Source organism: Malania oleifera, chromosome 3 (genome assembly GCF_029873635.1).
Source record: "Malania oleifera isolate guangnan ecotype guangnan chromosome 3, ASM2987363v1, whole genome shotgun sequence".
In the NCBI taxonomy this organism is placed as follows: Eukaryota; Viridiplantae; Streptophyta; class Magnoliopsida; order Santalales; family Ximeniaceae; genus Malania; species Malania oleifera.
In genome coordinates, this window is record NC_080419.1 from 33839368 (window position 1) to 33968907 (window position 129540).

Sequence of the window (129540 nt, forward strand, 5' to 3'; positions counted from 1 at the left end):
CTTATATTATTGATGTGCATTGATTTATACTAGTACAAATCTGCTTGTTGGAGAAGTATATAGTTTGTACACATCTTGTATTGTGATTTGGTTGTATTCCACGCGTGGCCTAAGGGGGCGTTAATCCAGTCTGGAAGGATTGGTTGTAAAGGTTGAGGTTGGCCCTGTGTTAATTTGACCTGATTGTATTTCGGTGCCGCTCCACCCGTGAAGTGAGCCTTAGTGGAATCCATATGCTTGTGAGCCAAGGCGGGGACATAGGCACATTTGCCAAACCTCGATAACATATCTGGTATTATCTCTCTTTACTTGCTTTTTTGTGCATGCGTAATTAGTTTACTTGTGTAATTTAATTTCAACTGAATATATTGATTTATTTTATATTTACACTAGATTGACCCTAAGGTTGTGTAATACTGTTACTGGATAATTGACCTCGGGGATAAATTTTTAAAATACCAATTCACCGCCCTCTTGAGATTACAATAAAACTAGCAATTGGTATCAGAGTCTAATAGCTTAGACTTAACCATTTTTCTGCAAAAGATTTAGATGGCTCATAACACTGTAACCCCTTTCCCTAAGGGACCCTCTCCCGCACGTCCTCCTATTTTCAGTGGTGTCAATTACACATTCTGGAAACAAAGGATACGCATTTACCTTTAGAACATTGACTGGAAGGTGTGGAGAGTTGTCTCTAAGGGAAACTATTAAAAACTGAGGGTGAAATTAGAGTTCCTAAAACTAAAGATGAATATACTGATGAGGATATGAAAGCTTTTAGTATAAATGCTAGTGCCATGAATTATCTCTATTGTGGACTTGATGTTAATGAATTTAACAGAGTTATTGCATGTTCTTCTGCTAAGGAGATATGGGATAAGTTAGAGGTCACCTATGAGGGTACTAGAGATGTGAAGGATAATAAGATTGATATGTTAACCAATGAGTATGAAGCATTTAGAATGAATACTGGTGAGTCCATTTAGAGCATGTACACACGCTTTACACATATTATTAATTCACTGCATGCATTAGGTAAGACCTATCCCACATATGAAATGATTAGGAAAATCCTTAGGGGTTTGCCTCCTGTTTGGGAAGCAAAGGCTACGGCCATATTTAAGGGCAGAGATCTTAAGGCTATGTCACTAGATGAACTGATAGGGTCACTTATCACGTATGAGTTAGCTATTAATGAGAAACTAAATGAGCATAATAAAATGAGGAAAGTGACTGCTTTAAAAACGTCTACTAATACATCTAGTGAGTGCAGTGAACCTAAATCTCGAGACGATATGGCCATGCTAACCAGGAAATTCAGCAGGTTCTTCAAAAAGAAGAGTAAGTCATAAAAAAAGTTTAGAGATTTAGTATCTGAGAAGAGAGATCCTTGTAAAAGAAAGGAAAAATCGAATGCTCTCACGTGCTATAATTGCAACAAGGTTGGGCATATCAAACCTGGTTGCCCGTTGCTGAAAAATGAGTCTAGGAAAAAGAAGAAAGTCATGAAAGCAAAGACCTCGTGGGATAGACAAAACAGCAACGATTTAGATTCAAATTGCGGCGACTCTGAGATTGCCAACTTGTGTCTGATGGCATGGGATGATGAGGTATTGTCTTCTTGCTCTTTATCTTCATATTATTCTGATGATGATTGTGATTTTAATAGCATGCCTACATTTAAAGAATTGCAATATGAATATATTCGCATATCTAAATTATTAAACAAAATGACCACGGAAAATGATGCTTTGAAAAAGAAATGTGAAAACTGGTCAAAACTTTTTGATATTGCAAAGAAATCTCACGCCTCGATTCTTAAAAAAAAAAAAGATTTGAAAATTGCTGAGTTTGAGAGAAAATTGGAGGTTATCTCCAAAATTGTTTATAAATTTACTGAGGGCCAACACAATTTTGAAAAACTTTTAGGGACCCAAAGAAACTCTCTTAGCAAAGAAGGTCTCAGATTCAATGGTATTGAAAACGTGATACGACCTGATCTTTATTTGGGACATTTTACTTGAGAATCAAAATCCCAAATTCCACTTAAAGATCCTCGGTGTTGAATGATATGTTTTAAATGCAAACAAATTGGTCATATCAAGTTCGACTGTCCACTTAGAAATAGACATATAAGAATTAAAAAGGTGTGCAGAGTCAAAGGTGATCCAGGAACTAACCCCTTTGGACCCAACAGAATTTAGGGACCAACATCAGTTACTTAGATTTTCTTGCAGGTGTGTTTGAGATCGTCCTCATCCAATGGCAAGTGGTACTTAGATAGTGGCTGCTCACGGCATATGACCAGCGACAAAGTCAAGTTCGTATCCATTACTCCCAAGGAAAGAGGATTCGTAACATTCAGAGATAACGCAAAAGGGACAATCATCGAAGTAGGTAAGGTCTGTAAGGAACCTTCCCTCATTATTGATAATGCATTACTTGTTGATGGATTGAAACATAATTTGTCAAGTATTAGCCAATTGTGTGATAAAGGGTATAAAATATCTTTTGAAAATGATAAATGCATTGTTGAGAGTAAATCTTATAACAAAGTACTTTTTACTGCTGAACATCATGAAAATGTGTACACCACTAGTTTTAATAATTTAGTTTCTCAACAAGTTACATGTTTTTCTGCTATAAATGAAGCTAGCTGGTGACGTTTAGGACATGGAAGCATGGATCTGTTATCAAAGGCTTCGATGCGACTAACCAAAAAGAAATCCAGGTTTGAATAGGACGACAATTGTGAGCAGAGCTTCTAAGAATTGAAGCAGAGGCTCGTCACTACACCAGTAGTGACCATTCCATTAGAAGGTGATGGATACGTGATCTACCATGACGCATCTTTGAGTGGGGTCGGATGTATATTGATGCAGTAGGGCAGAGTAGTAGCATATGCCTCTAGACAATTGAAAGAATATTAAAAGAATTATCATACCCATGATCTAGAATTGGTTATGATGGTTCACGCATTGAAAATTTGGAGGTACTATCTATACGGAGAGAGATGTGAAATATTTTCAGACCTTAAAAGTTTAAAGTACTTCTTCACACAGAAGGAGTTGAATATGCGATAAAGAAAATGGTTAGAGCTCATCAAGTATTATGACTCCACCATTAGTTACCATCTAAGCAAAACAAATGATGTGGCTGATGCACTGAGCCGCAAATCCATGATAGCATCATTGTCCGCAACAGAAATTCAGCACTCGATCCAAATGGACTTGGAGAGGCTTGGCATGGAGTTAGTAGAAAGTGATCACCAAGCATTTATTGCCAACCTAGTCGTGCAACCTACCCTATAAGAAAGGGTTATAGCTGCTCAAAGGGATGGTGCAGAATTAGCAGAGCTGATAACTAAAGTGTAGGACGGACAGGGAGAGGAGTTCAGTATTTCAGATGACGAAGCACTGAGGTTTCGTACCAGGCTATGCGTGCCTACAAATGTGGATATCAGAGGGACAATCCTAGAGGAGCCTCACAAATCCTTATACACGGTTCATCCAAGTAGCACTAAAATGTATAGGGATTTGCGAGAATATTTCTGGTGGAGCGGCATGAAGAGGGAGATTTCTAAGTTTGTATAACAATGTTTGACGTGCCAGCAAGTAAAGGCTGAGCACCATAGACCAGTGGGCCAGTTATAGCCACTTTACATCCAGGAGTGGAAATGGGATCACATTTCTATGGACTTTGTGACGAGTTTACCGTCAGTGTGATAGGGACAAAACGCTATTTGGGTGATCGTAGATCGACTAACGAAGACCGCTCACTTTATCCCTATTAAAATCAACTACTCCATGGGCAAACTGGTAGAAATATATGTTCAAGAGATAGTATGATCACATGGTGTGCCAATGTCTATAGTATCAGACCCAGACCCACATTTCACGTCATAATTTTGGAGGAGCTTGCAGGAAGCTTTGGGGTCTCAATTATCATTCAGCACAACGTTTCATCCTCAGACGGATGGGCAGTTAGAGAGAATGATTCAAATATTAAAGGATATGCTATAGGCGTGTGTGCTAGATTTTGGGTATAGTTGGACTCAGTATATGCCGTTGGTAAGTTTGCATACAATAACAGCTATCAGGTCAGCATCGGCATGGCACCTTTTGAGGCGTTATATGATAGGAGATGTCAATCTCCACTATACTGGGATGAGATGGGTGAGAGGCGCATTTTGGGACCAAAAATAGTGTGGCAAGCATACGATAAAGTCCGACTTATTAAAGAAAGAATCAGTGCAGCTTAGAGTCGACAGAAAAGTTATGCAGATAATCACTACCAAAAACTGAAATTCGAAATGGGAGACCATGTATTTCTGAAAATAGTGCCACTGAAAGGTACTATGAGGTTTAGAAGGAATGGTAAGTTGAGCCTTATGTTTATTGGCCCTTTCAAGATACTTGAAAGAGTGGGGTTAGTTGCCTACTGGCTAGCTTTACCACCAGTTTTATTCAAAATATATGACGTGTTTCATATTTCCATGTTGAGGAAATACGTCTTAGATCCCTCCCATGTGGTCAGTTATGTAGAGATAGAACTCACAGATTCATTGGTTTATGAGGAGATACCAGTGCATATCTTAGACAAGAAAGAACAAGAATTGCATAATAAAAGAATTCCATTAGTGAAAGTCCTATGGAGGAATCATGCGGTGGAAGAAGCTTCATGGGAGCTTAAGGAAGAAATACGACAGAAATACCAGCACTTATTTAGTGAGAACCAGCTGTAATCAGAAAAAGATGCAGGTAAGTATGTTAAGTTTGTTTTGTGCAGGTTAGTTAGTACATGTAATAATTTTCTAATAGTAGGTAGTATTTTTTTTTGGGATAATTTTTCTTTTATGTATTTGTAATCTCTTAGAACCCTGAATGTAACCACGATATTCCTCCGCCACAAGTAAGGGTAAGCAATAAAATAAGTAGCTCATTTTCCTCAAGGGATGGTGTATAATTCAGATAGCAATTTTGAGGACGAAATTTTATAAGGAGGAGAGAATGTAGAGACCAGAAGAATTATAGAAATTAAATAATAAAAGAAATGAGAAAAAAATATTTTTCAAAAGGAACTCAGTAGGGTCTCGTTGACAAACACAGGGCGCTCGTCGACGAGCAGCCTTCTTGGACTCTTTGACGTGGACTTGTGTCTTGTCAACAAGAACTTACCGAGAGGGGTTAAGTAGAGCCTGAATTTCATCAACGAGGGTTAAGAGTTTGCCAACGAACTCCCTTCACAGACTCGTTGACGAGGTGGTGTGTCTCGTCAATGAATCCGCATTCTATAAATACACTAACCTCGAGATTTCAGCGTGAATTTTTCATGCAAAACTCTCTCTCTCTCTCTCTCTCTCTCTCTCTCTCTCTCTCTCTCTCTCTCTAAACCTCGTCTATCTCTCATTCTCTCTAGATTTTCAGCTTCGTTCTTCGTCGGTTCAACGATTGGAAGCCGCCACACTACTCTTGGGAAGATTTTCTTTAAGTTTGCTGGAGTAGTTTGTTGGTTAGGCCAACTTGGGTACCATCCTAAAATCTAAGTAAGTTGGTTATTTTAAGTTTTATAAGGTATTTGGTGTTACTGAACTGAGAAAAATGCTTTAGATTGAATAATATTGAAGTTTTGTTGGGAAAAATGTAATTTCAGGTATTGAGTTAGGAATACCACAGGAGTAGGTTTGCTTAATTTTATAGGTTTCTCAGTTAGTCAGGTAAGGGGATAAATTAAGTCAGTATTTTACAAGAAATTAGTTATTATTATACAACATTTATTTTCAGGAAAATATATATGTGAACTATGTTCGGGAATGCTGCTGTTGAATAGGGAAATTGTTTTAACACATTTTATAAGGAAATATGATTTCCGAACAAATTATGAGTTTAGAAGGCTACTTACATTTGTGTGGCATGAATATAACATTTCCATGAAAATTATGTTATATTGAAATATTATAAAAGAAGCTTGTTATAGAAGTTTTCAGGAAAACCATAAAAAAAAATATAAGAACTACGGTTTTAAAAATATTATGTTAAACAGTGCAAGAATTTCATGTACAAGTACGTCATGTTATGTCCGCACCGGTGTCATGATTTTTACGTTATGATATGACGGCATAAATGTCGTAATTATGTATGTTATGTCAAGTTTCAAGAAAATATCATCATTTCATGTTTTACTCTAAAATATGAAACTGCTATGTTCAATATCATGAAATGTATTATATGTTATCAAAACCCGGATAGCTTAGTTTAGTTTCAAGAAGCACAGTACCGTCACTGTATGTTCACGTTTATGTTTATGTTAGTGCTACCACACATCTTATGTAGAGTGTGGGAGATGGCAATCGATGTGGTCTCATGGTAGTTTTATAGTTCCCCTGGTAGTCCAACATAGGTGGAACGGATCCATCGTAGTTACACACCCATGTTTGACTTAGCAATGTCGGCTAGCCATTGCTAGGTCCTGCCTTCGAGCCGCACAACCCTATCATGTAGGGGGTAAGATAAGACAACAACTAACTATCTATCCTGGGTAATATTTTAGTATGATATAGTCCTATAAGATGATTTTCCTACATCATGTTTTATTCAAATATGATACAAACTGTTTTTACCAAATATAAACTATGTACTGTTTATATGTATAACATGAAAACTCTCATGTTGCCACACACTAATATTAGTTTATCTCCCTTACTGAGAAATCTCTCACCCCAGCCATACAAACATTTCAAGAAATCCAGGTAGAAGGGCGGATAAAGCTCCTATATAGGAAAATAGGTTGGTCTTTACACAAAAATTCAGAAATTAATGATAAATCAATTTAAGAAAATAAAATTGAAAATGAGGTTCAAGAGCTGCCTAAGAATTGGAAATTCATTAGGAACCAAATTATAGGTGAACCTTCACATGATGTAGCCACCTTGTCTTCCTTAAGAAACCTAGTGAATCTTTTTGCATTTTTATTGAAGAAGCCATAGAAGATGAATTTTGGGTAATGTCTATGCAGGAAGAACTTAACCAATTTGAAAGAAGCAAAGTTTGGACCCTAGAAATAGAAAGGATGAAAATGGGGTAGTAACTAGGAACAAAGCTAGACTAGTTGCACAGGAATATAATCAGGAAGAAGGAATACACTTTCAAGAAACCTATGCTCCTTTAGCTAGAATGGAAGTCATTCGTATGTTGCTTACTTATGCCACTTTTAAGAACTTTAAATTGTATCAAATGGATGTTAAAAGTTACTTTCTAAATGGCTATATATAACGGTTTTCAAAAGCCTTATACGGATTGAAACAAGCTCCTAGAGCTTGGTATGATAGGCTTAGTGGTTTTCTCCTAGATAATGGTTTTACTAGGGGAAAAATTGATACTACACTTTTCATCAAATTTAAAAATGATCATATGCTCCTTGTGCAAATTTATGTAGATGATATTATATTTGGAGCTACTAACGATGAGTTGTGTAATGAGTTTGCCAAATGCATGCAAAGTGAATTCGAAATGAGCATGATCGGTGAACTGAGTTTCTTCTTAGGACTGCAAATTAAACAAGCTAAATATGCGACTTTCATATGCCAATCTAAATATGTTAGGGATTTGCTCAAGAAATTTAATATGTAAGATGGTAAAATTCTTGGTACTCCTATGAGTTCTTCCACCAAACTTGATAAAGATAAGTAAGAAATACCTGTTTACGAGAAACTTTATCATGGCATTATTGGTAGTCTTCTATATCTAACAGCTAGCCGGCCTGATATTATGTTTTGTATGTGTATGTGTTCTAGGTTTCAGGCTGCTCCTAAGGAATCTCATATATTAGTGGTCAAAAGAATTCTTAGGTACCTAGTTGGGACTATAGAATTAGGCTTATGGAACCCTAAGCATACAACATTTGAGATTGTTAGCTACACCGATGCTGACTTTGCTGGTAGCAAGGTAGATAGAAAGAGTACTAGCAACACTTGTCACTATTTAGGACAATCTCTGGTTTCTTGGTCCTCAAAGAAACAGAACTCAGTTGTCTTATGCATAGCTGAAGCAGAATATATTGCAGCTAGAAGTTGTTGTGCTCTAACGCTTTACATGAAGCAACATCTTATGGATTATGGATTGCACTACGATATGGTTCCAATTAAATATGATAATACTAATGCAATCAACATTTTAAAGAATCCTATCTCACATTCACGGACCAAGCATATTGAGATTAGACATCATTTCATTCGTGATTATGTACAGAAAGGGGATGTGGCACTTGAGTTTGTGTGCACCAATGAATAGTGGGCTGATATTTTCACCAAACCTCTTCAAGAAGATAGGTTTATACTGATTAGACGAGAGTTAGGTCTAATGCATAGTAGAGATGTCGCATATAAATTTGATAAAGTGCACAAACTTAGGGGGAGCTTCTTAACAATAGAAAATTTATGGCTCTGAAAACTTTAATTCTATCTTTGCTTTGTGAGTTTGTTTGTGTTTTTTCATATCTCTTGAATGTTGGGAGTTATACTCATGTTTATTATCTTGATCATACTGGATTGTTTGAGTTAGTTATTGTGGATAATTGTGAACTCAATTAGGTTGACAAACGGCCTTCTGTAGCTCTTCGATGAAGGCGCCACTTCGTCAACGAATTTGACCGAGTCAAGAGTTTATAAATAGGATTTTTTTTTTGCTTCTTCATTAAGAAAGCTAAATCTCTCTCTCTCTCTCTCTCTCTCTCTCTCTCTCTCTCTCTCTCTCTCTCTCTCTCTCTCTCTTTCTCTCTCTCTATAATCACGAACTACACACTCTCTCTCTTCGATTCTTCACCGTTCGTCGCTCATATCGACGATCGGAAGTTACCACAAGGATCAGGGAGCGAATATCTACAATCCTAGCGGAGTAGATTCTTGATTTCGGGAAAAAGCTAGGAATCGGTTTTTGAGCGTTTCAGATTCTGTTTTAGAAAATGTAAGGGGATTAAGTTAAGTCTAATTTTAAATGAAAATAACCCGTTTGAAATGTTTATGAAGTAAGTATATTCAGGTTTTCAGTTGAAGTTCTAAAACTAACCGTTCAAAGACCTGTTTTCAAACTTAGGATATATATTATGGTATTTTCAGTATAAACGAATGGTGGAAAGCTCGGTTTTATGTTTTAAACTATATATGCTATGTTTTCTTGGTTGCCTACGAACTATATTCAAAGTACAAGAAATTGTGTGGCAGGTGAATGATATGTATATACTATTTCATAACATAAAAATGAGTGTTTGTGAAATACTAGAACTATCTATGAAAACACAAGAAGATTTATATGATGGTCCCAAGGGCCGAGTTTTATATGTGTAATGGCTGCGAGGGCCGAGTTTTATATGTTTGATGGTCGCAAGGGCCAAGTTTTGTACTATGTCAGGTTTTATATGAAATGAATGTAAAATATGATTTTTATTACTTAAATTGCACGATATGCTTTAGGAATCCTGAGGAACATTATGTTATAAGCACGGTACCATTGCTAGGAATTATATATGTGGCCATGGGCACCCACACTGTACTGCGAGAGTGGTGTGGGTGGTTTCAGCCGATTAGCCTCGGTAGAGGGTGTACCTTACCTAGAAGCCCAGACATTCAGGACACGGTAGGGCAATCAGAGCACACAAGAAATTGCAGATGCCTGCGTGGACGGTGTTAGATGCGGATGTATGTTTGACTTTATCTGGGTTGATCACCCCAGGTTTAGTCCAGCATTTGGGCAGCACAACCCTGACCACGGGGATTTATACATGACGTTAGTCCCAAAAGGTGTCTTTTATGCATATCTGTATATTTATCTAAATGATGTTATGAAATGACTGAACTATTTATGTTAGGAAAATGAAACAAGTATTTCCAACTGTATAAGTACGTATGATGTAAAGACAGCTACTTTCGCTTATATGAAGAATGGACGTTTTCCGTAAACATTAATGCATGTTGCCCACATACTGATATTAACTTGATCACCCTTACTGAGAAGTGTCTCGCCTCAATATACAAATCATCTTTTTAGGAAATAACAGGTATCGTGCTTAGCAGCATCAGGGGGGTGAAAGTTAGAATAGTCTTTTTGGAAAGATCCGTATGATCTCAGGTGCATGTAAGTTATGTTGTAAGTTAATTGATATGTATTATGGTTGTTTGGACCGAACTAGTTATTCAATTTTGGGTCGGATTGTAATATGGATGTTTGAGAAACCTTTATGTATGAAAGAACTTAGAACTCTAGTAATGTATGTATGGATAATGTTACATTATTTTCGCTCCATGATTATTGTTTTGAGATGGTATCAGGTACACAGACGTCACTAAAGTAGCACCCTAGGCCCATAAGGGGTTTGGGGCATTATAGGTGGTATCAAAACCTAGGTTCGCTAGGTTCTACAGACTTTGTTAGTGATAATTACTCGAGTATAGGTTGAGATAAGTTTAGGATAAGAGTTAGTAAGTTAAGTTGGGTCTTAGTATGGAAGCTTAGGGATGGTGATCTTTCGACGATCTTCTGTGCTTTTCCTAAAGTGATGATTTCAGGAAAATCATGGTAAATCCATCGAATGGTTTCATTTTTAGGTTGAGGGACTCGAGCTCAGAAATTTAGGTTAGGAAAATAGGATGGAAAAGTATGTATGTAGTGTCAACGTTATGATTAGGGGCTAATACGTTGGCAGTTTTGTAGCAGTAATGTATATGTGATTTCTTTAAACTGCAAACTTGTATACTTTAACTATTAGTCATTCCATATTTGTATCGACCATGATAAATGTAAAATTTCTAAGTCGATTTCTATCCTATCTTCAGGATGGAACCCAGGGGAAATGAGGTCTTGTTTGGAGGGGACAATCATATGGACGCCTCCAACGAAGATGACGTTGAGGCCTCAGTTGTGCTGCGCAGTATAGCACGCCAGGCTAGGAAGGAAATTTGGAGGGATTCTCATGAACAAAATCAGCTAGAGACTGATAGAGGCTACACGTTCTAGCATTTTTGGACGAATCCGTCGACATTCTCGAGAGGACTGAACCTGATTGCGGCGGAAGACTAGATTCAGGAAATGGAGGAACTGTTAGGTGTGCTGGAGTGCACAGAGGAGCAGAAAGTCAGGTCTACCGCCTTCAAACTGATGGGGGAGGCAAAGAGGTGGTGGAGATCGCCTAAGCTAGTGGAGGAACATCATTCAGCATATGTATCTATTACCTGGACCTGTTTCAGGGAGATATTCTTCAACAGATATTTCCCTATTGCCACCTAGGAGGTAAAGGCTGAGGAGTTCTTACGTTTTACCTTGGGGCCCATGACCGTACAGTAGTTTGGGCCCTATTTGTGGAGCTATCCCAATTCGCTCCATATATGACCCCGAATGAGCCGAAGAAGGCTCGGATGTTTAAGAAAGGGCTGAGACAGGCAATACGTGCGCAGGTGGCGGCGTTATTGGTCCAAAGCTTTACTGAGCTGGTGGATAAAGCCATGGTGGCGGAGGCCAGTATTCAGGAAGGGGAGAGGGAAGCGAACCAAAAGAAGAGGGCTTTGTCTTATGGGTCTTAGTTTAGCTCCAGCCAGAACTCTTGGAAGCTGTCTAGTAGTTCGTCGGGCCAGCGGCAGGTGTCAGGATCTCGAGCCTCGTAGGGGAGTTCCTAGAGTGCCACTTGTCCCAAATGCCATAAGAAGCATTGGAGCAAGTGTAGGGCGGGAACAGTTGTTTGCTACCGCTGTGGTGTAGTAGGGCACCAGATGTGGGACTATCCCACGACATTGATTACACACCTCAACAGTAGTATTATGGGAGAGGGAATTAGGCACCCCAAGGTGGTCACCAAGGGAATACAACCCAGGCACGGGTGTACTCTATGACGCCGAGCATGCAGGAGACGTAGTTACATGTATTATTTATATGTTTTCCAATTAAGCTACTGTGCTCTTTGATTCAGGTGTGACTCACTCGTTTGTGTCTCGAGGGTTTATTAAAGTGTGCAGAGTAAAGACTCAGTCGTTAGGAGTCGACCTATGTGTAGTCACACTGACGGGGTCGGTTATTGTATGCAGTAAGGTGGTTAGAAACTACCCAGTAGAAATCCAGAGGAGAAGGTTGCCTTCTAGTTTAATCATTTTCCATATGCATGGATTTGACGTTATTCTGGGGATGGATTGGCTAGCATCCAGTTACGCAAGTATAGACTGTCATAGGAAGGAGGTAGTATTCAGGCCTTTAAGGGAGCAGGAGTTTAGATTCATAGGGTTGTGTGTGCGTTATGCACCACGAATCCTTTCGGCGATACAGGCAAGGAGATTACTTCTAGAAGGTTGTCAGGGGTACCTTGCGTATGTGAAAGAAGCACCAAAGGAAGGACAAAAGTTGGAGGACATCCCAGTGATAAGGGAGTTCTTGAATGTGTTTTTGGAGGACTTACCGGGGCTACCTCCTGATCATGAAGTGGAGTTCTCCATTGAATTGACTCCAGGGACGGTGCCAATCTCCAAGGCTTCGTACCGAATGGCTTCGACTGAACTGAAAGAGCTAAAGGAGTAACTGCAGGAACTTTTGGATAATGGTTTCATTAAACCGAGCGTATCACCCTGGGGAGCGCCGGTGTTGTTCATTAAAAATAAATATAGGTCGATGAGGATGTGCATCGACTACAGAGAAATTAACAAGGTAACAGTAAAGAATAAATACCCATTACCGCATATTGACGACCTATTTGACCAGCTGAAGGGTACTTAGGTTTTCTCTAAGATCGATCTACGATCTGGGTATCACCAGTTGAAGGTGAAGTTAGAGGATGTATCAAAGACAACCTTTCGAACTCGGTATCGTCATTATGAATTTTTGGTTATGTCGTTTGGTTTGATGAATGCATCTGCAACATTTATGGATCTGATGAATATGGTGTTCCATGCATACTTATATCAGTTCGTGGTAGTGTTCATCGATGAAATCCTGATTTATTCAAGGAGTCCTGTGGAGCATGAAACTCATTTAAGGCTAGTACTTTAGGTACTCAGAGAGAAGAGATTGTTGACCCTATGGGTCATACCCAATTTTGATAATGAAAAATACTGGTAATTGATGGCTATCAAGTTTGTGTGCAGGTATATATTAACAAATCAATTAATGGCACATGAGAACTCAATGTCTAAAGATCGTGAAGTTTTTCCTTTAATATAATTTAAATTATTGCTCTATTCGGGTTTGTAATAGTAAATAGGAAATGGTCTGTAATAATTAATGCATTACATGCATGATATGGATAAAAGCTCAGTAATGACCATAGACTGACCATAGGGGGCCAAAGAACCTTAAGGATCACCCTTCGGTCGATCGATGCTGAATTTTTTATGTTATATGCTCAAAAGACCTAAAATGACCTTAGGACTCCCTATACTTCATAAAAATGTGCCCTATTAAAGTTAAGTTAATCATTATATGAATAGAGAAAATTTTATAAGAGAAAAAGGACCGAAATGCCCAAGGATGGCATGTTCAGTCGACTAAACTCAGTTATACTGAGATCCTCGGTCGACCAAACTCCCACCAGGTCAACAGGTTGACCTCTCGGTTGACCGACTAGAAGTATATAGGTTAGCCTTGGTCGACTGAACATCCCTGGGTCAACAAGTTGACCGCTCGATCAACCGACCAGAATCATATGGGCAACGCCCTGGTTGACCGAACCCTCACATGGAAAATGCCAACTGCTAGGTTAACCGAATTTCATAGTTCAAATTGACCTAGTCGACCGAACCACGCGGATTTGGAAAATTGCCTTTGGAACCTTCATGTTCGGTCAACCATCCTTCTAGTTCAAATTTCTCCCGATCGACCGAACCCAACCACTTGGTCAACCGAACATTAAGTTCGGTCGATCGGTGCTCTCGGTTGACAAGAATTATCGAGGTAAAAATGTAGTTAAAATTTATTAACCTCACTTAAAATTTTTCAAAAATGACTAATATGTCCTGAACAGTTATAATTTTGAGGAATTCTATATATACTCCCTCATTTGCAAAAATTAGTCAATGATTAGCAATCTTAATTAGCAAAAATCCTCTAAAACTCAAAAATTCCTATTTCCATTTTTAAGCCTCTTACACTCATTCTTACTCACTATTATTGCTAAAATCTCTTTGTAAGTGTGCTTGAGTGTTCTTCTCTTAAGGTTTCCACTCTCACTTGTTTGGTGATTGATTGAAATTTCTTTATCTTGAGAGTAAGCCCTAAGAGTTTCTAGGAGACTTTCTTAATAAGTCGTCCCTAGGAATACTTCATTGAGCTTTTGAGTTTTGCATTGTCATTACAATACTCATGGAGTTCACATTGAATTTTGATTGCTAAAGATATTTTATAAATCATTTTCAATATATCTCTTGTGCTTATCTTTGCAAAATATATTTTGAGATATTTGCTTAAGTGCTAAAGATCTTTGTTGCTATACATTTTGATTGAGATTATCATTTTAATACAAAGATCAAATAAAGTTTTACAAATCATTTTTGAATATCTCGTGTGGTTTATTTTGATAAAAACATTTGTTGAGATATTTGAAGTATAATTGTGATCTTTGTTGCTAAATTGTGATTGAGAATATTATTTTGATACAAAGATCCTATCACTTACACTCTCACGTACTGATTGCATTATTTGCATTAATCATTGAGAGTAGAAACGAAGGCTACACTGAGCTTATCTTATCATGTCATTCGGTAGTGTATTGATTTCATTGGTACATAATATGTTTAGTTGAGAAGCATATTGGTTGTATGCAAATTTTATTGTGAAATATGTTGTATTCTAGGCATGGTCCGAGGGGGCGGTAATTCAACCCGATAAGGATTGGTTGATAAAGGTTGAGGTCAGCCCTGTGTTAATTTGACCTGGTTGTAAAGGTTGAGGTCAACCCTGTGTTAATTGACCTGGTTGTTTAGGTGTCGTTCCACCCGTTAAGTAAGCTTATAATGGTAATCCTTGTACTTGTTAGCCAAGGCAGGGATGTAGGTAGTTTGTCAAACCTTGATAACATTTTTGGTGTTGTCTCATTTACTACTTTATTGTGCATGCTTGGTTAAATTTCTATTGTAGTTTAAATTTCGCTGTATATTTACATTGATTTATTTTATATGCACTAGATTGACCTTAGGCTTGTGTAATACTGTTGTTAGTTGATTAACCTAGAGGATAAATTACCAATTCACCCCTCTCTTGGGATTGCACCAAAGCAAACAAAGATTATTTACTAAATTCAAGAAATGCGAGTTTTGGCTAGAACAGGCTGCATTTTTGGGACATGTAGTGTCTAGGGAAGGAATATCAGTAGACCCGGGTAAAGTAGAAGTAGTAGTAAACTGGGCGAGACTGAAGAACATACATAAGATCAGAAGTTTCTTGGGTCTGGCAGGGTACTATCACCGATTTATAGAGGGTTTTTCTAGGTTGTCAGGTCCTTTGACACAACTTACGAAAAAGAACAATAGGTTTGACTGGACTAGCGAGTGTGAGCAGAGCTTCCAGCAGTTGAAGCAACGTCTAGTCATAGCCCCAGTGTTGACTATTCCATCAGGGGATAGTAGTTACGTGATCTATAGTGACGCATCCCAGAAACGGCTCAGGTGTGTTTTGATGCAACAGAGGAAAGTTGTTGTGTATGCTTCTGGCCAATTCAAGGAGTATGAGAAGAATTACCCTACATATGACTTAAAGCTAGCAGCAGTGGTATTTTCACTAAAGATCTAGAGGCACTACCTATACGGTGAAAAGTGCGAGATCTTTAATGATCATAAGAGTCTCAAATACTTCTTCACCTAGAAGGAGTTGAATATGAGGCAACGCAAGTGGCTTGAATTGATTAAAGACTATGACTATACTATTAGTTACCACCCCGAGAAAGCTAATGTGGTAGCTGATGCGTTAAATCAGAAGTCAGTGCTTGCATTTGTCTCAACGATTGGGATTCAGCGTGAGATTAGGATGGACTTGGAAAGGCTGGGGGTAGAGATAGTAGAAGGAAATCGCCAGGCATTCATTGCTAGCCTGGTAGTGCAACCAACCTTACAGGAGAGGATTAGATCAGCTTAGATGAAAGATGTAGAGTTGGCAGAGATTGTGAGTGGGATACAAGATGGGTTAAATGTAGATTTCCATGTATCAGATGACGGGGTGTTGAGATTTCACACCAAGATCTGCGTGCCGAATGATGACGAGATTAAATGAACCATTGTGGAAGAGGCACATCACTCTTTATATACGGTACATCTAGGAAGCACAAAGATGTACAGGGATCTGCAAAGTTCTTTATGATGGTCTAACATGAAAATAGAGATCGCCCATTTCGTAGAGCAGTGCCTAATGTGTCAGCAAGTGAAGGACGAGCACTAGAGGCCAGCAAGACCACTACAGCCACTTGACATCCCAAAGTGGAATTGGGAGCATATCTCAATAGATTTTGTGTCAAGATTGCATTCGGTGATACATGGGTGGAACGCTATCTGGGTTATAGTGGATCGACTAACAAAGACTGTGCACTTTGTTCTGATCAGGGTCAATTATTCCATGGATAAGCTAACAGAGCTTTATGTGCAAATGATAGTACGACTTCATGGCGTCCTATTGACCTTATAGGTTATGCCCGATTTTGATAATGACAAATACTCTTGTATTTGATGAATATCTAGTTCTTGTGCAGGTCTACATTAGCAGATACATTGACGGTACCAAGAGAAAGTGAAGTTGAAGATCAAATCTCCTTATGTAATGCATTTCTTATCTATTTGGTCTGTAATAGTAATTAGGACATTTGGCTTGTAATAAGCTCACACGCATCACATGTATGATTTATTTTGTAAGCTTAAATCAGATGTGAACTAAAAGTGACCTTAAAAAGACCTTAGGGTTTGTCGACCGACACCGGACTTTTTTGGTGTCTTGAAATTGGACTCCAAGTGACCCTAGGACACACACATTTACACATATATTTGTTAGGCACCTGAATAGGGTTTGTATGACTCAAAACGGGACCGAAATGCACACTTGGTGCACTTTCAGTCGAGTGAACCAAGCAGTTCATTCTGCCCTGGTCGACCGAACCAGGCCTGGGTCAACAGTTGGCCAAGGCCCTGGTCGACCAAAGTAGGTAGTTCAAAAAGCCCTAGTCGACCAAAACCCCCTGGGGTCAAATATTTGACCATCTGGTTGATCGAGACTAAAATGAACTCCAACTACCTAGTCGACCAAGGGTCCTCGGGAGAAATCTCAGTGGTCTGGTCGACCGAACCTCGGAAAATTGAGAAATCATCCTCTCCTGGTTGACCGAGCCCTCAGTTCAAAAGTCCCCTGGTCGACCAAACCATATAAGACTTGGTCGACCGAACTTGTTCTGGTCGACCGAACCTCTCGGGTTGCACCTAATTTTTACCACAGTTAAAATTTTTAAATAGGGTTAAAATGTTAAATGTCATTAAACTTTTCTAACAATCCCTAATAGGTCCCCAACGGTCAAAAATCCTGGTATGTCTATATATACCCTTTCATTTGGGAGAATTAAGCATCGATTAGTAAAAACAAAAATCAAATTTCTCTCTCAAGCTAAATACTTCCTATTGCTCATACTATTTCCAAATCCACTCAAACTTACCTACTTCATCTCAGCATCATTTGTAAGTGTATTTGAGTGTTATTGGTTAGGGGTTTGCTCTCTTATTTCGTGAGTGTTTGAATCGATTTTTTCACAATAGCATAACCTAAGTATTCTTAGGAGGCTTTTCTGATAAGCCTATCCTAAGAAGACTTGTGTTGAACTTTCGAGTGTTGCATTCTCATTGTAATATCTTAGAAAGTTTGTATTGATTTTTGGCTTACAAAAATACTTTCAAACTTACTCAAATATCTTGTGGTATTCATATTGACATTTTTGTGGAAAGATATTTGTGTTTGATATACTAATCTTTGTGGCAATATTTATACAAGTTCATATCACTTGCTGAATACAAAGATTGGTTAGCTTTTGCAAACCAAGCATATACACTAGTTGAAGAGACTGACACATACTACTATTTGAAATATTTGAGACTTGCATAATATCTTTGTTTGAGCATCTTGATTGAGAACATAATGAAATACAAAAATTGCTTGTTGACACTCTCATGTATGCATTACACTGATAGAAAACATATTTAAGAGTTGAAATATTTAGACCACATTGAACTTACATTTTAAATCATCTGTGGTATTTGTGATTGTGCGCATTTGGGGTACAAATCTGCTTTACATGAAAGCACCCTTATATTGTACCATTTGATTGTATATCTAAGAGATTCCAGGCGTGGCCTGAGGGGGCAGTAATCTAGCCTGGTAAGGATTGGTGTAAAGGTTGAGGTCAGCCCTGTGTTAATTTAACCTGGTTTGTATAAGTGTCGCTCCACCCGTTTAAGTGAGCAAGTTATTGTGATAATCCTTGTGCTAGTTTGCCAAGGCGGGGACGTAGGTAGTTGGCCGAACCTCGATAACATATCTGTGTGTCACCCTTCTCTTTACTGCTTTCTGGTGCTTGTGTAATTGATTAAACTGCTTTACTTAATTTCTGATATTACTCGCACTAGATTGACCATAGGATTGTGAACATACTACTGTTAGGAGGAATACCTAGGGAATAGATTTAAAAATACCAATTCACCCCCCCTCTTCGGATCACGATAAAGCTAACACGTCCCGATTTCTATAGTTTCATATCGAGATCCACGATTTATCTATCGTTTCTGGAAAAGTTTGTAGGACGTCTTAGGATCTTAATTCACCTTTAGTATCGCATTTCACCTGCAGATGAACGGAAGTCCGAGAGGAACCTTTGAATTTTGGAGGATATGCTGCAGGCATGTGTACTGGATTTCGGTGAAAGTTGGATAAGATATCTGCCATTAGTTGAGTTCGCGTGTAATAATAGTTATCATGCCAGTATTGAGATGGTACCATATGAGGCCTTGTATGGTCGCCGGTGTCAATCTCCGTTGTACTGGGGTAAGGTAGGCGAACGGAAGGTGTTGGGACCGGAATTAGTTTAGCAGACCTCTACAAAGGTCAAACTAATCAAGGAGAAGATAAAGGCAACACAGAGTCAAAAGAAGAGTTATGCAGATACTCACCAACGAGTGCTAGAGTTTGAGATCGAGGATATGGTATTCTTGAGGATTGCTCTGATGAAGGGAGTGAGGAGGTTCAGAAAGAAAGATAAACTGAGTCATCGGTACATTGGGCCGTTTGAGATCCTGGAAAGGATTGGTCCAGTCACTTATCGAGCGGCGTTACCACCAACATTATTTAGAGTTCACAACGTCTTCCATGTATCAGTGCTAAGCAAGTATATGTCAGATCCTTCGCATGTGATCAGCTATAAACCTTTAGAGATTCGAGATGTTGACTTACAAGGAGGTACCAATTCAGATTCTGGATCGGAAGGTACAAAAACTATGTACGAAGGAAATACAGTTAGTGAAGGTACTATGGCATAATCATGCGGTCGAGGAGGCTTCTTAGGAGCTAGAGACAGAAATACGCTAGAAGTACCCATAGCTTTTCAGTGATGATCAGTGTTAGATAGATTGGTATGGTTGAACATGTACGTATCTGTTTTATATGCAGGTCAGGTGAGATAAGTATGTTTAGTTTGTCAGTTGTTTATGAGTTTATGTATGGATGGTCTCTAAGAGAACTACGTAGGGTATTCTAAATTTCAGAGAGACTATGTGTAACCACGGTATTTCTCCACCATAAGTGAAGGCGGGTAATAAATTTGGGAAAGGGTTGCCATGTGGGTGGCCGCCAACTCTTCCTGGAGTCGGAGCAATAACAGTTCAAATGATGTGATGGAAAATAGTTAGCAAATTTTGAGGATGAAATTTTTATAAGGAGGAGAGATTGTAGAGACCCGAACCCAAAAAAATAAGGAAAATTAAAGAATAAAGGAAAACTTTAAAAGTAGAATAGTAGGCTTCGTCGACAAGGTCCAGATTCTCATCGACGAGGGCCCTTAGGTGTTTCGTCGACAAAATTTAGAGTCTTGTCAACAAAGAGATCCAGAACGGCAAAAAAAAAATCAGGATTAGGGTTCGTCGACGAAGCCCTTCTTTCATCGATGAATAGCCTTCTATAGCTCATCAACGAAGGCGCCATTTTGTCAGCGAATTTGACCGAATCAAGAGTCTATAGATAGAATTTTTGTTTGCTTCTTCATTAAGAAAGCTAAATCTCTCTCTCTCTCTCTCTCTCTCTCTCTAGAACCACGAACCACACTCTCTCTCTCTCTCTCTTTGATCCTTCGCCGTTTGTCGCTCGTATTGACGATCGGAAGTTACCATGAGGTTCAAGGAGCGAGTATCTACAATCTAGCGGAGTAGATTCTTGATTTCGAGAAAAAGTTAGGAATCGATTTTCGAGCGTTTTGGATTTTTTTTCAGAATAGGTAAGGGGATTAAGTTAAGTCAGCTTTTAAATGAAAATGAAATGTTTGAAATGTTTATGAAGTAAGTATATTCAGGTTTTCAGTTGAAGTTTCTAAAACCAACCGTTCAAAGATCTGTTTTCAAACTTAGGATATATATTATGGTATTTTCAGTATAAACGAACGGTGGAAAGCTCAGTTTTATGTTTTAAACTATATATGCTATGTTTTCTTGGTTGCCTACAGACTATATTCAAAGTACAGGAAATTGTGTGGTAAGTGAATGATATGTATATACTACTTCATAACCGAAAAAATGAGTGTTTGTGAAATACTGGAACTTTCTATGAAAACGCAAGAAGATTCATATGATGGCCGTGAGGACTGAGTTTTATATGTATGATGGCCGCGAGAGCCGAGTTTTGTACTGTGTCAGGTTTTATATGAAATGAATATGAAATATGATTTTTATTACTTAAATTGCACGATATGCTTTAGGAATCTTGAGGACGATTATGTTATGAGCACGATACCTTTGCTAGGAATTATATATGTGGCCATGTGCACCCACACTGTACTGCAAAAGTGGTGTGGGTGGTTTCAGCCAATTAGCCTTGGTAGAGGGTATACCTTACCTCGGTAGGTGTCTTTTATGCATATCTGTATATTTATGTAAATGATGTTATGAAATGATTGAATTGTTTAAGTCAGGAAAATGAAACAAGTATTTCCAATTGTATAAGTACGTATGATGTAAAGACAACTACTTTCGGTTATATGAAGAATGGATGTTTTCTGTAAACATTAGTGCATGATGCCCACACACTGATATTAACTTGATTACCCTTACTGAGAAGTGTCTCACCCCAATATACAAATCATCTTTTCAGGAAATAATAGGTATCGTGCTTAGCAGCGTCAGGGGGGTGAAGTTAGAATTGTTTTTTGGGAAGATTTGTATGATCTCAGGTGTATGTAAGTTATGTTGTAAGTTAATTAATATGTATTATGGTATTTGGATCGAGCTAGTTGTTCAGCTTTGGGTCGGATTGTAATATGGATGTTTGGGAAACCTTTATGTATGAAAGAACTTAGAACTCTGGTAATGTATATATGGAGAATGTTTCATTATTTTCGCTGCATGATTATTGTTTTGAGATGGTATCAGGTACACAAATGTCACTAAAGTAGCACCCCGGGCCGACGAGGGGTTTGGGGTGTTATAGACATTGAGACTGCCAGAGATGTCGTGACAGGTTCTTACAGCTTTACCATATAAAGTTGTTGTTTTTTTTTACACAGGTGCCACCCATTATTTTGTGTCATTGGGATATGCTAAATTATATGGGGCTAAAACACAAATGTTAGATGTTGAGTTGTCAGTAACCATGCCGACTAGATCAATAGTGAGGTGTAGGAGGGTACTTAAAAACTATTTAGTGGGCATTCCAGAGAAAGTATTACCAGCCGACCTCGTGATATTAGACATGCAGGGGTTCGATGTGATATTGGGTATGGATTGGCTGGCAGCTAATTACGGCAGCATTGATTGCCATAAAAAAAAAAAGTTATTTTCAGACCCCCTGGGTGAGCAAGAATTCAGATTTGTGGGTTCACGTGTGTGCGCCTCGCCATAGTTAGTGTTAGCTATTTAGGTGAGTAGGCTGCTTTAGGGTGGTTGCATGTTGCTTATATAAAGGAGATGCTAAGGGAAGAATTGAAACAAGTTGATATTCTGGTAGTTAGAGAATTTCTAGATTTTTTTCTGGAAGAATTACCTGATTTACCACCAGATCAAGAGATATAATTTGCCGTGGATTTACTACCAGGATCAGCACTGATATCTAAAGCACCCTACAGAATGGCTCTAACTGAACTGAAAGAATTGAAAGATCAGTTGCAGGAGTATTGGATAAAGGGTTTATCAAGCTTAACATGTCTCCTTGGGGAGCACCAGTCTTATTCGTGAAAAAGAAAGACGGGACTATGAGGATGTGCATTGATTATAGAGAGATAAATAAAGTGACAGTCAAAAATAAATATCTTCTTCCCATAATTGATGATTTTTTTTACCAGCTCCAAGGGACCTAGGTCTACTCCAAGATTGATCTTCTGTCGAGATATCACTAGGTTAAAGTTAAAGCAAAGGACGTTTCGAAGACAACTTTTCGAACCAAGTATGGGCACTACGAGTTCTTGGTGATGCCATTCGAATTAACTAATGCACTGGCAGTGTTATTGACTTAATGAATCGGGTGTTCCATTAGTAATTGGACCAGTTTCTTGTGGTATTTGTTGATGATATACTGGTTTATTCGAAGAGTTTTGAGGAGCACGAGGATCATCTAAGGTTGGTATTGCAAGTATTAAGGGAAAAGAAATTTTTTGCTAAATTCAAGAAATGTGAATTTTGGCTGAAGCAGGTCACTTTCCTCAGGCTTATGATCTCCGAGGACGACGTATCTGTAGACCCTAGCAAGATTGAAGTAGTGGTGAATTAGGTGAGACCGGGGAACGTTCAGGAGGTCAGGAGTTTCCTTGGTCTAGCAGGGTACTACAAGCGTTTTGTGGATGGCTTTTCTAGATTATCGGGTCCACTAACATGACTCACGAGGAAAAATGTGAAATTCAAATAGACCGACGAGTGTGAATAGAGTTTTCAAGAATTAAAACAACGGTTTGTCTCTGCACCGGTGTTATCTATCCCATCAGGAGAGGATGTATTTGTTATATACAGTGACGCATCATTGAGGGGACTCGAATGTGTGTTGATGCAGTATGGGAGGGTTATTGCTTACGCTTCCCTGCAGCTTAAAGAGTATGAAAAAACCAACCGGTACATGATTTAGAGTTAGCTACGGTAGTGTATGCTCTAAAGATTTGGAGGCATTATCTTTATGGTGGGAGATGCGAGATTTTCACTGACCATAAAAGTTTAAAGCATTTCTTCACTCAGAAAGAAATGAATATAAGGCAAAGAAGATGGTTAGAACTCATTAAAGATTATGATTGCATTATCAGCTACCACCTAGGGAAGGCAAATGTTGTGGTTGATGCTCTAAGTCAAAAATCAGTAGAAGCAGCCTTATTAGCAGTAGAGATTCAGCATCTGATTCAGATGGACTTGGAGAGGTTCGGTGTGGAGTTAGTAGAAAATGATCACCAGACATTTATAGCCAACCTAGTGTTACAGCCTACTCTATAGGAGAGGGTTAAAGTTGCTTAAAGGATGATATAGAATTAGAAGAACTGATGGATAAAGTATGAGATGGTCAGGGGGGAGGAGTTTAATATTTTAGATTATGGAATTTCGAGGTTCCGTACCAGATTGTGCGTACCTATAGATGCTAAAATTAAGAGGAGTATCCTAGAGGAGGTGCACAGATCTCTATACACAGTCCATCTTGGAATGTACTAAAATGTATCGGGACCTCTAAAAGACATTCTGGTGGAGTGGTATGACGATAGAGATAGCCGAATTTGTAGAGCAGTGTTTGACGTGCCAGCAGGTAAAGGCTGAATACCAGAGGCCGATAGGACAGTTGCAGCCACTCCACAACCTTGAGTGGAAGTGGGATCATATATCTATGGATTTCGTCATAGGTCTACCGCTAGCGTGGCATGGACAGAATGCTATTTGGGTGGTCGTTGATCGATTGATGAAGATCGCTCATTTTATCCCTATTAAAGCTAGCTATTCTACGAACAAACTGGCAGAATTATACATTCAGCAGATAGTTCGACCCCATGATGTGCCAGTGTCCATAGTTTCATATCGATATCCACAACTTATCACGATTTTGGAAGAGCTTACAGGAAGATTTAGGGTCTCAGTTAGCATTCAACACGACATTTCATCCTCAGACTGACGGGCAGACAGAGACGAAGATCCAGATACTTGAGGATATGTTACAAGCATGCGTGCTGGATTTTGAAGGTAGTTGGACGTAGTATATGCCGTTGGTTGAGTTTGCGTATAATAACAGCTACCAGGCCAGCATCGGGATGGCGCCTTACGAGGCATTATATGGTAAGAGGTGTCGTTCTTCACTATACTAGGATAAAATGGGTGAAAGGTGAGTTTTGAGACCAGAGTTAGTGCAGTAGGCATACGATAAAGTCCGACTTATTAAAGACAGAATTAGTGCAACTTAGAGTCGACAGAAAAGTTATGCAGATACTCGTCGCCGGAAGTTAGAATTTGATGTGAGAGATCAGGTATTTTTTAGAGTAGCACCGCTGAGAGGAGTTATGAGATTTGGAAAGAAGGGTAAGTTGAGCCCTAAGTTTATTGGTTCATTCGAGATACTTAAGAGAGTGGGTCCAGTCGCTTACAAGCTAGCTTTACCACCAACTCTGTCTAGGATTCATGACGTATTCTATGTTTCCATGTTGAGAAAATACATCCTAGATCCCTCCTACGTGATCAGTTACGAAGATATAGAGCTTATAAATACTTTAGCGTATGAGGAAACACCAGTGCAAATTCTGGATAGAAAGGAACAAAAGTTGCGCACCGAGGGAATTCCATTAGTGAAAGTATTATGGAGGAATCATGCAGTGGAGGAGGCCTCGTGGGAGCTAGAGGAGGAAATACGACAGAAGTACCCACATCTATTCAGTGGGGATCCACATTAATCAGAAAAGGAAAGGTAATGGTTTAGGTGAGGTAAGTATAATTTTAATTTTATTTTTTTTATGAAGTGTAGGATAATGTATGTATAATTGTGTTTTGGTTTATAGGGTAAAGTGAGTGTTGGGAGAATTTTGATTAGTTTTTGTGGTCTCTCAAAACCATATATGTAACCACGACATTTCTCTGTCATAAGTGAGGGTAATTAATAAAATAAGTAGCGAATTTTTCCGCTAATGATGATGTACATGTATCGTTAGCAATTTCGATGACGAAATTTTTAAAAGGAGAGAAGAATGTAGAGACCCGAAAAATATAATAATAAAATAAATAAAAAAAAAGTGGATTTTTGGGTGAGGCAAGAGAAAAACCCGCGCCGATTTTTGAAGGGGGTGGGAAATCAGCGACGAATTTGGTAATTTACCGCGGTTGAGTAAAAGGTAAGCAGTAAATTTTGGGTCGGTTAATAGAAAACCAATGATGGTTTTATGAGAATAAGAGAAAATCGGCGAAAGTTTTCTCTGACAGTGCTGAAATTATAAAAGAACCGAGAGCTCATTTGAAGAATTAAAATTAAACACTTTTCTCTCTCTCATGCAAACCAACAGACCCCTGTTCTTCTTCCTTCGATTCCAACTCCGTTAAAGCCCGGATTGACGATCAAGAACCACCACGGGGTTCCTAGGAAGATTTTGGTTTGGGAAGTTTAGGCACCATTCCAAAATTGAGGTAAGGAGGTTATTTGGGTGTTTATGGGTTGTTTATCTGAATTTTTGAATGTATAGGCCTAAAAATGTGAATATGAATATAGTTTTGGGGTTGAACTAAGGAATTGGAATTTTGTGAAATATAGGGTTATGGTGTAAAAGCTGCAGGTATGAGTTAGAGTTTCGGCGGATATTTCCCAGGAAATAAGGTAAAAACAATAATATTTGTCTGGTTGATATTCAGTAGATAAACTAGGAATATGCGGGTTCGGAAAAAAAAATGTGAATATGATAATTCTAGGAAATTCAGTTGATTGACTGGGGAAAAACATGTGTATAATTTCAGGATGTTGAAATTACAAACATCGCAAGTGTGAAATAAGAAAATAATAAACAGTCCTTAGAAAGTCAGGTAAGGGAAATATGTTATGCCAGTTAATTTAGAAATTTTATCAGTAAAGTATAAAATTTGATTATACAATTTTACATACTACATTTAACGAGTTTTATTTAAATGTGTGGTATAAGTATTATTGGAATATTATAGAATTTTATACAGATTTACAAAATTATGATTATATAGCTTTTACAGAATTATGATATACAAATTACATAGTTTTATTTACAGAGTTATGACTATACAGTGTCTTACAGAACTATAGTTTACATGATTATATAGAACTATGAAATACAGCTTTCAAAGTATTATGGTGTTCAAATTATAGAACCATGAATAAATAGAATTTTACAAAACCATGATTATACAATGTTTTACAGAATCATGATTATACAATGTTTTACAGAATCATCATTATACAGTGTTTTACAGAACCATGATTATACAATGTTATATAGAACCATGATATAAAGATTATAGAATCATGACATACAGAAATACAATTGATACAAATATACAGTTATGTTATAGCGTCATGGTTAAAATAGAGAAATACAACATCATGGTATTTACAATTAATACAGAATCATGGTAAAACAAATAGTAATTATATAGATAAAGTATTATATAGTATCAGACCCTAATGGAACAGAACAGTTTACAAAGCACGGTACCGTAGCTATACAGTATAAATAGTGCAACCATACGTCTCAGATAGAGTATGGTGTTGAATGTCGATTGTGCCACAGGTAGAGTAAAGGGCTCTCTGGCGTCCGAACTAGGTGGAGCGAGCCTTTCGCGCTACAGACATATACATAAATACAGTTAGACTAGCACTGGTAGGCCAACCAATGTTTAGTCCCGCCTACGGGCCACACAACCTTGTCATGAGAGGTTAAATCATGACATACAGCCATTCAGGGAAGTTTTTAGAATTATATACATATACAGTATACATAGAAAACAGTGATTATATAATAGAGATAGAAGTATGTTTGAATAAATAACTCAGAATTACTGTATTTTAAATGACATAGGTGTGAGTTATAGTACAAATATTTTTACATGATATCTCATTTATAGTTCTAATTAAAGGTTATGTTTTGCATATAAACTCATATGCCACACACTAGTAATAACATGTTTCTTCTTACTGAGAAGTGTCTCATCCCAGTAATCAAACATATTTCAGGTGATTCAGCGAGACGAGCAGATCAGGCTCGAAGATAGAGAGGACATTTGTACTACCCTGTCTGCAGGGTAAGTGGTTCAAGAGAATGTATTTTTGAGTAGATGTTAGGAGGTTTGGGGAATGTTTCTGGAGAGATGTATATATACATATATATGTTTGGGAAAAATATTGAATTCTGGTATTGTGATTATGGAGGTATGATTTTATGTTTTCCGCTGCATAGGTGTGATATCTTATGAACAGGGAATACCTTGGGGCCACTTTGGGATCTAGATGTTATGGTACATAATATAGAAATATCAAAGTAATATGATTTTATAGCAGGAAAAAAATGACTGGAATTTTCGGGTCATTACAAAGATGATCAATCAAGTTGGATTCGGTGCCAGTAATGACAATATCATCCACATATACAAGTAAGAGAATGAAACCAGTAGGAGTCTTGCACAGAAACAAAGAAAAGTCATATTGGCTTTGAAAAAAGGAGAGATGAAGCAAAGTTGACCTAAATTTTTCAAACCACGCTCGGGGAGCCTATTTTAAGCCCTAGAGAGATCACTTTAACTTACATATTGTGGAAAACGGGGAAGAAAACAAACCCAGAGGAGGACTCATGTAAATATCCTCTTTGAGATCACCATGAAGAAAAGCATTTTTTATGTCCATGATGCAGGATGGGATGGTAACACCACCAAGATGATGTATGACGGGGATGAGTGACCTAGTCCTACCAATTTCAGCCCTCTCAAGCAAGCATACATACTCAAACACTTAAAATTAAGAATTCAATTAATCAATATAAACACAATAAATCAAAGGACATTTCACATGTACCAGGATTTTTAAAAGGTGTATGATGCTATCTAGGAATAAGTCCCAATTGATTCTCTCATAAAGATATTAAGTTAAATGCGGAAAGATGCAATTTCAGTGTTCCAAGAATTAAATTCTATGCTTAGCAAACAATATTCCACAAATGATTTACAAGCTAGCAAGTATCGATGTTGAAATCTAAATAGCTCAAATATGCTTTCTAAATCATGGAAGTTCAAAATCTCAAATAAGGGATTACACAAGGCTAAGCAAGGCTATAAACAATGTAAAATAATATTGAAATTTTAGAATCTGGGCAACTACAGTCGATTGTGGCTCAAGGGTCAGTCGTTTGAAGAATTTAAAAATAGATTTCTGGAGTGGCAGTGTTGGGTTAGTTGACTGACAAAAGGACCTTAGTTGACTGTATAAGATTTTAGACAAAAATACCGAGAACAGAAGAAGGTCAGTCGAATGACCATCAGGGTTAGTCGCCTGACCCAGGTTAGTCACCTGACCGTCAGGGTTAGTTGACTGACCTGCTACGAGATTGAATTGTTGGCTTTTTGAATCCGATTTCTGTTTTGATACTGACAAAAAGGTAGATTGACTAGTGATACACACTAGAAAGCTCACACCCCAAAAGAACCCTCAAACAAAAAGAGAGAATGATGTTATTCTCTTCTCCCAATTCCAAAACATAACACTCTCAAACCTTTTTCCAAAGAATGCTCAAATTCCTCTAGTTTTCTCTCCTCTGCCCCCACTTGGATGTATAAAAAAAACTCCCCTCTATATATTTATAGACCACTTAACGTGAAAGGAAACAACATTCGAATTTTGAATTTTAAAAATTAAAAATTAAAAATAAAAACTATCAACCAATATCCATGAACTGCCCTAGTGGTTGTCTAACACGTGACAACAATTAAGGGCACTTGGCATGCCGAGATCTATCAACCAATCAAATGCAAACAATTCAAAAAATATTCAAAATCTTTTTTGGCCTGGTCAATCGCCTTTAAAGGGCTAGATGACCACTATCAGGTGGTGCCATGTTCCTTCACAAAATAGGAAGGAGAAAAGCAAGTTGGTCAACCGCCATTAAGTGGTTGATTAATCGCCCCATGCAACATTCTTTATTCTTTCATTTATTAGTTTAATTTTCATATATTCAGCTAAATTATGTTATTATTTTGGGTAAAAATTGACTATTGATAGTTGCCCCTCTTTTACTAATATTTTTGGATAAAATTTTAGGAAAAGATAAATATGTCATTTTTTTAACCATTCATTGAAGATATATATATGTTTAGCTAACCTTTTCTCCCCATCATTACTTGAGTTGGAAATCAGTTGAGACCATCAAACCTATCCATGAATTCTTTCTATTAACTCCAGCAATGATCTATTATGAAATTTGCACCATTGATAACAACTTGCAAAACATATTAAGGTGTTTCTGGATTTAATTTAAAGAATGAATTTTTTCCCTTTTAAAATAAGGTCTTTTGAATATGTGAAAAGTGGGAAGCAAACAAAAAATAGAAGAGAAAATAAGTTAGAGGCGACAACCAACCACCAACCTTCTCTAAAATAACCGTTGGTAGAACCCTAGGGAGGTCAACTGGCCTGCCCTTAAATTTTAATTTCTTTTTTACATGTCTTCATGTGGTATGCTGGAGATCTTAGGCCAACTATGTGTCCTCTTAATATCACATGTCAACCTTCGACATTGACAACTAAGAGGTGGTGGTTATTTTTAAATTTGAATTTTAAAATTTAAACTTGAAAATGGATTTTCCTCCAAGCCCAAAAGGTTTATCAAAGGACCCCTTAGGGGAGAGTTTAGGACAAGAAAATGAGAGGGTACGGAGATGCCATTTTGAGAGAAAAAAAAAATGCAAGAAAGAGAGTTTTGATTAGATGAAGAACGAGGGATACCACATCTCATTAAAAGCATTCAAGAGCATTCAAGAATTTTTTTCTTCTAGGAAAAGTCTTCATTGGTCTACAAAAAGAGATTAGCATTTAGAGGTCACTATTCTTCTCTTCTTCTCATGTCATTTTCTTACATTTTTCTTACATTTGCCATATATAATATGTCATGATCCATAGAAGCATGTTTTAGGATTCATATGCATTCTCTCCCATATCTCTTAAGTTTCTTCGTTCTACATGTAATTTTGTAGTGCTTTCTCCTTTTTCAATATGTATTTGGATATGCACGGGAAAATGCCAAAAAGGGCACACAAAAAAAGCGATCGATCGGCTTGTGCTGGTTTGAAAAAGTAGTTGTTGAGGGTTCAAATAGTCGACTCAACCTCTAAAATTTCAGAAGATGATTAACCGCCAATTTTGAGAGGTACAAAATTGGTACCTTTTTCCATTTTTCTTCGATATTTTGCCTCCATTTGACTTTATGCACTTTCCTAATTATAGATTAGTGTGTCTAATGATGCTATTATAATGGGTTTTATGATTTTCATACAAAAAATCAACTTTTTCATAAGATGAAGGATTATCACTAATGTTTCTTTTAAACTAATTCAAAGGTTTCAAGTTTTAATTTATTCATTTATTTATTTATTATAGAAACCTTAGAGTCATACATCCATGATGTGACTTTTGGGTGTCCAAGTCTTTACCGAGTTTCAAGTAGGATTTGTGGTTTTCCTTCAAAAAATCCATAACATTTATAAGTTTTTACAAAAATAAAAATCATTTCAAGATAATCACCCGACTTGATGCTTGAAAAGTGATTTTTCAAAATGTATAAACTTGGTTTCAATCTCAATTTTGATAGAGAATTAATTGGAAAACTTATTTCTAAATCAAGAGCATAATATTTTTTCAATGAAGGTTTCAAGATTAATCAAGGATTTCAAGTGTTTTTCAACAATGATTTTGAATGATTGTTATTTTTTTTTCAAAATTATTTTTGAAAACAGTTTTTAAACTACACATGACTTGATTCCTTTTTTGATGATATGTAGGTAATCTACTTAGTAGATTTAGTCACACCAAACAAAAACTCATATTCCCTTACATTATTTCATTATTTGCATTCTTATGTATGTTGTATATGTTATTTTTGATTTATTTGTTTAGTGCTTTGATTAGTCATCACATGGAAGTCTTTTAGGAGTTTGTTTTCTTTCAAAAATAATTTCAAATGGGTTGTATACACACACACACACACGGTAAACATGTGAATCATTTAATGAAATGAGTTTTTTAGGGTGCTAACCCTCTAAACTCTCAAGAATAGGGATTTAAAATGTTACCTTCCTTATGCAAAATTGTACTTTCGTACCTAATCTCTTTAAAAAACTTTTGTTTTTATTTTTCCTTTTCAAAAATAAAATAAAGTGACCACTCCATTTTATTTTATTTTTTATAAATAAAAAGGCAAGATAGATTAACAATGGTTTGGGTAGTCTATACTTTTTTTTTTTTTTTGGATTACGCACCAGGTATCCACGCGTTCGTTTTACAGTCCATGTGACTAATCCTGCGCCCCTTGAAGTTGACCCCACAACTCCAAAGAGAGGGTAAATTCAGAAGTCCCAGGGCGGAAACGAACCCGAGAGGGTTTGAACACCTGACCTCGTGAAAGGCACTCGTGCAGCCCGTATTATCACCTAAATCATACCCTGGGGGTTTGGGTAGTCTATACTTGTTTATTCAAAATAGTCATCTATTGTTGGCAATCCAAACAGGTCCTTAAAACACGATGTCGGCAAATTGGAAAGATTAAGAACATAAAATAGATTGAGCAAGGACTACTATTTATTGCTTCAAAAACACTTCACTTTTCTTTGTGGTAGGCATTAAAGAATTTTGACCATGAAAAAAATACTTTTTGGAAAAACATTCTTAGATACTCTTCAAAGACTACCCAGTATCAATATTCTTAAAATATCTTCAAAAATTACCCCAGTATTAGTTTGCTTAGCTCGTCCAAAAAGAACAATTATCTCAAGTATTGATCAACCTGAAACATCTTTCATTTGAGTTAAACAACAAGTTTATTTGTTTAAAAAATCTCAATTTGTGATTATTTGGACCGAACTTATCATTTTATTTGACAGACTGCTTGTATACTCTCTTTTTTAAAGTTCACCCCTGATTCAAAATCAACTTGGGGAATGAAATGTTCGACATATGTTTTTTTTTTTATAAACAAATATCATCTTTCCTAAATGTAAAAGCTAAAAACTACATCAAGAAGAATTCAAAGAAATAGAGAAACTTATACTTTATTAATCATTGAATAATCATTACATTGTTTTGGAAATGCAAAGTTTAGGGTACAATACAAGATCTAAGGATAGAACTTTTTGATTACATTATAGTTAAAAGGGTGGGTAAACTTTTCATTATCCATGTCAACTAAGATTATAACTCATAAAAAAATATTTTTCACTATATAGTTCCTTTGGTAGTTAAGAGTGAGTTTCCCTCTAAAATCATTTCTATTAAGTCTAATCTTCTTCAACACCAAATCACTTTCTTTGAAAATTTGAGGATGAACTTTATCGTTGTAAACTTTAACAATTCTCAGTTGATATAATTGATCATGATGTTTAACCTTCAACATTTCTTCATATTTTTGGGTTTCATTTTCATAATTTTGATTATATACCAAACCATTATAGAGTTTAAGTTTTGCCAGAGTATAATAATATTTAGAGTTAATTTTTGTAAATTAAATAATTCATTCTATACATGATTTTTAATTAGAATCAAAATAAAATGCCATGATAATTAAAAAATAATTAATTTTTAGTCATTATTTGACTTAAGGATAAAAATGAGAATTTGTTGTTGGCTTTTAAATTTAAATTTTGTTTTTTAGTTTCTTGATTTTTTTAATAATAGCTCCTAAATGAATACAATCTCAACAAAAACAATTAACTTTTTTAACTTAGCTATTTACAAGCATTATTTTAAAAATTATAAACTTTTTATGAATGCGGTTGAATTTAAACCTTTTTTTTTGACTTGACTTTGAATTTAAATCATTTACATTATATGTTTAACAGTTTTGAATTTAGACATGAATTTGAGTTTGAGTTTAAAGAAATTTGCATAAATATTATATTTTAGTAATAGGTTAAATTTGTAGGAGTTGGATAAAATATATTATAATTTTATATTATATTCTATCTAAATTTTAAAAATAAAATGTAAACTTCTAAATATAAAAAAATAAAATACGACTTAAATACAACATTGCGTTTGCGTTGTTCATGTCTAAGACATAACGTGTCATTATTTACATTTTTTTTTAGAAAAAGGAAAGAAAAGAAACGATGGGAATCTCCCAAGTAAGGCGGAAAGAAAAGGGGGGAAAAAAGTTGCATTATTTTTGGCAAAGGGTTTCGAAGTCCCCAAAGCCGCGCAGAAACGTCGATTGAGCTAGAGGTTCTTCAGAGATTGATCATTGAAATTCGAAGTGTCGAAGAAGAAGCAAAACTGGAGATTTGTCGGAATATGTGAAGGTCTCGGGATTTCGTTCGAGTTTCAGAGCCGTAAATCGAGGATTTCGCCATACTTAGCGAGGTTTATATCTCATATTATAGTGGATGCTGAAAATTGTTGCTTGAATTGGTTACATAATGCTCCTTGTCACGACTTCGATGCTGTAGCTGTCAGGTGAACTTGGGCTAGGCATTAGCCTTGTTTTCCGGCGCTGTGACTGAAGAAACTGCTGTGAATTGGGATCTAGGGTTTTGGTGTAATTGGTGCCTTAGTGGTGTGTATGACAGTAGCATAATTTGGCTGCGATGGACATGGAAGTAGTGGGGGACGTGGTGGCCCTGGACCCGGAAATATTGCAGCTTCCGGAGGTGCCGCCATTGGTGCTGAAATCGAATCCATGTCTTGCTGAAGAACTGTTTTCTCAGTGGCTTTCATTTCCTGAAACTGGTCACCTGGTACATTCTGCTTGCATTATTTGAGTCAATTGAAGTTGTCTGCTGCGATACTTGGTGTTCATTTAGTTTATGTTATTGCAATGATTGAGTTGACAGGGTCTACTAGCGTTTTCTATTTTTGCGTGCACGCAATATGCCTAAAATTTTGGGGCGACAAAAACAACTTGGATGTACACAATTTAAACTAGAAGTCCCTGCCTCAAAGTATTCTGCTGTTCTTTGTGGAAAACAATGCTCAGATGCTTTGAGGCAGCATATGGTTTGAAGTCCTCAAGGGTGAAAATAGTCTCTATTTTGGATGTGGTGTTAATATGAAGAGATCTCCTATATGGTTATAACATACCTTCCCATTGCTACATCAGTTTAGTATCTAGTGATTTGAGTATTCATCTGGTGCATGGGTTGCTTCACTAGTTAGAAAGAACGAGATTTCTTGAATTGGAAATTCCTCTTGTTATCTATTAGGATAAATTTATTGGGTTCTGATGCAATGGTTAATTTTGTTTGATTGGATGCTTATAGTTGCATAGGCTTCTCTAGTACTCTTAACGTTATTAGACGAGGGATTCTGCTATATCCAGTTTGCCTATCTTAGGTATATAAGTTTAACTACGTTTACTTTTGTGAGGGAGACTTTTGTTTAACTTATTTCATTTACAGACAACAGAGAGTGGGTTTTTCAGCTTCTGTGGATGTCCTCTTCTTTGTGCAGACAGTGTGTTAATTGCTTGAGGATGGGATGTTGATTGTGATATAATTTTTTGAAAAATATACAAATATGCATTAAAGGGCACCAATGGGGTGTTTGCCCAGAGACAACATAATTATGACAAGCTATACCAAAGAACCACATATCAGAATATTCTGCCTGGGGAAAGGGGAAAGAACCTTTGGGGGTTAAAGATTCATTCTATTTGAAGCACGCACACAGACACACACACACACACACACACACTTTGCAAATGAGTAAATCTTTCTTCTTCTGTAGGTGTCTCCTTTCCATTGAAAGCCCTTTTATTCTTTTCTCTCCAAATGCACCAGGACAGCTGGGGGAGGGGGAGGGGGATGGGAGTTACACCTCCTTTTTTCCTGCCAAAACTGCCCCCTTGCATTTCAGCACTGCAGCAGACCACTGGCATGATCCAGTTGCCCCAAGCCATGGCCAGATAATACTCCACAGTCTTGCATCTTTTTGCAGTATAGGGGTCAATTAGAGGTCTTGCCATCTTCCTATCGTTGCACATAAAACACCATCAGACTAAAATTACTCTGTCCTCTTGAGATTTTCTGAGCAAAGATAGCCTTCCACACAGCTTCCTGGCAAAAAAAAGCTGCCATTTTTTGATCAGGAGTTGCCAACACAAGTTCAAATCACTTATGTTTCTAAAATCAACAAGTTCAAGGATAGCATGTGCATCTGCGTCACAGTTACCATTGCTGAGGCATGCAGAAGCACTTGCTTCATTCGCACTTGCGCTGTTTGAGGGCCAAACAACATTTTTAAAGCACTGAAACTGGTGAGTGGCTGAAGCAGTTTTGTCTTGGAAAAAAGAAACATAAAATCTAAAAAAGAAGAGGAGTTGAATGAGTCTTTAGGGTTTGAAACTGAGATATGGCAAGATCTCCCTCATTGGCTCTCAAATTCCAGCACTGTGTTGGTGTAATTCTTTCCTGTTCTTCATGTATTACAATACATTTTTCTTCTATTTCAATTTAGATTATGGGTATTCAATCTTTCTTCTCTCGGGAGAAGAAACCCATCCTATTGACAAGCTGCACCCCATTGGATGAACATCTAATTCTGCTGCCGTTATTCAAGAAATTTGTTGTCAAGGGCAATGGAAAACTCTCATTCTCTGTATTAGGATGGATCCTGAGAAGCATACACCAACTATAAATGAAGGAGCTACAGAAGATGATCATGGGTTCATCTCATGTATAAATACAGCAGGTTGGCTACTTCCATGTTTGATAGGGATGCAACATAATTCACTGATAAGCGAGTGTGTAATGGCGAGTGCATGGGGCAACCTCTCACTCAAAGGATCCCCTATTTCTCTCTGTCTGCTTAGTCTGAAATTTGTGCTCCCTTTCTGTTTTGTATATGCTTTGATGCCTAAGATTGGGCAACGAATCAGCCCTCACCAAGAAAGTTCCATCTCCAATTGGTTATCAACTAACAAGGCTACATTTGCCATCGACTTTTCCTTTTCTTGTCAGATTAAATAATTCCGCAAATTCATCTTATAAGAGCTGTATATTGACATTGGAAATCCAAATAAAACCTTATCCTATTACCATTCCCAACTTCAAAGATTACAAACTTGTAAAATTCCTATCTGCCACTCTCAACCCCTTTCCAAAGACTGAGCTTATGAGCAAATGTAACCTCGTTGGAGAACCCATATCTGGTAGAGCTGCACCCAACCCAAAAATCTTGGAGTGATGGGGATTCTAATGGACCATTATCCTTCATCATGTAATCAAATTGGCCAACACCCTTGGTTAACACAATCTTGAGTGATAAGAATCTAATCTAATATAAAGAGAGTCACTATTTTATTACTTGTAGGAAAAATAAGCAAAAACACCTCAAGTCTTGAATTGACATTTGGAGAGCATCCTAATAGGAAGTTAGGATTCAAGAATTAAGTTACAAATTGAGAAGTTTAATGGACTTTAAAGTCTGCTAAGTGCATTACTCTGCCTTTTCAGTCTCCATCTTAGCAAATTGGTATTTTTTTCCAATCCTCAAAATAGAAATTAATTAATTTAACTCAAATCAAACTGTAAGTTAAACATAACTGCAAATGGACGCATTGAATAATAAACATGGGAACACCATAAGTAATAAACGACTGAGCTAAACCAATAATGAATGAAACAAAGCAATAAACTTAACTAAATAATACGAAAATGAACAAAAGATGCAATCCCTAATTAATTATTGACCATAAATAGAAACAAATAATGAAGAGCATAGTATCTAAATGGTTATGATACTATCCTAAAAGCACACAAAAGCATTTCATCCATGGATTGGACTTGGGATTAAACCCAATCCCCTGTTTGTTCCTATTTTGAATGAAATTAAAAGAAGGGCCAAAACATGAATAATTTGTAGGCATTGCACAATATGCAGTCACACAAAACAACAATCATGCTTCCAATCACATTCTTGGACCATGCTTCTAATAAGAAGTGAGTTCAATACATAATTGTTTAATTCATTAGAACATGCAATGACTTCTAAACAATGAGGGAAAACATCATTAAAGCAATAACCTTTAAAAGAAAACATCATCAAAGCAAACAATATACAACAATCAAAGACCTAGAGCATGCTCCTAATCATGCTAATTGAAATAATCAATCCTAAGCATGTTCCTAGTCAGACATATTAGATTTGAGAAGTTTAAAAAGCATACCTCTTCCTAAAACCAATTGAGGAAGGGGATTGAAAGGACAAATTGAGGTGATTGAATTGAAATTCCACCGAAAATAATGGGCTATTAAATGTGCAATTATGCAAAAAAGGTGGGCTTCCAAAGGCTATTATAGGGATAGATTAGAAGATTTAGGAAGAGAATAAAGCTGATAGAGATTGTGAATCTTTGATCATGTTTTTCAGTGCCATAATCCTTCTTATACCTAGCATGTCATTCAACTGTGTACTGATGATTCCATGGTGCTGAAATCCGACTAAATTTTGATGACAATAGATAGAGGAATTGACAATCCAGAGGTAGGGCTGCAAACGAACCAAGATGCTCATGAGTGGCTCAGGAGTTTGGCTCGGTAAGTGCTCATTCGGGCTCATTTATTTTATAATTAAGTGATTACCAAGCCCAATTTTTAGGCTCATTTAATAAACGAGCCAAGCCTAAATATATCTGGCTCAACTCATTTTTGCTTGTGAGCAACTCGGTTAAAAGCTCAGTTAGGCTCAATTAATAGTTCGAATTAGGCTTGTTCATAAACTCATTTAATAGGATTAAGCTTAAGAGCAATAAACTTGTTTAAATTAATTATTAATTTAATTAAAATTTTAATTGAAGTGAGAGCAAACTTGGATAAATGATTTAAATGGGAATAGAAGTTTTTTATAAAGGTGGATAAGGATTATTCCCTTCTTTTGAACCGATGTGGGACAAGAAACAAATTCTCTCTCCTTCACTTTGCATTCTCCGCACCCTCATGCGGCCACTGCTGCAGGCCTCAAGCCATCCACAAACCATCTAGTTGTTGTTGTACATGTGCACTATTAGCCTCTCGGCCTCCTTGCTCCGCCCTGTCCACATGTGGCCACTAGCTTTGCCATCGTCAATCTTCACACAATCGCTGCACTTCAATTTTAATTAGGATGGAAATTTAGTGATATGCACATCGGATTTAGAATCCTAGAAGATTGAGAGAGAGAATCCACTTGGTTTTTGAGAGAGAGAGAGAGAGAGATTGAAAGAGATAAAAATTGTGCGTGATCGTGACAAGAATCAATAGCAGCAGTGTGTCTAATTCTTCACAGGCAAGTACTCCCATTGTGGCTCTTGTCCCACATCAGTTAGATAAAAAGAGTGAGAGCCAACTCATCTTTATAAAATGGGACCCTATTTTGTGTAAATGGGTAGCGGTTGGGCTTCACCAACCTGATAAAACGGGTTTGCTTTAGGAGTCTGTGGTGGACTTTGATCCACAACATTATTAATTTAAATAATTATAGTTTAAAAGCTTTCTTAACTGGTAAAAAATCCAATTGTATTGGTAGAATCAAGCTTCTAGCGAAATCAAATAATTTGAGCTCGAGCTCGAGCTTATAGTTTTATTTTCAAGCCAAGCTTGGGCCCAAATTTTTGAGCTCGCTTTGATTCGAGCCTAAGCTTGAGTTGAGCCTTCGGTCTACCAAGCCGAGCCTGAACATATTAAAGCTTGGCTCAGCTGGCTCATTTGTAGCCCTATCTAGAGGCCTTGTAGGTAAATTTTTCTGAAGGTATTCCCCTAGTTTTTTATTGTATACATTTTTTGAGTCATCGTTGTGCCCTATGGAGTGTATAGATGAGGTGTCCTCTAGAACCTTGTCCTTTTTAGTTGATGTGAGGGACATAACTAGTTTGCTCAACATCTCTTTGATGAGTTGGATGTTGCTTTGGGAGTTTGGGGATAGAAAAAAGGCTAATAAGTTGAGTAGGGTGTTGGATAGGTTGGTGTCATTGGTTAGCTATGACAAGGGAGGCAAGTTCTTGAGGGTCTCTAGTAGTGTTTAATGGAACTTCTTTCCTAAAATGGTAGGGATCACACAATTAGGGTTAGAGGAGAGTGGTGAGGGAATCAGTAAATAAGGTTAGTCCTAACGTTTTGTTTATGCATGATACTAGGTTAAGGGAAGTACACCTTTTTATTTTCAAAAGTATTAGGGACTTTAGGAGCAGAGATTGAGTGTTTTACCTTCGTCTAAGGTTCAAATTGTGGCCTAGGACATGAGGGTAGCCTCCATTAAGGATCTCCCCATAGGGTCTTTCTCTTTATTAGTCTTGTTAGAGATTAAATGTTTCGGGAAGTGGTGGTTCCCGTGAGTTTGTAGTCCTAATTTGTCCTCTTTGTGAAACTCTTTCTTCGATGAGCTAGAGGGTGTTTTTAGCCTGCGTGATCTGTGTTGGGTTATAGTGGGAATTTCAATATGATCCACTATTCTAGAGATAAATTGGGGGTGGAGGTGAGGATCTCTAATAAGATGGGAAGGTTTGGTTTCGTTACTAGGATTATAGGCTTAGGGACATTTTTTTAAGCGATGGCCATTTATTCATATGGTGTCTGGAGATAAGACATGCTTCCTCTCGTATTGATAAATTTTGGCTCACCAACATGTGGGAAGACACTTTACCACATGTAATGCAAGAGACTTTTGCTACGCTTGTATTTGATCACTTTCCTCTGCTTTTAGATTCCAACACATTGTAGTTGGGAGCTGTCTTTTTCATTTTAAGACATGTCGATGCAACCTTCAACTCAAGAGCGTGTGTGAGAGTGGTGGGGAGAGAGTCATGTTTTGGTGTGGGAACTAACCATTTTTTCATTGAGGAGAGTGTCATGTTTAGGTGTGGGAGGGGTTTAAATTGATGAAAGAACTAAAGCATTTCAAGTTGATGTTGAAACATTGGATAAATAGGTGTTTGAGTCAAAGATATAAAAAATGTTGGGTTGTATATGTTTAAGGAGAGTGGATTGTTAGATGGGGAGGCTAGTGCCCGAAGGTCTATTCTTTGTAATGATTTGGTGATTCTCTTATTGAGGGAGGACATGAGGTGGTGCTAGAAAATGAGAGAAGTTGGTTAAGTAAGGTGATTGCGATTCCTTTTTTTTTTTCTTCATAGGGTGGCTTGTTGAGAAGGTTTTATCTAGGGATTGGAATTAGACTTGGGGAAAGGTTTTATCTAGGAGTTGGAATTAGACTTAGGTAATTAGGGGAGGGGCATTCTCAAACGGCGGCTCAAATTTCTCAAAGAATTGTATTCGGAGGAGCTCCCGAATGGATTGATGGTGGACATCGGTTGGAACCGCATGGAGGTGAGCTTAGTCCAATGGTTTGAGAGACTTTTTAACACAAAAGAAATTAAGAAAAATGGTGTTTGAGATGAGTAGGGTGAAACCTTTGGGTCCTGATGGTTTCACCATGACCATTTTTTAGTATAATTGGGAGGTCTTGCACGAGGACATCTTGAGGTTTTTTGATAAGTTTCATTGTTATGAGGTGGTGAGAAACAGTGTGAATTCTACCTTTTTAGCCTTTGTCCCTAAGAAGGAAAGATCTTGAAGGGACTTTAGGTCTGTTAGTGTTGTCAATAGTTTTCACAAGATTCTTTTTGAGGTCTTAGCTGAGAAGCCAAGAGAGGTTTTGGGGGACAATGTGAGTATATATGATGTTTATTTGTGGCAGAAAAAATTTAGATGTTATACTTGTGGCTAGTAAGGTTTTGGAGGATGTGAGAAGAGGAAGGTGAAGGCACATATTTTTAGGCCATATTTTGAGAAGGCTTATGACAGGGTTATTTTTATTTATTTTTAATTTTTTGCAAGGTGATAAAGAAAAGTTTTGGGGATATTGGAGGAGGTTTGTTGGAGGTTGCCTAACAATTTTTTAGTTGTTGTCAATGGTCAATGTAGAGAGTGATTTAGGGCTACTCTGGGGCTTGACAAGGGACCTGTTCGTCTTTTGTTTACCTTGGTGGTGGATACCATGCTTATGCATGTCAAGGGTTCGGGGTGATCAAAGGCTTATCTCGGAGGGAGGGAGTGGAGGTGTCTCACTTTAGTTTGCTGATGGTACTATGTTTTCTCTTGAGGATAATATTGTGAAATTCAGCAAGGTTATTATTTTGTTAAAAATCTTTGAAAAATGGTGAGTTTGGGGTTCAACTTGTCCAAGAGGGTTGTTGGAATTAATTTGGGCAGTAGGGACTTAGAAAGTTTTAAAATCCTGGCGGGTTCTATCTCCTTAGAGTAGTTGCTTTCTTATCTTGGTATCATCTTGTGGATGATTCTAACTCCATGGCTTTTGGGACCCCATGATCGAGAGGGTTGGCAAGAAGTTGGAGTGGTGGAAATGGGTGTATTTTTATGTAAGGGGTTGTGTTCATGTGCCACTACTTCCAATGTTATTATTTACTTCCTTTCTCTTTTTAGACTGCACACGAGTGTAGCTAGGGCTATTGAGAGGTTGATGCATGACTTTCTAGATCCGGGGAGACCCAAATTTGAAGAAAGAAGGGTGGGAGTGCGGCTTGGCAATGTGGTTTCCAAAAACATCTCCCTAATAGGTAAATGGTTGAGGAGGTTCCTTTAGAGGTTAATTCCCTATGGCACAAAATAAAAAGTAAATACGGGCTTCATTGAAATGTGTGGCACTAGAGGAAGTGGCATTATTTCTTATGCAAGCCCCTGTAAATTTGTTTCCCAAGCTGCATGTTTGTTCTTTCCTCGTACCAATTTCAAAGTGGGTAGGCGGTAGGATTCAGTTTTAGGAAGATGTTTGTGTGGGTGAATTCTTTGGAGCTATTGGTGCCTCATTTGTTTAAGCTTACAAATCTTCACAATGCACTTATAGTTCGTTCTTTTCTTCTAAGGGAAGCTATCTTATGTGGCATTTCTTTTTTTTTTTTCAAGAAATTTTAATGAAGGAGACATCAACAAGCTTTACCACTTTGCTTACAAGAGGGAGAAGGATATATCTCTTGAGACAAATTGGGACAATCCAGAAATAGACAAATAAAAATAACTGAGTAGAGATTATCAAGTCAGCTTGTTCCTCCAATCTCTTTGAAACTCCTGGAAGCTTGGCTCTTTGAAAAATTCATAACCAACACACACTACTTAATTTTTTCCCAAATTAATGTTTGATTTTAATTTTTTCCCAAAAAATATCGGAGTATTATGTTCCATCCATATTTCCCATAATATTGCGAAAAAACTACACTTCCATAAAGCTGCCCTATCCTTGCTTCTACTAAAGCCTATGAAGGATATATCTAAAAAGTCTTCCACCCAAGGAGGACATACCTAGCTCTCTCCCATAATGCCAAAAAGCATATTTAATATCCTCTAGGCAAATTCACATTGCAAAAGAAGATGAAAGGTTGTCTAAGAGTTATTGTAAGTGAGCACACATATATTGGGAGAGAGAGCCTTCAAAGTCCTAATTTGCAACAAGTTATTAGTATTTATCTTGTTAAGAACAACCAAGCAAGTGAAAGCCTGTATTTTAGGGGGAACCTTAGCCTTCCAAATGGTAGAATAGAGCTGGAAAGATTTACTCCCATTCAATAAAAATAACAAAGATGACAATTCCACCATCCCCCTGTCGTTGAGAGGTCTCCTAAAGTGGAGGTTCTAGGAAACCAAAGGACTGCTCAAATCACCAACAAAAAAGGAAATGGCTTTATTTTGCTCAGTGCTTAGATGAAAGATACAAAGGAAAGAATGGAAAATGGTGCGTTTCCCAGCCAAGGTCTTCCAAAGGTTACGAGAACCATTCCCCACTTCAAGTTTAGTGTGAGTGGTGAAAGAAGGATAGATCTAAGAAATGGATCTTTATGGATACCCCAAAGAACATCTTAAATTAACATTGGTATCCAACCCATTCTTATCCATCTTGAACATACTTCTTATTACTTTATGCTAAAGGGACGAATCTTCTATAGGGAAGTGCCATAGCCATTTAGCTAAAAGAGCAATGTTTTTAGACACTAGCTTACTAAGACCCAACACCCCTCCTTTTTAGATCTACAAACCTCAACCCAACTCACTAGATGGTCCGTATAAACACCCCCCCCCCGCCCCCCCCCTAACTACAACAACAACAAAACCAAGCCTTAGTCCCACAAAGTGGGGTCGGCTATATGAATCCTTTTCCGCCAATTTATGCGATCATGGACCATTTCTTTGGATAGATTCAAGGATATTAAATCTTTACTCACTATCTCCTCTCAAGTTATTTTAGGTCTACCCCTACCCCTTCTACTGCCCCCCACAGTAACTAAGTCACTCTTCCTCACAGGTGCACTATAAGGCCTACGTTGCAAGTGTCCATACCATCTGAGTCATCGCTCCCTTATCTTATCTTCTATAGGAGCTACACCTAACTTACCATGAATGTGTTCATTCCTTAATTTATCTTTCAATGTTATACCACTCATCCATCTAAGCATGCTCATCTCGGCAACTTTTACTTTTCGGATATTATGTTTCTTCGTCGCCCAACATTCCGATCCATATAGCATAGCTGGTCTTATAGCTGTCCTATAAAACTTCCCTTTCAATTTTAAGGGTATTCTACGATCACATAGAACACTTGAAGCACTTCTCCATTTTACCCAACCTGCTTTAACTCTATGCATTACATCATCTTCAATTTCTCCTTTAGCTTGCATAATAGATCCAAGGTATCGAAATCTACAAGTGCTATTTATTTCTTCATCATCAAGTTTAACTTTGTCTCCAATATTCCTCCTATCATTACTAAAATTACATTTCATATATTCTGTTTTATTTCTACTTATCCTGAAGCCTCTAGATTCCAAAGCTTCTCTCCATAATTCTAACTCAGCCTCTACTCCATCCCTAGTTTCGTCAATTAATACAATATCATCTGCAAACAACATACACCATGGAACCTCCTTTTGAATACTCTTAGTCAATTAGTCCATCACTAAAGCAAAAAGATAAGGACTCAAAGCAGATCCTTGATGTACACCTATGGTAATTGGAAATTCTCTAATTTCTCCATCTATTGTCCTTACACTAGTCATTACTCCATCGTACATATCCTTAATGACATCGGTATACCTACAATATATACCCTTTTTTTTTTTTTAAACCCACCATAGAACTTCCCTAGGTATCCTATCATATGCTTTCTCGAGGTCAATAAATATCATATGCAAGTCCCTCTTCTTTTCCCTGAACTTTTCCATTGATCTTCTTAAAAGATAAATAGCTTTTGTGATAGATCTCCCAAGCACAAAACCAAATTGATTTTCTGAGATCTTCGTTTCTAACCTTAATCTTTGTTCAACAACTCTTTCCCATAGTTTCATCGTATGACTCATAAGTTTAATTCCACGATAGTTATTACAATTTTGAATATCTCCTTTATTTTTATATATAGGTATTAAGGTGCTTTTCCTCCATTCATCTGGCATTTTCTTAGTTTTTACAATTGTATTAAATAAATTAGTTAATCATATAATTTTGTTATTACCCAAGCATTTCCAAACTTCAATTGGGATGTTATCCGGTCCCATAGCTTTCTCATTTTTCATCTTTTTTAGTGCAAACTTAACTTCATTAACTCAAATTTTGCGAATAAATCTTATATTTTTAGTCTTTTCCTCATTTGACAACTCTAAGTTTAAGCCTTCTATTTGATTTTCGTTAAACAACTTACTAAAGTAACTTCGCCATCTTTCTTTAATATCTTCGTCCTTAACCAAGACAATATCGTCCTCACTTTTTATGCATTTTACATTTCCTAAGTCCTTGCTCTTCCTTTCTCTAGCTTTAGCAAGTTTAAATATATCTCTTTCCCCTTCTTTTGTACCTAATCTATCATACAAACTATTAAATGATCTATATTTAGCTTCACTAACGACCCTTTTTGCATCTTTTCTTTCCTCCTTATATTTTTCAAAGTTATCTCTATTTCTACATTTTTGTCACGTTTTATACAAAATTCTTTTTGTCTTTATGATTTTTTGTACATCTTTATCCCACCACCAACTTTCTTTGCTATTTGAGAATCTTCCCCTTGATTCACCTAAAATCTCTTTTGCTATCTTTTTAATAGAACTAGCTAATCTATTCCAAAGAGTATTTGTATCTATCCCATCCTCTAAGGTCCAATCCCCATCTTTGATCATTTTATCTATAAATTTTTTTATGTTTTCTTCTTTTAGGTTCCACCATCTAGTTCTCCTACACTGGTTTATTTTATCCATTTTCTTCCATTTTTTAATACATATATCTAACACTAAGACTCTATGTTGTGTGGTTAGACCTTCACTTGGAATAACTTTACAATCCTTGCATGATAAACGATCTACCCACCTAGTTAAAAAAAAATCTGTTTTACTTCTATTTTGTCCACTTTTAAAGGTTATTAAGTGTTCTTCTCTCTTCTTAAAGTAAGTATTCATTATACTAAAATCATATGACATAGCAAAGTCTAAGATCATCTCCCTTAACTCATTTTTGTCTCTAGATCCATATCCTCTATGTATCCTCTCATAATTTTTATTATCTCTTCCAATGTGTTCATTCAGATCTCCTCCTATAAATATTTTCTCAATCCCTGGTAGGCCTTGTATAATACTATCTATATCTTCCCAAAATTGTCTTTTAAGATCCTCTATGTATCCTCTCATAATTGTTATTATCTCTTCCAATGTGTTCCTTCAGATCTCCTCCTATAAATATTTTCTCAGTCCCTGGTATGCCTTGTATAATACTATCTATATCTTCCCAAAATTGTCTTTTAAGATTTTCTGCTAAGCCAACTTGAGGAGCATAAGCACTAATGATATTTATTATCTCTTGTCCTAATACCATCTTGATTTTTATAATTTTATCCCTTACTCTAGTTACTTCCACGACTCTATCTTTTTAGTTTTTGTCTATAATAATGCCTACTCCATTCTTATGTTTTTCTTTTCCAGTGTACCAAAGTTTAAATCCTGATTTATCGATTTCTCTAGCTTTCTCCCCCACCCACTTAGTTTCTTGAAGACAAATTATATTAATTCTTCTTCTAATCATTGTATCCACAATTTCCATGCTTTTACTCGTAAGTGTCCCTATATTCCAAGTTGCTAATCTAATCCTAGTTTCCTGAACTAACGTCTTTACCTACCCACGTCCATAATGATGTAGGAATCCTTGCATATTTGACACTGTACCTGGGCGCCGACATGGCGCATCGCTTTGGGGTGACGACCTAGCCCACCCTTGCCCACTTTTTGCTACACCCGGGTGGTTCAAGTGCAACGCGTCGCTCGTAGGGGACGCCCCAGCAAATATTCGGTAAGGATTCATATCATAGTGATCTGACAAATTTTACGCTGGCTGTCAACTACCTAATGCAGCCCTCCTCCTTAACCTGGGCTTGGGACCAGCTGTGTGTGAAAAAATTAGGGCATTAAGTGCATCACAGGCAGAGTTAGCAAAAAAGTCTCTCATAATTCTCTCAAGCTTGTTAGCAATCCCCACAAGAATCTTAAAAACAAACAGGAGGTAAAATGGGATGCTAACAAGACAAGCCTAAATCAGAGTAATTCTACCCTCAAGAGAGAAGAGGGCTCCCTTCCAACCATCTAATCTCTTTGTCACCCTTTCCACTACCAGGTTCTCAAAATCTTCAGCTCTAGGGTTACCCCCCAAAGGGACTCCTAAGTAAGTCAAAGGCCAATCCAAAATACCAACCCCACTTTGGTAGCCTACTCCTTGACACGCTCAACTATCACATTCAAAGTCGTTAAATCACTCTTTCCCATATTAATTTTAAGCCCAGACCCTTGAAAGTATGGAGAATACCCAAGATTCTCCTGAAAGAAACACTGCAATCATTTAAAAAGAAGATGGTCATTGACAAACTGGAGATGAGAAACGACCAAACCCTCTTTCCCCACATCTAAACCTTTAACCAAACCCCTCTCCACCGCCCCAACCACCATCCTAAAAACATCTTCTGCAAGGACAAGCTAAAAAGGGGATAGAGGGTCTTCTTGTCTAATGCCCTTCAAAGCACCATACCAAGATTTAGGCTCACCATTCACAATCACCGAAAGCCACATATTAGACAAACAACCCCTAATCCAACGATGCCAATGCTCACCAAATCCCTTTCTCACAAATACTCTATCTAAGAAACTCCTACTCACTCCGTCATAGGCTTTCCCAAAATCTAGTTTAAAAATGAAACCCCTCTTCTTATTCCTACTAATGTTACCCACCACCTCATTGGCAGGTAATACAACATCCACCCATGCACAAATGCGCTTTGAGTACTAGAGATGGTAGCAACAAGCACCACACTCAACCTATTAGCTAAGACTTTACTAATAATCTTATACACACTAGAGACAAGACTATTTGGTTTAAAATCCTCAACCTTAATAGATTTGGACTTTTTAGGCCCCAAGGCTATAAATGAGGAGTTAAGGCTCTTGCTAAGAACTTCATTATCAAAGAACTCACTAAAACCTTACTACTTCCCAACAATCTTGGAAAAAAGAAATGTTAAAACCATTTGGGCTTGGAGCATTATCCCTCTCCATCCCAAAAAACCATCCCCTAACTTCCTCCTCATTAGAAGGTCTTTCTAATCAACACATTTGATCAATAGATATAGGGTTCGAACCTAAACCTTCTATCATTGGTCTATTGTGATCCTCCTCTGAATTTAAATTCTGGAAAAACATTGTAATAATAGAAGCAATCTAGCATTGGTTATTGAAGGCTATCCCACCCCCCATGTCTAACTCGCTAATCAAATTCTTGCTCCTCTAACCATTTGCTAGCCTATGAAAAAAAAAAAAAGAAGAGTTGCAATCACCATCTTTAACCCATTTGAATTTTAGTCTTTTGTCTCCAACTCCTTATTTCTTGGAAAATCACCTCTTCTAGCTCATTTTTCAGAGGAACTCTTCTAATCTCCTCACTATCTGTAAGATTAAGGTCCTACTCCTCCTTACCCAGAGAAGTTAACTTGCTCAAGATGTTAGATTTTCTTATTTGGACATCCTAAACACCTTGTTATTCCAAACTTCTAGCTTCTCCTTCAAGTGTTTTAATTTTCTCATGAATCGGAATCCTCCCCAACCCCTTTCCTTCCTCTCCCTGAGAATCCCTAACAAAGGGCTTGAAAGGCGCATGATCCAACTATATATTCTCAAACCTAAAAGGTATAGAGGACCCCAAGACACCTTACTTTATTCCAACAAGATCGGAAAATGGTCTAGCGTAGTCTTAGGAAGAATACTTTGAGAAAGGTTTGGAAATTCATCCTCCCACTTGCTACAAAACATAAACCTATCTAGTCTACTGGCTACCTCTCTGCCCCCACCCCCCCTCTCTTTAGACCAAGTAAATGAAGCATTCCCTAAGTGAAGATCTCTCAAACCATGATCCTCGATAAACAAATCAAAATTATGCATGCTAATTGTAGCTCTATCACCCCCTTTCTTCTCTCTGGGAAATCTCATCGCATTAAAGTCACCTCCCATGATCCATCGAGGGGAGCAGAATCCAAAAATTTAATACAACTCCTCCCAAAAAGAACTCTTAAGAGTTAGTCTAGCAGGCCCATACACAAAGGATACCCACCACTGACCCCTCCCTCTCACTTCAAATAGCACATAAAGGGAGAAAAAACCCGACAAAGTATCCAATTTGGAGATAACTGAGAATCCCACATAAAAAGGATGCCAATTGAGGCACCGCGCGAGGGTAAGAATTCCCACTTTCGGCAGTGACAACCCCAAGTACTCCTAACAACCCCCCCGATCATCCTCTTCCAATTTAATCTCTTGGATAAGAACAATATCCGGTGAGTATTTGTACAAGGTTCCTTTGTCGAACTCCTCTTCCTAAACCCCCCTAGCCCTAACATTCCAACTAACAAGCTTCATAGTTTGACTCCCTTATCCCCTTCCCAACCTCTCTTTTCCGCACTCAAAATTAATTGAAGAAACCCGATTTTTAAGGTCTTTTTTGACTTTCTTTTTCCTCTCATATGTCCTAGGAGGCCCACCTTCACCAAGTTCCTAGCACGATCTAATAGTTCCAAATCTAGGTCCCTAAGGAGTTAAGCGAGTCTAAGTTGTCTCTCTCACCACCCTCACAACTAAACCACAGCCCTTCCTCCTATTAGAGTCCTCCCTAAGGCATAAATTTTCCGGAGAAAGAATGGGTTGGGTAGAAATAGGAAGAATACCTTTGCTAATTCTAGATGGACAATAAATCTCCCTTCCCAAATGTATACCCCCAACATCACAAAAAGGATTAACTGAATTAATGAAAGAAGAAAGATTGTGCCCAAGGCTAGTATTAGAAGGCACAGGCCCCTCAACATCTAAAATTTTCAAGTGATTGAAATTGTAATTGATAAGATTTATACCTGCTTGAGCATTTTTAGGATGCGGTTGAAGGCAATCTCTTTCTGACTACTGTGATATCGTAACTGACTTGACACTAGCCATCCCCTGCTCCTCAATCTCTTCACTATAGCTCGCAAATTGTCCTCAATGGATAGTTCTATCCTTTTCCTCCTGAGAAGTTGCCTCTTGCATTAAGATTTCGCTTCCATAACAAACCAGACATTCAAGAATCTTGGATTTTTCCAGAACTTCCTGCTGAGAAGAGCTCAAACACACATCCTCGAATTCCCGAATATGTTCAAACGCAAATCATTGTCTTCATCATTCCAATCTTCCAATTCAGTGTCAAATTCTGGCAAATTATGTCTTTGACCTCACAAAGTTGTGCTCTAAATTCTACAATATTTTGAAGGATCTTGCTCTTTTTAACCATAGCTCCCTTATCTGAAGAAACTAAATTTTCTTTTGCTGCCCTCTCTTCATCAGAGCATTGTGAGAGGTCAGCATCAAGCTTTTCCTTTTCCATTCATTGCTGTCTGCGAGTCTCCCTTGTTGGACGGAAGACTACTAGCTTCCATCTTGTTGATAACGGATGCCTTCGGCAGGTTAGAATCAGGCTTCCCAATCGTATCTGGCTCTAAAATCTGTAACTTACCTATATTGATCATACTGTTGCTGCTTTCCATCTTCGCACTTTCTTCCTCTACCTTGCTTAGAGTTTTCAGCAAGCCCTTAGGCTCTATCTCGCCTAGGACCAACTCTTATGAACCCCTCCAGTTAAGCGAAGCCCCTTAATCATTCCTGGGTTCTTACCTGAATTGGGCTTTTATTTTTCCACCCACGCTAGGCCCGCTAATCGATCCTGTTTATATTTATTTTCAAAACAAGTCCACCAGGCCCAAAACGCGTGACTTAAAACTATTTATCCACTTTAACAATTTTCGGCCCACTTATCGGTTCAGTTGTTTTGGAAAGAGATTTCAAAAATTGAATTGGTTTTGGAATTCATTAATGCCTGAAAATCTCTCCCCAAAATTTACTTTTTCCAAATTTAGAGTCTTGCCTTTCTGAATTTTCCAGCTGGTTTCACCGGAATAACTGTGTCTCAGATCATACGCAACTCCATACTTTACTATCTCTGCATAACTGGGCTCAATGGGTAACCCTTTATATGTTGTATCCTTTCCATTTTGCTGCTCTATGTCAGTAGAACCACATTGTCTACACGACATACCCTGTATTTTTCAGTAGTTCCATTTCATTCTATCGCCACCCCCTTTTAGTGATTTGCAGAATCTCCACCAACCTGAGGCTTCCCTAACCTATGGAATTCTTAGCAAAAATCTTCCCCTGAGTACAGTAGTTTCTCGACAACAATCATTCTTTCGAATTTGTTCGACACAAATCTAACAATCAGCAATCCTCGTGGGAATTTTGTCTGCTTAATCCATGGGAATTTTGTGTTCTGCGTCCAAAACTCCGACAACTGTTCATGGATTCATAGAACCTTGTTATTTAGCAAAACACAACGAGACAACTTGCTTCCTGACTTCTCTAGAATTCTAAGACCACTTGGCGATGGTATCCATTCAAAAGAGAATAGTTTTCTATCTATTAAAATGAGTTTGGGCATTGTGGGTGCTCCTAGACACTCTTTGTACCTTCTTCATCAACCCACAGGCTCTTTGGAAGGACGGAGAGAAATTACTAGTGGAAAGATGATTTTTCTGCTAATTGACTGAGTATTGGAATCTTTGATAGGCCAAGGAAGAGGTACTTGTGGATCTCAATTCCTCTAATTTCTGACAAAATTTTCTGATGGCGAGCAAAAGGCTTCGGGCTGATGAGGCTTGGTTATTGATGAGTAGTGAGTGATTCATGGTCTAAGGGATGAATAAGGTAGAATCGATTTGTGAGGGCCGATAGCGGCTGGGATTAAGATCTAAGGTTAAAAGGAAGAAAAGATGGGCTCTCACGAGAGTGATAAGAAGTAACCTATGATAAAAGGCTTAGATGATTGGGAGGAACAATCACCATAGATGCCTTCTCGTAGGGTGAGGGTGCCGGGAGGTGATCATTGCGATCTGGATGTCGTGCGTATATTGGTTCATGTTCAATTTCATTCAATTTGCAGTTCTCCTGTGACTCTAAATAGAATTAATACGCATGATTTGTTATGGATGAAGATCACCTTATAAGCCTTTTGGTCCTGGTCAATATGCAAGCGAGTAACAAACTGAATGCTCACCTTTTCCTCCATTGTTGGGTGGCAACCACCTTTGGAATGCTCTCTTCTCTTGTTTTATTGAAGCTTGGTTCATGCCTCGGAATGTGGGAGATCTCTTGCTTGTGAAGCATTGGGGTTTTTGGTCAAGTGGGAAGGACTGCATTTTATGGCGTGTTTCTGTCTTCACTATCTTATGGACCCTTTGGATTGAGAGGAATGTGAGAACTTTCAAGGGTTGCACGACTTCTCTTTTATCATGGGATCAAACTGTATTCTTGGCTTCCTTTTTTGGGCCCATTTGTTTGGACTTTTTTTTTTTTTGGAGTGTATCCTAGTCCAACCTTCAAAGGGATTGGAAGGAAGATCTTCTTTATTGTGCCTTATTTTGATCTTCAATAAAATTTTCTTCTATTAAAGAAAGAAAAAAGGCTTACCTCTTGTTAGAAAGATTTTAAAAATATATGAAAGAAATCCACTCCAATGCATAACTGCAAATGCTTCGAAGATGAGTACTCCCAAGTAATAGTGTAATACACTAATACTCAACTAGGCAGCCTTTTGGGTCTCTCTCTCTCTCTCTCTCTCTCTTATCCACTTCCCAGAAAGGGGCCTAAAGGTCCTATTTATAGACATTAGAGAGATTCTCCATGTAGAACTCCATCCCTTGGGGATAAAGCAGTCCTCATATGAGACGATTACCATTTAATGGCCAAAATACTTTATGAAACATCAGAGGTTGGAAATTGGGTGTCAATAAGGCAAGATAAGAGGTCAAAATAAAGATAAGGAGATAAGGTTTAAAAAAATGAAGCAACACAAAACTATCAAGGGGGAAGCCCAAAGTGGCAGTGGAAGTGCCCACCCTGAGCTCCTTACATAGGACACTGATGCAGGACAAGAAGCATGACCTTGGGAAGGCCCTTGTTGAAGAATAATTCAAAAGAATTGGGTCAAGGGATTGTTGGGTTTAATTAATAATTTATCGTATGTTTAGTGTAATAGTATAGGATTATGTGTATTTGGGGGGCTTGTTTGTAATACCTGTATTTAGGGGTGTGTTTTTAGTTTCATATTATTTTAGGGGTATGCTTGTATTTTCATTTATAAGAGACTTTCTAATGAATAGTGTGTGAAAGCCATGTAAGATGTAATTGATGAATTTGAATGTGTGATTCCCCCTTGTATCTCTCCTCTCCTCTCTTCATTCTTCCTTCTTCCTTCTTCTCCTTTCCTCCCTTCTATCTCTCATGATTGCAGATCCTTGATGCTGTCCTCATCATTGGTATCAGAGCTCAACATTGATATCTGTTCTTCCACTTCAATCCCCCATTTTCCCTTCTCTTATCCTTTTATTTTCTTCTTCCTCCTCTCTTCTTTTCTTTCTTCTCCATTAAAATCTAGCAGCATCTGCCCTATTCTTCTTCTGATCTTCTTCTTCCTTCTTCTTGTCTTCTTCCTTCTTTGTTTCTCTCCCTTCAATCTCTCTAATTCTGATTCCTGGTTCTCTTTCTGAAATTTCAGCTGAAAAAAGAAATCCTTAGCAGTTGTGAACTTCTCCAAAAATTCCAGTCGTGTCCCATTTTCAAACACCCTTTCCCTTAAGATTTTCAAACACTTTGCACACCATCAGAAACAGATGCCACCAAAAGGCCTACCTGCAAAATTTCATTGTTGTCCCGCCACACGTATGACCACATTTGGGGTCCCACGCACTGGCAGAAGATTGCCCAGCCGTTGGCCATTTGAAATCACTAACTTCCGTCTGTTTTTTCACCGTACCACCACCACCACCACCACCACCACCACCACCACCAGTGTAATCTCTATCCCCCGATCTTCCTTTGCCCCAAATTTGACGCTGGAAAGTCTACACTGGCGATGCCCGTGGGAAAAGTTGCTGTAATATCATGCAACTGCTAGAATCATGAGAAATTGGTTTGAGACACGAGTTTTTTTGTGTTTTCTTCTGAGATTTTTATTTTCTGCATGTGATTTTGATTCTAGACATGATATTTTGCACACTAGTGTGATATTTTGAGAGGAAAGGCTCTAAATTGAACTATTAGGCTACCATCAGCATCGATTTGTTTCTGCCTGCAATAAAAGTCAGTTAACATAGCTGCATTCGTGAGTTTTCTACGTGAGCTTGTTTAACTTCTGTGTGCTCTCTAGACTACATGTGGCTTGAAGATGGTTTTTGAGAAATTGGAAGTTAGGCTTGTGGGCAAATTGTCTGAAGGGCGGTGATGATATTGCTGAATATATAAGTATGGATGCAGCAATATGGTGACAAATTATTGGGAAAAGGAAATGCCATTTGTCAAACTTTGGACACAGTTTCAAGCTGTTTTACACCTTTCTCAAGTGTGAAGAAAATGTTTGCAAAATCATCATTGATGGAAGATCACCAATAAATGTGGTTTCCATAAAAGGGGTCTCTAAAATCTCATTGAGATTTATGAAGAAATGAAAATCCCAAGAAAGAGACCCCCCTCAAAAAGAATAAAATGCATTTATCGGAGCATTATATAAGAGGGATAATCTATAAAATTGAGGGAACAAAATTTCTTCCCAAAAATGAATTTGATTCCTCTTCCCTACACGAAAACAAGTAAGAGGGAAAAAGAATTGAGCTACTTGAGAAATAAATTTCCAAGGACTAGCATAGGAAACAATGCCACTATCCTAGTATCCCACCCATTTCTATTCAAACTATACTTATTTTTAATGACCATGTGCCTTATAGAGCCTACCTCCAAAGAAAACCTCCAAAGCTATTTATCCACGAAGGAGCTTTCTTTTATTGCTTTTATTTTTATGCGATTACCTTCCATTCATTGTCTACTTCAGTTTTGTGCTAAAAAGGGGAGAAAATAGAACTTGAAGTCTTATGTTGTCCTCACAAAACCATTCTTCACTCTTGGAGGAGTATACCTTTCTACCATTGAGAAGAAGGGATAGAACCCTCATAAGGCGATACTCATGTTTCGTTGCGTTGTTAAGATTCAAAAGTTGATTCTTTTGGAAGTTTGTTAAATTATTATCACTGTTTTTATGTTAATTATTTAATTCGAGAAAGAATATGCATTAAATATTACTATTTTTTTTATTGTTGATAAACATCAAAAGTTTAATTTTTTTTTAAATTATTTTTTCTTGATCACTTCCTAGTAGCATAAAATTCATATTTTTTAGGGCAAAAGACATTAACCTCCCCTGAGGTTTGGCAAAAAGGCAATGATCTGTCCTGAGATTTAAAAAATTCTAGTGACCTCCCTTGGTTTCAAGAATTTCAAGGACCTCACCTGAGGTTTGTCAAAAAGACACAAAACTCCCCTTATATTTTGCAAAAAGATTTTTGTCTTTTCGGAAAATCTCAGGGGAGGTCTGTGACATTTTTGAAACCTCATGGGAGGAGTGTGTCTTTTGCCTTTTTTATTTTATTTTATTAATATTTCTTGACTCATTCCCTTACTTTTCATTTGTTTATGAAAAGCATACACATGAAATATGTTTTTTTTAATTGTTAAAATTTAAATGTACTTATTGCTTCTTGTTCATATATCAATATATGCATGCTATTTATAATTGATTAATCTTACGATTCCATTTAATTCTCGATTTTCAATTCCCAAAATGGAACTTCGATTCATGATTCGGTTCTCGATTTGACAACTATGGTCTATGTTGTGTATGAGGTGCAATAGTTGTGATATAATGCATATTAAACGTATTCATAATATAAGATGTGTATTAAACATATTCAGTAAATATAAATGAAATTCATAAATCAATTAAATATTATCATTACACAAATAAAGATAATTTGGACATGAGTGGTTAAATAAAATATATTTTTTAAAGTTTTTTTTTCATATAATTTGAGGGCAGGCCTTGGATCAATAGTAATGTTGCTCTTTTGTGACCAGTTGATCATGGGTTCGAGTCTAAGGAAACAATTCTCTTCATAAAACTAGGGGTAAGGTTGCGTACACTATGATGACCCTGCCCTTACCCTCGCAAAGCAGGGAGCCTTATGGTTTGAGGATGCCTTTTTTTTATTTTATATTTTTCATATAATTTCAAAAGCCCTTGTAATAATCTTTTGCTTCAATAAAAAAAAAAGATAAATTTAGGGAGAAATTTGGCTTTATGTCTAAATCTCACATTTGAATTCTAATGAAATTTCATTAAATGGTTAAAATTTTGTCAAATTTGCCAAAATTTTGAGATTTCAATAAATTTCAGATGATTTATTGAAATTTCAACAAAAATTATGCAAGATAAAGTTGGCTACTATTTCGATTTCGAGGGTGATAAGCGGAATTTCAATAATTTCTTAGAAATTTAAGACCATGGTTATTTCTATTTTAGATCATTGCATGGTGGTCTTAGACTCCAACTGCTCGTGCCTTACCCTTTTTAGGTTCGAGAACATGTGACATCGCACCCTTCTTTTTGCGATAATGTTAGAGTTTGGTGGAAGAAGTGCGAAGTTCAGTGTGGGAAGGTTTTAAAGTGATGAGAAAGAGGTGTTTGGGATATCAAGGAAAAAAATATTTTGATTGATATTATTGGAATGGATTGGTTGGAGGAATGTGGCTTGTTGGGGGAGGAAGATAAATAGTATGAACTATGAAGGATTCATCTATGCAATGAGTTAGAGGTGCTTCTGTTGAGGGAAGAGAGGACTGGGAGTTGGGGTTGGGATGGAAAGGGAAGAAATTTTCAGTTTTTATTCCTTAGGATGTAAAAGGTGAAGGTTGGTGAAGCTTCATGAGTGCCTTTTGTGATACAGCAAAGGGTTTTCTCAAGGAAATTGGTAGTGTGGGTGAAGATAACTATTCACGACATAGATCATGGAGTCAAGTAGTGTTGGAAGGCAAAAATCTCGATGATGATGGATGTGGTAGTTAAGCCTATTCCATGAAGCAAGGTATGAAGGTTGGGAAACAAGAGCTGTGCTGCTAGTGTGGAGACAAGTTGCATCGAAATGAATTTAAGGCTATCACTAATTAGTCCGCTTCGATTGATAGGAGTGGGAAGGAAGCTAGGGTTTGTGATGGGGCAGAAACTATCAGAGAGGCGGCTAGGGCTGCGTTCAGGGAGGAGGTAGTGAAAAGATTTGGGCCGAGTCCCATGCTTCTCATTTTGGAACTAGCTCAAGTAATTCAAAAGGGGGGTATTTCTTTTTTAATTAAATTGGGCCAATTATTTGGAAAGGCCTAGTGTTTAGGAGATGTTGATGCGGGCTTCAATTTGGATCAAAAGGGAGGTTCTCCTCATGATAAGAAGGCATATGGTTTAGAAATTAAAACTTATTGTAGTGGAATTAATGTTCAATATTTAGTTAAAAGAAACATTATTCAGCCTATCGGTATTAAGAATATGAATCGAAATGATCAAGAGTTGAAGCTCAGGATCTTAGAAGATCAGATTTAGTTCAATAATGTGATGATAAATATGGGGCTAGTCCCATAGAATTTTTAGAAAGAGGTGTGAAAGAAGTGGGTTTGCAAGAGAAATTGGTTGATTGTTGTATTTATATTGATAAATTTGAAGGTAATAAGGTTTATGCTTGTTGACAGGCGGCTTGTTTGGGTGCTGAAATGAAAATGATTTCGAAGATTAGAGAGAAAATTCTAGTGAGTCTATGACAAAGGTATTAAGGAGAGATTCTAAGGGAGAGTTTAGTATTATGGAAATTCCTCAAGTTGAGAAGAATGCTGAAGGCTCTAATGAGACTAGAAAGGCAAGGGGGTAAGAGATGGGTGGATTTTCAGATTCAGAAAGTGATGATAATAGAGATTTTGATTATGGTTGGGGGGGGGGGGGGGTTGTTGTTGTTGGGTGAGACACGAGACAAATATGGGTATGTTTCTGACTCTTGCGATGCAATAGGGAATTTATCTTATTTTCATCCACCCCCAATGGAAAGTTTTGAGGGAGTTTCTATTTTGACAGTGATAGGTTGGCAAATATGGTACAGCGTGGGGATGGAATTTTGCCTGCACTAGGGAAGGAGATCCCGAAGGAGGAGTCAGCAGCTCAAATTCTTTTCGATAAAATGGATTTAAGGCTGAGTGTTATTAGAGGAAATGAAGTGCATTTGGATGATGACAAAAGTCAAAAGGTGAAGCGCTGAAGGGAATTAGCAAGTTTGAGGAGTTTGGTAAATTATGATGGAAAGGGTTTAAAAAGGGGGTTTCTTGGTTATTTTTGTTTAGTTCTATTTTTGTGATCTTGTTTTTTTTAATTTTTTTTTTCCTTTTTCCTTTTTTTCTTTTAACTTAGTGGACTTCTTGTCCCCACACATTGTACATTCTCTTCCTTCTATATAATATACTTTTTTTTGTCATAAAAAAAATAAAAATCAAAGGTTAGTTGAGTTAAAGAGGGGGATTGTAATTCTAAATTGTTTCACAAGGTGGCTAATGGAAGGACAAGGAAAAGTCCCATAAAATAGTTGGAGTTGGACTTGGGAAGGGTGGTGAGGGATCACATACAGATTGGGGATGAGATCACTAGTCTTTATAAATTGCTCTATACTGATGAGTGGAAGAATAGGTTCATGGTGGAGGGGCTTGTTTAAAGACCTATTGGGGAGGAGGCTGCAAATTGGTGAGGCCTTTTGTTTTGGAGGAAGTTAGAGAGGGCTGTCTGACATGGATAGAGATAAAGCACAAAGCTCGGATGGTTTTCTACAATGGCTTTTTGCCAGGATAGTTGGGAATTACTGAAAGATGATGTCGTGAGGATTTTTGGGGAGTTCTATACTCCATAGTGTGCAAGAGCGTTAACTTTACTCCCATTGCTCTTATTCCAAACAAGACAATGTCCAGGAGGGTGAAGGATTTTAGGACAATCAGTCTTGTGTTTATAAGGTAAGTAAGGTTCTGTCTATAAGAAAGAGAAGTGTTTTTTTGAATTTTTATTTTTAGGACAATCAGTCATGTGTTTATAAGGTAAGTAAGGTTCTGGCTAGAAGAATGAGAAGTGTGTGTGTGTGTGTGTTTTTTTTTTTTGGGGGGGGGGGGGGGGAGGGATACAATGTTGATAAGCCAATCTGGTTTTTTTAAAGATGAACAAATCTTAGATGCAGTTTTGGTAGCTAATGAGGTGTTTGAGGATGTGAGAAGGACAAGTAAGAAGGGTCTGTTTTTTTTTTTTTTCTGTATTTGTGGCGTAATTGGATTAGAGCGTGCCTTAGCTTAGTGATAGTCAATGGCCAGCCTAGGGATTGGTTTAGGGTTTCTCAGGGATTAAGACAAGGGGATAGATTATCCCCTTTTTTTTGTTTACTCTGGAAATGGATGGTTTGAGTTGGCTGGTTCTTCACACTCAGGATCTAGGGGTAATTAGGGGTCTTATGATTGGTAGGGAGGAGGTGGAGATGTCTCATCTCACTATTTTATCCTTTGAGATTAGTTTTTGTGAAATTTTGCACGATCCTTACTTTGTTAAGTATTTTTTAAAGATTTCAAGTCTGAAGAAAAATCTGTCCAAAAGTGATTTAGCAGGTGTTAGTATCAATTTGAGTAGTTGGGGGTTAGAGAGCTTCAAATCTCTAGCAGGTTCCGACCCTTTGGCTTGGACTTTATCGGTCTTTCTTTAGGGGGGCAATCTTTTGTCCGGATGCTTTTTGGCATATGGTGATTGAGAGACTATGGAGAAGATTAGAGGAGTGGAAGAGGGCTTTTCTTTTGTTGGAGTGTGGGATCCTCTCATTAGTGCTCCTCCCTTGCTAATATTCCCTTTTATTTTATTTTTATTTCTTTTTAGAAATCCTACTAGGGTGGCTAGGAACTTAGAGAAAATTATGTGGGATTTCTTGTGGTATGGTTTTGGGGAGGATAAGAGGGATCACCTTGTTAGTTGGGAGGTGGCTATAAGACCTAAAACTGAGGGGACTGGGGCTTGGAAATGTGGTTTCTAATTTAATCGGAAAATGATTATGGAGGTTTCCTTTAGAGTCTAACTCCTTATGTCATCGGGTTATTAAGAGAAAGTATGGAAAGAGGTTGTTAGAATCAAGATACTACATAGGATCATTGGGGGAGTTCACAGGACTGGATCATGGATTGTAAAATTCTATTTACAATGTAAAATGGATTAAAAATGTATGCATTTGGTACTTTCTGACAACTCTCAATAAAATAATCCTAAAAACTTGGTAGTAAGTTTAAGAAATTAAAAGAAAAATTCAGGAATGTAGCTAGCTTGCTAGCTAGCACCTAGCAGGTTTTTCCTTCAACAATTTTGATTCTAAAAAAATCTGAATGGTCTGAATTGCGAAGTTCTTTACGAAGGGCAGACACTTGCTAGCTTGATTACTCAATAATGTAATTAAAAAAGAAAGAAAAAATGAAGAAAAAAGGAAGAAAGAAATTGCTAATATTAGCTCAAACTTCTGTAAACTTCTTAGCTTCTGTGGCTTTGCCATCAGACCATAAGAATAAAAAGGAGGGGAGGAAGAGGAAGAAAAGAAGAAAATGGTAAGTTTTTTGTAGAAAGAAGAACTTTTTGTTTGTTGAAAAGAAAGGAAGAAAAATAAAGCTGTCTGCTCTCCGCTTTAGGAAGAAGAAAAAGGTCTCAGGCTTGCCGATATAAGAGAAAAGAAGAAGAAAGTTGAAAAATACAAAGATGACGCATAACTGCTACAAGCCTGACAAAGATAATGCATAACTGCTACAAGCCTGCAACTTTAAGCTCTCAGCCCGACTCCCTGGCTGTTGAAGCTCTTTGCTAATCTCAAAGCTCTCAGCTGGCCTCTGCTGCTGCTGCTGGAAGAAGGAACAGTCCCAGCCCGCTGATAGATAAGTTGGGGTCTGCCTGTCAGGAGCTCTAAGCTGTTAGAGAGCTTTCAGTTTCTAAGGAAGAGAGCTTTTAGGAGATGCTCAACTGCTTTCTTGACTTGAAGTTGGAACAAACAAATCCCAGGGGACAGTCGTTAGTTGGCCCAAAAACATAGATTGGACCTTTTTCTTTAAAGCCCTAAATAGAAAAAATCCATATTCTGTTGCACAAAGAGGATAGGTAGGATCCCTATTAGGATAGGATCGTAACGATCCTGGTGTGATCCTACAAGGATCCTACTTGGTTTTGATTCTTCATACGATCTGGATCGAATAGGTAAATCTGGATCGTAGGATCTTGCAGTTCGGATTGGGATTTTAATAACCATGGTATGGAATTCATTGGAATTGGGGGTGGGGGGGGGGGATACTAGGGGGAGTGACAGCATTACCCATGTGAACTCCTGATAATTTGTCAGGTTACGTGTCTGAGTGGGTAATGGTGATAATATTCATTTTTGGGAGGATATTTGATTGGACGACACATTGTTGGAGCTGTTGATGCCACATTTGTTTAGACCTTCTTCTATTATAATGCACCAGTTTCAGCTTTTTGTTTTTTAGAGGGGGGTCTTTTTCTTTAGATCTCCACTTCTTTAGGAGTTGTAATGAAAGATAGGATGAAGAATTTTCAAATACTGGAAGACTCCTCTGATTTTTCTTTGGGAGAAAGTTTCTATTTTTTGCTTCTTTTTGGGCTCTTTCTTTTGTGGCTTTAGGGGGCTTTTGATGTCTGATATTCAAAGGCATTGGAAGGTAGCTTTGATGTATTTCTGTTTTCCTTTAATGGAGGATGACTTATCCTCATTTCCTTGTAATTATTCTTTTCTTAATGGATTTGTTTTGTTATAAAAAAGAAGTTTATTTTTGCGCTACAGTGTCTAGTAAGGTGAAGTGCTCAGGGCCCTAGTCCTTTCCATTTTGAAAATTTGTGGTTGACACTCGTGTTTGTTTTAACTTAGTGGCTGGTTGGTGGCATGAATTTCAGTTTTTTGTGTGGCAGTGACCTCACTTTGTTTTCTGCAGAAGTTGAAAAGTTTGAAAGAGAAACTGAGAGGGGGAATAGGGAGTGTTTGGAGATGTGAGCACGATGAAAATGACATTTTGAGGGAGACTGGAGTTTTAGGTATAATAAAAAGAGAGGGGATGCTGATGGAGGATTAGGAGAGGGTGAGGAATGGTTTAAAGAATGAGTTTGAGGAGATTCTATTGAGGGAGGAGATTAGTTGGAGGCAAAAAATTAGGAATAAATGGGTGAAGGAATCCCTTCTAATACCTCACGTGGATTATAGTATCTGGGTGTAGACCTTATTGCAGAAGAATTGTTGAGTTCTATAATAATTTGTTTTTTGAGGAGGATGAGTTGAGGTCTATGATCGATGGTTTGGACTGGATCCCTATTTTTCAGGAGCAAAGTGGTTGGTTAGGGAGACCTTTTACGGAGAAGGTGTTTAGTATGGTTTATGCTGTATTACGGATTTCTATCATTAGTCTTTGACAGTGTATGTGGTGGAAAGATACATTTAAGATGCCATATGCTGTGTTGGTTGCAATTAAGTTCCAGAGGATGCTAGGAGGGGAAACAGGAAGGTGGTTGTGCTTAAATTGGATTTAGAAAAAGCTTATGATAGAGTAAATTGGGGGTTAGGGGATAGATAGTTGAAATGGATTTGGGGTTGTTTGTCTTCTTCTATGTTTCTGCAATAGCTAATAGTTAATTTAGATCTTGGTTCTTAGTTTGGGGTTTGTGTCAGGAAGACCCTTTATCCCTTCTTGGTCTACTTTAGTGGTGGTTGTTTTTGGTTAGGATGCTTTTTAAATGTGACTTTAGGTTACTTTGGATGGCATTTCTGTAGGTGGAGAAGGGGTATGGGTTTCCCATATGATGATACTATTTTGATCCTTAAAGATGGTTTAGGGGATTTTAAGACTGCCCTAACTGTATTACAGATTTATCAGGTTTTGTCAGATATTAGAATTAACTTGTTTAAATCTAGTTTGATAGGGTTGAATTTGATGTGCAGGATCTCTTTTGCCAGGCTTATCCAGCTGGGCATAATGTTAAGAATTGGGCTTTTAACCTATTTAGGCTTTCCTTTGGGAGGTAAGACACAGTATTTATTTTTGTTATCCTGTGTAGAGTGTGTTACTTACAGATTGGATGGGTGGAGTGTGTAGAGTGTGTTACTTTGAGATTGGATGGATAGAGCGTTGTTATTTTTATTTTGGGGGTTGTATTTCTTTGGTTTCTGCTTGTCTTTCTAGTATTCCCACTCAATTTCTTTCTCCTTTAAAGATTCCTGTTAAGAAGGTGGCTGAGAGTTTGAGAAATTGATGAAAGATTTTCTTTGGGAAGGAGTGGGGGGTGGAAAAAAAGGATCATTTAATGAGTTGGGACATAGTGAGGAAACCTAATCTAGGGGAGGTTTGGGATAGGGAATTTGTGTTAAAGAACATCTCCTTGGGTGGAATTGGTTGTCATTTTCCGTTATTGGTTGATTCTGTTTGGCAGGAGGTAATTAAGAGTAAGTATGGGCTCCTTGGGAATGGTTGGGATGCTAGGGTAGGGGAAATGTTCTCATGCTAGTCCTTGACTCCTTCGAAGTTTGTCTCTAATTTATTCTACTTTTCTTTCTTTGTTTCATTATAGGGTGGGGGATGGATTTAGGATCTGATTTTGGGGGGGATGTGTGGATATGGTGTAGGCCTTTTTGTGATGCTTTTCATTGCTCATACAATCCTTCCAATATTCAAGATGCTCGTAATTTACATTTCTATGGTAAGGATAACACTACTCTTTTTTGCAATCTTCACTTTTATGTAATCTGAATGACAGTGAACTGGATGAGCTTAGTTCCTTGAGTTCAAGTCTTCATTCTTATCGTTTTCATCTTTCTCAGAGCAAGAAAACTTGGCATTTTGATGGTTCTGGTAGTTTCTCTTGTAAATCCTTTATTCTTACCTTAAGTCCCCCACTGCTTCTTGTTTGGTCTTGAATAATTTTATTTGGACAGCAAAAGCCCATTTTAAGGTTAAGGATTTTGTTTGGTGCATGTTCTTGAACAAGGTAAATATTAATGACTGTTCGCAGTGCAGCAGTCTAATGATGCTTTCTCACCTGATCTTTCCATGTTGTGTGAGCATAGTGAGACAGCTGCCCACCTTATTTTGCATTGATCTTTTACTTGATGTTATGGACTTATCTTTTCACATTGTTGAGTAAGAATGTTGGATTAGTCTGAGCACTGTGGAAGGGCTGCTGCTTATAAAATTTCTAGGTTTTGGCAGAAAGAAAGATGCTAGAATTTTGTGGGTTTGTGCTTTAATGTGGCCAATTTGGTTATAAAGGACTTTGAGAATTTTTAGGAGTAAGACTCTCACAGGGTGTTTGCTTTGTGAGGGTGTGGTCTGTTATGCCTAAGGGTGTCGCGCGCCCCACACACCCCCCCCCCCCCCCCCGGGGGGGGGGGGTGTTGCTATTCCATTAGTTCCTTTGTCTCATGTTCAGTGACTGATGATATTTGTTACATCAATTACTTTTGGACTTTTGTTTAGTTTTTTTATATTTTTGTTTTTATTTGATGCTTAGACATTTGGTCTTCTGCTTTGTATATTCTCTCTTTCCTGAATTAAATTTTGTTTCTTACTAAATAAATTTCCTAGATTTGACTTCTAAGAACAAAAGCATTCTGGGATCAAGAACCTTCTTTAATAGTTTGTACACACTCCCAACCGCTTCTTGATGAAAATCGTTAATGTCTGATGCCCTTCTCCCCCCCCTTTTGATTTTTTTGGAATCCAAATTATTAGCATTCAAACTCGTCTCAGAACTGTGATGCTAAAAAGAACTCTTGAGAAGTTGTCAGGGCATCATTTTTGAGAAATTCCCGGCATTGCTCGAAGTACTGCATGGACATCCCACCACCGCCTGGCACTGTATTCCCATTGTAATTCTTAAGGGTAACCATCATCTTGTTTTCTGTAAAAGGTCTTTCCTCTTATCTTAAGGTGGTAAATCTGAAACCATCCTATGTAGGTCTCCCATCGACAGCCTCTGTATAGAGATTCTTGTGAATATTGACAATTCTGTTAGAAACTCTGTCAGTGAAGTTCATCTCATTCATACAAATGCAGCTGTAGTTTGCTCTCCTGGGTATTGGATATCTTGTGGAGAAATTTGGTGTGGGTGGCAAAGCTTTACGGATGATTTTTGTGAGATAGCTAAGGTACTTCATACTAAATCTGAAGGCAAAGGTGAAGCAAGTTTTTTTGACTCCCAGATCATGGAGTCAGGTGGTGATGGAAGGGATGATTGCCGAAGGTGAAGGTGGTAAAAGTTGTGTGCAAGCATGGAATTGGGGCGTGGAGTGTGGAAAAGACAAAATCTGCTTTTGTTGTGGGGCTGAGTTTAAACTGAAGGAGCCTAGAGCTTCACTGCCAGAAACCAGAGCTGTTCAATTGGAGAAGAATCCACAGAGTCTAGCTATCTAGCATTTTGGAAGGAGCTTGGAAGCTAGTAGAGGTGGCTAGGGTTGTGCTTGGGGAAGATGAGGTAAAGAATATTGGGCTCGGAAGTTTTGTTTTAATCTTGGACCTACTGACCTAGGCCAGGTAATTGAAAAAGGAGCAGTTTCTTTTTTAACTAAGTTAGGCCAGCTTATTGAACAGGCCCATAGTCTTGGTAAAATGAATTGGACCATTCTTTGGAAACAAAGGAGGCTTGTTGGGTCATTCTCAGATGGGCCACTCCTTTAAACAGGACCATTTTTTGAATAATGTGGACCAGGCCTGAGAGGTTGGTGTAAATGTTCAAGGTTCTGTTCAGATCTCAAATAACGCCCAAGAAGATCCTTCCAATGGAGTTTCTAAAGACCAGGGATGTTTGGCTGGGAGTGATGGATTAAAAAGGGTGCACTTTTGTGAAGCTGTTACAGAAGGATCTTCTCAGTGGGAACAGCAGACACCAGTAGTTGGAGGCCAAATTGAGGAAGATCAGAAGTTACCTGCATTTCAAACCCAGAATTCTCCCGTTAATTGGTGTAGGCAGACAAGGGAATAAACAGGTATGCTGTCTTCCAAGCAGATTCTGGGTGCAAACCCTACCCTGCAATGCTCAGTTTCAAAGCAAATTTTTGATGGCCTAGAGGGTTTGCCATCTTCATTGGAAAGAAGCAACCGTACTGAAAGGGTTAAAGAGAAAGAGGTGATGAAGGAAAGTCTTGTTTAAAACAATTCTGGAGTTTTGGTTGATGATTGTGTTGTGGCCTTCTGATTTAACACAATAATGCACAAATGTGCAGCAGCATTGAAGGATCCATGAGATCAAACCCCATATAATAAATAATGTTTGAACTGAGCTTAACTGTGTTCTGTTGTTGTGGTAGAAACTTATGAATTTTTTATTTCTTAGGCTTAATGTTTGCATTGAAGGACATTTAAAATTAATATTTTTTATTTCCTCTTATTTTTCTCTACTTCTTTTTGGATTATTTTTTTATTTATTATTTTTAAATATAGATATTGGAAAGATTTTCCCTTAAGCCCTGCTCAGGTGGTAAGTGGTTTGGGTGGAACGAGGAAGATACAGGGTTCAAATCTTATCATTTGGAGAAAAAACACATGGGAAAGATTCCTTATTTATTTATTTATTTTCAATATGAATGCAGGTGAAAACATTGCTGGCAGATGCAAAGTCAGGTGCTCCGCTGACTGCCATTGGGAACTCTACGAGTGCTAATGCTGCTTCAAGCAATTCATTACCTTCCATGTTTCCTGCTGGCAGTGCTCCTCCACTCTCACCACGAAGTACATCGGGCTCTCCACGTATCGTAAAACAGAGAGTTGGTCTTTCATCTTTGGCTTCCCCTTTAAAATTAGTCAGTGAGCCTGTACGAGAAATCATCCCCCAGGTTTGATTTCATGATAAGCTTCCTTAACTTTTTTTATTTCTGCTGACAATGCTAGTCATATACTGCTTCAGCATTCAGTCAAACATTTTTTTTGGTGTTTTTTCTGGTTGGTATGTATAAGCACGCAATAAGCTACCGTAAGGTTTGGTTCATGGGAGACCTATTGATTGGAATAGAACAGTCAGTATATAAGAATTTGAAAACTTACAAAAGAAGATTTATTGTCATTATAGAGCAAATGATAATGCAAAAAATATTTATGAATCCATGACGTGGAATAGATAAAAAGTGATTATTCCCAAATTTAACCACAGCATGTCTATTCATATCCTATCCAACCACATACAGATACAGATCTTATTTAATTGTATTCCTAGAGATTGACATTCATCGAATCAAAGGTAGCTTAAGTGGACATAGGGTTTGATTGAACTCTTTAATATGCCTGCAGTTTTACTTTAAAAGTGGACGACCACCTTCAAAGGAAATGAAAGAGCAGTGTTTGTTTAAGATTGATCGGTTTTTTCATAGTCACTTGGATGGACTGCAACTACATGGTGAGAACATGTTGGATAGGATTAGCTTTTGCATTATTGTCTTTATGTTTTAATTTTATTTTTTATGTTTTTTTTCTTCTTAATTTATTATTATTTTAATTTTTATTCTTTGTCTTTACAATGGTAGACTTTAAATCTGTTACAAAGGAAATCTGCAAGCTACCATCATTTTTCTCCTCTGCCCTTTTCAGAAAGATTGATGTTGACTGCAGTGGTGTTGTGACAAGGTACTCAACTTATTTATGATTATGTCGCTAGAAATTTATTAGTATATATTAATAATGCCTCATTTCAGATGCCCAAGAGCATAACATGGGCCTTCTGTCATTAGGGATCTCCTCCTCTACCCAAAAAATGTGCATTGCAAAGACAGTATATTTTTTCTTTCAGCCCATAAGCTCCTGTAAAACTAAAGAAGATATATCTTCTTATGAAAAGGGGGTGATGTTAAACGGGATAAAACGAAAACCATTAAAATTGTCAAGTTAATGTTTTGTAATTGACAATTGATTTTCTTGCCACTCTCTATGACACTTTATAAGTTGGGAAAAAAATTGTAAGCAGGCCATTAAAGGTGCTAGATTGATACTTAGGACTGATGGGGCATGTACTTAATATGCATTGTTTTTTGTCTTTACGGAAATGCGTAAAGTTGAAAATTTTGTAAGAACTTAACACATTTCATGGCTGTCATTGAAGAATTTTGCATGGTTCAAAATTTGCATGTTTATGATCCTTGTGTGGTTTTGCTTATGCTCCAAATAACTTGAGAGTATTTTATCTTGGAATTCTTGTTGCTAAAAATCCTCTAATTATGGGGGTTACAATATTAGGATTGAATAAATATGCCATTATCCTAAGTGTGAATTCGTTTATCCAATCAATGTGTTTGTGTGTCCACTCTAGCTCTGTTCTTTACATGTCACCTGGTCAACACTGCCCACATCCAGCTTATGTCTAGGAGGTAATCTGACTAGGCATGCACACTTAGGGAATCTTCTGGGTGATGCTATTGCAGGATCAATCTGAAATACCTATAGGCCTTTGGAGGAGATTTTTATGTCATTTTTCTTCTTCATGCTGGAAAGAAAATCAATGGGAAAGGAGTGGTCAGTACCCCCTACCAATTGCAATCCAGATATTGAATTTTGGAGTGCAATGCAAAATTGATCAGGATGCTAGTGTTCTAAAAGTTTTTCTGTCTGTTTTTGTTTTGTCCCCATTTTCTTTCTGCAAGAAAAGCAAAAAATAGTCAAGTGAAGCTTAAAAGAATATTGTGTGTTGAGATAATAGAGTAGGCAATGGCATTAAGCACATGAAATGGTCTACACAAAAAAAAAGTGCTAGTTGTGCTCTTTCATTGCTAATCTAACAAGATTCTGTAAGTGATATAAAAAATTTTGCATTTTGAAGATGTTCAACATTCTTATATGATTAATGTAGTTAAAAAAACTGTCTTGCATTCATAACTAAATTATCTGAGTTTATAGAAAGCTGATCACCAGTGCAGTGCCTCCTTATTCCTATTTTATTCCTATTTTTGTTACGCATCTGCTTCCAATTAACATTGGGCAAAGCATACAAGACAGTGCACTGTTTTAGTTTTGTGTGAAGTACTTAATTGATGCCACTGTCCTTACCAATATGATGTGCAAGTGGAGTCATACCATACCATTCATTCACTTACTATTCAGTAATTTTTCTTTAGGGTGAATATCTAGTGTAGATGACTTCACTCATCACGTCCTGCTTTGTTTGCTAGGTCAGCGGGCTTTATCAAAATTTCAATGTTGGCTTTTCCCTTCTATACCTCCAGTTATGTTATTGTTCAGTTCTGTGCAAAGTTCTGTTTCGTTATTAATTATTGCATCTTGGACTGTGAATTGCGTGTTTCTAGTGCTTGTATTAACTTTTTTTCTTTATTGGCCCATTGGGAGGCTGTTCGAGTATGTGGCTCATATTGAATGGAATACATGCATAGGGAAAGCATGGTGAATCAAGAACAAGGAACTGGGCTGTAGAAAGAACCGTTGACAGTTTGGTTGATGGTTTGCTTGAAACCATCGATGGTTTCAGCCTTCACAGTTCAGTCTCTGTTTTAAATCATTGACGGTTTGCTAAAATCGTCAATGGTCATGTTTGACACTGATTACGGATTTTGAATTGGGAAGATCAGTAGATTAGGGATTTCGGAGGATTTTCTTTCGGGGATTGCTAGAAGGGTACTTTAGGAACTTTCTAAGTCTTCTGTATGCATAGGGTTAGCATATAAACAATTATTGTTACCCTTGTTTGAGAGAGAGAGTGAAAATCAGCCGTTTTCTCTCATGGACGTAGGCACATTGTCGAACCATGTAAATTTTTGTGTTGTGTGCTTTATTGCTTTGATAATTGCTTGTGTGTGATTGTGTTTCTATATTATTCATCGTTGATTGCTGCATTGCACGATCTGATTCAATTTGTGTTTCTGCTGTGCATTGGTAATCTTTGCACAACAAATTGGTATCAGAGCTATTGGTTGCAATGCTTGGTTGGGATTTATTCTGCAAAGTTTGGTATTGTCAAGTTCGATGGATTGAGAAATTTTGGACTTTGGAAAATGAGGGTTAAGGACTTGTTGGTGTAGCAAGGTATGGTGAAGACATTATATGAGAGGCAGTCGGAAGGCATGGACGACATGAGTTGGAAGGAATTGGAAGCGAAGGCTGTGGCGATTATCAGACTTTGTCGAGCCAATGACGTGATGAATCACGTCATGGATTAGGAATCGTCGGCAGCAGTTTGACTGAAACTAGAGAGCTGGTATATGTCCAAGTCATTGATGAACAAGTTGTATCTTAAGCAAAACCTGTATGAGCTTAAGATGGCAGAGGGTTTGGATCTGAATCAACACATCAATGTATTCAATCAGATCATTAGTAATATGAAGCGGGTTGATGTGAAGTTCGACGACGAAGACAAGACGTTGATGCTGCTGAATTCTCTACCTACGTCTCCTATGTATGAGAATTTGATTATGACTCTGACATGGGGAAAAAAAACTCTGGAGTTGGAGGATATCACGAGTGCCCTGTTGGGTTTTCATCTGAGGAAGAAAGCCAGTGATGAGAATTCTCAAGGTGAAGGGCTTGTTGTGAAAGGTAATCAGGATCGTTGGAGAAGCAAGTTCTAGAGTGGACCGAGTAATAATAAGGCTCGGTCCAATTCTAGGAAGAGGAAGGATGTACAGTGTTTTAAGTGCGAGAAAAAGGGGCACATAAAATTGGATTGTCTAGAGAGGAAGAAGGCGAATGCAAAAAATAAAGAAGGTTCATCAAACTCGGAGAATGTAGTGGAAGAAGGAGACTCAGGGAGCGGTGATGGTGATATGCTTTTGGTCTTATGGATTCTTGGATCTTAGATTTGTTGTACTCTTATCACATGATGCCCAACAAAGACTGGTTCATTACTTACAAATTGGTAAATTTTGGTTCTCTTCTAATGGGGAATGATGCTTCATTCAAAATTGTCAGAATGGGGAACATCAGAATCAAGATGTTTGATGGTGTGGTGAGCACGTTATGCGATTTTGGGCATATATTGGAGTTAAGGAAGAATTTGATTTCATTGGGTACTTTAGATTGCAATGGGTTAAAGGGGCAGAAAGTACCAGGGAATATTTATACACTTCTAGGTACCATAGTTGTAGGTGGAGCTGCGACTGCAGAGTCTGAGTCGGATAGTACTGTTTTGTGCCATATGCGGTTAGGGCATATGGGAGAGAGTGGAATGATGGAGCTTCATAAGAGAAATCTTTTGAAGGGGTTTAAATTATGCAAGCTAGATTTTTGCTGGTACTGTGTGCTTGGGAAACATAATAGGGTACAATTCATGGCAGTCACGCACAAGACGGAGGGAATCCTTGATTACATTCATTTAGATGTTTGGGGGCCGGTGAGAGTAGCATCATGAAGGAGGCATATGTATTTCGTGAGTTTTATTGATAATTACTCACGAAAGGTCTGGGTGTACTTCATGCGACACAAGTCAGAGACGTTTGTCAAGTTTAAATTGTGGAAAATTGAGGTGAAAAATCAGATCGGGATAAAAATCAAACGCCTCAGATCAGACAACGGAATTGAATACATTGATTCGAGGTTTCATGGAGTTGTGCGAGCAGCATGGCATTAGGAGACATTTCACAGTATGCAAGACACCACAACAAAATGGTGTGGCGGAAAGGATGAACCGAATCATAGCTGAAAGGGCTCGGTGTCTCAGGTTGAATGCAGGGCTCGCGAAGAACTTTTGGGCAAAGGTAGTGAATATGACGTATTTCTTGATTAATAGATCACCAAGGGCAGCACTAGATGGGAAAGTTGCAGAGAAGGTGTAGATAGACATCGAGGTAGACTATTCCGGTTTGATAATATTTGGGTGTCGAGCCTATGTGCATGTTCCTAGTGAGGAGTGATCAAAGCTTGAAGCAAAGTCTAGACGATGCATCTTTCTTGGGTATCAGAAAGGGGTGAAAGGGTTCAAGCTATGGTATCCAAAGGCAAACAAGGTAGTGATTGGGAGAGACGTGATTTTCGATGAGAAAATCATGTTGCGGCATACTCACGAAGAAGAGGAGAAAAGGTGCTAGAAAACTGTAGTAACAATGAGCATGCAATGCAGGTGGAGTTAGAGACTCAAGGTACAAATGAAGTTGTTCAGAATGCAGGAAGTTCTAGCTCAGGAGACTAGCAGCAACGCAGTATAGCTGTAGATAGACCTAGACGCACTATCAGGCCACCGCTCAGGTACGGATTTGATGATCTAGTGTCTTATGCACTTATTGCTAGTAGCGGGGATCCTACTACCTTTCAAGAGGCGGTGCACAGCTAGGAGAAAAGTAGATGGATAGGCGCTATGGTGGAGGAGATGGAGTCATTGCATAAGAATCAGACGTGGGAGTTAGTGGAGCTTCCTACGGGGAAGAGGGCGATAGGATGCAAGTGGGTGTATGAGAAGAAAGAAGCGGTTTCAGAAAAATAAAAAAGAGAAATTCAAGGCTCAGTTAGTAGCAAAGAGTTACTCACAGAGGAAAGAGGTTGATTGTGATGAGATTTTCTCCCCTGTGGTCATACACACTTCTATCAAGGTAGTGTTGGGATTGGTGGCGCATTACGACATTGCATTTGGAGAAGATGGACGTAAAGACAGCTTTTCTCCATGGTGATTTGGAGGGGCTGATTTACATGATACAGCCAGAAGGGTTTAGTTAACCTAGATAGGAGCGCCTGGTTTGTAAATTGAAGAAATCACTTTACGGGTTGAAGCAGTCTCTGAAGCAGTGGTACAAATGCTTTGACTCTTACATGATTTGGATTGGCTACAGGAGGTGTGAGTATGATTGCTGCGTCTATGTGAGGAGTCTTGAGGACGGTTTACTCATATTTTTGTTGTTTTATGTTGATGACATGCTGATTGTTGCAAAGGATATGACTGAGGTAAATCAGTTGAGGACTCTATTGAGTAAAAAGTTTGACATAAAAGACTTGGATGCGGTTAAGTAGATTCTTGCGATGGAGATCACAGGGATAGAGTTGCAGGGGGATTGTGGTTATCTCAGGGTAGCTATGTGGAGAAGGTGTTGGAGAGGTTTAACATGGTTAATGCTAAACCGACGAGTACACCGTCAGCAAATCATTTTAGGTTGTCTACCGCCCAGTGCCCTAAGACGGATGAAGACATTCGTGACATGTCGAAGGTCCCTTATGCCAGTGCAATGGGTTGTCTGATGTATGCTATGGTATGTACAAGATCGGACCTAGCACAAGCTGTCAATGTGGTGAGTAAGTTCTTTTCGAATCTGAGTCGATAGCATTGGGATGTGGTCAAGTGTATTCTCAGATACTTGAGGGGTATAACAAGCTATGACATTATGATCAACAGACAACAATGTGATCCTTCAGTGGTAGGTTATGTGGATGCAGACTATGTAGGGGACTTGGATGACAGGAGGTCTACCATAGTGTACGTGTTCACCCTCGTGGGAGGACCTATTTGTTGGAGGTCCATGGTGTAGTCGCTCGTTGCTTTAACTACTACTGAATCGGAGTACATGACAGTGGCTGAGGCTGCCAAGGAAGCGTTGTGGCTTACATGATTGGTCAAGGAGCTGGGTATCCAGTAAGGTGGAGTTCAACTGCATTGTGATAGTCAGAGTGCCATCTATTTGGCGAAGAACCAAGTGTATCATGCGAGGACTAAGTACATGGATGTGTAGTTTCACAGGATCAGGGAACTGGTTGCTTCTGGTGAACTACTACTTGAGAAAGTTCACACGTTTGAGAATGCAGCAAATATGTTGACAAAGCCTGTTACAACGGAAAAGTTCAAGCATTGCTTGGACTTGATTAACGTTTCCAGGTGCTAGATGGGAGACGTCCCAATCTATTGTCCCAGGTGGAGCTGTGGGTTATGCTTTCGTATTTTTCCTAAGGGGTGAAGATTCGCCGAGGTGGAGATTGTTGGATTATGTGGTTCATATTGAGTGGAATATATGCACAGGGAAAGCATGGTGAAGTAAGAACAAGGAACTGGGCTGTAGGAAGAAACCATCGACAGTTTGGTCGACGGTTAACCCTTGAGAGATAATCGTCACTAATTTTCTTGAAACCTTCAACGGTCTTGTTCGGCCCTGATTATGAATTTTGAATTGGGAAGATCAGTAGATTGGAAATTTCATAGGATTTTCTTTTGGGGATTGCTACAGGGGTACTTTAGGAACTTTCTAAGTCTTCTGTACACATAGGGTTAGCATTTAAAAAATTATTGTAACCCTTGTTTGAGAGAGAGAGTGAAAATCAGCCATTTGCTCCTGTGGATGTAGGCACATTGCCGAACCACATAAATTTATTTGTCGTGTGTTTTATTGCTTTGATAATTACCTGCGTGTGATTGTGTTATTGTATTATTAATCGTTGATTGCTGCATTGCACGAACAAATTCAATTTGTGTTTCCGCTATGCATTGGTAATCTTTGCACAATATAGGCCCAATTGGCCTGAGCTGTGCAACTGGTGTGCTTATTTTAATGTTTTAAAAATGATATGTTTTAGAGTATTCCTATAAAATGATTATTGGGGTTGATTTATTGATTTAGCAACTGTCTGCCACTTTACTATAGGCTTCATTGTTATCCTTTTTCCTCTTTTTATATATATATATATATATATATATATATATATATATATATATATTGAGTACACATGATTTTGTATGTTGTTTCTTTATGAGTCTTGCAAACTACATAATTGTAATATTTTGATAGGTATAATTATAATTATAATTTATTTATTTGTTTATAACTTTTCATTGAAGTTTCGGTAGTAGTGTCATGTTGTTCCACACAACAATTGAATGGATGGGTTCCATTTATAGAATTTCTTGGTTGTAAAAATGTTAGTGTCGAGATTTGGTGATATAACTCTTTTGATATGTGCAGAACCTTTGTTTCATGAATGTTTTTGTGCTTTTTTGGACCTTTGTGTTCTTGGGTCTAGGGTTCCTTGGTGGAAGTGGGACATGATAAATTTTACTAGAAATAGGAAGGGCCTTTTTAGGTCCAAGATTTCCATAGCAAGTTTTTAACAGTACTTGGTGGGAAGTTTTATAATTGCTTGAATGCTTTGTTTGCTTCATAACATCTTGTAGGGATGCATTCATCAATTATTGGGTTAGAAGCCATATGTTGACAATGGATATAGCAACCCAAATTTATATGATTTTAAAGCAACCGGACTGCAAATACCTTACACAGGTCTGTTCTGTTTTGAAGCTATCATTCTCATACTCTACGTTCTTTCCAAGAATTTGCACATAATTTAAACTAATCACCATTCAGGAGTAACACATTCCAAATTACCTCTGTGGAAGTCAACATCAACATGTGCAATTTCGCATGAATTTCAGGTTTATGGTTTGACTGTTGCTTCTTTATTTGTTTCAACTTGATTACAGGATGACTTTAAGCATGTGCTTAGGGAACTTTTGGCATCTCATCCAGGGTTGGAATTTTTGCAGAGCACGCCAGAATTTCAGGAAAGATATGGTATGCTTTCACAGATATGGTTTTGGTCTTTTTCTACAAGTTTTCTTGTACGTGCTTAAATCATTACCTTTTATGCTTGAAGCTTGATGTTGATTTAAGGGACTTAGGTTGCTGAATTTGACAACTAGAACTTTTATTATTGGAATGATTTATACAGAAGATAGAGAAGATCAATTATAGCTATAAAATTTAGTCAGAGAAGTTATGGGAAGTAGATTAGGATAGTCTAGCAAAGAGACATGCATACATTTGAAAGATATAAATTTGCCTCTCTGAATACATTCACATGCATGGGAAAAGAATAAGATGAGGAGGAGGACGAGGAGAGAAGGGAGAGAGAGAGAGGTCTCAGCAGGTATCACTGGGAGACAAAATTCTTAGATCACCGAGGAAGGTTCAAAATTCTCCAAAATTCCTAGCCAATTGATTATACATTACATCTTCCTGTATAGGCATAATCCTAGTCAAACTAGGGTTACTGCCACCTTAGGCAACAACATCAAATGAAAATCCAAATGAAGTAAACAGAAAAACAAAATAAATAAACAAATTTTGCCGTAAACTATTACAGGCTTTTTCCTTCTTACCAAATTGCCTTTATTGGCTGTGGGACCTGTGATCTTCAATTTAGGCTTCCAAAGTGGATTATGTTGGTCTAACCATGCTAGTTTTTCTGCTCCAACAATTATGAAGTATATTCTTCTTTGCAAGAGTTGTGCATGCATATGCACACATCTGAAACCTTGGAATGTCTTTAGGGTATAAGTTTGCTTTGTTTTGTTTTGTTTTTTTTTTTTTTTGTTTTTTGTTTTTTCTTTTTGTTTTTTTTTTTAAATAATTTTTTTTATCGACTAAGAAGAAAAAAGTTTTCATTATGGGACGCCGAGGGCATGCCATCCATGTGCGAAAATCATTCAAGAGACAATAACAGAATCTAAAATTGTATGTGTCCAAAGACTACAAGCACTTTGTTGTGCATACCAATGTTTTGAAAGGTGGGCGTGTGAGTGAGTGTAGGTTAGAGAGTATTTTGAGGCTCTCACTTTTATTTGCATAATAGATGAGGCAGAGGTCAGGTTGCGGTACAATAGAAGGGGATGAAGCCTCAAATGGGGCGCCACTGGTGAAGGTGTGAAGCAGATGGGATTGCGAGCCTGCTCAGCCGATGTAACGGCGTGCGAGTGAAAAGAATGGGAATTCTGATGGATGGCACTGGAGGGTTTCAGTGAGGAAGATCTGCTGGTTGGGCTTCTCTCAGTGACAAGGATGGCGGTGCCAGGTGGTGTATTTTCTCCAATGCAGTAGTGGCAATTTCTTTTCTTTTCTTTTTCTCCAGGTTTCTTTGTCCTGCATATTGCTGCTTCTCAGTTTTAATAGCAGCCAATAGCAGTTCTTTTATTTTTTGGTAAGAAAAATCTGTGATGGAAATGTTTGATTAAATGGTACAATGGCGGTGGGGATTATTCAGGGAGAAGGGTTAGGCTGGCAGCTCGTAAGGCAGTGACAAAGAAGGGTGTTGACAGTTGTGATGGAGGGCACAGGTGTGCAGATAGTAATGATAGTGAGGAGGTGGATTGAAGTAAGGTGGTGTTTGGTAAATAGAAATCAACTCTAGGAATCAGAATTGGAATAGTTGATTCCCATTTCTAATGTTTGTTTTACGGTAATCTCATTCTAATTCCTATTCGCAGGAATGAGATTCCCCCTTTTGCCCACATTTTGATTCCTGACTCGTACTCTGGAATCAAATTTTGATTCTTGGACACACAATATTTATTAAAATATGATAATTTATGTTAATATAATATAGTATATAGTACATAAATTTTAAAAATAATATTAATATTATGATATTATTATTAATATTTAAAATTTTATAATATATTTTAATATAAATATTTAATCATCATCATTATTATTTTTTATTATGTATAATAATGTTATAACTTATAAAAATTAGAACAATATTAAATGTAAATATTATGGTATACTTGTGATATGCTTATTGATTTATTATATTATTATTTTTAATCTTAAAAATACATAAAATTAAATATTTATTGTCTTCAATTATAAACATATAATAGTGAAATTTAATAATGATATAGTGTAGAATATAGAGTACTATTGTATATTACATATACGCTGGCACATATATATTATAATGTAATATTATATATAATATAAGAAGGTATGTAAATAAAAAAATAATGTTAAGATACTACTATGTATAATATAATATCACATAAATCTAAAAACGAATATTAATATTATAACATCATTAAATATAAATATATAATAATATTTTTAATATAAAATATTTTAATCATATTATTAATATTTATATTATATATAATAATATTATAACCCATAAAAAGTAATAGAAAAGTATTAAACTATAGAGTACTATGATATAATTGTTGTTATTATTATGTATAACCCTAAAATAATATAAAATATTAATTATTAATATCATTAATAAAAATTTATATTAAATTTTAATAATGATATAATATATAAAAGCAGAATAAAATACTTTTGTGTAATAAAATATAATGGTATGATGGTTGTTTTATTTTATTATTATTTTATATCAAATAATAAATTAGTTACAGTGTTATAATATATGAGATTTTTATTTATTTTTAATGAATTTCATATTAATAAATAATATTTATAGAATATAAGATAAATATAATACTAATAATATAGTTAAAAAATAATAATAATAAAAAAAATAATAAAATATGATATGCAAAGTATAATCAAGTACATAATTATCAAAATGATTTTATTGTGAAAAAATATTCATTATATAACTTAATAAAGTAATAGTATGCAATAATTATATATTTATAATGTTATTAGTCCATATTAAATTAATTAAATAAATTTTTTATACTGTAATAACATAATTGATAAATTAGACTCATTTACAATTCCTATGTTTATATATACCAAACACTATAATACAATTTCGATTCCGATTCCTTGCTGAACTTGCTGAACCAAACATGAGAGAATATGACATTCCGTTTCTGATTCCAGTGAATTTCGATTCCATTTTTGATTGGGATTTCAATTGTGAACCAAATGCTACCTAAGGCTCTGATGCCAATTGATGTAGTGCCAATTGGCATAAGAGATAGCAATAGGGAAGAGGGGAAATAAAGAGAAAGCAATTGGAATTTGGAAATAAAAGATAATTAAAAGTTAAGGAAAAATTCAATTAGGATTTCAACAATCAAGAATGCAACCTACCCTATACATTTATGCATCAAACCTTTATGCAAACTTTTCTCTTAAAACTAAATATGGAAACACAATTCCTCCAAGCTGTAAATTACATAATTAAATCTGATAAACAAAATCCTAAATTATGCCTATGCCTGTGGTTAATGTGAAGACTCCACCCAGTTTGATCCCTATCACTATGTTACATGGACTCTCTAGTCTCTAGTACTAGTTTCAGATTGGCTGCATGTCCAAGTGATGGAATTTCTTGCTTTTGGATGATTTTCCATCATTTTGAAGTGTCTAGTGGTAGTATTCATGTCCAATGTCCAAGCATCAGTTCTAGGTGCAGCACACTGATGGCTCTGAGTATCAAAGCTTGTATTGTCCATAAAGTGCACCGTTTATGTGTGTGTCAAGAAACTTTCCCTTGAATATATTTCAAATTTTAATTTTATGTTAATGATAAACTGAAATTCTTGAATATTATATACTATATAGGTTGACCAAAAGGGTAAGAAAGAGTGAATATTGTGAAGGATTTAAGGAAGAAAAAAGATCTCAAAACCTGTGCCACTTAACTATTTTTTACTGACTTAATGGAAAGAAATTGTAGTGGTTTTGAAGGAACAGAAATTTCTCCTAAAATTGTAAAGGTAGATGGCTTAAAACATTTTAATTTTGGTCCATATGGGAGCATTTTGTAAGTTAGAAATCTGCCTGTTATTTTTTTTTTTTTTTCAATGCGTCTCTTTGTAATTTTGTCTTTGTACTTGCGTTGGACTCCCTTGGTGCCATTGGTGTTTTTCTGTTCTCCTATGGAAAAATGATGGTGAGTATATGGTTCTTGAGAAAGACAGCATAAAAGAGCTGGAACGAACCTTTGTAGTACCATGCCATGCATGTGTAAATTATAGGACTAATTTCTTCCTTCTTTCCCCTGCAAGGGATATAATTGATCATATGCATGAGATTGTGGTTGTAACGTGGTTGAAAGAAGACAAAAAGAAAAAAAAAAGAAAGTGAGGGGGTTGATTTATTTGGAGAGAGTCACCCTTTGAGTGCCTTTTTTTCAAGGGCAGAAGGGGTGGGGGCTGTGGTGTGGTGGTGTTAACCAATTTGCAGTGTGTTTTGGGGGCTGCTTTCATGTACTGTGTGTGTGTATATATTCTTTAATTTATTTTTATGGAGGATTTTTTGTCCTCTTTTGTTTATTTAGGAGGATGCCTTGCCCTCCTTTTTGCCTTTTCTTCCCCTCTAAATAAATATTAGTTTTCTATCCAAAACTATAAATTCTTGCCTTCGTTAATCTATTGTTCCTGTTACTGGCTGTGGTGTCCTTGGAAACAGACTAGTTTTTCTTTTCCTTTTTTTTTTCCTCTCTCTTTTCTGCTTAATTCTATTTAGAGATTATTTGGTAGCTTTTGAGTTTTTGGAGCTCTCTCGATTAACCCCAAACCATGCACAGCTCCCTCTCTCATCGAGACTTGATGGGGCATTTGATTCAAGAAAGACAGCCACTGCACAAAGTTTCCATGCCATCAGGACATTTCATTTTAGTGCTTATATTAATTAAATGTTTTTGGAATTTTAGGTTTGCCCATTATAATTAGCATGGTATGCTCCTTGTTCACTTGTGATAGATGTGGTTTTCCGACATATTGTCTGAAAAAATGATCTGTGTACACCACACACACACAGGCTTCCTGGTCCTTAGGCCAGTTCTATTGATTGCATCAGTTGAATGTGGTCTAAATGTAACTACGTCTAGCTTATGTATTGTGACTTCTATTGCAATTTGCACAGCTGAGACAGTCATATACAGGATCTTCTACTACATTAATAGAACAGGAAATGGCCATCTTACTCTGCGTGAGCTGAAACGCGGGAATCTAATTGCTGCAATGCAGTATGTGGATGAGGAAGAAGACATTAACAAAGTTTTGAGGTGGGTTTATCTTTTGAAATATTGGCCTGGCACTCACGAGTTTCTTGAAATTACATTCTTGGTTAGATATCTGGGACCAGTTAAATAGCTCGTTTTATATATTGAATAGAGTTACTTTTTAATTTATGTTTTCATCAACTTTAGATTTAGTCCCATTAGTGAGTAAGAGGATACCTGTAACCCATCTTAGGGCCAATTTTATAGCCTAGTATGATATCTATTGTTTGTTTCCCTCGCTCCTTACTTTCTCTATTTTGAAGATTGTAAGGAAGTGCATAATTAAAATTTTGAAATTCCATTTTCATTACATTTGTTACATAATCAATTCTTGTTCTTTCTTCTTTACTGCAGGTACTTTAGTTATGAACATTTCTATGTGATATACTGCAAATTTTGGGAGCTTGACACCGACCACGATTTCTTGATTGACAAGGAGAACCTAATTAGATATGGTAACCATGCCCTCACCTACCGGATTGTTGATAGAATTTTCTCTCAGGTTTGCATTTATTATATTCTGCTTATTGTATATTATTTAGTTTTTGTCGAGGATGGAGTTAGATTTTTGCCAGAAAAATTTACATCTATTTCTATGAATCTTATTTATAATTGAATCTCATTTCAGGTTCCCAGAAAATTTGTTAGTAAAGTTGAAGGGAAAATGAGTTACGAAGATTTTGTTTACTTCATGCTCTCGGAGGAGGATAAATCATCTGAACCAAGTCTTGAGTACTGGTATATTTTCTCCTTTATTTCTGAAGAAAAATATTCTAGAGAATTCTATGTATTCACTTTTCACAATTTTGTGGTCAATTTTTTTAATAAAAAAATAAAATATATTATGATGAAAGAGTGTATACGGAGGATGAAAAATCCATTATACGACTTGGAAGAAAAAATAACCAGAAAGGAAACAAATACAAGTGGAAAACATAAAAATTAAGCTGACAAATCCAACCAACTTGCATTGGATATATAAAGATTCACGTTTTAAAACCCTTTCAGAGAAAACTGATAATGAAACGAAGAAAATAATCCTATCCCAAATTAAATCAAAAGCTGAAGTGCAGTCTCGAAAAATATGAGCATTTCTCTCAAGCCAAAAATACCCACAAAATAGGAAAAAATGCACATCTAAAAAAATCCTCGTGTTCTTTTCAAATATTTTAAAAATCAAATATGGAAAAAAAAGCCTCCAAAAAATTAGGATATTCCAAGCACTCTTTAAACAGTTCAAACAGCTCGTTCCATAAATATTAAGCTGTGGAGTAATGAGAGAGAAAAAAAATCTATGTGTGATCTTCTTTGTGAATGCAACACATAACACACATCTAGGGATAGAGCCATTTAAGATCTTCAATTTGCATCAGATTTTTGGTATTTACTAAGGATGGTTGTCCCCACAAAATGCCTTTGCTGGTAAATAAACCTTTGTTTTCGACAAATGATTTAGCAAGAGGAAAAAAACTAGAATACAAATGAGGAGAAAACTAAAAATAGGAGATTTATTCACAAAATTAGAGTCTTTGAAGTTAAGATGACATTAACAAAGATGGAAAGTGGGAAATCTATAGGACCAGATAAAATACCGATTGAAGTTTGCAAATGTTTAGGGGATAAAAGGAAACATTTGGTTAACTAATCGATTCAACACTATCATAAAAACCAAGAAAATGCTCGAAGAATGGAGGGAAAGTACGTTAGTACCACTATACAAAAACTAAGGTGATATTCAAATCTCTAATAACTATTGTGGAATTAAGTTTACGTGTCATACAATGAAATTATGGGGAAGGGTTATTGAACATACAATAAGACTAGAAACGAGGATTTAGAAAATCAATTTGGTTTTATGCCTAAGAGATCAACAATAGAAGCTATTTATCTTTTAAGAAGTTTAATGGAAAAGTGCAGGGAAGAGAAGAGGGACTTGCTTATGTTTTTTATTGACCGAGTTAAATCATATGACAGAGTACCTAGAGAAGTTCTTCGGTGGGTCTTAGAAAAGAAGGGGGTATGCAGTAGATGTACTGCGATCATTAAGGATATGTATGATAGAATAGTGACTAACATTAGATTATAGGAGGGGAATCTAGAGATTTTCTAATCACAATAGTTGTACACCAAGGTTCCACTTTGAGTCCTTATCTTTTTACTTTAGTAATTGATGAACTTACTAGGAATATCCAAAATGAGATCCCTTGGTATATGTTGTTTGCAAATGATATCGTGTTGATTGATGAGAGTTGGATCGGAGTAAAATCTAAGCTAGAACTTTGGAGAGCCACATTAGAGATTGAAAGGCTTAGGATAAGTAGGAATAAGACAGAACATATGAAATGTAATTTTAGTAATGTAAGGAGTAGCAGTGGAGAGTATATTAAACTTTATATTCAAGAGATTAATAGCACTAATAGATTTAGAAGTCTTGGGTCTATTATGCAAGTGGAAGGGGAAATTAGAAGATGTAGTATATAGAATTAAACCAGGTTAGGTGAAGTGGAGGAGTGCGTCAGGTGTGTTGTGTGATCGTAGAATACCCTTAAAATTAAAAGGGAAGTTTTGTAAGACGACTATAAGGCCGAATATGCTTTATGGTTCAGAATGTTGGGCAACTAAGAAACAACATGTACAAAAAGTAAAAGTTTCTTAAATGTGGATGTTAAGGTGAATGAATGGTATAACATTAAAAGATAAAGTAAAAATTAAGCATATATGCAATAATTTAAGCATAACACCCATTGAAGAGCACCTGTGAGGAGGAGTGAGTTAGTTATTGTTTTTGGCATGAAAGGGGTAGGGGTAGTCTTAAAATAACTTGGAAAAAGGTAGTGAGGAAGGATTTGATAGCCCTTAATCTAATAAAGGGAAATGCTCTCAACCGGGTGAATTGGCAGAAAAGGATTCATGTAGCCGACCCCACCTAGTGGGACTTAAGGCTTGTTGTTGTTCTTGTACCAAATGCATCCAAGCACGAAATTTTAACTTTCCTACAATAAGAAAAAAAACCTAGGGATTGAGGAAAGCTCCTTCATCTCCCTAGTCCCTATCATTAAGATTCCTATGAAAAGTGTTTCAAGAACAATATTTCTATCAATAATGAGAAAAGAGGTAATAGATGCCTTAAGATGTGAAGTTAGATGGAGGAGACAAGGGAAAACAACCTAAAAGGAAAGCTCTTTGAGTCAAAGATCCTTCTAAAAATGGAACTCTACAATCAGCTCCCACTATATATTTGGTGCAAGGAAAGAAAATAGGGAGATACATGTGAAATGATTTCTAGGCTTTCATGCTAAACTCTAGCTGCAATATTAGCATCCTACTCATACTATTTTGGGGCATATTTACTCTTAATAATCAAATGGCAAATAGAAATATCCAAAGGAGAATGCCATAATCACCCACAAGGGAAATGTTCTTAGACTCCAAATTACAGAGACCCAAGCCCCTTTCGTCCTTAGACAAACCAATAAACTCCCAACTCATATGGTGATCCCTCCTCTCACCACCTCTGACCAAATAAGATCTTTTATAATCATCTCCAACCTATTAGCTGCCTCTTGCAAACCTTGAAGGCTCAAACAAGCATAAAAAATGAAAGTGAATTGAGGAAAGATGCACATGGACTAATGTGATGCAACCTCCCTAATGACAAAAGAGCACCCTCCAGCCATGAAGGCATTTAGAAACCTTAGCAATCACTGAGTTCTAAACCTCTTAGGGGGAGGATTACCATGCAATGGAACTTCGAAATTAATCAGAGGCCATTTTAAGATCTCGCAACCAACATAAGTAGCATACCTAGAGGTCACCTTTAGACTGAGATTAATAGTGGCTGCAGCACGCTTGCCTAACTTAATAGTAAGCCCAGAAACTATCTCAAAGACCTCTATGTAAGAATATTGCAAAGAGAAATACTATTTTTAGACCAGAATAAAATAGTGTCATCCAAGTGCTAGACAATCACCCCATCCCTTCCTATGTGTCACGAGCAAAGCTTGTTCAAAGCATTATGCTTGCTTGTAACTACTTGCCTTTGGTGCACAAGATGAGTTACCATCATGTAAGTATTAGTTCAAGTTTTATGCTTTGAGTATGTATAAGCCTGATGTAAAGTGAGTGTTCATCAGTCTTGTAAAATTCACTAGCGTTTGTAAATGTGTTAGCCTACTTACTTTCTTCGCTTAACACGTTGCTTACGGAGGTATTGTTAATGAATTACGTTGCTTCAATCTGCTTGCCACTTGCTTTCATAAATTGCTTACTTTTCATTCCATTGCTGCGAATGTGTACTTGTGGTAAATTGTAATAATCTTGGCTTGACTAGTTGAGATTGCTTTAGCTAGTGTTGTTGGACCCTTCACAAGGTGTGAAGTGTTCAACTCATGAGAATTGGTATCAAAGCATAATTAATTGCTATGTGAATTTGGTTTCCTTTGTGGTGGGATTGTGTGAGGCATCGGTAAGAGACCATGCCAACCAATATTGAGAGAATTGAAGCGCTAGAGGCGTAGGCTGACACAACCAACAATGTGGCCATGGGGATGGCCAAAATTGCAAACGTATTGATGCATTGGAGGGATCACAAAAGCATTAACAGGGTTCTACAATGGATATGTAAGATGACCTCCACACGATAGTAGAAACTTTATAGGCTTAGATGGCAGATTTGACTACCAAGATTAACTAGATGGTTCTTGTTATGGGAAAAAGGTGCTAGAACCCATAACATATGGAGGTGCTTATGATGCTAAGGAGTTAGAAAACTTCTTAGTTGACATGGAGCAATACTTTTGTGTTGTGTGGACCAACTCAAAAAAGGTTGAAGTATCTATCGCAACAATGTTCTTGGTTGGTGATGCTAAGTTATGGTGTGTACCAATTACAATAAGATATAAAGTGGACGTTGTGCTAAAAAAAAAGAGAGAAGAAAATGGATGTTGTGTAATTAATTGTTCAGCAGACTTGAAGAGAGAGCTCAATGCCCAATTCTTTCCTAATAATGTTGAGTACAATGCTTGATGTAGACTGACAGACCTTAAGCACAATGGTTCAATTAGGGAGTATGTGAAACTGTTTTTTGCTTTGGCATTGGATATTCGAGACATGTTAGAGAAAGACAAGTTAATCTATTTTCTTGAGGGGTTGAAGTTGTGGGCAAGGGCAGAACTTTATTGGCAAAGAGTTCAAGACATGCCTACCACACAAGCTGCCGTAGAACACTTGATTAACTATGCTGGAGAGAGTTCCACAATGTTCAAAGAGAGTGGCGTGGGTAGAAACAAAGGAAAATCTTTCAAGAAGGGAAAACCCAAAAGTGGAGCCAACACCCAGGCATAAGTTCAAAGAAAGTTTCATTATCTTGATCATTTAACACACCCAATGTTAAGGGTAAGATGACATGCTTCTTATGTCGAGGCCCTCACTGAATTGCTGATTTCCCTCACAAGTCATCACTTAATGCATTACAAGCTTCCACTACAGAGGGGTTAATGCAAGATGATGAGGATGAGGAGGAAACCACGAGGATGGGTGCAATGTGCTTACCTAATGCATTGGTGAGGCAGAAGAAAGAACCAGAAGTTACCTAGGCTAAAGGGTTAATGTTTGTGGATCTTTGGATCAATAGGAAGAGCACCCATGTTATGGTGGATAGGGACTGCCCATAACTTTGTCTTGTAGGCAAGAAGCATTGAGATTCAACTTAAACATAGAGAAGGACTCATGACGCATTAAAGCAGTTAACTCTACAACTTAGCCTATGATGTGCGCCTAAATATGTATATTTAGTCCTGCTAACTTAGTTTGCTAGGATGAGCATTATGGTTTATAATGCGTATTTATTATATTTTTTGAGTTACTTTTGGTTTATCTTATATTTCAGGTATTTTGGAGCTTAAACTAAATAATTGGGTGTGAAAAAGTTGCTACAAAGAGATTCGATATTGGGCTCGTTGGATAGTGCTCGTCGAGCTTATCGCAACAGTATCAAAATTGCGTCATTCCGAGTTTGGTGTTTATGGGTTATGAGAGCTTGACAGTGTATGGAGGTTATTAGTTGATGTGGGCCCATAGCATTATTCAATTGGAAGAACTTGGTTTGAAGATTGACTAATTTATACAAAGTTGCAAAAGAAAGCTGTATAGGTGGCTGACACAACCAAAAAGAAAATATGGTAGTGGGGCCCAAAATTAATGATGGCAAAGAAAGGAGTTGCATATTCTTGCATTAAAGTCAAGGTGAAGAAAGAGAAAGGGGTCACTTTTATGGGGGCCATGTTTCTTTTCCTCATAGTGGGCTAGCAAGAACGAAGCCCAACAAGAAGACCTAAACCTAAAACACAAATATAAAAGGAGGCAGAGATGCACACTGCAGAGAGCAGCGGGGGAGCCGCATGAAGCACTGCACAGAACAGAGAGAGCTACACATCAGCATTTTTTCTCCCTTTTCTCAATGTTTTCCTTTCCCAATTATGTGATGTTTAACCTCATGATGAGCGGTTATTTCATTGTACTTGGATCCGGATGAAGCCTAAATTGGTTCAATTCTAAACTATTTCTCCATTCAATAAAAATTGTTGTATTTATTGTTTAAATTGAATGTCTTGGCATGACTTTGATTTCCTGACTAGTTAAGTTATTTTATTCTTTTTGTTTACCAGAAGTTTAACAAAGAATCATTATGAACTAATTAGGTTGTTCTATTCTTTTTTTTTACCGAGAGGTCTAATAAAATATTATTGCAATTCATAACATGATGTCTAGATATTCATGCTTTTAGTATCTTGAATGAACTTTAATGTCATATATTCCATAATACTAGATTAGCCTCTAGGTATTATGTGTTAGATTATTGAATGGGTAAATTGTTGGGATTGACTAATTAGGTGGATTCTAGGATTTGGGTGCACATTTATATATTGTTTGTTATTAATTCTACTTGCTTTCATTATTTACCGCTTATTTTAAATTCGAGAAAAATTCAAAATTCTTAGACTAGCATTAGGTAATTGGCCCATAAAAATTGTCCTCTTGAATTTTCTGTCAAGTCTCTACTGGATCGACCTTGAAACCACTAGTCTACTCTAGATTCGTGCACTTGCGAGTTAAAACACCATATTCACTATGGCCGACCACGATGAAGAACCAAAACCCCTTAAGGACTTTTTTTCTCCCATCACCACCAATCCGCCATCCTCCATTGTGTTGCCTAACACTACGGAAACCCACTTTGAACTAAAGCCCCAAATCATTGCTCTTTTACCAACTTTCTATGGGCTCGAGCGGGAATACCCTTACTTGCATGTGAAGGAATTCCTAGACTTATGCTCGACATTCAAATTTCAAAACTTCAATGAGGAATCGGTTAGGCTTAGGTTCTTTCCCTTTTCACTCAAGGAAAAGGCCGAGGCTTGGCTAAACTCTCTTCCTACTCAGTCCATAACCTCTTGGGGGATCATGGTTTCTAAATTCCTAAATAATTTTTTCCCCATGGCTAGGACTAATGATCTTTGTAGGGAAATTGCTGATTTTTCTCAGGAGGAGAATGAATTGTTTTATGAGAGTTGGGACCCCTTTAAAAATCTCCTTATCAAATGTCCTCATCATGGTTTTGAACTCTGGCGATTAGTTCAATATTTCTACAATGGACTCACTTAAGCAAACATGAGTCTCATTGAATCCATGAACAAAGGGTGTTTTGTTCAGTTGAGTGACGTTGATGCTTATGACTTCTTAGAGTCCTTGGCCGAGAGCTCTCAGTAATGGGATTTCTCTAGTTATACTCGTTCTGCCACCCCTAAAAAGGGTGGTATCTATCATGAAAACTTGTTGAATTTTGAATGTGTTTTAACTCTCAAGTGCACGAATCTAGAGTAGACTAGTGGTTACGAGGTCTATCTAGTAGAGACTTGACAGAAAATTCAAAAGGACAATTTTTATGGGCCAATTACCTGCTAGTCTAAGAATTTTGAATTTTTCCTAAATTTAAAGTAAGCGGTAAATAATGAAAGCAAGTAGAATTAATAACAAACAATATATAAATGTGCACCCAAATCCTAGAATCCACCTAATTAGTCAATCCCAACAATTTACCCATTCAATAATCTAACACATAATACCTAGAGGCTAATTTAGTATTATGGAATATGACATTAAAGTTCATTCAAGATACTAAAAGCATGAATATCTAGGCATCATATTATGAATTGCAATAAATCTTTTTTAGACCTCTCGGTAAATATAAAGAATAGAACAACCTAATTAGTTCATAATGATTCTTTGTTAAACTTCTAGTAAACACAAAGTATAAAATAACCTAATTAGTCAGAAAATCAAAGTCATGCCAAGACATTCGATTTAAACAATAAATACATAAATTTTTATTGAATGGAGAAACAATTTAGGATTGAACCAATTTAGGGTTCTTTCGAATCCAAGTACAATGAAATTAGCTGCTCATCATGAGGTTAAACATCACATATTTGGGAAGGGAAAACATTGAGAAAAGGGAGAAAAAACGCTGATGTGTAGCTCTCTTTGTTCCGTGTAGTGCTTCGTGTGGCCCCCCTACTGCTCTCTGCAGTGTGCATCTCTGCCTCCTTTAATATTTGTGTTTTAGGTTTAGGCCTTGTTGTTGGGCTTCGTGCTTGCTAGCCCACTATGAGGAAAAGAAACATGGCCCCCATAAAAGTGACCCCTTTCTCTTTCTTCACCTTGACTTTAACGCAAGCAAGAATATGCAACTCCTTTCTTTGCCATCATTAATTTTGGGCCCCACTACCATATTTTCTTTTTGGTTGTGTCAGCCACCTATACGACTTTCTTTTGCAACTTTGTATAAAATAGTCAATCTTCAAACCAAGTTCTTCCAATTGAATAATGCTATGGGCCCACATCAACTAATAACTTCTATACACCGTCAAGCTCTCATAACCCATAAACACCGAACTCGGAATGATGCAATCTTGATACCGTTGTGATCAACTTGACAAGCACTATCCAACGAGCCCAATATTGAATATCTTTGCAGCAACTTTTTCACACCCAATTGTTTAGTTTAAGCTCCAAAATACCTGAAATATAAGATAAACCAAAAGTAACTCAAAAAATATAATAAATATGCATTAATAGACCATAAAGCTCATCCTAACAAACTAAGTTGGCGGGCCTAAATATACATATTTAGGCGCACATCAGCCTACTTCGGGAGTAGCCATCAAAGTGACTGTAAAGCTTGGACAGTGGGCAAGACAATGCAAATTTCACAATTATGTCATTAGATGATTTCCAAGTGATACTTGGAATGGAATTCTTGAGGGAGACTAAGGTGATATTGATGATGTTTGCTAGTTCCCTTTGTTTGATGGTCGACCACCCTTGCATGGTGCAAGTTGTTGCAAAGAAAGGGGGTGATGAGAAGTTCCTCTCAACCATGCAACTTAAGAAGGGTTTGAGAAGGGGTGAGAAGATATTTCTTGCCACACTGGTGGTAAATGAAGATGTTGGCTAAGAGTGGGTGCCTACTACCATCCAAGCTATGTTGGATGAGAATAAAATTGTGATGAAAGACAAGCTACCTCACAAATTGCCTCCACACGAGTTGTGGAGCATGAAATTGAGTTGTTTCTAGGAGTGAAGTCGCCTGTTAGAAGGCCATATTAGATGGCGCCTCTAGAGTTAGTAGAGTTAAAAAAACAACTTGATGAGTTATTGGAAGCGGGTTATATGCGTTCTTTTAAAGCATTGTTCGGATCATATTGGTGTTGTTTCAAAGGAAACATGATGGGAGCATGAGAATGTGTGTGGAGCACCGTGCACTCAACAAGGTGACTCTGTGCAACAAGTAATTATCCTGTTCCATTGATTGCTGATTTCTTTGATCAACAAAGTCATGCAAAATACTTCACTGAACTTGATTTGTGGTTAGACTACTATTAGGTGAGGATAGCAAACAGGGATGTACCGAAGACGACATGTGTGATTGCTGATGTGTTTTGGGTTGACAAATGCACTAGCAACGTTTTGCTCCTTGATGAACCAAGTATTTCTTGAGTACTTGAACAAGTTTGTCGTGGTATGCCTGGATGACATCGTTGTTTGTAGTTCCACTCCCAAGGAACATAAAGAGCATTTGTGGAAGGTTTTCAACAAGCTGAAGGAGAACATTATTTATGTGAGAGAGAGAAGTACTCTTTCGCTCAAAAGAGCATCAAATTCCTTGGTTATGTGATTAAGCAAGGTCATATCTTGATGGATATGGAGAATGTGAGAGCTATTCAAGATTGGAATTGCATAGAGAATTGCGAGGAAGCCTTTGACAACTTGAAGGATGCCATGATAAAAGCTTGGGTACTTTCTCTCTCGGACATCTTGAAAACCTTCGAGGTAAAGACATGCATCGAATTATGCCCTTGTGGTAGTCTTTTTGTAGGATGGGCATCCTATTGCACATGAGATCCGTAAGTTTAATGAAGCTGCACGGAGGTACACAACTCAAGGGTTGGAGATGCTAGTGGTGATACATCGTCTTCATATATGACAGCATTACCTACTTTGGTCGAAGTTTGTGGTGAAAATAGATAATTGTTAGTCACTTCTTTACACACCCAAAATTATGACTTAACTAGGCTTGTTGGCAAGAATTCCTGATTGTTTTTTATTTCTTATTTGAGCACAAGGCGGGGTAGATGAATCAAGTTGCAAATGCACTAAGTAAGAAGGTCGATCTTGTGGCCTTACGGATGGTAACACACTTGACAGTAAGGTTACCATGACAATGCCAGAGTGCATTAAAGAGAACCTTGGCCAAGACCTAGTTGCCCTAAAGTTGGTGGATGAGGGCAAAGCTCACAAGCTTTGGTTAGAAGATGGATTGCCGACGACACATGGTAATCGGTCTTTTTTGCCCTGAGCTGGAGATCTGTAGAAGACATTGCTGAGAGTGTCGTGACACCACATGGGCATGTTATCTAGGATGGCATCATACTTTGGCATTGCTGAAGTAGAGGTATTACTATCCACACATGTGATGATGTGGTCCAGTATACCCGAATTTGTTTCACCTTCCAACAAAGTAAGGTGGAGCAAAAAAGGATTGCAGGGCTGTTGGAGCAGCTTTGCCTCTTCTACTGACCGTACCGTAGGAGAATGTTTCACTTGACTTCATCACTAGCTTGCTCAGAGTGGGAGGGGCATGAGGTCTATACTTATGGTTATTGACAAGTTTCAAAGTAAGATACTTTCATACGAATCATACCTGCACCAAAGTATTGTTCGACAAAGGAGACAACACAATTGTTTTCTAAACATATAGTGAAATATTGAGGTGTTCCCCAAGACATCATCAATGCCTAAGACTCAAGATTCAAAGGCAACTTCTAGACAAAACTTTTCAGCATCCTCGGTTCACAGCTTGACACCTCTTTGAGTTAGCACTTGCAGACAGATGGATAGATAGAGAGATTCAACAGGATGCTCGAAGAGTTCTTGCACCATTTCGTCATTGCCAATTAGAAGAATTGGGTATAGCTACTCGATATGACTCAATTCTGTTTCAATGCCCAAAAGAACTCAACAACCAATTAGAGTCCTTTTGAGCTTCTTATAGGCCAACAACCGTTGTTCCCTCACATTGTTGATGATCCATACAAAGGAAAGAGTCCAAAAACATGTCTCCATCAAGGAATGGAGATAGAATGCAAAGATCGCCTGAGCTTACCTAGAGAAAACTTCCAAGCAGATGAAGAAGTGGGTAGATCAAGGGAGAAGATCCATGTTGCGCTTCAATGTGTGAGACTTGGTGCTTATTGAGCTCCATCTTGAATAGATGATGTTATTATTGGGTTGAGATAAGAGACTACTTCGCAAATATTAAGTACTATTTCCCATCTTGGCTAAAGTTGGGGAAGCCTCTTACAAGGTTGATCCTCTGACTTGGATGCAAATGAATCTTGTGTTTTATGTTAGCTACCTTAAGACATTCAATGCTGACAATGAAGATCTAAGCATAATTCAGCCAACTAGAGCAACATTGAAGAGAGCATAACCAGACAGAAGAGAAGTTGAAGTCATCCTTGTAATCACAGAGTTCACATCATCCAAGAAGAAGTGGTACTAGTTCTTAGTGAAGTGAAAAAGCCTTCGATACAAAGAAATCAAATGGATTTCAGCAAAAGACTTGCAACTATTCGTGGACAAAGTAGAAATGTACTTAGCGTCAAAATCTAGAAGGACGTTGACCACATAAGTGGGGTAGAATGTCACGAGCCAAGCTTGTTTAGGGCATTATGCTTGCCTGTGACCGCTTGCCTTACATGTAGCGATGGGTTACCATCATGTAAATAGTAGTATAGGTTTTATGCTTTGAGTATGTGTAAGCCTTAGCATAAAGTGGGAGTATGAAACCTCAGATAATTTGATGTTTCCTAGTGCTAGAGGTAAAATAACATATAAAGCTTTTTAGGGGAGGGTGAGTGTTCATTAGTCTTGTAATTCACTAGCTTTTGTTTTGCCTACTTGCTTCCCTTGCTCAACATAGGTTGCTTATGGAGGTGATGTTAATGAATTACATTAGTGTTTATCGCTTGCTTGCCATTTTCTTTCACAAATTACTTGCTATTTCCGCTTTCTTTTCATTCAATTGTTGTGACTGTGTACTTGTGGTACACAATCCTTCACAAAGTTTGAAGTGTTCGGCCCATGACACTATGGGACGGTGCCTCTTAAGAAAGATTTGGAGGAATTGTTTTTGTTGAAAAATGATATGATTTGGGGAAAAATGTTGTTTAAATGAGCCAAGGATGGGAACTATATACGAAACGTTTTCACAAAATAGCTGCTTGTCGATAGAGGGAGAGCATGATTAAAGATTTGGAGTTTGATAAAGGTGGTTTTGTTAGGATTTTGTATGCCATTGAAGAGGAGATTACCAAGTTTTATAGAAATATTTATAAGAAGGAAAATGCTGTCCTATGTTGAGCATTGGATTGGTGTTCCTTTTCTAATTATAAAAAATTTTAGTTGAAAGGGCTTTGAGGAGGAGGTTAACAAGCTAGTGCTTAGTATGGATAGGTAGGAAAACCCCTAGGCTAGATGGATTTGCCTCAGTTTCAGAGATGTTGGGATGGGACTGAGGTTGGTTTGATGAAATTGTTTTGGGAGTTCCATGTTAATGATGAGATTCGTAGAAGTTTGAACTCTACTTTTATAGCTTTAGTTTCAAAGAAGGATCACTTGGTTAGAATTAATGATTCCTATGTATTAAATTGACAATAAGTGTTTATATGATTATCTCTAATAAGGTCCTTGAGGAATGGATTATACATGTGATAGGGAGTGACTTTTCTAGTTCTCCGTTAACATTTATTGGTATGAGATCTATTTTGGATTTCATCGCTGTAGTTATTGGGGTTGTTAGACATCAAGAGGAGCAAGAAGAAAGGTTCAATTTTTAAGATGGTTTTTTGAGAAGATAAGAAGTGTGTTTGTTCAAAATAGAGATGATGGATCGGAGGTTTCTTGCTTCTACGTCGTCTTTAGTGATTATCAATGGAGAATCCAAGACTTGGTTTTCAGCCTCTAGGGTGTGAGACGAGGGGATCTTTTATCTCCTTTTCGCTTTATTTTAACATGACTTATGTATAAATTATCTTGAAATTTTGGTTTTGAGGCTGAATGAGGTGGTACAACACGGTAGTGGTACTTCTTCAAAATTCTTTTGTTGAAGGAACAAATTATTGATGCAACTATTATGGTTAAAAAGGTGGTGGTCTCCTGCGATAGGAAGCACTAATCATGGTTTTAAATAAAGGCCACGCCCGTTACGTAACGCTGTTACATAACTGTTTTTTGGGTTACTGATACCGTTACACACCGAGAAATTGGTGGGAAGAAAAATCACAACTGTAGCGGCCATTACGGACTGCGATCGTTATGTAACCGCTACAGGGCTATTACGTCAAAAAAATTATTTTATTTTTTTACTTCTCACTTTTTCCGTCTCATTCATAAATCATTCTCAATATACCATATGTCGAGAGGGGAAAATATTATAATGAGGATGACATTGATACAAAATTTACTGTTTCTTTAAATACTCACAAGAGTTGCATTAATTAACAATTTGAAAATACTAACTTAGGAAAATATTTTATTTTGACAATATTAGTAATGTGATGTTTATGTTCTATATTTTTCAACTTCAACCTTCTTTATTTTCTAGCTATTTTATATTTGTATTATTCGTATGTCTTATGTGTCTAATAGATTAATGGAGTGTATAATGTATCTTGTTTTATTAATTAATTTAGTACACAAGAATTTATCACAGATAAGAACAATGAGATGTATAAATACGTACATACGCGTAATTTTTCTATCAATGGTGGTTTAAAACAAATGTAAACTTGTTGCCCTTACCAAAAAACTTAGTTACTCGAACCGAAGGATCCAAAATACACTAAAATTCTTTCTAAGAAGGGCTAAAAGCTTAAAACATGTAAGTTCACTAATACGCACAAGGTTGTGTGTGCTTCAAAAAGGCCATTACACCCGCTTCCCATTATGTAACATCTGCTACTCCCCCTTCCCGTTACATCCGTTACTATTATGTTAAGCTACCTGCTACCGCAATTTAAAACCATGGCACTAATACTCCAAGAACCTTTGAGTGCTAATATTTGACTGATGGTAGACGGACATGTGGCTAATATGTGTTGAAAATTAAATTAATTAATTTTATTTTTTGACACAGCTCTAACACTTCTCAACACAGCCCGACATGTTTTGGGTGTGCTCGCTACTCTTCTTGACACATTTTTTTTGGGTTAGATTTGTAGTTGTGCTTGGATCAATGTTTTCCATGCTACTTATTGCTAGTTGCCTGGTTGCTATTGGATAGTTTTTCTTTGCTAATGATACTTTTATGATTATGTTACGAATGTGATTGTAATTTTATGGATGTGTAGTGTCAAATTATGAAATATGAATGCAGGTATGAATGTTAAATGTGCAATTAATAATGCATATAATTCATTTTCAATTTACTTTGCTGCAATGTTTTACATATAAAATGTAAAAACTAATGCAAAATATGCCTAAAATATGTACTTCTTAAGATTAATTAATTACTGTATCCCTGCATGCCGTCTCCTAGTCTTTTAAAAAATGTATCATTGATGTATGGTTATCTGCCTATGCTATGTGCCAGTGCTTCTTGATTCCCATGTGGAAAGTGGAGAGACAGGTATGAGTGTAAACTAGACATGGAGGAGGCTTTTGATCATGTAAGTTGGAACTTCTAATTAGGGAAAATGGCCTTCTATAAAAATAGGTTTCTTGGGCTAAAAAAATGCATTTCCACTCGAATTTTCTCAATTCTTATCAATGGTAACCTCGGAATTCATTCGAATCATCAAGCTGGTTGAGGCAAGGAGCTCCACTATGTCCTTCATTATTCATCCTTGTCATGGAAGCACTTAGCAAGATGTTAAGGAGGGCATTGGAGGTCAATCTCTTGTAAGGCTTCAATGTTGGGAGGGTATAGGAAAAATGTTTACAGCTGCGGGAGATAAAATTCTTAGTTTGAGATGTGTTCTTTTGTGTTCTGAAGCAATCTCTGGGGCTGAAGGTGAATTTAAGGAAAAGTGAGTTGATTCCTATTATAGATGGGTTGGATGTTGGTCTATTGGGACAGAATTTTTTGTTTAAGGTGGGGAAGCTTCCTTCGGCTTACTAGAGCTGCCGTTTGGTGCCAAATTAAGGAGAAATCCTTATGAACTTCCATAATTGATAAGTTTGATAAAAAAATAGAGACTTGGGGGAGCAATTTTTTGTCAAAGGGGAGGAGGTTTACTTGCATTAAGAGCAACTTATCAAGGGTTGGAAAAGCAAGTTTTTGTCAAAGGGAAAAGGCTTTATCCATATTGAGAGCATGTTTTAAGTCGTGGTAGCGGGTAATGTAATGTAATGTAACGGTAACAGATACAACGGGAAGTGGGAATAGCAGATGTTACATAACAGGAAGCAGATGTAATGTTCCCCCTCCCCATAGTATATTGAGAATGACTTATGAATAGGGGAAAAAATAAAATTAGAGAAAAAAAAAGTAAACTATAAAATATTGATTTTTTGTCGCAATGGCCTTGTGGTGGTTACATAATGGCTGTAGCAGCCTTTATGTAACGGTCATGGTTTGTAACGGCTGCTACGACCATGATTTTTCTTCCCACTAATTTCACGGTGTTTAACAATGATATCGAGAACCCAAAAAAATGTTACATGACTACTTTACATAGCGATTGTGGCCATTATTTAAAACCATGATTGAGATTACCTTATCGAACCTACTGGTCTACTTCATGTCTCTCTCCCATCCTTTGTGGCAATGTAGGAGAGGGATTTAGATATCGTCTTGTAAACTGAGAAATTGTTAGGGTCAGAGATATCGTCTCCCTCAACCAAGCCCTCCTTGGGAAATGAAATTGGTGATTCATGGAGCAAGGTGGGTATCCATGTTGGAAAATCACTAAGAGCGAGTATGAGCTTGATGGGAATGGGTGTGCCACTAGGGAAATTAGAGAACCCTGTAGAATGGGGGCGTCGAAGTGGATAAGAAGGGACTGTGAAGAGTTGTTCCTTCAAACAGAATTTATTGTTGGCAAAAGAGAAAGGGTTTATTTGTGGAAGGATAGGTACTGTGGAGGTCAACATTTAAAATATATATTTTCAGATGTTTTCTTGGTGGCATTAAATAAAGAAGCTTATGTGTTTTATGTGTGAAACTAGGTCCAAGGATGTGTCTCATTCATTTTACACTGTCCATTTGCATGGGGCTTGTGGAATACACATTTTTGATTTCCTGGTGAAGTGTGTGTTGGTCCAAAATCGGTGGAGGAGCTCCTGACTATTTCCTGTCCTGGTTTTGGAAATGTAAGGATGCAAGAGGCTGTGGAATTATGCCGTTTGTGCGGTGCTCATAGTTTTAAAAATATGTGTGTAATGGTCGTTATGGAAGTTACGTGACAGTATCAGTGGCTTTTGAGATTGTTATGGGGCGATATCTTGGAGCTGCTTTGGTTGACAATGGTAACAGTCTGTAATGGCCATTACGGACCTTTATAGTGCCAGACTGGTTGTGAATGACTGAAATTGGTTTTTGAGTCGTCCTAGGTTTTTTTTTTTTTTTATCCTTTCTTTTCCCTTTTTCAAAGGTTGGAAATTCAATTTTAAGTTGGTTTGTTTACTTGGTGACTTTTTTATTTAAAAAAATTTCATTTTTGGATTTATTTTCCTTGATATTTAGTATGCATTTTTATTTTCCATTTATATGCAGTCTTTCAATAATTACCATTAAAATAAACTCTACTTTTTCTCTCTTTAAATTACTTTTGTTTGTATTCTAAGTTCTTTCAAAATTTTTTTTTTTTTTTTTAATGTTTTTCTTGCATCTAGTTTGGAGACTAAAGTACATTCTATTGTACGCATCTTTGTTCTTGTTTAGCATATGAAATTATATATTTTATTTTTTGGTTGACAAAAAAATTCTCTTAAAAACTAGAAAAGTACAAAATATGGCATTCTATATTTTATATTTCTTTATATTTAAGATTTCTTAGTTTGAATTTCACTTACAATCTCGATAAAGTAGTGAAAATTAGCAGATGCATACTTCTCGCCAGTAGCAACTAAAGCAACCAACATGACATCCAATGCTTGTAGTATATGTTATATTTAAATTGATTAGTATAAGGATTATGGGATCAAAACATGTGCATATATATGTTCTTAAGAAGTTTGCTAATGCAAAAAATGAATTCACGGATGCGGTTGTCATTACCCGTCATGTAACAGCATTGACAGCTGCGACCGTTACCGTTTTTAAAACCATGGCAGTGCCTTTGTTTATTTTAAGTAGTTGTTTATTTTCTTTTTAACGTTTCTTGAGGACTTCTTGCTCTCCTTCATTGTTTCCTTCTCTCCTTGCTATCTTTAAATGAAGCTTCTTTTCTCTCCAAAAAATAAAAAGAGGAAGCTTTGGTGTTGCCTTTGTTATCATTTGTCACATTGCAGATAGCAGAACCTTTTGGAATGTGGATTTAGAAATGATGGTGCTAGATTGGGATATGGAGCTCATTTCTAATTCTTTGAATTTCCTATACTGTTATGTGTGGTCCAAGGGGAAGATAGAATCAACTGCAATCTGGATCATGGAGGTAGATACACTGTTAGATCTTACCACAAGAACTGCTTAAGAGCAGGGGAAGGAAGGGGCAGTAACATTTACCCTCAAGGATAATACAGAAAACTATCAGCCTGAGCCAGGTAGCTTTCCTGGCATGGGAAACAACTTGGGAGAGTGTTAATGTCTGATTAACTGAAAAAATGAGGTTAGATATTGGTAAATAGTTGCTATCTCTGCAAGGAGGTGTTGGAAACTGTTCTGCCCTTAAAGCCATATTCCTTCATTGCTGGTGGATGGGGAAGCTGTTGAAGGTGGCTTTGAACATGATGTGACAGCAACAGGTCTCAGCTGAGACTGCTTATAAAGAACTTTAGGCTTGAGCAGGAAATAAGATTCTAAAATAGTGAGAGGAGAAAACAATCTTTGTTATTCTGTTAACTATATTTTGTAATATGTGGAAGGAAAGGAATAGGAGAGCTTTCGAAGGCATAGAGTTTATTAGTAGGAATTTCACTGATGAGTAAACTGTTTATGTTACTGGCAGAGTATGGTGAACAGGTAGCAGAGTTTTGATTTTGTTTTTTTTTTTGGTTTTTTGGTTTTTTTTTTTTTCGAAGTAATTTTTTTCTATAGTTGGTTTGGTACCCCCTTGATGCCCTTTTGAACTCAAGACTCTTATAAAATAAAGTTATCAGAGTATCAGACATTAGTCTTGTGATGACTTAAATTAGGAGTTTGGACAACTATGATTCCATGGACAACTTAAGAGAAATCTCATGTAACAGTGGCTATTTGGTGTAGCAACTATGCTGAAATTGTAAGTTTAACCATAGACATGTTTAAAAGTTCCGGAAGCGCTTGAAACATCTACCTGAAATATATTGGGATCAGTGGAAAGAGTTCCTGGCCCCATACCTATAAACCTACATGGCTATATCAAATTTTACTTTAGTAAATGTGACAATTAAGTTTTGCCATGTTCTCTTGCCAAAACCTATTCACAGCTATTGGATCCTTTTTCAACATCACTTTTCTCCCATTCCCTCATTGAGTTTTTCCAAAACCAAATTTCTCACTCTTGTCTTGAGCCAAATTTGAAAATTTAATTCTTCCTGTTTTTCATATTTCATGGAATATATGTTTTATACTTGCCTTTTTTTCTTTTTCGTTTTTTTTTTTTGGTTTTTAAATGTCTCTATCCTTGTGATCTATGGATATTTAATCTTGACTAAATGCCATTGCATGCAATGCCAGAGCTTGAAATATATTTTTGAATGGGTCAGAATAAAATTATATCTATGTATTTGCAAGTTATTGTCAACATTGTTACTTGTAATATAATTATATTTTTCATGAAATATAACATCACATTAATTTATTCTATAACGTCACATTAATTTACGCTATATTTTTTTTAAAAAAAAGTTAACATGTAGAAGCTTGTGGGGAAACTGCGCCTCGTGCCAAATTGAGCATGAGCCAAGAAATCACACTCACTGATTGAAAATTGTCCAAATCTTTTGAAAGGGCTTTAGAAGGCCCTTGTGCTTGTATTGTATATACAAGGCTTTTCAAAACTTTTGGAGGGGTCATTGTGCATCTAGATCTTACTAAGATCTGCCCCCTGATGTAATCCTGCATATATGTTTTATTTTTTTAATTTCTTAAAAAAATGAAAATGAACAACGATTTTTTCATTTAAAGTCATGATCTTTTTTTTAGTAATTATGTTTTGGACCTTTATTGGTATTTTTTTTAATAAATAAAAGCCTCATTTCATCCCCGCCGCCGGGGGGGGGGGGGGTACTAAATTCAAGTACAAAAGAAGAGAAGAGAGTGTACATAGTAGAAGTCCAAAGATTTAAAAACAGTGTGTATATCCATACTGTACTATCCATAAATCCAATCTGGTTTTAAAAAAAATTGGAAAAACTTGACCACCTATACTTGATGGTAAGTGTCATTTCAACTCCTTCAAAAACCCGTCTATTCGTTTCCCTCCACACAACCCCAAAAATGGTGAGAGGGATTAGGTGCAAGTCCTACAGTTGACCCTCTTTGTAGCACACAGACAATATCACAATCTATGAGAAGAATTGAATTAACCAAGCATGAGCATCACAAACATATTCTAATGATCACAAGTTGTTGGGATTTTAAAAACATATATGATTTGGTTCAAAGCCCCTAGTTGATCATTTCATTCAAGTAATCAAGTTCCCTTTAAAAGATGTTATATTAGAAATCTTAGATCACAAGCCCTAGCATAAAAATCAAATATCCCTAAGCATCGTACTAGAAAGCATGTTCATGTTGAAAATCTAGGAAGATTCAAAGAGAATTAACAAGTTTTTTCAATCAAGACTTCGGGTAGAGTTTCAAGGCTTACAAGGTACTTTTAGGGGCTGTTTTAGATGGTCACAAACAAGGAATTGAAACGAGCTTACCAAAAGGTTCGGAATGTCAAACACCAAGACACACGAGTACTCAATCGCACCACGAACAAGCTTGTTGATCCTTAGGAATCTTGAGACAAGAATGAAGCTTGAGGTGGTTGTGGCTGTGGGCTATGAAAGAGGTGTGGGTGTGTAGTGTTGATGATGACATTGATGTTGTCGTGGTCTCTCACCACCCAATCTCCGCGGAGACAAAACGTAGCCTCACACCACTCACAAGGAGAGGAACAAGATTCACATATTCAAGCAAAAGCTTCTTTTTTTTTTTAATTGATAATGCAAGATGCCTTTTACAATACAAGTGATGACATATTTATAGCCTTACGTGCACTTGACTTGCACATGGCTTCTTAAAAGATTAAAAAAATACAAAAGTAAAATAAAACATTTAAAACATAGGTAATGAGGTTCCTAGGAAATAGTTTGTCATAGGAAATAGGTGCCTAGGAGCTAGAATAATTATGATAGTGGAGTCTAGGAACTTAAAATGAAATAAATGCTTCTTGAAAACCCAAGACTCTTTGACTTGCAAGTTGTCATGCTTCTTGAAAAACCAAGACTCTTTGACTTGCAAGCTGTCATCCTCTTTCCAAGCTAGCTTCTAAAAGAAGCTTCAATTGCTGCAAATAAAGTTCACATCAATGGTGGACTTTGGGTGGTCGTTCATGTGTCACAATATCCACGAAAGATACTCGAGGTGTATGTTGATCCCCATCAGAATGCCAAGAAGAGGAAAAATTCGACTAAGACAAATTTCCATCTCCTCCAAAACTTTTCTTTGGAGGATATGGAGATCTGCCTTAAATGCTCTAAGGGGTATGTCAAAATCTCCTTGGCTGTTGGAAGCCTAGCAGAAAGTGCTGCAATGGGTCAGAGGAAAAATTCGACTAACACAAATTTTCATTTTGTAGTGTTTTGCATGACTTGGTCAGACTTCTGCTCAGAATAGCATATATTAGTGGGTCAGAGGAAAGTGAGTTTTCAAAATCTAGGCTAGTTAATTTGAAGAATGAGTTGGAAAAGGTTTTATTGAAAAAGACAGAGTGGCATAGATTTTGGATTAAGTGGGCCAAGAAAGGAGATTGCTGTTAGATGATCACTTTACCTAAAATCTTAAGCTGTTAGGTTTTGGGCCAGCAATGTATATCAAACTTTTTAACAGTCTCCCGCCCGATTGCACGTGGAGATAAAAAAAAGTGATAAATAACACCCATTACTGGAAATAAAGATAATTTTTAACCACCATACGGTGACCAAGGGCAACCACACTAGAACCCAGGACCTCCTGGCAACCAGAGCTCTGACAACACGTTAGATTACTACTTTACCTAAAAGCTGAAGCTGCCAGGTTTTGGATCAACAATTTATAATCAAGGTTTTTAACAATTGAATACATGGTTTTCATAGATTTGCCTTGGTAGGAAGAAAAAGAGTATGCTGGAGGTAGAAATCCAGGGTGAGGTGGACCAAGACAGGAGATTGCAATGCATGATTGTTTCATAGGCTTGCCTTGCTACCTGATAGGAAGAGGAAGAATTTTTTGAGGGATTGCAGTTACATTCAGGAGTTGTCATTCATGGGCAGAGATCAACAGCAGAAGGGCACTAAGTTTTACAGGAATTTATATACAGATAATGCTCCTCTAAGACCTAGAGGGTAGGATTGATATCCCATTACTGAGGACAAGGCCCAGTGGTTGGATTGGCTTTTTGAAGAGGAAGAGGTAATTTTTTCTATTTTTGGGACAGATGCTCTTTTATTTATTTATTTTTATAAAGATTGTGCCAGCTCTGGTGGTTTCACTCTGGAATTTCGAAAAAGCAGTTTTTTTGGCTTGTGAGTATATCTCAGAGTGCGTTTTTATTAAGGATAAAATGATTTCGGATGCTTTTTGGGTTACTTAATAATGGGCTGGTGGATGATGTCAAAAGAGGAAATGTATTAGAAGTTGCATCTTTCCTGTTTTTCTGTCCTTCATTGTTAATGACGAGCATGAAGCTCAGTTTATGGCATCTGAAGGATTTCGGCTTTGCAAATACTTTCCCCATTTTGTTTGCAATGGGGTTTGACATGTTAAGTAGGATGGTGATGCATGCCGAGGAGATGGGGACTATTGAAGGCTTTAGTTCGGCAAGAGAAAAGTATAGAAATTCTGATTTATGATTTATTGATACCATTTTTTCTAGCATTCTTCTTTATATTGTTAGGCTGTGAATGATTGCTCTTTCATGGATTACCTGCATCATGGTGTATCATCACTTGGATTTTTGAAAGTTCTATGATGAATCATGAGCATTGGCCTGACTATTTATGCTGGATGGCTTCTATTTTTCAGTCATGTCTATGGAAAAGAATGACATAGGAGCATGAGGAGCACGAATGACAGGTCAATGTTAACTTTGTGTTTGCCAGAATATGTCTTCTTGAGTTCTGGACATTTACTTGTACATGCTTATATAGAAATACAATTCTTGCAACTGTCATAATCTGAAATAAAGAAAATATCTATACCATTAAGTAGTAAAGATGTAAAGCTGTTGGACCCAGCCTCAAGGTCACATGTTTAAGTCATGAAAGTAGAGTGTGAAGGTAAGGCTGCATATATTATATCCTTCCCAAACCCCTTAAATGGTGTGGGAGCTTTGTGCACTGGGTGTTGCAATTTTATAGTTAATTCTTGAAAAAGTAGGAATGTGTGTGTGTGTGCGTGCATGTGCATGCATGTGTGTGTATGACTGACATTCTTAATACACTGTTACCTATTCTGGATATATAACTGTACACAATCTTGACTGGGGTATTTTCTCATTACCAGCATTATGAATCTACATGCTGATTAAAACTGGTTTGGGTTGAGATTCAGAAACTTGATAGGCTGTGATATATCATGGCTGTGAATTTACATTAAATATATAATGATGCAGCTTGGTGGATATATTTTCCTTCATGAATTTAAGAGTTCCATCTCTAATCTAATTATCTGTAGGTAAGGATTTTATACATATACTATAGATTAGTCAAGTGAAATGAGTTTGGTTGAGTCAACTTTTCAACTTCAGCAGCAATGAATTCACATTGAATTTGTATTTGATGGATTTATGGTATAGAAGTTGTTAGTCTATTCTGTTTTATGAATATGTCTTCCCTCTTTTATTTTAAATGATCCATGTATTGTCTAATTGCCTATTTTACATCCATGATTATATTTTTGGATAGGATATGTCCATTATTATATTAATCAAGTTTTGTTGTATGAGGCTTGTGCCAATCTGCTATTCCTCTTGAACACCATTCTTATAGGTGATTAATAATATTATTTGAAAATCTTGTACCGCCTTTGGATGCTAGGTTAATAAATAATTCTTGATTTGCTTTTTTGTCTCCATAAAGACCCAAAATGATGTTCATCATTATTGGATTGACGTTGAATCAAGAATGCTGCTAATCTAGAATTTGTTTTCATTTTTCAGTCTATTATATGGACAATGACCGATTTTCTCCCCAGGTTCAAATGCATTGATTTGGATGGTAATGGAGTGCTTACACCAAATGAAATGCAATATTTCTACGAAGAGCAGCTGCATCGGATGGAATGCATGGCCCAAGAACCAGTGCTTTTTGAGGATATATTATGTCAGATTGTTGATATGATTAGTCCAGAGGTCACATGTCATTTCTTACTGATTTCATCTCTTGGAATTCAACCTTTGGTCTTGTTTCTTAGCTGGATATGATTTCTCTTTTCAATTTTTTCTTTTTATATGATTTTGATAGGGGATACTGTTTGCAGAATGAAAGCTATATCACATTACGTGACTTGAAAGGCTGCAAACTTTCTGGAAATGTTTTCAACATTCTTTTCAATCTCAATAAGTTCATTGCTTTTGAAACTCGTGATCCATTTCTTATTCGCCAGGTAATTGCATGGCTGCACTTTTGTTTACCATGTTAAGATTGTCAACATAAGAAGCTGCTAGCATTGATTACAATGCTTGTGTTGTCATAGGAGCGTGAGGATCCAACTTTGACAGAGTGGGATCGGTTTGCCCATAGAGAATATATAAGGCTTTCAATGGAAGAAGATGGTGATGATGCTTCTAATGGAAGTGGGGATGTTTGGGATGAGTCACTTGAGGCTCCCTTTTGAGTTTTATTGGTAAGTGCAAACTACCCAGCATGGATGTACAGTGTTTTTTTTCTTTCTATTTTTTGGGTTGAATTTTGTTAGCTGACCTTGAAATTGCCATTCCCTTTGTAATACAGTTTTAAAACTCTTTTCTATAGTATGCACACTAGCATCAATCTCGTATGAATTGGTTTCTATTATTTTACATTAATCATGCAAATATGTGATATTGATGCTTGTGCAGTATAATGCAAAATATATTTGAAACTTGTCCCCTATTGGATATACTTGGTGTTATAAGAACTGGAATTACAATTTCTTTATCTAATTCCATACAATTGATTTTCTATTTATAGTCTTCTCTTTTTTTTTTTTTGCATTTATTTTTTCTCCGCACCAATTTTTTAAAAGGCTTACTCGAGCTCGCTTCAAGGCCAGCCATTCCTAAAATACCTTGCTGCTTAATCAGTTATACCAAATCCCAAAAAAGGCTAATGCATTACTTGCTGAGTCTTTCACATTTGTGCATAGGGCACACCTTTTGCGCCTTTTCAGTTGAGGCTTATGCATTTTGGGTGTGTGATTTTCAAGTTAGATTAGGCTAGATAATTTTAGCACCATGTTTATATAGAAGGATGATCATTAACATGAGTTGATCTCTAAAACTCTTGAACCTCAGCCTAGGGGGGTGTGCACGGTTCGGTTCGGTTTTGACCAAAAATGGTAACTGAACCGAAAAAATCTGTTTTCAAAATCTAAAACCGTTACCAAACCGTGCAACGACGGTTTTAAATAACCGTAAACTGAATTTTGGCAGTTCAGTTCGGTTTAAACTTGGTTTTTGATGTTTAAAAAAATTGAAATAAAAGAACTAAATAAAGCCTATCTGAAAGTAGACAAGGCCCAATGGTGACCCATCCTCACAACATGAATGGTGAGCTTACCGCTTACTTAACGCAATGAATCAATGAGGCTAGATGGATATTTATATGGGAAGGGAGGGAGGTTCTATTCTTCCCCCAACCAATGTGAGACAAATAATCGACCTGATCAGTGATCACTGATCAGACCTAAACGATCATAGAAACATTTCCACAAAAACAAATGTTTCTCACTGGGAGAAGGGCTCAAATGCTCAGGCAAAATTGTCAGCGTTTAACCTGAGATCATCACAGTACTAACAATTATCATAGGATAAGAAAATTTGCTTCAACATTCTGATCAAAGACTAGGCCCCTTAGAAGTTCAGCCCCACGTCTAAACCAGGCTGTATTTGCTTAAGGCAAACATCCAAATCACTGATGTAAAATAAACTAAAGAAGCAGCAATTTCAGAATGCAACGAAACAAACTGCACATATAAAAAATCAGAGTTCTGAAGGGGAAAATTTGCAGTGAAAAAAAAAAAAAAGAGCCAGATCTAGCATGAACAAAGAGGCCAAGAGGAGACCATAGCCACATCAAAACTGTAAAAAACAGAGAAGATAATCAGGAAAGCAGAGTCGTTGCGAGGAAATTAACACCCGGGGGGATTTAATCAACAAAAATGGAGGGAATCAAGGAGAAATTGAACAAAAAACAGAACTGAAAAGAGAAAATATAGGTGAAATGGGAGGTACGAAGAGAATGAGATGGAATTTACCTTTGTTCTTGGCAAGAATTTGGAGACCAAAGACGGAAGGCGTGGGCATGGGCGTGAGCGTGAGCATCAGCGTTGGGGTGGGAGGGAACGGGAGGTCTTGTGAGGGCGCCGCACGGCAGCTACCAGCACCTACCAGGAAGGAGAAGGAGCATGACTGCTGCATGAGCAAGTGTCTCTTCAGTCTTCCCAATAGCCAAGTCCTCAACCCAATAGCCAGCTCTTCCACTCCACCAAACGGCAAACACGTCCCACATCGCCAAAATGGGGAGCATGAATCTCATGCTTCTTATATAAAATCCTTTCCCACTCCCCTATAAGTTCAACTTTCCAGATTTAAAATAATTATTTTAAAAGTATAATCAGTTTTCGGTTTTTTCGGTTTGGTTTTTAAGTGAAACTGAAACTGAAAGTTGGTTTTTTATAAATTCAAAACTGAAACCGAAATACCGAACTGAAGTGTCAAACGGTTCTGTTTCAGTCCGGTTCTCAGTTTTTTGGTAAATTTTGTACACCCCTACCTCGGCCTCTCAAGTTATCAAATTTTGAATGACCAACTAGTAGTTTGCAGATTATATTTGTTTTTTTATTTTTTTTACATTATATTTTTAATTTTCTTAATTTTTTATTTATTCTGAAAGTATGTATTTAATTTATTTACGTACTTTTATTTTAAAATAAGATTTTGAAAAGGTTTCCACCTTGCCTCTTAAGGGTTAAAACGCCTTGCCTTGCGCCTTTGCCTTCTAAACATTGCTCCAAACAAATATTTGAAGACTTTGCTTAGAGTCTAGGACTCTAGGATAAGACTTCTGGAGGCTATCGTTATGTTTGTCCAAGGTTTTCTGATTCTTTATTTCTTTTTATTTAGTATAAGAGGTTCTCCCATCTTGTAAGTTTTAACTACACCTGTCTCCATCTCATTCTAGTTTTTAAGTATCAATATGCCCTTTTTCCTTTTTAATTAATTCCAGTTCTATAGTGATAAGTTCACCTGGAGTCACTGAAAATGTTCTAAATAACCAATACGCCCTTTTTCCTTTTTAAATTAATTCCAGTTCTATAGTGATAAGTTCACCTGGAGTCGCTGAAAATGATCATTAAGAACATTTAATAACTTATTGATGTTTTTATTTTAAACTTGTTTCAGAGTACCAATATGCCCTTTTCCTTTTTAAATTAATTCCAGTTCTACAGTGACAAGTTCACCTGGAGTCACTGAAAATGATCATTTAGAACATTTTATAACTTATTGATGTTTCAATTTTAAACTTGTTTCAGTTTTTGTGCTTAACTGAACAATCTGAAATTGATGTTTGAACTTTGAAGCACTGTAGTTCACTGAAGTCAAGCTTCTGGAGGTCTTCTCCTCCAATTTTAGATGGTGTCTTTTGTAACAAAATTTTTGAAGTAATGCTGGATATAATGCACAACTTCCTGACCTTGAATTTCTTTATGTGGTGATATCTTTGAAGCCTCCATTTACGTACAGCCTTTGCTGCTGCTGTAACATATCTGAGTAGGAATGATGCATCATGCTAACTGTCTGTCATATGAGATTCCTATTTAATCTTGCCTATGTTAGGTTTACCTTACCTAATTTCTCCTAGATATGTGCATTTCCAACTCTGTGTGTGCCTGCGTCTTATTTGTTATTTAAATGATTGACCCCTTATTGTGTCATTTGCTAGTCATGTAAAAACTTGTGTGGAATAAGTGAATGTAAATTACTTCTGTCAGATGTTAGTCATGTGATTGCCTAAGTCAGATTTAAAACACAAGCCTGATGATGATGACGCTTCTAATAGAACAGGAGATGTTTTGCATAAATTACTTGAGGCTTTCCTATCCTTTCTAGTAATCCTATCCTTTCAAGTAATAAACTCTGTATGATTTATTATTATTTTTTTGGGTGCATCTCTTACACACATTCTCTCTTGCAAATATACTTGTATTCGTATTATAATTTAAGAAGAATCTATGTTGCGTTATCAGAACTGTTGAAAAACGGGTAGTTGGTTTTGATTTCAAGTAACATCCATTTCCTTGTGTTTGTAGTATAATTTAAGACATATCTATTTTTGTACTAGCATGAATGCCTTACAACTTGGCCTGTGTCATTTTAGAATTATTATGTAAATATGTGGTGCTGGTTTCTGTGTTGTATAATACAAACCGAATTGGAACTTTTGACCCCGTGTGTATAATTGGCATAATGCAAACTGAAATTAGAAATTTATGACCCCCATTGGATATAATTGATTTTATACTCTTTTTTTTTCCCTTTTTTTGTGTGCGCACTTAATTTTCTTTGGAAAAAAATATTTTAATTCATTCAAGTGTCTAGGCTAAGAAATTTGTAGGCTTTTTTTTTTTTTTTAAGAATATTCAGGGTATTGTTTTTCTTATTTCGTTTTATTTGGTACAATACTTTTTAAGAGGTTCTCCATATTTTAACATTTCAACTATAACTGTGGAGCCCTTAGCCCTAGCCTCATGGCCCTCACCCTCATCCCTCAAGGGCTTCAATCTTCATCCTGCTTTGCTCCTCAGCCTAGCCCTTGCGTGAGAGTGGGCAAATGGGGAATGTTGATTGGTAATTTGGACCCAAATACCCAGTGCCCTGCCACCAGTGACTGAGTGCTATACTGCAAGCATGACTATGGAAGAGCTTAAGATGAGACAGCCTGCTCAGCTGCTTGTGGCTGGCTTGGACTGCTTAGGTCTCAGTGGCTTCTGCCTGATCGCATCCTGTTGCCTATTTGGAAGTAGTCTGCTGATTGTTTTATTGATTAATTAACGGTGAATTGGTGAGAATGGAAATTTGAAGAATGCTGATACTCTTAAGAATCTATTGCTACCTGCTGGATGGAAGATGAAGGTTAATTGGTTATTGCATTAAAGGAAACGATCTCAAAGATTTTCCAGATTTTTTGGTGGGCAATTGTTGACCAGAATGATTTCAGAATATAATGGCGGAGGCTGTGCCTTGGAAAACAGTCCAGATCAGAGGCAAGTCCTTTGACCTGGGACTGGAGAAAATTGGTCAATGGAGGCTTTGTTTTCTTGTTGGACCAAAAAACCTTGTGTTGATTGATGGATTAGAATTTCGTTGTTGATTGCTTGCTGGTTTGTTTTTGTTTGTTTGATTTTATCGTCAGAATCAGAAGAATTGTTGGTATTGGGTCATGGTGGTGCTTTGGTTGACCACAAGCAGTAAGTTTTTGGAGATATGGTGGAGGTTTAGGGAAAAGGATCATTCCATCTTCATACCTGGGGGGTTGGAGGGTTTCCTATGGATAGATTTTTTGGTGGTGTTGAAGTCAATTGCTGATCTGGTGAAAGGCAGGGTACACAGATGTTGGTGTTTTGTCGGAGGAGATCTTGATGGAATGAGGTAGTACAAGGTGTTGCACAGCCACCAGTTACAAAAAAATGGGGATTTTTGTGTTAATATGCTGTTGGAAAATGCGAAGAATCGGGTGGCCGGAGTGGTTGAACAGTGTTTAGGGTTTCCAGGAGCATCATCGTTAGCCATTGGGAGATGGTTTGGTTGTTCCTAGGCTTAAATCTAAGATCTGTTTGTGAGCCTGGTATTTTATCTTTAATTTCAATTTGGACGAGCTATTAAAGCCTTTTACTGAGGCCCACATTTTAAATGAGGAAAAGGCTCAGCAGTCTTTTTAAGACCCAGCACCCTTCACACTCTGGTACAAGTAGCGGGCTGCCAATTTAAGGGGGAGTTATTAATGAGCAGGCCTGCAAAATTAGGGCTGGGAGCAGAGGGATCATCATGTCTTGCCAAATAGGGCTGCTGCGCTGGTGGGGAAAAGAAACTTTCGTGGTTCAGTTGCTTTTATTTCTCAGGCTGCAGCTATCCCTCCAAAAGAAATTCGCCAAACTTATTCGTTGGGGTTCAAGTGGAGCTAGAGCCCAGCAATCTTTGGGAGATCAGCAACCTTCCAAGGTTGTCAGTTATGGTCACTATTCTGCTGTGTCTAATAATTCTGAGCCACAATCTCCAGAGGGAAGCAACTGTGCCATGGAAAGTGTCCAATAATCATATTTCAGTGGTTGGTGTTTCTGGGAATTTAAGGAACAATAAAGTCAGGATCTTGATGGCATCATGACGAGTTGTTTGTATGCGATGTCAAAGGAACAAATTACAAACGTTCATGTGGAGCAGAGAACATGGAGTTATACTGTTGGAAATAATGGCGGTCTTAAGTGGAGGGATGCTAGAAAGAAATCTGATAGGCCAAGCCTACTTAAGTTTATCTCGTTCGCTTGAAATGAGAATTCTCTTGATGATATTTGAATTAATTCTGACGTGCAGACGTGTAAAATTTAAAAAAGAAATACTGAGCATTGAAGAAACTTTGAATGTTCTGAGGTGGAATCAGATGTGAAGATTAACGAGGTAGGTAGTCTAAAGGTAGAAAAGAAATGGTGCAATGAGTCTCTAAACTAGGGTGATCTTGATAGTGAGTTTTCTTGTCATGAGATGCATGACGGCTGAGTTTCATGAGCAAAATGGGTATATTTTAGATCCTCTTGATTTAGTTGGTGATATTTCTCATGTGCCAGCGGCTATGCTTGAAGGTCAAGAGGGTATTCCTATTTTTTGAGGATGATGATAATGAGGAAAGAGCTGTGAGTGATCATAGTAGGGACGGCATTCTGCGTACCCCTCTCTCTCCTTCGGTGCACAGGTTGATGAGAAGGATCTTGATGATTGAAGATCTACTTCTTATGGACAAGATGGGCTTGTGGTTGTATGATCCTATGGGACAAGCAGTTTGGTTGGATGGGAGTAAGAGTAAGGTGAAAACAGTTCATTGTGAGCTAGCAGCCTGAAGCAATCAGTTAAGTGATGGAAAGGGTTTAAAAGGGGTTTCCTCACTTTGTTATTTGTTGGGTTTTCTTTGTTTTTTTGTTTGTTCGTTGGTTTTCATTTATTTGTTTATGTTTTTGAGGACCTCTTGTCCTCTCTTTGTTCGTAATTCCTTTTTCCTCTATCTTATTAATACATTTCCTTTGCTATTGAAAAAAAAAAACATAAGGTTGTGTCTTGGAGCATGGATTGCAGGTCTCGGATTTGGATGAAGCTAAGTACAATTTTGTATTGCATTTTATCTAGATCCATGCAAGCCTAAATCCATGGTCCCAATTCCAAGCTTCCAAACTCCGTCTCTTTCATATTTTTGTGTTTCTAATTTCTATAGGCCATTTTTTCTTGAAATTAGTGGTTCCAGTTTAAGAGTGATCTAAATCACTCGAGTTGCTAAATTAGCCAAAGATTATCATCCGAAGTTAGAACTCTTTTTGAATTGAATTAATGTACAATGGAGTTCGAAATTTGTACATCTCTTCTCTGCCTATTTTGGATAGAAAAACTGTGATATCGCGCTGTCTAAAGCAAAATCAAGCCTATATACAATGCACAATCCCTGGACCTTGATTTTCTTTATATGGTGGTGTATGCATTTTACGCAAGCTCCCTCTATTTACTGCAGCCTTGGCTGTGCTTCTTACATGTACCCCTGTGAGGGGTGGGATACGCATGCCCTGTGCGGGGTTTTATGCGTGCAGCAACTCTCTTTTATATATCTCCTTGTATTTATTGCCTCAGAAATGCACCAACTTTCTTGGGGTTACAAAGAGGTTCATTTGGTTTTCCATTGTATACTTTCTGCAGGTGTTACCCCATGACAATAGATGCTTCAATGAATATGCATCGTTCGTTAACTGAAGATACTGCTGTTGATAAACTTGAGTGGCTCAAATCTACGATGCATATTTGCCCAGCTGGCTGTACTTTCCCGACTCTGGTCCCTATGCGTTTGATTGTGCAGTGATCTGCTGTGCTATCCTTGCCGGCTTCAGTGCGACTGAAAGTTGAGCCATGATTTGCAGTAGCATACTGGAAGTTCAGTTAGGAATATCAAAGGCCTCGAAAAGTTTGGGGCAGTTACAGGCTAGGATTTATTGTTTTGTCCAGATAGAAATAGATTAGAGTAATGCGAGTCAAATTTATTTCTTTTTGTATGTAAGAAGTTTTTTTTTTTTTCCAAATAATGATTTCCAGTGTTTTGTCTCAGCACAGTTAACTGTCATTTTTACTGTTTCATTTATGATGAATAGAAATGATAGGAATAAACAAATTTATAGTGTGCCATTGAATGGTCCGTCTTTTTCGATCATGTTGAATAGAATGAAATAATTTTCACTTGCCCTAAAAGAGATAAAAAAAAAAAAAATTCAGTTGTGATGCTTGCATTCAAATGTTGGTATAAGCATAAGACGTTAAGTTGCACAATTAAGACACGAAAAAAAAAAGGCTAATTTGGCTATGACCGTTTGTAGTTATTTTTAATGTATACCAAATTTACAAGCCCATTTTAATTTTCAGATTGTTTGTTGTGGTCACTTACGCATCCTAATAAATATCATTTGTTACTGGCTGAGTACGCGTCCTGAGCATTTTCTATGATTGTCAATTGTCATTCACTTTAATTTAAGAGCCTAATTCAAAAGTTTATATTTAATATCCCGTATCATTTACTTTATTCCATAGTCAAAATTCAAGGGATAATATTCTTATATTTACAGGAGCAGCTTGTAAATTTTTTGTTGTCATTAACTAGCCCTCGAGTGTCAGAGGCTTTAAGCACTATTTTTATTTATTTATTTATTTTTAGAAACAATTATTATATTTTTGTTGCAAATATTCGTGTTAGTCCCAAGAAATAGTAATGCTTAATAAATAGAGCATAAAATTACATTTTTTGGCATTGTTCAAGTAGTTTTAGAAAAAATTTAGGGCAAGAGGCACTAACTTGAATTTTTTTTTATAAAAAATCTCAGTTTTTTTCTTAGATTTTAAAATTTTTGCAAATCTCTTTTGACATTTGGCTTTTAGAATACTCATGCCCTTCAAAAAATTAGTCTTTTTGAAATATAAAGGATGACCTATGTATTTTTAACTGTTAGCATATCTCTCACATCATCTCCCTAAAATACCCTTCTTTATCTTCCTAAAATATTCTTATAATCTACCTCCTCCTATAAAAAGATGATCGCGCCGTCACTGTTTCAAAAAGCGACGACCAAGATCTTCAATCCTATTCTGCATAGTACCTTGATATACATCGATGATATATTGTTGTTTTCAAAAAGTCATGCAGATCACCATCAGCTTCTTGAACATTTCCACCAGCTGACATCACAGTACGGGATCATGTTATTAGAAAAGAAAGGACAAAAAGAAATTGATTTTCTGGGGATGAAAATTTCCCACGGTACTATCTGCCCAGGTCCACATCTCGCAGAGCAATTATTGAAGTTTGCAGATACAAATCTTTCTGTCAAAGAAATTCAACAATTTCTTGGCATAATTAATTATATCAGAGACTTCATCCACAACTCATCCTTTCCGAAGATACTTGAATTCCACAACAAGATTCTCCCTGATCCGCAGATACTCAGATTGAAAGACTGGTTTTCTCGATATGACTTCTACGTGAAGCATATAAAAGGCGACCATAATGTTCTCGCAGACATGTTATCTCGCCCCAGGAAAACAGCCTTCCTCATTACCAACCACCAAGCCATACCACTGATACTCATGGCTTCGTCCTCATCCTCTCCTCCTGATATACTCTACCTTAGTGCCTCTACCCATATCCACTTCCCTCCAGATATGGAACCTGACCTCACCGATCCAGATAAAATCAAATCTTGTGCCAGAATCTTCCATTACCACTATGCTAAGGCCATTGGTCATCACCAGACCTTTCCAGCCTACCCATTTCTTAACCCATACATCATCAAACCATCCTCCTTCCATACACATGTATTATGGTATCTCTGGTATATTTCTATTTTGCAGGTACATGCTGTACTCATCCCGCTACAAGAGACATATGCCCATCTTCATGATCCGGTCAACCAGAAATCACTGTTCTGGACCTTCCTCCAGTTGTTCGACCCACTATCTACATGGAGAAAAAAGCTAACAGCTCTCATGGGAAACCACAACCTTTGGAAGATGGACCCAGCAGAAGCAAAAGTCGTACACAGTATTTTCATACTCCATCGACCGTATTTCTACAATCCTACCAGAAAGCTGTTATGGTCCCAGAATCAAGCTTATGAATGGGATACCCTGTACAACCTTTCTACATGGCCAAGATACAAGTTCTCACTGCTGAATCACCCCTGTGAAGTAAATGACCTGATGTCCTGCTCCGAACTCGTCGTCCTCATCCCTGACGAGATTCCTGCTCCAAAGCCACCAGACCCTCCAGATCCAGATGATCCGATGGACACAAATGATGAAGACAATGACATTTTACCATCCGATTCATGGACAGATAACGGATGAAGACTACGTCAACCTGAATCTCTCACCATCATGCAGAAGTCCAAAATAACAAGCCACGTCCGTATCTACTTTATGTATTATTGTTGTTAAAGTCCACACTGGTGGGCCGTCCTATGTCTGTGTGCGTTGTAAGTTTGCTTAAAGTCCAAGTTTGTTGGCGTGATGTGTCAATAAGTCTTGCATAATTGAAGGTGGTGGGTCACTCCCGCACAAATGCAGCCGCCCATGTGCTGTCACCTTTATTTATGTCAGTTGTCAGTAGTTGAGTCCTCTTTGTCAAAGTTGTCAGTCGACGCCACAAAGTCTTCACCGACTTTGCTTTATGTCGTCGTCCAACTTTATGTCTTTGTCGAGTTTGCTTTATGTCACTCTCTTTGTTTGCGTATCATGTAAGTTTTCGGGATCTCAGACCTCTATATAAAGGGACTGCCTTCCCTTTTGTAAGGCAGAGCAAGTTGGATTGAAATCAGAGCTAGTTAAAATCCCTTTGTGTTTGTTTCCTTCCATGGCCAGCTAATCTCCTTCTTTCCCCTAAAAGCTAACTGCCCGAAGAACTTCTATTCTCTTACTTCTATGGACTTGTAATGTCTATATGATGTTACGAGGGATATCTTTACAGTGGATACCCGTAACCTGCCGAGTCACTGAGGAGTGGCATAAGGCTAACTTCTGGTTTAACGAAACTGTAATGGGTTCCTTGCAACGATCGTATCATGGCGCCGAGTATGCTCTGTGCTTGCCTCTATGAGGATCCTGCACAACAGAAAGGTAGTACGGTCCCCGAAGACCTCCTCTGGTAAAGCATTTGGTTGAAGGACCCGAGTTCTCCGTTGAGTGGCCGTGTGGAAGGCCTGTGTTGGAGATGTGGTCTAAGATTGGTTGCTTTCTTTTGGAAGGTCTTGGGGCTCCCAACTCTCGTGTGGTATCAGAGCCCTGTCCTTGCCTGGAGTCCAGGGAAAAGTTTAGGCCATAGAAGTAAATTATAGAAGTACTGAGGTGCAAATAGCTGAAAGGGGAAAATCATTATCCATGGATTCACATTCACATTCACATTCACAAAGCTCAGAAATTACACCTGCTAGACTCTCTTCTTCCATCTCTCTACCTTCCACTATCAAGAAAACCACTTCTTCAAAGATTACAAACCTAGTAGAATATTCATACATTCCTGACTCTGCACAGATACAGGAAACCTCTCTCCCTCTTGTAAATCCTTACAACATATTCAGAAGAAAAAAGTCTTTAGCTAATCAAGTTCGTACTTTGCTTATTTCTCACAACCGACCACAGGTCAAGGAGTTCGTTCAGACGACTGCTCTTGACAAGTGCCTCATCCCAGCCACAACCAAAGAACAGTATGTCGATCTTGAGCTTGATCAAGATCTTATCAACCAGTGGATTCGAGAAGGCTACACACATCTTCACTTTGGTGCTGTCAGACTCCTTCTGACACTCCATGGCAGAAAAGGTCTTCCAGTTACCGCCAGAATTACTTTGCTGAATACGACGTACACACAGTATGAGCATGCAGCCATCGGTAGCTCGCTAACCGCTCTCCAAGCTGGTAGCGTGTGTCTCACATTCTTTCCCAACTTCAACATTCCTCTCAGAGACAAGAACCTGAGGAACTGCATGAAGGTTCAACTGCAAATCACCGGTGCTCCACAAGTCTCATCAACCTACATGGCTACCCTGCATCATCAACTGATCTACAGACTCTAAGATCACGCCGTTGATCTTCCTTTACCAGGACAGTCTGAAGATACCATCATGATCACTGCGGAACGCGAAGATGATGTTCCAACCATTCTGCAAATCCCACGTCAAATCCCTAGAGAAGAATGCCGCCTGCCTGCTCGTATCCCCTCCGCTCGGCTGCCGTTCCGGACGACGTCGTCGTCATCGTTGGTAGTCGTTCTGGACGATGTCGTTGTCATCTCGCCAAACCACCGTCGGACGAAATCCCTCTGGTCCCGTCTCCTTTTGGTCGTTGTCATCGCCTAAATCTCTCTGGTCAGTCATCGCCTCCAGCGCATAAGAGAGCCACAGTCTCCCTCCGGCGTTCGTTTCCTGCTCGCTGTAGTCCACGACCATTAGAGCTCTGCTTCAGACTCTCCGTCGTCGCTCAATCGTCTGGAATCGCCCAAAGAGGACGTCTTGCTTGAGTCGCCGTGACGCCTTTCCGGCGCATCGCAGGCTCCCACCCTGCTTCCCTTTGTTCTCCGAAAGCGGCGCCGTCGCAGCTCTGCAGAAGGCCTACCTCGTCGGAGTATTCGAGGAATCCACGGCGAGAGGGCTTAGACACGAATTGTACTACACTGTCGTCCTTGCTTTGTCTGTTTTTGGATCTGCTAATATTTTCCTCCATCACTACTACTAACCACGCGTGCACTGAGACAAAACAAAAATTCCTCACAATTTTCCTTCTCTGCCACAACTTCTGGGTCTTGACAGCAATTTCGGGATTAGATAACTCTGGCTCTCTGTGATACTCCAGACACCCACGGATTTTGCTAGTTCTGTGACGTGGGATGTACATGGTAATTGGCGGCAGTAATATTGGAATCGCACTGTGAATATTGATTCAGCTCTACACTTTAATTTTTGGTTGCTTCGAAAGTGGATCGAATCAAGCGAGATATAGCAGAGAAAAATTATTCTTCTCCTTTGAGACTTGATTATTATTATTATTATTATTATTATTTTGTTTTTCTTTTTACTGTGCTTCAATTTTTTTGTCTCTTGTCCATGCATCTTTCTTTGGCCACCACATGCAGGATATAGATAATCTTCTTTGGTCGTGTTCTTTCTATGGCGAAACACCAATTTTCATCTCTCCGATTCCGTTAAATTGCTATTTACTTTATGACATCTTTCACTGATATTGCCCACCCTATAGAGATTGTTTTGAACGGCTCCAACTACAATGCTTTGACCCAACAAATGTTAGTTTTTTTTATTGGTCGGAGATTATAGCGTTTTGTCACTGGCTCAAAACAAAAACCCACGAAAACTGACACGCAATCAACCGAAGAGTTTGATAAGGGCCTTGATGAATGGGAAAGTACACACTATAAGATCCTTTCTTGGTTTATTAATACATCTATTCCTACTATTTAGAGTCTGCTTCCAAAATTTCGTAATGCCAAACTTGCTTGGGATTTTTTGGCCAAACGATACAACTGTGGCAGTGATGTTGCCCTTAAGTTTTAGTTGGAAACTAGGCTTTCCTAGATGCGTTAGGAACCTGGACAATCTATTGCTGAGTTTCATGCTCAGGTTAGTGGCCCTTTGGGATCAGCTTTCTCAAGCTGACCTTGCTTTTTCTCATGAGCAGTTGATCAAACTTTTTGCTACATATCGGGATCGTCGTCAGTTTATATACTTTATGATGCATATCCGAGATGAATTTGAGAATACTCGAGCTTCTTTGTTACATCGCTCTCCTCTTCCTACACTTGAGGTTGCTCTTGCGGAGCTCATTTCTGAGGAGACACCAACAAACTCGTTGGGCCCATTTTACAGTTATGGTTTTAGCTACTACTCCGTCTAGTTCCTCTACTCCGACTACTCCTTCTGCTACAGTTGCGTCTTTTAAACCGTGCCGTTTCCATGGTCAGTGCCACTATTGCAAGAAAGACAGTCACCATAACTCCAATTGTCCTAAGAAGAAGGCCAAGGATGTTAGGGATGCTCTCAAGGCTAAGGCATCTTACTCTTCCAAGCCTATTGCTGCTGTCTCCACCAGCTCCTCAATTTCTGCTCCATCTTCTGCGCTTCCTTTGTCATCTCTTTCTGTAGGTGACCTTGAGGCAATTATCACCTAGGTTCTATCCCGCACTTCTACTACCTTATTAGTCTCCACAGGTACCCCAATACCTTGGTTTATTGATTCTGCCTGTTGCAATCATATGACCTATGATTCCTCTTTAGTGACACATAAGCAGTCTTTAAATCTTATTTCCTTAATTTATACTGCTGATGGTTTACATATGTCTGTTAGTCATCTTAGTCATATTTCTACTCCTACTTTTTCCGTGCCTGACACATATGTTGTGCCTAACTTGTCTCTTAATCTCCTTTCTGTTGGTCAACTTGTTGAATGTGGTTTGATCTTAACCTTTTCTCACAAAGGTTGTGATGTGCAGGATCTGAAGATGGGCCAGCTTGTTGGGACCGGGCATAAAGTTGATCGCCTTTTCGAGCTCACATATTTGCATTTGCCACGTTCGTTTTCTCCTCCGTCTCTTTCTGTTGTAGTGTCTTCCAGTGTTTGGCATTCTCGTCTCGGTCATACCTCATTGTCTCGTGTTCAGTCTTTAGCTTCTAGTGGTTGCTTAGGAAATGTTAAATTTGAACATTTTGATTGTATGCCTTGTCAACTTGGGAAACAGGAAGTTTTACCTTTTAACGAAAGTACTTCTTTGTCTTCTGCACTGTTTGATTTTGTTCATTCTGATATTTGGGGACCTGCTCCTGTCCTTACTAAGGGCGGGTCTCCTTACTTTGTCATTTTTATCAATGATTACTCTCGGTATACATGAATTTACCTTTTACATGATCGCACTGGGTTACTTAATGTTTTTCATGACTTTAAGTAGATGATTAAAACTCAGTTTGCTCACACCATTAAAGTCTTTCGGTCCAATAATGCCATGGAATATACTTCTACCTCCTTCATTGAAGAACTTCGAGAGGCTGGCACCTTATCCCATCGATCCTGTCCATCCACCTCCCAATAGAATGGTTATACCGAACGTAAGCATCGTCACATTCTCGACACTGTTCGCTCTCAACTCTTCCCTGCATCCCTCCCCGAATCCGTTTGGGGTGAAGCTGCTCTTACCATTGTTTACACTATTAATCAGGTTCCAACTCCTACTCTTTCCAATAAATCTCCATATGAGGCTCTCTATGGAAAGGTACCTAATTATTCTCTTCTCAAAGTTTTTGGTTGTGCTTGCTTTATTTTGATTCCACCTCATGAACATACAAAACTTGAACCTCGCTTTCGTCTCTGTTGCTTTCTTGGTTATGACATTGAACACAAGGGTTATCGATGCTATGACCCCATAGCCAAGCGTCTTTGCATCTCTCGGCATGTTCTTTTTTGGGAACACAAAATGTTCACTAGTATCTCTCCATTTTCTTTTGATTGTCCCTCATAATCCCCCATTTTCACTAATCCTGCCATCGATCCCTCTCCCGCTTTCTCTTCTAATGTAGAGAGCTAAGGGCTGTAGAAGGGTCAAAATCGGGCTTGAAGATGGAGGGCAAACCGTGTACCTTTGAAAAAATAAAATAAAAAAATAAAATAAAATAAAAATAAAAGAAAGGTGAGATGTGACCCGGCCATGCAGCCAAGTCATCATGCACTAGGTGAGGCACTGGGTACAAAGAAAAGCAAAGAAAGAAAAGACAAAAGGAAAAGAATTAAAAAGTCAAAGAAGAGGGTTTCTTAGAGGGGAAGTCGTGCGCAAGAGAGGGGGATGAGAGGAGCATCTGCTGGAGTTGAAGGGAGGCCGCACCACAGGAGAGGAGAAAAGAACTATTTTTCTTGGTGACACACACACAAGGGAGGCCGGACCCCACACAGTTTTTTTGGAAAAATTATTTTTTGGAGCTTTCTTGTGGTTTTCTTTTGGGGGTGTTGTGAAGATACACACACAGCTAGCAAAGGAGAGTTGGAGGCACGCAAAAATAATATTTTTTCAGAATCGGAAGGCGGTGAACAACGGCGGTGTTTGAGGTGTTCGTGACGCGCTATGGCGGTGCTGCGAGTGTTGATCTTTCTTGTACTCTTTAAATAGAAGAAAATATGGTGAAATCTGTTATGTTGGATTTAATTTTTGGAATGAACTAAATTTTTCTATTCTAGGAAAATGATGTAACCAGTTTCGAACTATGCTTGCTCTTTGATGCTAATCTAAAGTAGTTTTCATTAATGTTTATTTGAGTTATTTTGTGCCTAACGCTTTTAATTAACTGACCATTAATTAAATGATTTTAGTCTTGGGATTTGCTACCAAAAGGGGGGATTATAGGATAGATCTTGGATAATTCAGCGTAGGTAAATATAGAGATTGAAAGACTTGTATGAACCTACGTAGCATTAAAAAATCGAGGGTCTTATTGCGTTCTTGCGTTATTAATTTGCAGACTCTTATGTTAAATAATAAACAAGAATAGATTCTGATTAACTATCGAAAGATGCTTTTGAAAAAATTGACGATTTGCTAACAAATAGAGAAAACGATGTTAAATTAGTTAAATGAGTAAAGCATAGTGAGAAACTAGGTGAAATTAGTTTTTTAGAAGTTTTCACCATCAGTAATTTTATACTCGGCATCCAATTTTAAATTATCTTGAATAGTTTATTTAAAGTAGTTTTGTTTAAATTTAGCAGTAAAAAATTACTAATTTTTCTAAATAAAACCAAGGTTATTATAAATTCGGTACTTGGTAAAAATTAAGACATCAATCCCTAAGGACGATACTCTACACATCATTATATTGTAAAACTACGATACTGTGCACTTGCAGTTTGCACCGGTCAAGTTTTTGGCGCCGTTACCGGGAATTGAGGTTTTCTTATTTTTGCCAATATCGATACAAAGTAATATTGGTTTTAATTTAGAATTTTTTTTATATTTATTTTTATTTTATTATTATTTTTTTTCTATATTTCTGGTGTGTTTTTTTTATGTTGGATGCGCAGTGCTAAAACCTGTGCCATTATTCCTTTTGATCCGGAGATTGAAAGAACGCTTAGAGCACTAAGGAAAAAGAGGGTATTAGCCATGGAGAATAGACAAGAAAATGTGCAACCACGCGCCTTGAAGGATTATGTACGACCAGTTGTAAATGACAACTATTCGGGTATCAGACGCCAACCCATCAATGCCAACAATTTTGAGCTCAAACCCGCATTAATCAGCATGGTGCAGTAAGCCCAATTTAGTGGATCACCACTTGATGATCCCAATATCCATCTGGCGATGTTTCTGGAGATCTGTGATACTGTGAAGATCAATGGTGTTACTGAAGACACCATTAGACTGAGATTATTCCCTTTCTCTTTGAGGGACAAAGCAAGAGGTTGGCTACATTCGCTACAACTGGGAGTATCACGAGTTGGCAGGACATGGTAGAAAATTTTTTGGCTAAATTCTTTCCACCTACAAAAATAGCCCAACTAAAGAGTGAGATTGGTCAATTCAAGCAACATGATTTTGAATCACTCTATGAAGCATGGGAAAGATATAAGGATTTGATTCGACGCTGCTCACAACATGGATTCCCGGATTGGTTGCAGATTCAGATGTTCTATAATGGGTTAAATGGGCAAACGCGGACTTTAGTTGATGCTGCATCTGGGGGAACTTTGATGTCTAAGACACTTGAGGGTGCTACTTCTCTTTTGGAAGAAATGGCCTCAAATAACTATCAATGGCCAACTAAAAGAACTATGATTAAGAAAGTTGCTGGAATTCATGAATTGGAGTCATTTGCTGCACTTTCAGCTCAAGTTGCTTCTCTGTCTCATTAGATTTCATCTTTAACAACCTAGAGGATACCACAAGGTGCAGAATATGCGGCAGCTACAAGTAGGACAGATTCGAGCATTGGAGCGAGTCAAGAACAGGTTCAATACATCAACAATCGGAACTACAATTATCGTGGTGATCCTTTGCCACAATATTACCATCTAAGGCTTCGAAATCATGAGAATTTGTCTTATGGAAATACAAGAAATGTGCTGCAACCTCCTCCAGGACTTGATAGTCATCAAGGTAAGAAGAAGATGTCACTTGAGGATGCCATGATATCTTTTGTTGAGGAGACAAAAGTAAGGTTTAAAAAGACAGATGCACGACTAGATAACATTGAGACTCATTGTAACAACATGGGAGCCGCCATAAAGAATCTTGAAATGCAAATTGGGCAACTAGCCACGACCATAAATACCCAACAGAGAGGAACTTTTCCTAGCAACACAGAAGTGAATCCTAAGGAACAATGCAATGTCATCACACTTAGGAGTAGAAGAGAAATTGAGAAATCACCAACAAGGAAAACCATGTCCACACCTACACCTGAAAAGAATGGCTGAAGCAAGAATAAAGGGGAAGAAGAGGAGATTATAGATGATACACCAAGAGAGATGGACACGCTTCCAGCAATTTCATTTCCTGACAATCCTCATATTCTCTCTACTCCACTTCCTTATCCTCAACGCTTTCAAAAACAAAAATTAGATAAGCAATTTTCTAAGTTTTTGGATATTTTTAAGAAAATTCACATAAATATTCCTCATGTAGATGCCTTGGAACAAATGCCAAACTATGTCAAATTCTTCAAGGACATCATATCAAATAAAAGAAGGTTGGAGGAGTTCGAAACAGTGAAGCTTACCGAGGAGTGTAATGTTATTCTTCAAAAGAAATTGCCTCAAAAATTAAAAGATCCAGGGAGTTTTACTTTGCCTTGCACTATTGGAAAATTATTTTTTTATAAAGTTTTATGTGATCTTAGTGCTAGCATTAATCTTATGTCACTTTCTATTTGCAGGAAATTAGGACTTGGAGAGATGAAACAAACAACCATTTCTTTGCAACTAGCAGATCGATCCATCAAGTATCCACATGGAATCATAGAAGATGTATTAGTAAAGGTGGATAAATTTATTCTTCCTACTAATTTTGTGGTGTTAGATATGGAGGAAGACCAAGAAGTCCCACTAATTCTTGGCCGACCATTCTTGGCCACTAGAAGGGCTTTAATTGATGTTCAAAAGGGTGAGTTAACATTGAGAGTGGACAAGGAAGAGGTTATGTTCAACATCTACCAAGACATGAGATTCCCAGAAGATCCAAGCACTTGCTTTCGGTAGATGTCATTCAGCAAGGTGTAGAAAAAGCCTTTCAAAAAGATGTACCAGCTGATCACCTAGAACGATCCTTGTAGAAGATTACAACACAACAGCGTGTGGGAGGCTAGAACCTGTGGTAGCAAGGACGAATTCTATAATCTCTAAAGAAAAGATGCAGAAACCTATATCTCTAGAGTTGAAACAATCCCCTGAGCATCTTCACTATGCGTTGTCAGGTGATGCTTATGAAAATGCAAAAATCTACAAAGAGCAAACGAAGAGGTGGCCTGAAAAACAGATTCTTAGGCATGAGTTTGCTCTAGGATAGCAGGTTCTACTTTTCAACTCACAATTAAAACTCTTCCCAAGTAAGTTAAGGTCAAGATGGACAGGTCCTTATACAATTGACAAAGTTTTCCCTTTTGGAGCAATAGACTTGAAGGACAAGACAGAGAATATATTCAGAATTAATGGTCGCACTGCTATGGAGAACAAATGGAGAGGAATTGTACATCTATTCCTCTTGGAGATCCTGGTTGATGAAGATTGAAACGTCTAGCTGGAGACGTTAAAACAAGCGCTTATGGGAGGCAACCCAAAGAGTTTTTCTTTTGTTTATTCCTTTTATCTTTATTACTTTATTTATTTATTTATCTATGCACTTTTGAATAAATTAGATTTTTGATGCAGGTTTATTTGGCATGAGTACAGAGCTGAAAATTTAATTCCTTGAGGGATTCACCAATAAGTCAGGGAAGTTTCTTTCTTTTCTTCAATTTTCCTCATTTTTGAATAACATTGAAAAAAAAAAAAAGTGTGAATATGGATGATTAGGCCCTGCGTGACACTACTTATACCCTTCATATACTTGAATATAACCTAGGAGTACACACTTAGGTCAATTATATGTAGTTTCTATTTATATGGCTAAACTAGGAATTGTAACTCATTGAAAGTTGATTGGTAGTGCAATTGTGTTAATCTGGCTATATAAACTCTTGTATCTACATGGTATCTCTTGAGGCTAAAAAATACACGTTCACGAGACTTGTAGTACTTAGGATTCCTTATGATTACTAAGAGAGCACCCATGGCGACTTTGACACCTTGTGAGGTACTGTTGAGCCATTTATCGTTTTTTTGAGTTTTTGACGTCAACTTAGAGTTCATGAAACTCAACTTTCCCTTTTTTTTTTTTTTTTATACTCTTTGTACACTAGTCTTGGTTTTTGAATTGCTAGCCTAGAGGTGACATCTAGTGGGGAGATAGAAACTTAGGTCTTGTAGCCTACTCAAGACATGAATGTTGAGTCACCCCTAGAAATAGACTTAATTCGGACTCTTGCTCAAGCTTAATGCACATGGGTGGTATGAAAATAATAAAAGAAGTGTTATGATTGTTCTAATTGACCATAAAAAGAAAGAAATTGAAAAATGAGTAGAAGAAAGAAAAAGAGAAATAGAAATACCCTAGCAGAGGTTAAAGATTAATACCTGCTCCACACAACTACAACAAAAGTCAGGGACAAGACACATGTTATCCACATATGAAGACTCTTCACCCACCGAATGCCTTAGATGTATTCACGCCTGGTTTGTGAATAGGGTGGTCTTGGTTAAATATGACGAGTAGGTGAGAAGATGCTTGGGTGAAGGACTCGACACCTCATAAATAGGCTGGATTTTTTTCAAACTAGTCCACTCTGTACATTTAGTGTTTGTTCCTTGCAGTATGTGGTATGTTTAATCATGACGCTCCTCCTCACATACGACGAGTGAAACCATCCTTTTTGAGTTTTTTTTTAGGGTATACCAGTTAGGCCGAATTAAAACGACAGTTCTTTAGGTGTCCACGGATATCCTAGGAGTAACGAGTCACACACATTACACATGCTTCAAGATTTCGCCTATTTATACTTGAATTTATATGGCTACATTAACTCTGAATTGTGTTCGCTGGTTAATTTTACGTGAGTTTACTGTTCTTAATGGCTATATAATGATGAGATTTGTATAAATGACTTACTTCGGAGTTGTGTGAATTGGGTATAAATGAGTTTGTGTGTAATTTGATGATATTCCTGCATGTGAAATGGTATGGTTGTGTTGCATGTATATTCATTCATTGAAATTGGAATGACACCACCCTGAATTGCATTCACGTTATTTGCTAGGGACTAGCAAAACTTAAGTTGGGTGGTGTGATTACGCGCTTAAATTGCGTAATTAGGTACTTTAATTCATGTATTGCGAATTATATTTTTTTTATTTAAATGTCTAATTACTCTCAATATTCTAACATTGTGTTCTATTTTTAACATTTGAGTTTTATTGAGTAATGTATGAAATTTTGGTTTTTTTTATTTATTGCAGAGCAACTGTTGGAAGCTAAAAATTGATGATACTTTGAAATATGTGCGTAACTCTCTCATCCGACCTCCGATTTAGATGATTCAAGATGTCGTAGAAAGATAAAAAAACGATCTACAATTTTTGTGCTTTACGTTTTGCAAAATACTGGCTGCATCAAGGTCAAAATCATACGTGAAGTTACCATACGCCGTTTTGTGGACTATTTCAACAATTTTCCATAATCTGGGTGTAACTTTCTCGTCCGAGCACCAATCGAGACGATTCAAAATTTTGGAAAAATCTGAGAAAGAGCTCTACAACGTTCATGTTTTGAGCTTTGAGCGTTAAAAGCTGTAGAAGGGTCAAAATTGGGCTTGAATATGGAGGGCAAACCGTGTACCTTTGAAAAAATAAAAGAAAAAAAATAAAAATAATAAAAATAAAAGAAAGATGAGATGTGACCCGGCCATGCAGCTGGGTCACATGCGTTGGGTACAAAGAAAGGAAAGACAAAAGAAAGGAAAGAAAAGCAAAGAAAGGAAAGACAAAAGGAAAGGAATTAAAAAGTCAAAGAAGAGGGTTTCTTAGAGGGGAGGCCGTGCGCAAGAGAGGGGGATGAGAGGAGCATGCGCTGGAGCTGAAGGGAGGCCGCACCACTGGAGAGGAGAAAAGAACTATTTTTCTTGGTGAGACACACACAAGGGAGGCCAGACCAAACACAGTTTTTTTGGAAAAATTATTTTTTGGAGCTTTCTTGTGGTTTTCTTTTAGGGGTGCTGGGAAGATACACACACAGCCAGTAAAGGAGAGTTTGAGGCACGCAAAAATAATATCTTTTCAGAATCGGAAGGCGGCGAACAGCAGCGGTGTTCGGGGTGTTCGTGACGCGTGACGGCGGTGCAGCGAGTGTTGATCTTTCTCGTACTCTCCATATAGAAGAAAATATGACGAAATCTATTATGTTGGATTTAATTTTCATAATGAACTAAATTTTGGTATTCTAGGATAACAATGTAGCCAGTTTCGAACTATGTTTGCTCGTTGATGCTAATCTAAAGTAGTTTTCATTCATGTTTATTTGAGTTATTTTGTGCCTAATGCTTTTAATTAACTGACCATTAATTAAATGATTTTAGTCTTGTGATTTGCTACCGAAAGGTCTTGTGATTTGCTATCGAAAGGGGGGATTATAGGATAGATCTTGGATAATTCAGCGTAGGTAAATATAAAGAACGAAATACTTGTATGAACCTACATAGCATTAAAAAATCGAGGGTCTTATTGCGTTCTTGTGTTATTAATTTACATACTCTTATGTTAAATAATAAACAAGAATAGGTTCTGATTGACTATCGAAAGAGTCTTTTGGAAAAATTGACGATTTGCTAACAAACAGAGAAAATGAAGTCGAATTAGCTAAATGAGTAAAGCATAGTGAGAAACTAGGTGAAATTGGTTTCCTAGAAGTTTTCACCATCAGTAATTTGATACTCGGCATCCAATTTTAAATTATCTTGAATAGTTTATTTAAAGTAGCTTTGTTTAAATTTCGCAGTCAAAAATTATTAATTTTTCTAAAAAAATCAAGGTTATTATAAATTCGGTACTTGGTAAAAATTAAGACATCAATCCCTAAGGACGATACTCTACACATCATTATATTATAAAATTACGATATTGTGTACTTGCAGTTTGCACTGGTCATGTCTCCTTCTTCCTATACACTAATTTGCAACCTATCGGTCTCTTTCCATTTAGAAGCTCCACCAAGTCCCAAGTTTGGTTCTTATGCAAAGATTTCATCTCCTCAATCATCGCTCCCATCCACATATCTTTCTCCTTGCCGTGCATTGCCTCTTGAAAGGTAGTTGGATCGTTGCAACAAGTAAGAAAAACATAAGATACTAACTCATCAAAATCATACCTTGATGGAGGCCTGATAGTGCGTCCGGATCTCCGTATAGGAATATCGTCGACTTGCTGGTTTCTCGAGCTAGAGCTCCCTGCAACCACGGGACTATGATCATTTCCAATGCCTTGAGCTTCCAACTCCACCAGCACAACATGTTCATCACTGCCCCAGCTTTCTGGCTCCTGTTTCTAATCATCAAACTCTTGAGTACGCTTCACCATAGCCTTCTCATCAAAACTACATCTTTACTGATCACCACCTTATTTGCCACTTGGTCCCACATCTTATACCCTTTCACACCCTCTGGATACCCCAAGAAGATGCAACGACGAAACTTCAGGTCAAGCTTAGACCTCTTCTCACTAGACACGTGGACATAGGCTGGACACCCAAATACCTTCAATTTAGAGTAGTCTACTGCATTTCTCGTCCAAACCTCTTCCGCCACTTTACCCGCTAGTGATGCCTTTGGTGATTGGTTTACCAGAAAACAAGTCATACTAACTGCCTCGACCCAAAAATTCTTTGGTAGCCCTGCATTCAATCTGAGACACCGAACCCTATCAGCAGGAGTCTGATTCATCCATTTTGCTACACCATTTTGCTGAGTTGTCCGGCAAACTGTAAAATGTCTATTGATGCCCTGCTCTGCACAAAACTCCATAAACCAAGAATCAGCATACTCAGTCCCATTATCCAACCTTAAGTATTTGATTCTCCTCCCTGTCAGGTTTTCCACTTCAACCTTCCAAATCTTAAACTTGGCAAACGTACTAGATTTGTGACGCATGAAGTAAACCCAAACCTTCCATGAGTAATCATCAATAAAACTCACGTAATACACATGTCCACCCTTTAATGCAACTCTAACTGGGCCCCAAACATCTGAATGCACATAGTCAAGAATTTCTTTCATCTTGTGAGTAATTGAATTGAATTTTGCCCTATTCTATTTTCCAAGAACACAAATTCTACAAAATTCCAGTTGACATGATTTCAAACCTTTCAACAATTTTCTTTTGTGTAGTTCT

At 37.4% G+C, this 129540-nt stretch overlaps 1 protein-coding gene and 2 non-coding genes across 4 annotated transcripts; 1 reads left to right on the plus strand and 2 right to left on the minus strand.

The window, feature by feature from the left end:
* The first annotated feature begins 33448 nt into the window (after window positions 1-33448).
* LOC131152126 (serine/threonine protein phosphatase 2A regulatory subunit B''alpha-like) lies at window positions 33449-113165 on the plus strand. Of its 2 annotated transcripts, XM_058103785.1 has the most exons (14): window positions 33493-33761; window positions 33848-34135; window positions 66525-66767; window positions 67219-67324; window positions 67452-67551; window positions 75008-75113; window positions 75314-75404; window positions 80445-80586; window positions 80938-81085; window positions 81212-81321; window positions 104729-104885; window positions 105014-105139; window positions 105230-105379; window positions 112686-113165. In XM_058103785.1, exons 2-13 carry the CDS (start codon window positions 33986-33988, stop codon window positions 105368-105370), a joined length of 1620 nt encoding a protein of 539 aa, XP_057959768.1. In that variant the 5' UTR covers window positions 33493-33761; window positions 33848-33985; the 3' UTR covers window positions 105371-105379; window positions 112686-113165. The 2 variants fall into 2 exon arrangements, with proteins under 2 accessions (XP_057959767.1, XP_057959768.1); XM_058103784.1 differs by having other exon boundaries at window positions 33449-34135.
* On the minus strand, window positions 88093-88199 carry LOC131152458 (small nucleolar RNA R71). The gene has a single exon (XR_009135959.1). It is a non-coding gene; the product is annotated as a small nucleolar RNA R71 (small nucleolar RNA).
* A 9400-nt stretch (window positions 113166-122565) lies between the features above and the next one.
* LOC131152479 (small nucleolar RNA R71) lies at window positions 122566-122672 on the minus strand. Its single transcript, XR_009135978.1, has one exon. It is a non-coding gene; the product is annotated as a small nucleolar RNA R71 (small nucleolar RNA).
* Window positions 122673-129540: the final 6868 nt, after the last annotated feature.

Bases quoted from the DNA above. Each gene is read 5' to 3' on its own strand.
- LOC131152126 (XM_058103784.1), top strand. From the start codon at position 33,986: ATGGACATGGAAGTAGTGGGGGACGTGGTGGCCCTGGACCCGGAAATA. The intron at 67,325-67,451 runs GTGAGAACATGT...TTACAATGGTAG, and splicing joins GGATGGACTGCAACTACATG to ACTTTAAATCTGTTACAAAG. The intron at 81,086-81,211 runs GTTTGCATTTAT...ATCTCATTTCAG, and splicing joins TTGATAGAATTTTCTCTCAG to GTTCCCAGAAAATTTGTTAG.